At 44.0% G+C, this 114,189-nt stretch overlaps 4 protein-coding genes across 4 annotated transcripts; 2 read left to right on the forward strand and 2 right to left on the reverse strand.

Moving 5' to 3' along the window:
* Positions 1–723: 723 nt before the first annotated feature.
* On the forward strand, positions 724–28,113 carry THRB (thyroid hormone receptor beta; the record flags this gene model as incomplete). Its single annotated transcript, XM_079538003.1, has 7 exons — positions 724–1,051; positions 10,741–10,841; positions 16,185–16,332; positions 18,039–18,244; positions 21,227–21,373; positions 26,085–26,343; positions 27,872–28,113. The coding sequence occupies 7 exons, from the start codon at positions 724–726 to the stop codon at positions 28,111–28,113; spliced, it is 1,431 nt and encodes a 476-aa protein (XP_079394129.1).
* Positions 28,114–68,283: 40,170 nt separating this feature from the next.
* On the reverse strand, positions 68,284–85,823 carry NR1D2 (nuclear receptor subfamily 1 group D member 2; the record flags this gene model as incomplete). The annotated part of the gene is made up of 7 exons (XM_079538286.1): positions 68,284–68,480; positions 72,658–72,868; positions 76,713–76,898; positions 80,272–80,888; positions 82,486–82,630; positions 83,577–83,665; positions 85,502–85,823. 7 exons carry the CDS (start codon positions 85,821–85,823, stop codon positions 68,284–68,286), a joined length of 1,767 nt encoding a protein of 588 aa, XP_079394412.1.
* Positions 85,824–100,085: 14,262 nt separating this feature from the next.
* RPL15 (ribosomal protein L15) lies at positions 100,086–103,663 on the reverse strand (the record flags this gene model as incomplete). The annotated part of the gene is made up of 3 exons (XM_079538304.1): positions 100,086–100,391; positions 102,362–102,498; positions 103,492–103,663. 3 exons carry the CDS (start codon positions 103,661–103,663, stop codon positions 100,086–100,088), a joined length of 615 nt encoding a protein of 204 aa, XP_079394430.1.
* Positions 103,664–104,986: 1,323 nt separating this feature from the next.
* NKIRAS1 (NFKB inhibitor interacting Ras like 1) lies at positions 104,987–113,553 on the forward strand (the record flags this gene model as incomplete). The annotated part of the gene is made up of 4 exons (XM_079538016.1): positions 104,987–105,014; positions 105,635–105,842; positions 110,757–110,998; positions 113,314–113,553. Exons 2-4 carry the CDS (start codon positions 105,749–105,751, stop codon positions 113,551–113,553), a joined length of 576 nt encoding a protein of 191 aa, XP_079394142.1. The 5' UTR covers positions 104,987–105,014; positions 105,635–105,748.
* Between the last annotated feature and the right edge of the window lie 636 nt (positions 113,554–114,189).

Below are 114,189 nucleotides of genomic sequence, written 5' to 3' on the forward strand. Positions count from 1 at the left end.
AAAAAGCTGCTTTCCCGTAAATGCATTAGCAGGCAATAGGGGGGATTGTGCGTGTGTGGAAGGCTGGGGAGATTCATGCATGTAATTCTGTAAAACAAAATCAATAAAGCTGATAACAGATTAAGTTGCTAAATTTTGTAAAACTAGACTTCTGTTTGGGTCATCAGTACAGCACTATTGGATTTTCTGTGGTTTAATGCTGAAAAACAGGATTATTGATTTTAGGATTTTCAGCGTGTCCCCTCTGGGAGTTCTTAAGCAGTCTTTATAATGCTTCACACTTAAGTTGACAACTACAGTGACATAACTGTGTCCTTGCCTTAGTAATCATTTTCTAATCATATTGTGAAGGGCTGAAAACGGTTTATAAAATGATTATTACAAACAGTGGAACAGGAGGGTTGTCGGGACGTCGCTTCTTTGTCTGGTGCTCCTTGCTACCTGTCTGCCATCTTCCCTTGGAATTAACTTACAGTCACAGATTAAGACCTTTGACTGTCATAAATCTGCTTCCCAATATGTTTGACTGGCAGGGGAGTTCAGAAGCCATCCCAGTATAAATAGGATTTTAGCACATCGGGTGCCGCTCCAAAGTAAAAAGGGCTGTTTTGCTGTCGACTTTGTTGGTGTTGTATATTCAGTGCTCCTTTCCGTCCCATGTGTATGCATGCCTGTGTGTGTGTGTGTGCGTACGTAAAGTAGGAGCTGAGATAGGCTAACAAAATGAACTACTGTATGCAAGAAATATATGAAGTGCACCCAGCTGCTGGTAGCAATTGCTACATGCAGTCCACTGATTATTGCACATATATCGAAGATAATCAGGGTTACAGCAGTTGCGATGCTCAGGTCCTGCACAGTAACAACATATATATGGAACAGGCCTGGGCGGTGAATCAGCCTTATACCTGTAGTTACCCTGGAAACGTGTTTAAAAGCGAGTACTCTGACATGGACATGGCCCTGAATCAGTACAACCAACCTGAATATTTCACCGAAGAAAAACCTACTTTTTCTCAAGTGCAGTCGCCATCGTACTCTCAGAAGAAAGGTAGGGGCAATTTATTTAAATAACAAAAAAAAATCTCTGTTTATGTTTTTGTTTTGCTTTAAACTTACAGTTGCATCAGTTGGCTCAGATACATCTTTGAATGTGAAGGCTGCCTGTTCAAAATTGAAAGCAGCAGTAACAGAGGTTGCTAGGTGATTGTAAGGTTTTCTGTGAGCGATGAGGATTTCCAAGCACTTTTTCTTAATCTGTAAAAGACATTTTCAATTCTATTGCTTGCTTTCTGCTTTTTGTGGCAATTAAGTTCATGTACTATTCAGCAGTGAGCTAGATAAGAAAGTTTCTCATCTGAAATGTCATCGCTGTATATTCTTCATCTAAAGCTGTGATTTCTAATTGGATACGGTTTGTGTGAGTCCTTGTTGCCAGTAAATGTGAACTCTGTTTACTCAGCAACTCAGGCAAAGTATTTTGAAAATAGAACTGTAAATATGTGTGGGAAAAATGAATGCGTTTGGTAGAGTGACTCTTTTAAATGAAAACCATGTACTTTCTCATTGTGCAAAGCAAAAAAGACTGAAAATTCAAGCATATCTCTGTGTAACAGAGACTATTCTGCATCCAAAAAGTTGAAACAATTAGTATGTTTCTAATAGAGAATCAATGCAGCATCAGCTCCCTTAAGAATAAATCACGGCTTGTTTTTAGATTTGCTTTTTCTTTCATGCAATCAGAGCAGGTATCCCTTCTCAGGAAGAGCCCCAAATACCAACAAACGCTTGAAAATCCTTTCAGTGTTGTTTGTTTTGAAGTCAGACAAGCAAATTGATGCACAGAGAATATACATCCTTTTGTTTCTTTACAGTCTCGTAATTAAAGAATAAACATACGCAGTCTGTTGTAGCAACATAATGCCCTTTTTTTATTAAGACCAGATTTCCTGTACACAGTTATCCAAAACCCAAATGAATGCAGTGTAATTAGCTGGGTAGATAAAACACTATTTACTATTTTTAAAGTGACTTTTTAGTCAAAAGTAGACTGGTTGATATTAATTAATAATACAGAAATCTGAAGTATTTTCCTTTTTGCAGGTAATATTCATTTGTGCTCACTGCAGTAAATCTGTATATTTGGTAGAAAAAGTTTTATTCTTTAAACACCATTGTAGGTCATAATGCAGGAAATATTTTTTTAAAAAATCTTATGTCTGGAAACTATAAGAAAGTCAGTGAATTATCGATTGAATAGCTGTGGATGCTGCATGTTTTTGTATTGTTCAGCATTTAAAATGCTTTTTAAGGCTGCTTACTATTGGGATATAACTGATGAACTTACAACTCTTTATGGACTTTTTTCGTGTCTTGGATTTGGTTCAAAAAGAAAATGGTCTTACTATTACAAAGTCATTTAAGTAACATATTTTTCATAGTGCTAAAGGTTCTTTAATTTACCTATATCAGAGCTTTAATTAAGTTCTTTCAGTACTCAGATATCTCATGCAGTTCGTGCTCTGCTTAAAGTTTTTTACTTGTTTGGTTAAAGGAACGGAGTTCTTTTCTAAAACTGCTGGTCTGCCCGTGTTTGCTGCTAGCTCAGTTTATGTTACCTAAAAATGCAGTGAATTTTGATGGAAGCAGGCTTTTAATTGATCATCCACAGAGACTGAGCACCATTCTTTGGGAATCCTTAGAGCCGCATTGCCGTGACAATACAAAGTTGCATACCTTCTGTCAGACCTTTGCAAGCGCTGAGTTTGTTAAGCAGAACAGACATAAACCCTGTGGGGACATGTGCATCTTCTCTATCTCTTTTTTGTTTTGTTTTGTTTTTTGCTGTTGTTACAATTTCCATCTTTTAACCAAGCTATCATAAAACTAACGAACCTTTTAATCCTGTCCTAAGAACAGAAGGCTCCATACAGGGCATGTGTGTCTGTATTGATCCAGAATTGATTTTGAGGGGGGAAGAGGGAGTTTGTTAAGGGAAGCCTTGGTAATAGCCCATTAAAGCAAAATTAAGTCCCTAAGCAGGTGTCCATGAGGGGTCCTGATTGTTGCAGTTGGTATTTCTGTTAGTCCCCTGAAATTTGTAGTAATCTCAGTAAGATTTCCAGCTGTTCAAATCAGATTGTACTTTACAGTAGCACATGGAGGCTTTTCAAATCAAAACTTTTGTTAGTTTTTTAGATGTTTGAAGTCTTCCTTTCCATGTGAGAAGCAGGAAGAAACACCAACATTTCATGCTGAGAAGGTTAACGTTTGTAAAGGGGAATCTAACTATTTCTCTGTGTTAGTCACTTTGAAAGAAAGCCAAAAAAGTAACAAAGTAACTTCAAAAAATAAGAACAAAAGACCCCAATAAGGTGTCACAAAAGGGGAAAAGTAAGTAGTTTGAAAGTATTTCTAGCTATTCCAGAACAAAATAAAACATTCTAGCTGCTCCACTTATTGCAGTGCATTGAAAGCTATATTTTCCTGATGGCTTTGATGGAAGATGTGACTTCTAAGGAAGAAAGGCTGTGATATCCAGTGGGCAGAACAGAGCTGACAATGTGCAGACGGTGCTCCTTTGGGGTGCGATGCCATGTAACAACTCCTGCCCTGAGGCTGAGGGGCTGCACAGAACACCCCTACACCTCCTCCCACCATCTGTTCAGCAAGGAGGAACACTTTGGGACAGCACAGGGGTAGCACCAGGGTAGGGGTAGTCCAGAAAGTGCAAAAGAACTGTTTACAGAGTCCTCTGTATCCCCATATTTGCTTCATGAGCAGTATTTTGGCAAGATGGAAAATAGGTCTGCAAAGTTGAATGTGGGCTGAGGGTTGGATTTCACTTCCCTCTGCACGCAGTCATTTCACAGGCAAAGTTAACAGAAGATGCTGGCTCCTGTCTGTGAATTTAGGCTTTAACCTCAGGCGATGTGGAGGAGGCCAGAAGTAACTGGAAGCTGCCCTGAAAAATACTGATCTGCAGGCTCAGATTCTTGAGTCATGCGATAGCAATTTCAGTTCTTAGCCCTGTTGGTCACCTTTTTTTTTCCCGGGTGAGGTTAATGACAAATTTTTAAGGGCCCTTGGTATAGTGGCGGATAGGGTTTGAAAGTTATTGTTGTTACTGTCATTGTCATTGTTATTTCCCTTTGTATTTTCTCAGGCAGTTTGTATGCAGCTGACGAAATGACTGCTAGCTTACGCTACTGAATTAGTCCAAACCATGGGGCTACTCTTTGAATACCTCAGAAAACACAACATGGAGGTTATGTAAAAATGTCTTCTTATCAGCACAGGGTGCATGTGTGCATATAATGAAGTTACAAAAAGACTGAGCACTTTTCATCTTTGGCTCCTAAAGGAGAGTAGCTGAGTAGCTCTAACTAACAATCACTTTGAGCTTAAGAATGGTTAATTTCACTTTTGACCACCCAAATAAAGAAGCAGCTATGATGAGAGAATTGGCATCCATTTCAGCAAATTATTATGCAGTTGGAATTATATCTCTTTTTTAAGAAAAATGTCAGTGGAAAATGTGTTTTCATCTCATTTACTGTAACCCTTGTGCAACAAAATGAAGGATGGGCGAATAAACTGTCATGCTTTGCTTTTGCATCTGCGGTACAACTGATGTTCACTGAGATTTCTACATAAGTAAGTTATTTATCATAACTATGGCATGTTCTCTAAAACCATTTTAATAATTTGGGGAAAAAAAAGTTGAATGGCCCGACACTCAAGTATTATGTACAGTAGTGCATTTTGTCCCTATACCTGGTAATGGTTGCAACTGCAGTACTGATCACAGCAGTTCAAGCGATAGCTTCATTTGAGCTTCATTGACAAGGATTCAGACTCAACCCAAAGATAAGGGCTAATATTTAGGAAAGTCACTCAGAGAAAAGACTGTGGGAAATGTTGCTCATACTGTCTTTGCAGAATCTCTTGCCAAATTTTACTAATTCCATAAATCAAAGAGTGATAATAAAATCGTGGGCAAGAAAGTCAGCTAGCTGACAAGAAAAGTCAGAAAGAAAAGAGATGCTCTGTGGAGAGTTCAGCAGTTTTTATCAGGAGGAATGAATTAAAGAAGGTGGCAAATAGAGATCAGTGTATCAGCACAGCCTTTCAGATGAATAACAATGATTATACAAACAGGAATGGAGTGTGATTTTTCTGACTCAGCTCTGTGCTTTGTCCAATAAACATTCAGTAGACTTCTACACAAGTACACAAGTTCTACACAAGGATGATAACTGGATGGTTCTTGTAATTTTCTTATTCTTTGCAAGGAGTTGCAATGTGACTATAAAATCAGCATTACAGCAGTATAAATTTTCTTTTCAGTTCTGATACAGTTTGGGACTCCCAAGGTAGTAATTAATTTCTTCTTTTTCATTTTCATACTGCAGTGCTCAGTAAGTGAATACAAGCTTAGGAGTAAGTCTGAACTCCTCATTTTCTTGAGTGATCTCTAGTCACACGGCTTGCTTGAAGAAAGATCTGAGGGAGTACATTTATTGCATGACTCTGCCAATGCACAGTGAAAACAAAATACTGCGTAATGGTCTGAAAATGTTCTCTAAAAGCAAAAATGGCTTTCCCTACTTGCAAGGAATAAGCCTATGAAGGATCAGGAGCAAGCCGATGAGCATCTGGTTTATAAACACTGTTTGTTGGTGTCAGTCTCATATATCCCTGTTGGACAGTCAAACACGGTTTGATCCTAGAAATTTTTTAAGGTATGGTTTAATTCCTAAGTTAATATTATATTGTGCATACATACATACAGAGAGCTGAAAGTGAGAAGTCCGTGCAACAGTTCTTTAACAAAATTGACATTTGCTTTTCTCAAAATGTGGTTGTCTAAGTATGTGCAAGGTACAAAGAAAAAATGCTTTGCCATTTTTCAGGGGATGTTTCCATTTAAATAGCTTTTCTTTGCTTTACTGCAGGGGGGCAAGAATAGCCCTGTATTGTCTCTTCTAAGTCCTACCAATCTGTTACAGTGCTCATTGATGTGTTACTCTTACAAATGAGACCATAGGCATACGGTGTTAAAGGTACAAACTGCATCAAATAACTGGTTAGGTTAGCAGGTCTTCATCTGCCCTTGCATTTGTAGAACATTTTCCTGCGGGAGAAAATTGTTTCTTGCCACACCAGTACCAGGAATGTAACAAGCTGCAACTGCAATTTAAAAGTTACTGTAGATCAACATCAAGACTCAGTGGATTATACAACATACTCAACATGCTCTTCCAGGATAGGGGCAGCTGGTCCTGCTGGGCATTTAGCCTTGCAAAGAAGGTAAGATTAGGCAGGCTGGTAGGTAGAAGTCTGGAGAGCAAAGGAGCTGCCTTAACTGTAGAAGAAACAGCAGACAAGACAAATCAAGGTTGTTCATCGGTGATCTCCATTCAAATCAAAGATCAGCAATGAACAATGATGTCAAGTCAATCTGAGTGCTTCACTTTGAAGATCGTACTGGATGTACCAAATGAAAATCTGAACACAGCATAGTATTATAGAACCACAGAATGGCTTGGGTTGGAAGGTAAATTGAAGTCCAACCAGTTCCAACCCCTGCTGTGGACAGGGCTACTGCTCACCAGCTCAGGCTGCACATGGCCCCATCCAACCTGACCTTGAGAGCCTCCAGGAATGGAGCATCCACAACTTCTCTGAGCACCCTATGCCTTACTACTCTCATAGTAAATAATTTATTCCTAGTATCTAACTCAAGTGTACCCTATTTCAGTTTGCACCCATTACACTTCATCCTATCTCTACAGACTGTTGTCTGTAAAAAAAAAGAAAAAAGAAAACATCTTTCTCCGGCTTTCATGTGGCTCCCTGTTATGTGTCCCCCCGAAGGACACAATGAGGTCTCCCCAGCAGCTTCTCTTCTCTAAGCTGAACAAACTCAGCTGCCACAGCCTTTCTCCATAGAATTGCTTCAGCCCTCTGAACATCCTCACATCCCTCCTCTAGACTCACTCCAGGACCATGTCCTTCTTATGGCTTGAAAGACAAGGCAACAAAATAGGCTATTACCGTACAGTTCAGTGATATCTATGTTGCTTTTTAATGATTCTGTTAGCTAATTGCTAACTACTCAGGAATTGCAACTCCTAGGAATTATTTACAGTGGATGTTACAGTTTGCAAGAACTGATTTTCCCTTATCCCTTTGGGTCTGGTCTGCTGCTCTGAAGCATCAGTCTTTTTAAAAACTGCTGAAGCTCCAATTTGCTTACTTTCCTGTCACTTCTGACCCCATTAGCTGTTGGAAGGAGCACTAAAAAAAAACATATATATGGCTATTGGTCTCAGATTTTTAACAGAAAAAAAAGAAGGTGCTTGTCGAGTACTTTTATTGCCAGTGATTTCTTGGGATGAAGCTTCTCCATCCACATTCTCCACTGAGTCAGTGAAGGAGGGCAGGGTATGTGTTTTTCTTGTGTCATAGGGCCAATCCTGTAAAAATGATGAACATGATACCTTAGATTTAAGTAATTTAACTAGAAGGCAGTTAACACTCCTGATAAAAGAACAGTTAGGAATGTGCTTACATGTAGTGATTCCATTTTTAATTTCTAGCTTAGAGTGCCTGTAGAGGATTTATTTCCAGCCAGAATGAGAACTGTTTCCTGAGTAGGATAAAGTCCTGAAACTCCAAGAATGGACATCATGAGTCACATGTGCAGGCTGCTGTATATATTTAAGGAAGCAGTTTAAACAAGTCATCTCCTGCTGCTCCAATAGAACAAAGCTGCCATTACATGAGCAGTGCTAACCAGATTATATGCTTAATGAAATATCAAGGCATTTAATTTAGAAGTATTTCTCGAGGAAGCAAAAGCTGGCGATACTGAATTTTAGAGGGCATAGTCAATGCTAAATTAAGTCTGCCTTTTATGAATAGCAGTAACTAGAAGTCATTGATTGTTACAAAAAATTTAGTAGAAAATCCTGCATCCCTTTGCTGAGCCTGCTTCCTCCTGTGTCAGCTGCACGCAGTGCGTATTGTGTGAGCAAAAGGAGGGCGGGATGGGGATAATAGCCTCTGCTAATCCTCCACTGGCATAATGTCCGTTAGCAGTCATGATGTAAATTAGAACCGAAACCCTGCTGTCTCTCTTCCCTCAAGGTCAGGAACCAGATCCATGTGTCCACCAGTCTTTACCCAAGTTTTTAATATAGAAATGTAACTTAAATGTGAACTAATATTTTGCCATACTGTAGACTGATATGGTAGGAGTATTAGTAAATCGATGATGCAGGCAACTGGGTTCTGTTTCACAGTGTTACCTAAGAGATGTATTTGTTTCTTGTAATTTTAGCTTCTCAGAATTATGCTCAAAAATATAAAGTAGACATTACAATTATTTCCTGCCTTGTTTCTTCTTCCTTTCTCCAAATCAGCCCTGGAAAGTTCATTTAATTTAAGCTGAAGTAATTTCAAGTATTTGCTGTCTGTTGAGGACTTTTCTTTCTGGAGAACCTTTGGCAAGTGTAGTCTTAAAAAAGCACTTTCTTTAAGCCACCTGTTACTGAGCTTACTCTGAGTTTTAGTTATAGGAAGATGACAGCCATCCCCGTGGCAGCATCCTCTGACAGCCTGCTGGTGCCTGAGTCCTAGTGCTGGTTGATCTCCATGCAAGTCCCCAAGCTGCACCAAGCTGTGCTGATGGCAGGGCAGCAAACTTTGAGTCTGGTTTAATGTTTCATGCTGCTGATAGCTGCAGCAAGGCAATGGAGGGAATAATGTCCCAGCCAGCTATGTCCAAAGGACTGTCCCAGTTGCACTCATAAATTGCACTCAGCTAGTTTGTAGATGATGCAATGCTGGGAAGGATGGCTGATGTCCTAGATGGGTGTGCTGCCATTCAGATGGACCAGTCTGTAGAAATGACAAAGAGATCTGTTGAGGTCCATCAAAGGGACATAGCAGTTCCTCTGCCTGGAGTGGAATAAATGCAGCAGTAAAGGCTGGATGCCTGCTGGCTGTGAGGGGATTTGCAGAGAAGTACTTGGGAATTCTTGGTGGGCAACAAGTTGAATGTGAGCCAACAGAGTGCCCTTGAGGTGAGGAAGGCCAGCAACATCTTGGTCTCAATTAGGAGGGTCATCACCAGCAGAATGAGGGAGGTGAGCTTTCCCTCTGCTCTACACTGCTGAGATGTGCCTGCTTTGCTGGGACCGAGTCTAGACTCTGAGGTATGAGACAGATGTGGTGACAGTGGGACAAGTCCAGTAAAAACACAAAGGTAGAGAAGAGGCTGGAGAGTGTGACATAGGAGGAGAGACTGGGAGTGCTGGGACTGGTTGGCCTGGAACAGAGAACACTCACTGGTATCCTATCCATGTGTAAAAGAGAACTTGACAGGGCTGAGTGATAAAGACGGAGCAAACTCATCTCAGTGTTGTCTAATGACAAGACAAGAGGTAAAGAGCACAAATAAACATACAGGCAATTCCGTACAAGCATAATAAAATAATCTTATTTTACTGTGAGGGCACAGAACGCTCACAGGAGTTAGAGAGTCTCCATCATTATGGGCAGTCAGAACTCAGACATGACCCTGACCTATGATGTCCCTGCTGGAGCAGGGAGGTTGGAGCAGGAGATCTCTAGAGGAGCCTTCCAGCCTCAGCCTCTCAGTCATTCTCTGAAGAACTTACTGTACTTCAATAATTTTCAAGTGTTAAATGAATAGCTGCACTTCCCTCTCTCCTCTCAAAATGAATCTTAGACCTTTGCATACAGAGAGGATTTTCATTAAGAAAAAATATGTACTATAACTCCATTGAATTATAAATTATGGAAACACTTACTTTGAAAGCTTTGTATTTTACTGCATTTGAAAGTTCTCTTTGGTTCAGAATTACAGTACATTACGTTACATCAGAATTGTTGTGTTTGGGTTTTTTTTGTTCGTTTGTTTTACATAAGAGCAAAAATATGCTTATGTTGTCAAAACTAATGATGTTTTGGGAAAAGAACCAAGCATTCCCAACAGTTTTTTGTAGTAGTAATATTTGATTTCACTCGTTAGGTGTCTGATGAACCACTTCAGAAGAGAAAACGTCATTCCCACACATATATGTACACACACACATATTTGAATGCCCACCTATTTTGCCCTAAATTCAAGCTATATTAAATGCAACAGTGGAACACACCCAGGTAAGGTATAATCTATGAAGCTTTTGCGATCTGTTGCTGGTACTTCTCAACCACACCTGCAGAGCTGTTTTGAAACAAATACACTGTCAGTAAATGTTTCTTACTAGCATGTCCCTGAGTCACTTTGCTACCTGGCATCTTAACTCAGAATACAAGCACATCGGTTGTTTTTCAGAAACAGAAAGAGAAGTGGACTCTATGTTTTGCTGTTACTTAATTTTTCACATCAAAGCGCTTGATATAAAAATGAATATATTTGTTTTTCTGAGCTATTGTTTATTTCAGGAGAAAGCAGTTATGTTATGCCTTTTCCCTCTTGACCAGCAGGTGCTGAAACGATCTGAAAAGTAGAAGATACTGCATGCAGTGTTTAAATACTTCTGAGATACTGTTAGCATGAGCTTTTTATTCAGGAAATCCAGTGAGTTGAGAAGTGTGGGGCCAGTAGATAATATCTGCAGTGAATGTTAATACAATATTTTTATATCAAATGTATCATGTCATTTTATATAGAGTTTACATGCCACATCCTCTTTTTCTTTGCAGGGTATATACCCAGTTACTTAGACAAGGATGAGCTATGTGTAGTATGTGGGGACAAAGCCACCGGATATCATTATCGCTGCATCACTTGTGAAGGTTGCAAGGTAAATGGCATGGTGGGAAGGTGGGAATCAGAAATAGCTCTCCAGCTTCTCCATTTATACAGATTTCCTGAACTGTACTACCAAATAAAACAAAGACAGATTAGAAGCGAATAAGAACATCCAGTACTGATGATAAGCCATATCTGGCTGTGCTGCTGATCTGCATATACATAAGGAATATAGTTGATTTTAACAGTGTTTGCTTCTGAAAAGAAGACAGAGAATTTAGGTCTTTTGTTGTTAACTGTTAGCTTTTTCTTTTCCGTTTTTTTAGTGTTTTTTTTTTCTGACCGTGTTCTTGGCCAGTGTACATCAGCATCCTCACAAGAACTTCAATGAAACTCTTTATGCAATAGTTGAGATTCTGCCTATGGCCATGACAAGTCTGTGGTGATGAACAGTGTTCCAGTGTATCTCATTATCACTGCAAAGAACAAAAACCAAAAATCTCTTCCACATGCTCATGTGACAGTAACATCCATCTCTTCAGGAAGCATCATCACAAAGTTAAAACAGATTTAATTTTTTTTTTTTTACTTCTTCAGCTTAACCATATTAAAATATGCTTTCAGTCTTTTTCATCTCTAAAGCTACATGAAAAATGAAAAAAAAAATAAAGATTGCTTTGGGCAAGTAAATGAAAAAAATAAATGAATAACATGATCGGGCACATTTTGCGTGATTTCACTGCCATAAATTTGCCTGATGGCTTGAGATCCTGCAAGAAAGCTATTCTTTCCTACAGAAAAAGAATTTTTTTCTAAACAAATGGAACCACATATGTCATGCACTAGTGTCATGGGACTGAACCACAAAAGTCATGTTTTGTTAGTCTCCAAAGTCAGGAATATTTGAATATGAAACGTTGGGTTTGGATTGGCATTAGATCCCCACATCACAGTAACAGCATTGAAGTAGTTTCTTCTGTTGTACAGCATAGCACTTTGATACATTTATGAAATGTGCAAAGACTTAAATATCCTGTGTGTAGGAGGTTTGTAGTGATATTCATCAGTTTTATACATATACATATTTATTAAAAAATATTTATATGTGAGAAAAATTGTTGAACCAGTCAAGTGATTTTTACATATTTATATCACATATACCAGACAATAACAACACATAAAACTCAAGAATATGGCTTAATTCAGATACAATGACAAGTAAGCAATGGTGTGACATTATGAAATAGCTTCTGCTCCCAGCTGAACAGCAGTATTTCTTGCCATATTTCCTGCTAGGGTTTCTTTGTTATTTGAACTGAAGTATTTATTTTTATGCCCACCAGCTATTGTAAAATATAGTGTAACAAATCTACTTCTATCTTCTGATGTATAATTTAAAATAATGCTTTCATGCACAAAGAGCCAAGTTGACAATTTGCAACAAGTAATTAATTTTTTTCTCCAACTTACAGTTAGCTTCCAGACTGCGTTGTTTTGTTATTTTTGCAAATGTATTAACTGTACAAAATGGTTTGACAGCTATTTTGTGTGAACAGTTTCAACTCACATTTTGGAGGATCTACATACACATTTTGAGTTGTATGAATTATCAGCAAAGTTGCATGTAATCAGTTCTCAAAAATCTGGCATTTACTAGTTGCTTCCACTGAAAACTAATTTTGTAGCAAAATTTATTTTGGCTGATAACCAAAAATTTACTTTGGCAAGTGCATGCAGAGAATAAATTGAAAGGAAAATATGGATCTGACAAAGATCTCCTGAATTTCAGGAGAGCTAACTCTTTTTGCTGTTTAAGGAACTGTTAGATGAGATCCCCTGGGAAACTCTCTCTCAAAGGAATGGAATAGATCTGTCAACTCTTTCAGGACACCGGTCTGAGAGCACAAGAGCTCTCCATCCCCCAGCATAAGAAATCAAGCAGAGGAGACAGGAAACTGATATGGCTGAGCATGGACCTGCTGGTTAAACTGAGGGATAAGTAGGAAGTACGCAATCAATGGAAGCAGGAGTATGTGGCCTGGGAAGGATGCGAGCATGTAATCTGGTCATACAGAGATTGAAGCAGGAAAACAAAGGCGCAGGTGGAACTGAACCTGGCTAGGGATGTGAAAAATTAGAAGAGGTACATTGGTCAACAGAAACAGTCCAAGGACAGGCCAGGACCTCCTCTGCTAAATGAGAAGGGAAAACTGGTAACAGCAGACATAGAGAAGGCAGAGATACTCAGCAAGTTCTTTGACTCCAGTCTTCATTGGCAGTCAGACTTCCCACTTCTCTCAAGAGAGGTCCCTGAACCTCTAGGCAAGGGTTAGGGTATAAAAATCCATCACTCTGTAAAAAGAGAGCAAGATCAAGACCACCTGATGAGACTGACTGTCTATGGGACCTGGTGACATGTATCCCTGGTGCCTGAAGTGGAAAACAGAGGTATCACTCCAATTTTTAAGAAAGGGATAAAGGAAGACCAAGGGAACTGCAAGCCAGTGAGCCTCACATCTGTTCCTGAGAAGATCATGGAACGCATTCTCCTGGAAGAGATGTTAAGACACGTGCAAGAAGCAGAGATGATCTGAGACGGTCAGCACAGCTTCACCAAAGCCAGATCATGCCTGACCAATCTGGTGGCCTTCCACAATGGAATGACAGCATCACTGGATAAAGGAAAAGAGATTGATGTCATCCACCTAGAATTCTGCAATGGCTTTAATACAGTCCCACATCACATTTATATCTCTGAATTGGAAAGGTATGGATTTGAAGGGTGGGTTATTTGGTCGAGAAGGAATTGGTTGTACGGTTGTAACCAGAGGGTTGTGTCAACAAATCTGTGTCTTGGTGGAGGCCAACGACAATTGGTGTCCTCCATGTATCTGTCTTGGGAACAGTGATCTTTAGAAAGACATGGAGCAGTTGGAGCAGATGCAGAGAAGAGCCATGAAGATGATTAAAGAACTCCTGTGGAGCTGGGGAAGTTCAGGAAGCTGATCTTATTCAGTCTGGAAAGAAGATGGCTTTGGGGAGACTCATTGCTGCCTTCCTATTTGAAGGGAGCTTACAAACAGAAAGGAACCAACTGTCTGATATTGATAGGGCAATGGGGAATGGCTTTAAACTAAAAGAGAGGAGACATAGATATCAGTAGAAATTTTTTTTACTCAGAGGGTGAAGCGGCACTGGAAGTTGTTGCCCAGAAAAGTTGTGGATACCCTATCCCTGAATGAGTTCAAGGCCAAGTTGGGTGGGGCCCTGGCCACTGATCCAGTGGGTGACAACTCTGCCTATAGCAGGGGGACAGATAGTAGACTGTCTTTAAGGTCTTCTCGTAGCTGATCTATGCACGCCTATTTATGCATGTGCATATATGAGCAAAGTGCAAGAAACAAATGTGACATAAATTTGTGTGCAGTCACCAAGACTAAGGCTGGAAGTAATTCAAGGCAGAGAAATGGTGATCTGATGTGTTTGGACAATATGGAGAGCAAGTTCCTTATCACATTGTATCTAGTGACGCTCAAAGATGTTTTTTAACAACAAAAAAAATGCAAGGAATGCAAAGCTATGGAAGAATAAAAAGCTGGACTCCATACAGCATATGCGTGATGAAAAGTGTTAACAATCATTAAACTTGAGCTACAGTAAGTTTCATGGAAAGTTTGGAAAACAAGTTCAGTACCACTTTCAGAGATTCATCGGAGGTTTCCCCATTTCTTGCTGTAACTAGAAGTCAGCCAGTGCGCCTGAGTGTTCAGAGTCATCTTCATGAAGGAGAGGAACAGGCCCCATCTCTAGGAATTTGACACAGGGTAGAGAGTGGATCCAAGCCCAGCTGGGAGGATGAGAATTTGAGATCCAGACTCCATGTAAGAACATCTTACTATTGACTTCCTGGATTTCGATCAACCCCGCAGATCCCAGTCTTAGAAAGACAAATATCTATGCTTTATGCAGCTCAATTTAATTGAGATTTTAGGTCTTTTTGTTATGAAGAAAAAAAGAATTTTGCTCTTAGCTCAAGATGGTTGTCATAAGATAAAATTCTAATGAGAGTGTATTTGAAGGAGTTGGGAGCTCAAGCTGAAATGTAGATTTATCTGTATGTCTTAATTAAATGTTCTGCGTTAAAAGATATTACTGTTATAAGATTTTACCTTGCGTTATTTAATATGATTAAAAAGAGGCTTTTTGCTTAGTGCAGTAAAAAGGTGTTCAGTAACTAAAATCTGAGCTGAAGAGACTGTATGTTAGATAAAATCCCATCTCACTTGGATTTCACCATTGTTTGCAAAGAAACTGAAGCTATTCACAGTGGCCCCAGTCAAACTGGACCAGTATCTCAGTGTGTTCTTTATGTCAAGGCAGTTCCAAACTGTGTTGCTAAGTGTAGACAGTCTCAAACAGTGGTGGAAAGTGAAGTAAATTTCTGCCCTTAGCAGTCTGTCTGGTCCATACTACTGTCCTCTTGGATGCATCATCCAGCTCTTGCCAAAGTCTGTGAGAAAACTCATGTTGAAATTAGGTCTACAATGTTTGGAGAGAAGTTGTATCTGATTTCTTTACCTAAGGCCAGGGTGTGTGGTATGTTCAAATCAGAGACTTCATTGGAGCTATATTACTTCGTGTGAGCTGAGGATTTGACCTCCTATCAACTGCAATTGGCTGTACATATATTATTATAGATAGATAGAATATGCATAGGGAGGTCTTTGTTGGTGATGTTTGTTTTGAATACAGACATCTGTGGGAAATATGAATGAATTCCTTTTCTCAGAAATGCACATCATTTCAGAATTATGGATCCATTATTTAGGACCTAATTCAAAGGTTGAGTGAATTGTGTTTGACTGCAAAATTCATAGCCTTGCCCAGATTTGGTTGGTTGGTTGGCTATTTTACTTCACTGGAAGGACACGAGTAAAACTGTTCATTCTTAGTCCTCTAGTTACACTTAATTATACACCACCATTTTTGCTATTTGCAAAAGCTGTCCTTTAATTGCATGTGTCTCCTAATATCCTTTGAAATCATTGTGTAATTTAGAAGGGGGCTTAAAATAAAAACTAATTCAAATCAGCAATAAAATTTACACATGGAAATGCAGGACTTGGAAACACGTAATCAGTCTCTTCTTCCTCAAGACAACTTTCCTTATGCTTTTACATATCTCAGGTGCTTATATGTTTTAATTTTTAGGGAGGAGATGTTTCTTGAAACTCTGAAAAGAAATACCATAATCTATAATAATGTTTTGTTCTCTTCCTCCTTGAGAGTTTAATGGAGCATTTTATGCTGCATCCATAGGTACATTTCTACCAAACCAATTTGAAGAAATTACACAGTAGTTATGTTTTCCAATGTATTTATTTATTGTACTTAGGGATTTTTCAGAAGAACCATTCAGAAAAACCTCCATCCAACCTATTCCTGTAAATATGAAGGAAAATGTGTGATAGACAAAGTAACAAGAAATCAGTGCCAGGAATGTCGCTTCAAAAAATGTATCTTTGTTGGCATGGCAACAGATTGTAAGTATACTTTTCTCTTCATTTTCTCTCTTTTTTTTAATGTTTTTATTTGCTTAAAGTATGTTGATTGGTGAAGATTGTTAAACTAGCGTGGAACTGCCAACATTTTTTGGTTTTAATCATTTGTTCTGGAGAATTATGCTCATTGCAGCAATCCACTTCTGAATGCTCTAATTTTTTGTTTACGGTTCATCAGACTGCACCTTCTTCTGGCCTTACTGGACTGAGTAACAATAGGAATGTTAACTCTTAGGAGGAAAAGAGGGAGAAATGCATCTGGATGGACACTTTGCTTGAAAAAAACATCTTGTTTAGAAAATTCTGGAGGATGTGAAATTGAATGTCGTTGTATGAGTCATCCTGCAGTTGTTTGTTTTATTTTTAGCCCCGAAGAAGTTATCTGCAAATAATTTGACTCTCATTCTAAAGAACTAGAACATATGGCTGTAAGATTAACCCTTAGGAATCTTCTTTTCCTGCCACTGCACAAGGATTTACACCAATAACTTCAATTAGTGCAATGTGAGGAACTCATGTAAATCCCCCTATGCATTATTGTTAATGGTTGTTGCCATTGTAATCCTCTGCAAAAACAAAAACAAAAAACAAACAAAAAAAACAGAGCCAATAAGGAAAATAAAAATATTCCAACTTAGCATTTTTCAGTTATAATGTAATATGCGGCATTTTCTGTACAAAATGAAACAGAAGAAGTGAAGCAATTTCATCAAAGGCAGATGGTACTTAAGGAGAGAGAACGGAATGACTCTGGATCATCATTTCAAATCCAGCTCATTTGAACACATCAGACAGTACTGAGCATCAGCCATTTAGGAGCTGTGCAGAATGAGAAGTTTGTCTGAGTCTAATTCTGACCGGCAGTTATCAGTACCATAGAGAGGCGTTTGTAGAAGGCACATACAGGTGTGTCAGAGGAGCAGTGGCAGACGAGCCAGCAATCTCCAAACTTCAGTTCAGACTGAAGAATGAATAGATTCAGGGCAACACTGCAAGAGGGACTTAGGGATTCTGGTGGATGAAAAACTGGATGTGAGCTGATAGTGTGTGCGTGCAGCCCAGAAAGCCAGCTGTATCCTGAGTTCTATCAGAAGAGGAATGGCCCGCAGAGGGATAGGTGATTGTCCCTCTCTGCTCTGCTCTCATGAGGCCCCATCTGCAGGCCTGCGGCCCCCAGCACAGGGAAGATGTTGAGCTTTTGAAGCACATCCCAAGGAGGGTCACTAAGATGATCAGAGGGCTGGAGCATCTCTTATGAAGAAATGTTGAGGGAGCTGGTCTTGTTCTGTCTGGAGAAAATAAGGTTTCCAGAAGATCTCATTGCAGCCTTCCTGTACTTAAAAGGAGCTTATAAACAGAAGGAAGACCAACTTTTTGCAAGGGATGTTAACTTTAGACTGAAAGAGATTTAGAATGAATACAAGGAATAAATTCTTCAGTATGAGAGTGGAGAGGCCCTGGCACAAGATTGCACAGTGGTTGGATGGGGCCCTAGGCAGCCTGAGCTGGTGGGTGGCAGCCCTGCCCATGGTAGAGGTACACTAGATGATCTTTAAAATCCCTTCAACTCAAAGCATTCTATCATTAGTTAAGGTGTTGGTTAGTACATCAGCTATAGATAGAAAAGACCAAAGTCCAGACAACTTTAATAACCTCCTGCCATTCTCGTATGCTTTTATCCCTGCTAGTGGTGTTGGATGACAGCAAGCGTCTGGCCAAGAGGAAGCTGATAGAAGAAAATCGAGAGAAGAGGCGTCGGGAGGAGCTGCAGAAAACAATTGGTCACAAACCAGAACCAACGGATGAGGAATGGGAGCTGATCAAAATTGTCACTGAAGCACATGTGGCCACCAATGCACAAGGAAGCCACTGGAAGCAGAAAAGGAAATTTCTGGTAGGAACTGCAGACATTCACACTGCTCTTGAAGTCAAGTTCCTTTATTTCTTCTGAAATCCCTGCTCAGCATTGCAACCACTGTTGTATGTGCCAGTGTTTTGACTTATATGAAGAATTGATGATTGTTTATTCTCGGCTCAGTCTCAGTATTTGATCAGACTGTGTATTTAATAGATAAATAGTTTTCTGATGAGTTAAGGCTTACCCAGCTGGATATTTTTAATGTTCTTTGATAAGAAAAAGTGAAAAAAATGATTCTCTTCTGATTAACAGCAATATCCATCTATAATGTATAATACATCTTTTATTTATTATATATAGTAGTCATTGTCTTGGGATTAGCATGCAAAATATTTTAAATGTTGAAAACAGTGGCAAATTTAAAATGGAAGTTGACATTTTTAATTAATAAGTTGTACTTTTTGTTTCCTTGTTCCAAAGGGAATACATTAATTAAATTTGACAAAGAACAATAAATTTCAATGATAGCAGGAGGATACTTGAACTATAGTATTGCAGGTTTGTAAATTATGAATCTTCAGAGTATTGCTGAGGAAAATCTGTGATTTGTGATGCTTAAGCTTAGGAAAAGAATGCATGGGGTGTGTTGTTTTTTTTTCTAACTCAGATTTCAAGGAAAAACTGTAGAATACGGAATGTTTAGGCAGCACAAAAGAGGGATTACGGACTAAATGTCAGGAATTCACAGGCATGTTTAACAGTCTGTGTATACCAAATCAGGTAGAAAATATTCTTTTTTTGCTCCTACTGCCTAATCCACAATGGGAATCACGACCCACTGTTAAATTGCTAAGATAAGTTTTAGATTCAAAGCAGCTTATCCCTTTTACAGAGTTATGTTAATTCTAGTAGCAATTTCTATACGAATGGCCACATGTTCACAGTAGTATGTAGTCAAGAACATGCAGCCAGTGGTTGCTGGCAAGAAGCAACAGAGAGATTTCCAGTTTTCCTGCATTGTTTTTAACAGGCCAAGAAGCTGAAATTGTAACATCAGCTGTGGTATCACATTTGATTACTCAGACAGCAGTGTTTTTTTGGTGTCACTTGCTTTAGAATAAAAAGGGGAGCATGAGGTGATGTGAGGATAGGATTAGTGGGAAAAAGGTCAGATGGGGCAAAGGCAGGGGTGACAGCTGTAACAGGCAGCTCACAAATTAGCTGTGATTTCCACAGCTGGTTCATAGGCCAGATCAAACTACTCCCAGTGCTCCAGGGCCTCCTTGTTTTTTTCAGGGCTCACATGCTGAAGCCCTACAGTTTCAAGGTAAGTGTAGGGAGCTCACTGACACCTTGTAGTGAGCACAGAAGTCCAGGATGGCTTGACAACTCCAGGCAGACGGCTTTGAAAACTCCCTGCCAGAAGCTGTTGGGGAGCAAGAGGAGCTGATTGCACACCCCAGCAGCAGTGGGTCAGCCCTTTGGCAGCTGAGGCTGGTTCTTCAACAGTGGGAGCTCCCTGGAGGTCTGGACGTTTTTTTCAATTGAGGTGAGGTAGGTGGCAAGGGCTCTCCAGCAGCTTGCCTTTCTGGAGTGTGTTGGTTTTAGCTAGTCATCCTGAATTCTTCTGGCTTTCCCATGGCAATGCTATGTTCTCTCTTTTTCTTGCTAACACTGTTATGTGTGGCTTTTGCTTTGGGTCTTCGTGCTTGAAAGTGATGAAGATTGTTTATCATGAGCACACAATGTGGTTTAGTTTCCCAAGATTCAGAGATGGGGAGAGTCAGCCTAAAACTGGGATTATTTCAGCTTTTTAGCAGGAGGAACTCCTAGATAATTGAACCCAGTCCTCTTCATTGTTCTTCTACAATTGATGCTTATTTTATTAGCTCACTGCTGAGTTTTTTTGTGAAAGAAGTTAGGTTTGGATTTGGATTGTTGACAAGGATCAGGAAGGCTCTTCTATGATGTGTTGCTTTAAAAAAATGTTGAGCACAAGTTTTCATTATCAACAGCAGCTTCAGCACCTCTCCTGTTTAAGTGCCCTTACATAAATGTCATGAAATCCATCAGTTTTAAAGGCATTCTTCTCTAAGTCTTAACCAGTTTTTAACTATCTAACACGAACAAAATGGAATTTCTGCATACTCTTTGGCAGGTATTTTATAGCTGCAAAGCTGCACTTAGCAAACAGAGGAACAACTTTGATATGTGTTTTAAAAACACACAGTAACATTGACAAACTGTCATAGAATCAGGTGAGCAAGTCAAAATGCAAATGGAATAAAAAGTACTCGCTGTGGATATTGATCGTACCTACTGCATTCTGTGTTCCCGTAGTTAGCTTGAATATTGTTGGCTTTTTTTTTTCTCACTTGGAGAAGCCTTGATTTGAAGTCATACAGAAGGTGATTTTCAACAAGAATTTTACCCTGACAAGCTCAAATTCTAGTCATTTTATCCAGACAAGCTTTGTGTTGCCAGTTCTTAGTCATCTGTTGTTTTAGCCTAGTTTTGGAAACAGGCCTTGGCAATTGTCTGGAGCTCAGTGATACCAGGCAATCTGCTCTGGGGAAGATTTCAGAACTTGGAGTAGGTTAAACTGTGTGCAAAGCTGCAAAGCTCTGAGAATATTCTAAGGGTAGCAAGTCATCTCAGCTCCCTTTGCTTTTAGACCAGCTTGGGAGTTCTCATCATTGTGAGAAACAAGATCATGCCTATATTTTTAGTCAAAAAGCACACAAGCTACACCCACAAAGTATTTGGATGGAAGCACAAGGAAGAAACTACTTGTGCCTCTGATGCAGCTGTCCGCACAGCACGGTGGTGCCAGACCCCCATTTCTGTGTGCAGTCTTCTCTTTCACGGAATCCACATTTTGTGGCATAATGGGACATCACTTAAAAAAAGGATAGTATCACTTATAACTGTAATGTTTGTCAAACAGAGTTTTTTAGAATATCAAACGCTCACTGTAAGATAGATTGTTCCTTTAAATATTTTTGTTTACATCCTTAGCCAGAAGACATTGGGCAAGCACCAATAGTTAATGCCCCAGAAGGGGGGAAAGTGGATTTAGAAGCCTTCAGCCAGTTTACAAAAATAATCACACCAGCGATTACAAGAGTGGTGGATTTTGCCAAAAAGTTGCCTATGTTTTGTGAGGTAAGACAAACTCCTTGATCCCTCGTTTACAAAGCTATGGTTATGCTGTATGCAAAATACTGGCACAGAACTGTAACAGGAAGGATTATGCTTTAAAAAAAAATCACTATGTTTAAAATCAGAAAAAAACAAGAGAATCAAAACTGGATTTGAATTTTTATGACTTTTCTTTTTCCCATGACTACTGAACTCCTGATTTTGTTCATCTAGAATTCATCACAATTCACTGGAGACCTGAATGTGCCTTCACAACTAGCCTTGAGCAAAGCAGTGAACAAAAACAGACCATCTAGAGTTATATTTTATATGTTTAATCAGATATTTTAGCACAGGCTTCCTTCTGTACTTTCCAGCTCCTTGACAGGTGTAATGTTGTGGAGTTGGATGTGTGCAGTAATAAATTCTCCAAATTCAGGAATGCATCCCTATCCAGGAGTGATACTTGCTTCATTTTTTTTCCCTAGGCATTTTCTTCCTTAATAGGGAGGGAGTGCATAAAAGAGTTAAGTAATAGAGTGTCATCCCAGGTAGGTACTCACATGTAAAATATACTGTAAATAGACTGAAACAGGCTTGGCTGCACATTAGGAGTAGAGAGGCCCTAGGCTGATTTCATTTACAGCAAAGTAGCATTTTTATTGGAGGAGCAGATGCAATGGCTGATGATTTTTTTTTCCTAGAGTAAAAAACATTATCATAACTGCAGCGTGAATATAACTGAAATAGTAACTCAGATTTGATAATTTTAATAATTTTAAGTCTTGTGAGTCCCTTAGGATCCACAACCATTGGAGTTTTAATACAGAAATATCCTCAACCCAGCTGTGGAAGTATACTTGCCTTCCCTCCCACACTGCAGAGAAGCACCTGCCTCTGCTGAAGTGTGACCATGTTTGGGGAGTTCATTTTGTCCCCTAGGATGAGAACTGCTTTTTCCTCTTACACACAATCAGACAGGAAAGAAGTCTAAGTAGTATTTTCCTCTTCTGTGGTTCTTTTCTTTAAGGTCAATCAAGGAGTGTTATTTATGTCAGCTAATGGTCTTTACATCCCTTATCATTTGCAGAGTAAGAAGTGTTAAATATCAATAGTTGCCATAGTTTAAATAGCTTTCGCTGGCTACTTAACATTGGCTCCATCAGAGCATGAAGTAGTGACCAAGCATGAAGACTTTAAACACAAGGAATGTATCCATAGATCAGGAAGCCCCCGCAGCATCCAGTGTCTGAGGGAAGCTGTCTCCTCTGATTTGGTGTTTGTTGGTGGGAAGTTGCTCTGATGTAATAAGGTAGTCTTTTCAATTTAGAAGGCTTTGCCAGTCACACGCAGACTGCAGTGCCTGTCTGACATCTTCTACCCCTCCTGGCTACCATGGGCCCACTTGTGTCAGAGCTGAACAGGAAGCATGGCTGAAGAAGTCAAGGAGTTGTTTGGTATCACCTCTGTAGGCTGCACAGTTCAACTAGGATGGGCTTTGTTTACAGCTGAATCACTGTGTAAACCTGACGCCTGTGTGCAGCACGGTTTGACAGCAGAGGAGGACAACACAGTGAATGGAAAGGGATAGGACAGCTGTCCCGAGGTGTCATGCAGTTCCTGCTGAAGCATAAAGAAAATGACAAATGTTTGCTCCTTTTTTGAGGGGGCACTGTCTTGTTAACTTTGTTTTCTAATCCATATCTTTTTCTTAGAAGGAATACTGCATGGGCTGTGTTTATAAGGAAAAAAAAAAAAACAACAAAAAAACTCCTTTCTCCCATGGGACCTATACAGCATTCAAACATTATCTCAATTCTTAATTTCCACGGAGGCTCAGCCTGAGAGTGCTGTATGTTTCTATGAAAGAGATTGACTAAGCAGCGCTTAATGAGTTTGATGCGAGTTTATAAGAGGTGCTTCAGCCCTCTAGTTGTCTTCCTGGCCCTCCTCTGGAACCTCTCCAACAGCTCCATATCTTTCTTATGTCCCAGGCAGTATTCCAGATGGGGCTTCATGAGGGTAGAATACAATCATCTCCCTGTCCCTTCTGGTCACCCCTCTTTTAATGCAGCCTGGGAAACAGCTTTCTAGACTGCAGGTTTAGCTTATGTCCAGCTTTCATCCACCAGGACCCCCAAATCTTTCTCCGCAGGGCTGTTCTTAATGAGTTCTCCCAATCTATGCATATATCTGGGATTGACTTGACCCATGTGCAGCACCTTTTACTTGGCCTTGCTGAGCCTCATTAGGTTCACGTGGGCCCTCTTTTTGAGCCTGTCCAGGTCCCTTTGGGTGGCATTGCTTCCTTTTCATTGTGTGAACTGCACCACTCTGCGTTTTGTCATCAGCACATTTGCTGAGTGTACACTCAACCTCACTATCTTTAGCATTGATTAAGATGTTGAATAGCACATGTCTCAAGATGGATCCCTGAGGAACACCACTTGTCATCAGCCTCAGCAACATGGTCAACACAGATCTGTTGATCACAACTCTCTTACTGCAGCCCTACTACCAATTCTTTATCCACCAAATAGTCCAGCATCAAATCCGTCTCTCTCCAATTTAGAGATAAGGATGTGGTGGGGGACCATGTCAAAGGCCTTGCAAAAGTCCAGCCAGTTGACAGTTGACATGATTTGCTTTTCCCTTGTCCAGTGATGCTGTTGCTGTGCTGTAGAAGGCCACTGGATTGGTCAGGCGTGATCTGAAGTTGTGCTGGCTGCCTCGGATCACCTCTTCTTGCGTGTGTTTTAATATCCCTTCCATTTGTTCCATGATCTTCCAAAGAACAGACATGAGACTTACCGACCTGTAGTTCCCCAGGTCTTCCTTTCTTGTAAATTGGAATGATGTCTCCTTTTTCCCAGTCACAGGGGACTTTGCCTGAGAGCCATGCCTTTACAGATATGAAAGAGCGTGGCTTGGCAATCACATCAACTAGTTCATCCAGAATCTTTCCTTTTTTCTCCCTTTTTTCATTTCTTAATGATTCTATGATTCTTTCTCTTCTGTTCACTTTTTCTCTGTCATTTCCTTTTCTTTATTTCTCATGGCTGCCCTTAGACATCTTTTTTCTTACTGTATTCCTTTCCTACTTCAGTCTCAGAGTCACAGTGGCTTTGTCACTGGTGGCAAGACTGCCACTCTGTGCAGCCTTCCATACAGTACTGCTGAACTGAGTATGAGTTTCAAACAGAGTGATTGCCCTGAACAGAATGACTCATTTTTCTTGTGTATTAAACACTTTACACCTGAAGTTGAAGTTGTCATTGCTGAAAAAATAGCGGCATGATTTAACTGCTTTTGCTGTCTGTGGCTGGCTTTGTACTTACAACTCTTCTCTTCATGAAGAGTTCCATTCTCTTCAAGAAGACCTTCCATTCATGTCAGGTAATTTTATGATATCCATTCTACATGGTTTTACACCAAGTAAGTGTAAGTGCTTTGTGAATGCACAGTTGCCACATAAACCTGTAGTGTTTTTTGTATTGTTGTGGTGTTTTGTTTGGTTTTTTTTCCATTTCTAATTGCAATTCAGGTAGGTATAATAATAATCCATAGAAATTAGAATTACTTTTCCATGTATGTGATGTTTTTACTGTTCATTTAATGACAGTCTCAAAATAGCATTGGTGATTTTTTTTTCCTTTTGTTATCATTGGATTACCTATGTAAACATGAAGATATGCTTTGCAGAAAACAGAACCTACATCTTCCAATTTGGACAGCTTACCACTTTTTTTCAAGTATGAAGGAGATGAGTCTTGCTATATGCCCTGAGGATCACAGTTATGCACCAGCGTAACAGCTGGACCTATACCATAGATTTTTTGTCTGTCCAACAGTAATATAGAGAGTCTAGGGAGATCAGTTGTAATAGGCTACACATACCCTAATAAGTTGTCTGTTGTTTAAAATGGACAGAGAATTCCACTGATTAACATGTGTCTTTTAGATAAATATATATATAAATATATATACACATATATTTCATTCTGTTTATTTAAAAAACAGTCTACTCTGATGGACTCTCTCAAATGTCTTTCTTCAGCTTGGTCAGGTGAAAATCAAGCATGGCTGACAGTGCATCTAACTGGGATGGCTGATACCTTTACCAGCCCCAATTGCAGGTTATGCCAAGCTGTATGCTGAGAGAGCTCAAGAGTGGAAGAGAGAAGGGTAAACAGCTGAGGACAGTGATCATTTCAGCCATCTCAGTTTGATTCACCCTTATGCAAGACAAAGCTGACAATCTGTTACCACTAACCTGGCAACTGACGGGTCTGCCTCATCCTCCACACCTTGTGAAATGTTTGCAGACAGGAAGCTATGTCTTTTAGGTTTACTGGACTTAATTCTGTAATGTTGCTACGAACAAAGAGATCCCGTGGAATCGAGAGCTTCAGAAAGCTGAGCCACTTCTCTGCACTTTGCTGTGAATATCTTGCCCAGGGCCACTTCCCTACAGCTGTGTCATCACTAGATTTCCATGTGGGGGTGTTAGCCTGTTAGGACTTTTTGAAAGCAGGAATATGAATCTTGGGCTTTTGTGCTGTGCACAAGAACTAGCTGGTAAGCTAGTTGGTAAGCACCGTGTTTCCAGGATGTCTGTACTTGGCTAGGTAGTGTCCTGGGTTCGCCGTGAATTCATGACCGTGGATTTACTGTAGTTGTAAATCATCTCAGTTTGAAAACACATCTTTTTCTTTACCATTTATAATTTCTGCAGCTGCCATGTGAAGACCAGATCATCCTTCTGAAAGGCTGCTGTATGGAGATAATGTCCCTCCGAGCAGCAGTTCGCTATGACCCCGAGAGTGAGACTTTAACACTGAATGGGGAGATGGCGGTGACAAGGGGCCAGCTGAAAAATGGGGGTCTTGGCGTAGTGTCTGATGCCATTTTTGACCTGGGCATGTCTCTTTCTTCATTTAACCTGGATGACACCGAGGTTGCCCTTCTCCAGGCTGTTCTGCTCATGTCATCAGGTGAGAACAGAAATATATTGGCATTCCAGCCATTTTGAAACACTTCATTCTTTGTCAGAAATCTCTCATTAGAAGAAATAGGGCATGTTAGATCTTGTATTGCTAAACAGAGTAATGCAAATGAAATTCTCTTTCAAGACCCTGATGCATCAGAAAATCAGTTTGGTGAGAGCTAGGAGAAAAAATCAGAGAGGCAAACGTAGAAGTGGCATTGGTAACACATCTTGCTCAGTTTAGTGACTCAACAGGGAGGAGGGCTGATCATCAGACAGAAATCAGAAGATCTGGTTTAGAGCCAGTTTGCCTTGACTGAAAAACTAGTAATTTAGATACAGTTTTCATTACAACTAAGTTCCTGTTTCCTCTAAATATTGTCATGCACTGGGTGAGAAGTACAGTTCATACACGTTTCCAGCAGTCTCACATGCTTAGTTCAACCTTTGTTGTTTTCCTACTGACATAACCACTGCTTGCTACGTGGCATTTGAGAGCTGCCTTACACTGGGACTGTTTTAACTGGTCTCTCAGTGATGTCACACAGGAGCAGCACAGACTATTTTGTATCATTTCCAAACAGTTTCTTTTCTTCTCAGATGATATATATTTTCAAATATACTTCAGCTTGTCACATCCTGCCCATAAGAGAAAGGAAGGGGTGACCACATTCGCCCCTTGGTCCTTTGCACTACTGGTTGTGCCAGCCCGAAGAGGAAATTCCGTTCTTGGGCAGTGGCAGATTCAGAAGGGTTTTGTTTTAAGACCATTTTAAAGATTGAGCACTGGATAACAGTACGTAGACAGTGATTAACAAGGATTAACTGTGTCTGTGGCAGGAAGGTTTCCACATTCATCGCAACAAAGCGCTTGGCTTTCTCAGTCAAAACATTCTGATTTTTTTGGTTCCCCACACAGTGATACATAACTGGGAGCCTCAGAAGGCGCTTCAGGTGATCGGCTGTCCTGAAACGTCTCCTGAAGACTGACCTATGAAAGGAGCTTTCCCAGCACTCACATGGGACCTATTTCAGATAGTCTGCCTAACTTGTGGCATTTGTTGTTCCATGGTGCTCCGTAACAAATTCATTCCTTTTGCTTATTTTAGGATCAAAATCTGATCAAAGCCTTGGTCAGGCTGTAGTGAAACAGATAAGAAAGAACTGCAAGATAACTGACAAGGACGTCTTCTAATTGTTAGTTTTTTATAGTAAGATATAGATAGAAGCCTCAACTGAGATTGAGAATGTGCTGCTCCAGTCACTGCAAGGAAACAGTTCCCAAACAGCTATGTTGTAAGTGGGCAAAAGAAACAAAGAATGAAGAAGGAAGGGATTATTTCCTTGTTTTATTAGGGATAATACTGAGGCACAAATAAACAATATGCTCAGGGTCAAAGAAATTGTTTGTGCCAGAGACAGATTCCTTGGCTCCTTTTCTTACAACAGAATAATTCTACTTTTCCTAATTTATGATCAGATATTCCGTCAAGTAAATGAATTTTAAAGATAATTCTGTTTCTTTGTATCTGCAGATCGCCCAGGCCTTGTTTGTGTCGAGAGGATAGAAAAGTGTCAAGAGGGTTTCCTCCTGGCATTTGAACACTACATTAATTACAGAAAACACCATGTTGCACATTTTTGGCCAAAACTGCTGATGAAAGTGACAGATCTGCGAATGATTGGAGCCTGCCATGCCAGCCGCTTCCTGCACATGAAGGTGGAGTGCCCCACAGAACTCTTCCCTCCATTGTTCCTGGAGGTGTTTGAGGATTAGAGAGACTGGAGCGGTCCTCTGCACCCCTGTCGCACTACTGGCTGTCATTTCATTCCATTGCCCAGCTCTTCTCACACCTGTTTGTTCTTCTTTTGTTCTCTTCTGATTCTTGAGATGGGATTGGGCTTTTGTTTGAGTTTTTCTTTGGGGTCGCTGGGGGCAGTTGTATACACATGGATGAAAACATCCCTTTCTGCTGGTACTTGTGACTATTGCAATTTGTTCTTCAGTCCTTTGATGTGAATGCTTTGACAGCTTAACAGTAAAAATAGAAACAGACCAGTTTCATTCACCAGCACTTGCGTGGTCACCAGCTCACATGCATCATTGCTTGGAAAATATGGGAGATAAATTGAAGTGGCAGAAAATAAATTGGCCTCCAAGTTAAACAGCTATTTATAATTTGATCCTGGCGATCCTGTCTGCTGTTACCTCACTTTGCAGGGTACTAGTGACCATTTCATGAGATGAAATCTCTAGTGTTTATGGTTGTTTCTATTGTAAGGATCACCCTTATGATCTAGGACCTTCATCATTGTCATGATACCATCATCATCTTAGGATTGTTCCGATGGATGTGGTTTAACAGTGCCCCATAAATCAGGTATTTAGTGTATGCAAAGTGAGGGAAGGGACGGAATCAGTTTTTTCCATGTGTACGGAAGGTAAGGTTGTTTGGTTCTTACCACTCCAGGTAACTTCGCTGGAAGTTCTGTTGGGGGAAGGAGGGAGATTTGATTCTCTGGTACGCTTTTTCCTGAGTAGGGAAGTCTGCTTTTTCTGAGGTTTGTGGTAAATTCAGCACTCTGAAGGAGTGGGCTGTTTGTCAGAATAGCAGTATTTCCTATGAGTTATTCAGGGATGTGAGTGAATGAAACGTATGGGATGACCATCAGAGGGAACAGAAGCCAGCTGTGTTATTGATGACACTCAAGACTGTCCAGCTTTGTCCCGGTAGTACAAATAGTATTGCTTGGCAGTAATCTTTTGTTTTATATATATATAAAGTTTATATGCACGTATATATAATATTTTATATATATATAATTATGAATCTTCAGCAGATGTCTTAAACGTATTTCCGTGTTTTTATCATCTCTCTCTCATTCCTTCTCTTACCCTCTCCTGTGTGTGTATGTGCGTTGATCAGCTAGGTTCTCCCCTCCTCGGTGTGTGTATGTGGTTTTTTTGGCTAGTTTCTCACTTGATTCCTTCACATAATTTATTTCCACTAACTGCACTAGCAGAAACTGAACTGAAAGATAGGAAGTCCAGCTGCCAAAATCTGCGAGTTGGTACTCAGTGATGCTGGACTGTTTGAAGCCGGTAATGAGGGCTTTGTTGGTAGAGAGTGATTCCTTTCTGTTATCCATCACCATTCAGGGCTGTTGTCCCTGGATTTTATAAACTTGATATTAAACCATTCTTTGAATTTGTATGATACATCAAAAGCATTCTTCTGTTCTTCCTGGAAACTCAAGAGACCTGTTTTGCACTTCCTCATATCCCACATTCTTTTGTGTTGTGCATTCATTTGTACCAGTTTCTGTCTCTGCTATTCATTGATACATTTGCCTGGCAACTCAGTGGGCACTGTTAGAACTGTTGTGTTGATTTTCAAAGCTCATGCCCCATGTCCAAACCCATATGTTATATATTTGTCTCCTCATAAGATCACGATACTCAGGAAAATACATAGGTGGAGCACAGTATCTTGTGCCAGGGATTACATTCTTTTCACCTCCATTTCCCTTTAACATTGATGAAGTGTTTGGAGTGCTTTTGGCTCTATCGTCAGGGTTATGGAATCTTGTTGTGCCTGTTCTTTGATATCATATGCACCTATGGTGAGTGTTGATGTTATTCCTTAGGAGTTATGCCCATAATTCCATGAGAATATAAAACACAATGGGATGTTCAGGGCTTTTTGCAGGAACCAAGGAGGCAGGCCTTCAGAAATAAGTCTTTAAATGCTTGCTGAAATTGAAGAACCTCTGTTGTGGGCTGGCTCCATTTGCTCAATCTCAAAAGGTGTGCTAACAGCACAGATTCTGTGTAGAGCATTCCATCTTGGAGACAACAATCAGGAAAAGTTCTAGCCTTTGGAACAAGAGATCACACAACAAGAAAAGCTTACGTGTCTTCAGTTCTGCACAGTCTCAGATGAGCAGCATCTGCAGTAAGTGAAGAGTATTAAATATGTGATTTGAGGGTGGCTTGGTAGGGCACTGATAGTATATGGGGAAAGCAAAAAAAAAAAAAAAAACCAGCATCTATACTCAAATGGCTTTCAAGAAGTTATCTTTTGGAGGTTAGTACTCCCAGAATCATGGAGTTCCTTCTGAAACCAGCCTGAGTATCTCATCTACTTGCTAAATGTGAGCTTGAGTTAGTGTAAAAACTTGTAACTGTGCTACAGATGAGACCAAGGAGAAGGAAAGTCACTTTTGCCTGGTAGTATTCACAGTGACCTCACTGTAGGCTCCATAGTATTTTATGTATTTCTCAGAACCTCAGTTTCTTAGAGTCACACTGCTGCCTGGGAGGTTCAATCTGTCATTAAGATCAACATTTCTCATCCTCTGGGTTATAAAGAAAAACAGCAGCCTAAATGTTGAGGTTGGAAGTCAATACTCAGTGAATACTCAGACTTCTTACTGCCTTTTAACTACTGGGGCCCAGACTACTGGCTTTTGAACACTTGGGAGTGTTGGGACTGAGTTAATCAAAAAATAAAGGTCAGAAGTTAGAAAAAATGTGAGAGTTACTGGATTGGCATGGGGAAGCAGCGAGAGATGAAGAAACTTGTAAGACCTTGGACAGAACTGCAGCTTGAGGTAGTGCTGAGAACAAATGCTTTGCACAGGCTGGTGTAAAAATCATTGCTCAGACAGGAATTTGTCTGACAAGGTTATTATAGCAGGTCAAGAAGTTTTAAAACACAGCCTGCACAGCTGGATGTCTGAATTCAAGCATGTCAAGCTGCATTTAGGCATCCAAGCTCATGGCCTGACTTCCTGATACTGAAGCAGTTTGGGGTTGCAGCTAATCAGGAGTCAGAAAACCGAGCGTCCTCTGTTTGATGATTGCAGATGGGCCATTAGGCATCCAACTTGGAAAAGTTCAGCAGTCCTTTAAGCACTAAGGATACCATCATTGTACTTTTCTAGCTTTTTAGATTACGTTGGAATCTGGTTTTGATTAACCAAGGGGGATTAGTACCATTCCTTAACAGAAGACTAAGACCAAGCTCTTAGTCTGGTATCTAATGACCTCTGATCCCCTACCAGGCTTACTCTGTGTCTTCATTGACTTCCTCAGTCTGCCTCCTGATTTACATGATCACGAGAGCAAAACTGGGATCTGTGAGGATGCTTTTGCAGTCTCTTACTGGTGAATGCTGAACTTAGCCCTGCGATGACTCGGGTCACTGTAGGATGCTGCTGGATTTACCATCTGAGTGGCAGACATAAGTCTGCCAGGGTCTGTAGCACCTGCCCTTCTGAGGGAAACAACAGATGGCACTTTTCACTGCAGTTCAGGGTCTTGTTTCTCATGTGCCACATACCCTTTGTTTTTGCTTTGTGATCTATGCGTGGGTCTTGCATAAGAAATGCTTCCTATCAACCTGATTGTCATCGTTTTGCCCCGAGTAACACGCATTTAGATACTCATTTCATGTGTCATCTCAGTTAAGTTATGGTATTCATAATGACATACAACATGCATAATAATGATCTTTGTTTACATTCTGCCAAAATGTAGGCGTTAGAGTTAGACCTCCGAGAGCCAAAACCATCCTTGAGCAAAATGCTTGCTTCTGCAGAGGCAGGCATCAGAAAGCGAAAAAAAAACTGTCCAGAATGATCAGCTGTATCCGAAATCTGCCAAGACAGGGCTGTTGATCACAAGCAGAGCATGTCATTGCTAGCGATGCATTTTTATGCTATGGAACTCTAACCTGTATGTGTCATATTGACTTTTTGCTGCATGAATCATAAATTATAAAAATCAGTCCTATGGTTTTGAGATGTAGCCAGCATTCCTAAGGCTAAACCTTTTTCATTGACTGAATCAAAATCCACAACCAAGGAACGTACTCCTCTCACTGTGAGAGCAGTTGAAAGAGTTGAACGTTTATCTTTTCTCAAAGGAAGAGGCAGTAGGACCTCTTGATGTGTCTTGTTATTGTGATCATCTGGAAATGATTGCCAGACGTTTCCTTTTGATATAGCGATGAAGTGATCCGTATTTAAATTTTATAGAGAGAAATTTTATTCTAGTGTGATAGAGATTTATTTTCCACTTAAAGACTCAAAGCGATGTGAGCACATTTTTTTACTATGGTATATTTTTGCTTTAAAATTAAAAACAAAAAAAAAAAAAAAAGGTTTGGCCTTACCACAAAGTTTTAGTGTGTCGTATAGATGTTAGCAAATGCAAAGAGTATGCGTTATTCGTGTGTATCCACATTGACTGATGTCGCCTTCAAAAAGCAATATTGTGCAGGTAATAAGTTGTTTGTGACTGTCCATTGCACAGTTTACCTTCTTCAAAAGCTAACCTTGTTTATGCACAAGACAATCAAATGTAAATCTACATCAACACCCAGGTGTAGATTAAATTCATGTAAATTACTGAGCACAATGTAAAACATTAAAAGACACTTTATTTAATTACACATTTAATGTTGGTGAAGATAGTATCAGGGCATGAACTAGCTGACATGCTGTAATTTCTTTTTCTCTTTTCCTACTTCCTTAGCACTCTTCAGTTTTAGTTTGCTCACGAATACATCAGATTAGTTATTCTTTTTTTTTTTTTTTTTTTTTTTTTAAGAGAAGGGTGGTTTGAGTTGTTTGTTTGTATGAAGTTAGGTGGGAGGACTTCTTACTTTGTCTATGAGGTTTGTGGGTTTTGCTTATTTGGTTTATTTTTTTATACCGGTTTCGTGCCCTGAGGGTAAGGCAAACGTTACGCAGTACAGTAAAAAAAAAGTTACCTTGGATGATGTATTTTTTTGCAAGCAGTGTTAAGAGTTATGCTAGATTGGTAATATTTTTTCAGCCTAAAATATATTAAAAATCTGTGATCACAAATGTTTTAAACTATCTAAAGAGAAAATTTGTATATTTGGGGGAAGAAAATAATTTTTACATAGCTTTTGTATGCAGATATTAAAATGTAATTATGAATATAGTGGGCATAGATAACTGTGTAAGCTTGAATTCTAAAAAAGAAAAAGCTTATAACTGAATGGTGGTCCTGGTCTCCTTCTCTTTGTTCCAGGCTGTGCAGTTCTGCCACACACCTCACACTGCTGGCATGGCAGAAGTAGGGCCCAGAGCGATGTGTTGTGTTGGCACTGACCTGCTCGCATTCTATCCGCCTGCACCCTGCATTGCCTATCTTGTGCCCAATCTCCTCCCCTCCCTTGGGCACCCAGCCAGTGACTTTCACTTCCCAGCTCTGTACATCGGCCAAACCTAACCCACTTTGGTGAGCTGTGATTTATGTCTCATTCAATTACAGTTTTCAAGGGAACGCCCTTTCTTTCTGTATTTGTTCCCAGTCTAGATGGGGCTGTTGTGACAAGAGAAATAGTCGTCTTGTCTCCTCACATTTTCCGTACCTCAGTCAGCTATCTGTCGGAGATCTCCTCGTTCAAATCTTCCCTCTGCTCTCATGCTCCTTTGTGATGGTCTCAAGGGGTCTTTCACCCCCTCAGCAGGTAAAGCAAAGCCTGGAGCCCAGGTCCACAGTGGTTACTTGGACCATCCCGAAGGGAAGGCGCTGGGCACTGCTGCCTGTGGGAATGGGGCCTGCCTTCCAGGGCCGAAGCTCATGCTGAGGAGCTGAGGATCCTGAGGGAGAAGCATTCATGTTCTCCCTAAATTAAATCCCCTCAAGCACCTGGTTTTGGGCCTCCGAGTGTGGAGGTGCTGCCACAGCCCGAGGGCAGGTTGCTGTGCAGTGGATGTGGGAGCTGTGAGCTGCTCGGTCCCACCATGGAGAAAGGCACAGATTTGCTGCAGCACAGTTGTTGGCTGGAGGGAAGAAGGAATTCTGCTGCCGCAGACCTCACGGTGTTGGCAGTGACGTCTTCAGGCCTTGTTGTTGGCAGCGGTGATGGAGGTCGTGCTCACCCAGAAGTGGTTTGAGGTCTGTGGACAGGAGCAGAAGTCTGTCAGCTGCTTTGCTCCAGTACGTCTACATCATTGCAAAGGGTGAGATAGACGGTGAGCATTGGGCACTGCCAGAATGAGAGTGACCAGAGCAGGCTGGTGCGAGCCACCCTGTGCACTCTGAGCCATTCTGTGCACAGCTGCACCAGGTTCTGCCTCATGGGAGCAGCAGGTGAGACTGCCTTCAAAAATGGGCCACGTCTTGGATGCTTTCCCAGCATGGATTTACGAGTCTAACATTAAATACCCAAATCTTCCCCTCATGGTCATTTGTGCAGTGTGGTATGCCCAATAGCATCAGTGATGGAGAATTAACAGTGTTCGTACAGAGTGCCTGCAAAGTCACTGGCTTTGAACAAGCAACAGTGAAATATTTCTGAGGTCCCCAAAGGAGATGGAAGTCTGCAACACCCTGACCTTCGGGTGCTTTGGGAAACCACAGGCCTGGAAAGGACTACAAGTTCAGCACTGCTGTACAGAGCCAGGGTGGACGTTACAGGGAAAGCGCGCCAGTCTGTAAGTGAGGTTTGCTTGGAAAACACAGTTTAAAAAAAAATACAACTAACAACAGAAAAGGACTCCAGCAAAAGCCGTGAATGAGTGCTACCCCAAATGCCAGTGGAATCTGAACTTGCAAGAGATGGTGGGAATGGATGATGGGGAATAAGAGTAGCTCAGAGCAGTGTCCACCTGAACAGAAATTCTGAGTTGCAAGAAGTAAAAAATAGCGTTGCAAACTCCACAGAAAAACAATGTATGAAGGGGAAAAGAACTGTAGGTGCTCTGTAGCTGCAGGGTCTTTGATATGTCCCTGCTCAGAGGTAGCAGCAAAAGGGGAAGAAGTTTTCTTTGCTGGAATAAATATGAGTGCAGCAAGCTTTCACAGAATCACAGAATCACAGAATCACCCGGGTTGGAAGGGACCTCAAGGATCATGTAGTTCCAACCCCCCTGCCTAGCAGGGCCACCAAACATACACATTTAGATCAGGTTGCCCAGGACCCCGTCCAACCTGGCCTTGAACACGTCCAAGGACGGGGCATCCACAACCTCCCTGGGCAGCCCGTTCCAGGGCCTAACCACTCTCCTCGTAAAGAACTTCCCCCTAACATCCAACCTAAATCTTCCCTCCTTCAACTTGGATCCATTTCCCCTAGTCCTGCTATTGTCAGCCCTTATGAAGAGTTTACTCCCCTCCTGGGTGTAGGTTCCCTTCAGGTATTGATAGGCTGCAATGAGGTCGCCCCGCAGCCTTCTCTTCTCCAGGCTGAACAAGCCCAACTCCCTCAGCCTGTCCTCATAGGGGAGGTGCTCCAGCCCCCTGATCATCTTAGTCGCCCTCCTCTGGACCCTTTCCAAAATCTCCATGTCTTTCTTGTACTGAGGGCTCCACACCTGGACACAGTACTCCAGATGGGGCCTCACAAGAGCCGAGTAGAGAGGGACAATCACTTCCCTGTCCCTGCTGACCACCCCTCTCCTGATGGAGCCCAGGATCCCATTTGCCTTTCGAGCTGCCAGAGCGCACTGCTGGCTCATGTTGAGTCTCTCGTCCATCAGGACCCCCAGGTCCTTCTCTGCCGAGCTGCTCTCAAGGACCACTCCTCCCAGCTTGTACGGGTGCCTGGGGTTCTTCCGGCCCAAATGCAAAACCTTGCACTTTGCCGTGTTGAACCTCATTAGGTTCACCCGAGCCCAGCTTTCCAGCCTGTCGAGGTCCCTCTGAATGGCATCCCTTCCTTCCACCGTATCAACCGCACCACTCAGCTTGGTGTCGTCAGCAAACTTGCTGAGGGTGCACTCAATTCCCTCATCGATGTCATTGATAAAGATGTTAAAGAGCACCGGTCCCAAGACAGACCCTTGGGGGACACCACTTGTTACCGGCCTCCACCTGGACATAGAGCCATTGACCATCACCCTCTGTCTGCGGCCTTTCAACCAATTGCTTATCCATCGGGTCGTCCACCCATCAAATCCACTTCCCTCCAATTTGGAGATGAGGATGTGGTGGGGGACCATGTCAAAGGCCTTGCTCAGGTCCAGGAAAATGACATCGGTCGCCTTCCCTTCGTCCACCAATGCCGTCACTCCATCATAGAAGGCCACAAGATTAGTTAGGCATGACCTTCCTTTGGTGAAGCCGTGCTGGCTGTCTCGGATCACATGCTCATTCTTTATGTGATCGAGCATGTTGTCCAGGAGGATCTGTTCCATGATTTTCCCAGGCACGGAGGTGAGACTCACCGGCCTGTAGTTCCCCGGGTCCTCCCTGCTCCCCTTCTTGTATATGGGAGTGACGTGACCCTTCCTCCAGTCGTCCGGGACCTCACCTGACAGCCACGACTTCTCAAATATGATGGAGAGCGGCTCGGCAACCACCTCAGCCAGCTCCTTCAGGACCCTGGGATGCACGCCATCCGGCCCCATAGACTTATATTCATTCAGTCTAAGGAGGCACTGTCGGACTTGCTCTGCCCTTACAGTGGGGAGGGATTTACCTCCTTGGTCCCCACATAGAGGTTTGGGGATGCAGGGCTCAGGGACGTGAAAAAGACTAGAATCCTGGCCACCAGTGAAGACCGAGGTGAAGAATTCATTCAGCACCTCAGCTTTTTCTTCATCTGTTGAAGCCAGTTCTCCTTTTAAATTTACCAAAGTAGGTACACCCGTTTTGGCCTGTCTCTTCTGGCCAATGTACCTGTAGAAGGTTTTCTTATTGTTTTTCACATCCTTTGCCAAGTTCAGTTCTGCCTGCGCCTTGGCTTCCCTGATCCCACGTCTGCAAGTCCGGACAGCATCCCTGTACTCTTCCCAGGTGACACAGCCTTGTTTCCAGAGCTTGTACACCCCTTTCTTCGCCCTCAGTTCTCTCAGCAGGTCCTTGCTGAGCCATGCCGGTTTCCTACCTCGCCTGCCCACTTTCTTATTCAGAGGAATGGAGACCTCTTGTGCTTCCAGGAGGGCATCCTTGAAGAGCAGCCAGCTCTCCTCAACATCTTTGTCTTTGAGGGCGGCGCGCCAGGGGATCTTGGCCAGCAATCCATTGAGTAGCTTGAAGTCTGCTCTTCTAAAGTTCAGCGTCCTGATCCTGCTCTTTGCCAGGCCCACATCGCTTGAGATCACAAACTCAACCAAGGCGTGGTCGCTGGAGCCCAGGCAGCCTCCAACTTTGACACCTTTGATGATCTCCTCAGCGTTTGTGAGCAGCAGGTCCAGCAACGCTTCACCTCTGGTCGGTCTGTCCAATACCTGAACCAGAAAGCTATCGTCAATGGATTCCAAGAGCTTTCTGGAGCTCTTGCAGCTCGCCGTGTGGTTTTCCCAGCAGATGTCCGGATGGTTGAAGTCCCCCACCAGGACAAGAGCCCGTGAGCCAGACATCTCACGCATCTGGAGCAAGAAAGCCTCGTCAACAGCCTCCCCCTGATCAGGTGGCCTGTAGTATACCCCTAACACCAGCTGACCTGTATTAGTCCCATCTCTAATCCTAACCCACAGGCTCTCAACCTGTTCCTGACTGTTTCTCGTAGGGAGCTCCTCACAGTTTATCCAATCTCTGACATAGAGAGCAACTCCCCCACCCCTCCTACCTCGCCTATCTCTCCTAAAGAGTCTATAGCCATCGATCGCAGTATCCCAATTGTGGGAGTCATCCCACCATGTTTCTGTGATAGCAACAAGGTCATAACTTTCCGAGTGCATCACAGTTTCCAGTTCCTCCTGCTTGTTACTCAGGCTGCGTGCATTGGTATAAAGGCACTTCAGCCGGGCTATCCGTCTCACCACCTTTATAAGGGATCTAGGATCCCCTAGAACAGCAGCATCCCCAGCATCCCCCTGCCCTACTCCTTCCCTGTGCACTCTGCCGTCATTGCTCATGGAGTTTGGTACAAGCCCTCGAATGACCCGTTCACCCCCAGTAGCCCCTATTTTGTCCCCTTCCCCCTTCGTTCCTAGTTTAAAGACCTGTCAATGAGTCCCGCTAATTCTTCAGCTAATATCCTCTTACCCCTCAGGGACAGGCTGCATGCATCAGCAGCCATCATGCCAGGTGCAGTGTAAATTGCCCCATGGTCAAAAAAGCCGAAATTCTTGTGTCTGCACCAGCTTTTTAGCCATCTATTTAAGAGTTGGGTGTTTTGGATCCTCCCTGTACCTTTCCCTGACACCACGGGCATAGAAGAAAAGACCACCTGCACCCCAGCACCTTCAAGCATTCGCCCCATTCCCCTGAAGTCTTTCTTGATAGACCTCAGGCTTTCCTTATCAACTTCCTCGCCGCCAGCCTGAATTATTAAAAGTGGGTAATAATCTGAAGGCCGAATCAACTCGGGAATTTTCTTTGAAATGTCTCTGACCCGAGCCCCAGGAAGGCAGCACACCTCTCTGCGGGTAGGGTCAGGCCGGCATATAGGGCCTTCTGTTCCTTGCAGAAGGGAGTCACCTATGACAATCACCCTTCTGTCCTTACGGGTAGAAGCAGTCTTGAGGCTTGTGGGCGACCGCTTCGCCTGAGGCAACCTCACGGGTGAACCTGTCTCCGCCCTCTCACTCGTCCCCCCCTCAAATTCCAGGGCCTCAAACCTGTTACGCAGAGGCACCTGGGGAGTCGGGGATGGACGGGTTGGGGGATGCCCCCTCCGCCGAGCAGGTACCCGTTTCCACTCCTCCTCCCTTCTCAAATTGCTGTTAGGGGGAAGAGAGGACAGGGGGCTCGCTGAAACGCTGTCAGCTGGCTGGTTCCCCTTTACCAGGTGTTTGTAAGGTGGCAGGGGCTGACGTGCTCCGTGAGGAGCCTCGTCTGTGTGCCGAGAACCTGAGGTTGAGAGGGACTGACACCACCAGTCAATCTCCCTCTCACACTCTTTTATAGTCCTCAGCCTCTCCACTTCCTCCTTCAAGCTAATCACAAGGCTGAGCAAGTCATTCAATTGCTCACACCTTATACAAGTGCTGCCTCCTTCATGTGGCATTGCAAATGCCAGGCTGTGGCACTCCTCACAGCCAGTGACCTGCACACTAGCATCTCGTGATGGTATCTCTGTCTGAGTCGCCACACACCTCATACTGTTATTCTCCCCTCTATGCACGCACCAGACCTCAGTCTGGCTCTGGACCGTCTTCTTGGCTGCTGTCTTTCTGCTGCGTGTGCTCGGGACCTCTGCACGGGTCTTCACAGTTTTTGTGCTTGAAGCCTTCTGCCGGGGTGCACCCATGGCAACCAGCAGGCTCACTAACTCAACAAGAAAGTCCTAAAGGGGTGCAAGTGATCGGCCCTGCCCTGCTGCCCCCTACCCTCACACTGTTGCCAGGTTCGCTAAGTGCCCTGGCACTTACCACCAATAGCTGTAACAAGATTCCTTGCAGGAGAGTGCAGACAAGGGTAGCTTGCAAAAGCACCACGTTAAGACAGCCTGGGAGACAGCTATACTACCTCCTCTGCTGTGCCTCAGGTGGGCAGCGACACGTCGCTGCCCTCCCTAGGGCTTTTTGTAGCAGCGATCAAGGGCTGCTTCCGGTTTGCGCCCGTTTAAATCTCCCGCCGATGCGTTGGCAACGCCCACTCTGCGTCAGCTGCTCTCGCGAGAGCAGCCCGACTGAGAGCGGGCTTTGCTGGCTTTGCTGGCTACTGCAATGGTAATATGGAAACAAGAGTCTGTGCATACCTGAATGTATGTCTAAATGTTACCAAAGGATTTGTCTAATGCTAAAAACACATCCAAGTGAAACCTCAGAGACAGACTCCACTCTAAGGTGGAGGAAAACAGGAAAATAAGGAGCCAAAGACCTGAAAAAAAAAAAAAATACACGAACACAAAATATCTAAGGCTGCAGCAAGTCCTGGCAAGTAAGTGAAGATCTAGAGACAGTGGAGACCAGTGAAGAAAAGGAAGAGGAAGAGCACTGTTAGGAGAACACAGGGATCAAATTGCGTACCCTGGGAGAGCAGTTCAGCACACACAATGATTTGATGCGATCCAAGCAATCCTAGGTTTGCTTGCTCTGGATGAAAGTGTACACAGTGGCTTTAGGCTGTCATTTTCTCCCTCCAGAATCTGGAGCAAGCTAACATCACACCGTGGCTCAGTGCTCAGCACGCTGCAAAGGACCATCTGTGACAACACAAGTCCTTTGCAGCTTGGGCAGTGGCTCTGAGCACAGCCTGCAGCCTCGTTAGCCAGGGGCAGAGCTAATGCTGATGAGGCAAAGCTGTGAGGCAGGGAGAAGCTGAAGGGTCGGCCCTCACTGCCTGATTTTGTACCACCCAGCTACAGGTGAGCGCTTCAGGCTGGGACCCACTTGAGGAGGGTGAATTGTGCTGAGACGCTGCATGGCCTCATTCAGTCACAAAGTGGGGAGTGATAGATGAGTGTCTGTGTGGAAAAAGTACAGATCACAGCCTGAACAGATGACTAGCCTGTGAAAGAGAGCTCATATTAACTTGGGAGCACAAGTAAACTGCCTTTAGCTTTTGCATGCAGAAGTAACTTGTTTTTGAGAACTGCTCTGTAATTAAGTCTCCTTGCTTTCTGTGAATGACTGGTTATTCTGATATGTGATGCTTTATAGACTCCTGCTGTGGTATATATGGCCACACTGTTAAGGGGGTGAAATGGACATCTTGCCAGACTGCTGCTGCTGCTATCTACTGGGGGTAATCCCAAGGCAAACACTATACCAGTCAGATGCCACCAGTACCAAGAACCTGGCAGAGACTGACCAGCCAGTAGCGTTGAGTACCTCTCTATTAAACTGAATGCTAACTTGCCTCTGCCTATTTTCCTTGGGGTTGGTAAACCTTTTGCAGAAGTGCTTTTGCATTACAGTGTCAGAGAACAAATCTTATGCAGCCTGAGGCTAGTTGAGGCCCAGGTTCTGGGCATGGTAAGGTTGTTCTTTGCTGCTGGAATGTACGGGAGCTCGCAGATCCTATTAGTTGCCTCCACAAAACACAGAAGAAAGTGTTCTGCTGCTCTACTGCAGAAATATACTCCACGCCTAGAATGGTGAGCATGAGCAATGAAGACCCTACAAGGCTGAAGCCTGGTGATTGTTTTTTACCCCACGTCTGGCATTTCCTCCATGTGAATCACATCCCCCTCACCAGACACTTTGGCTGTGAAGCTATACATGTCAAACACATTGCTGAGCTCCCCAAGGCACCAAATTTGCCTTTGCTCTTCTGCTCATGTCCACACGGATGCAGCCTGACCCAAGAGCAGAGCATGGCTGGTATCCAGCTCAGCAAGTCTTAGTTGCTCCACCAAAGTCAATGTGGGACTGCCTGTAGCAAGGGAGGATCAATACACGAGTGGCCGAGGGGCTGCCCTTGGCCTGCACTGTGCTGATGGATGGGGACAGGGCTCTGTGCTCCACGTGTGCCTTGAGATGCTGGGGATGTGAGGCACACAACAGACACAGAGGAGTACTGGATGCCTGTGAAGCTGCCATGATGCCCGGAAGCTCCAAGAGAGTGTCCAAAGATGGCAGAAAGTGTATCAGCACCCTCTTGCTAGGTATCTGAGAAGTTACCAGCATCTCTGTATGCATGCAGAATAAACACAGCCCAGAGGCATTAGCTATCCCTGGGAGTCGTGCTGACACCAAAGATGGAATAAGGGGCACCAGAGCAGACTTCTACAGGTACAGTGCTGGAGACACCATCATTAACACGAGTCCAGAGGAAATGAATGGTGACAAGAACAAAGCTGCCGCCTCTGAACCCTGTGTGCAAAGCTCAGGCACAAAGTACTGTTTATCAGGACTCTAGGGTTAAAATGAGTCAATGGCTGTTATAAAAGTCCACATTATTCACTTGTCTGTGCTCCTCAGAGCTGTCCTGTCACCAGGGCTCCCAAGGTGTGAGTAGTGCTGCCAACCCCCGGTGGGCAGTGTCAGTTCAAAGGAAGAAGCAGAGGCTGAGGGCTCTGGGCTCACTGCAGGCACTGTGTTTGCATGGCAACTTCAGATGGAGCATAGGCCTAAAAGCCCAAACTGGCTGACCCATCACCCCAACAGCCAACACTGATAAAACGGATGAAGACTCTCCTGATTGCCTTTGAGCAAACATTCTTCTGGGGCTGGCTGCTCATTTTGGGTGCCCAGGATTTCTCCCGACCACCCAGGGTGGGACCCCTCTCAATTTCACTTACATTTAAAGTGCACAAAAATGAAATTAAGGCGTCATTCATCATTAATCACACCTTGACACATCTCTAGCTTTGCTGATCTGATTTGCCTCCAGCCTTGGCTTTGGGCAGTAAGTGCACCTACACACTTTATTTTCCCACACGTTTTCTCCTCAACTAAGGATGATGATAGTGTTTCAACTCCAAAACAAAGCCAACAATTCTATTTATTTACGGTGAGAAAGAATGCAGTATTGGGGATTTTAATTGGGAGTTCCTGGGATGGGACAAGTGGCTGGACAAACAAGCCAGGTTTTTCAGTTACTTTCTGCATGTTTACCCCTCCCTAGTAACATTTTTGCAATTGACATAAAGAAAAAAAGATTTTCTTCCTTTCTCTGGGCTTCAGAAGAGACTCAGGAGATGCTTGACTTCCACTGGTGAGCCCCTCTCAGCTGCTGTTGTTTTGTGGTGCATCTGTTAACAGAGAAAAGTCTCCCCAATGCCCAGTTGAGGCATTTTTCAAGCAGACAGTTGTTCAGTTATTAAAGGGAACACTCCCCTGCACTGACCCGTTGGCCATCGCTCCCGCAACTTTAAGGTTGTCTTTTTCCTGCAGGTAGCAGTAACTCCTGCCCTTACCGGAGCCCAGGGACCAAGGTTTTATAGACTCACAGAATCATGGAACCATCCAGGTTGGAAAAGGGCTCTAAGATCACCTAGTCCAACTATCAGCCCATCCCCACCATGCCCACTGACCACATCCCTCAGTGCCACATCTTCACAGTTCATGAACGCCTCCAAGGACTGTGACTGCACCCCCTCCCTGGAGTGAGGGCTCTTCTGAGAGTATGCTGGAGTTCTCTACAGTGCATCTGCCCTCTATGAGTGTTACACCACAAAAAGTTACAGTTCTTGGTGAAGAGGAGCACGGTGAGACTTTTGCTATTGCAAAAGTTCACAAACAATTAGGAAAACCTCTGCTGTTGCAAACTGTGGGATGGCTCAGGACTGTATTATTCTTGGACCAAATTTCAAGTAGTTGAGCACTGAACACAAGAGCATATTCAGTGCTTTAATTTGCTTGATCCTAATTTTACAAATTGATGTAATATTATTGTATTGAGAAATCTGCTTGTTGCCTTCCTTCTGAGCTTCCATGGCATCCCCAAAACGGATACTGAGTGGTTTGTACTGAATTCTACATTGTTTTTTCTGTCCCTTCAGGCCTGCTGGAGCATCAGGCGTAAGTTTTGTATAAAGTAACTGATCACTGATAGTAAGATCCAAATCTTGGATCTGTTTTCATAACAGTTCTCCTGTGCAGGAGAACAGGGACACAGCACTCTACATGCTGGTGGAGCACTCCCTGACATTTCTGAGAGAAACCGTAGAAGAGAGGGGAATTGAAAGATTTTTCTCAGCCACTTTTGTTTTTTTGCCCAAAGTCTTGACAAAACTACAAAAGTCACAGAAAGAGGAAAAATCCAGCTAACCGAAACTACAGCAAATCCCAGGACAAGGAGCTTGCCAAAATATATGTTGACCAGGATTTAGAAATTAACTACTCAAACTTACCCTCCTGTGCAAAGTCTTTGGTTTTTCACAAGTTTTGCAAGGAATGCTGTCATTTTTACAGACGAGTTTTGCCCAAACCAATAGCTAAAATGACTGGAGAGCTGAAAACTCCATAAAGTGAAAAACAGGAAACTCTTACACCACAGGAATCCTGAATGCTCAGTTTAAAAAGGATTCACTGATTGGAAAATGCTAAATATTGACTTGAGGGTTATAAAAATAATAAAAGTTCAGAAAAGAAGACGACACAAGATCAATTTTTTCAAACAAAGAGTGAAGCAATCCAGCTCAATGTGTGTTCCGCCCTTCATTGGGGGAAATCTCAAATCCTGTGACTATGCAAAAAGCTTGATATATGATGAGAGCTTCAAACTGAGGAACTCGTTTAAATACTGAGTTTCAGATGGCCGCTGAAGCTTGAAAAACAGCAAAGCAGGCCATAAAAGAAAAAAAAAAAAAAAAAAAAAAAAAAGTCCAATTACTCTCTTCAAGTGCCAGAGAGGCTCTCCAGAAATAGGAACAGACCTCAAATGCCTGCCACAGCTCCAGTCATTGCTATGTTCTCTCTGGACATAGAATAGAACGGAGTAGAATCATAGAAAAGAATCACCAAGGTTGGAGAATATCTCCAAGATCATCCAGTCCAACTGTCCACCCATCACCAATGTTTCCCACTAAACCACGTCCCTCAGTACAACATCTACACGTTCCTTGAACACCTCCAGGGTTGGTGACTCCCCCACCTCCCCAAGCAGCCCACTCCAGTGCCTGACCACTCTCTCAGATAAGAACTATTTCCTAACGTCCAACCTCTCCTGGCACAACTTGAGGCCATTCCCTCTAGTCCTATTGCTAGTTACCTGGAAGAAGAGGCCAACTGTCACCTGACCAGAACCTTCCTTCATGTAGTTGAGAGAGCCATGAGGTCACCCCTGAGCCACTTCAGACTACATTCCTGAAACTAAGCAAAGGGCTGGTGTTCAGGGATCCTTTGTACCAAAGATCCCCAAAGTCAGTAGGAAAGCTGAGGCACACAGCCATGTTGAGCTCTACTGTTCATTGACAAGCCCACCTGAGCTCAGAGCTCAATATCCTGCACAGCCTGGCTTCACATCTATTACTGCACCTAGGAAAAAGAGGCAGAGACAGTCTGAAGCTCCTGTCCTACATCCTGCTGCGTTCACTTCATGGGATCATACAGAAACATAGCTCATCACACTTTACCAGATTTACAACTGAGATTGACACCAAGGCACAACCACCTCCCTCAGAACTGAACAGGCTGAACAGGCCCAGGTCAAATAAGAGACATCTCCAGCTCCAGCTTCCTTACTCTCACAGCTAGCTGAGGGACTGCTCTTCTCACCCAAGGCCCAGGTCCCAGCCCCGTCCTCAGCCCAAGCTACACATCAAGAGGGAGCAAGCTACCAACATGCTAGCTGAGAATACCGATTTTCAGCTTGACTTTGCCATCGTAGAGGCCAATGTTCAATTTTCATCCTGTCCCTACTCTATCTCACAGCATTTAGAGAGCCCATGCTGCCCCTCTAGACATGGCAAAAATCACATCTTTATTTCGCTTAGTCAATTTATTCTCTCTTATTCTGCTTTTCTACATGTGATGTATTCCTTACATGTAGATTTAACTTCCATGATATGTGCTTTCCTTGACAGGCATAATGCTAAAGCCGTTAAATCCACATTAAAAATCCTGTTACTGCCTGTAGTAACACACAAAATTGTTCATCACATATGGTTTATGATTATGTTTTCATCCATCTAGGAAGAGTGTAGAAATAATTGAAAAAATTAACTATCTGGGAAAGCTTAGGTAGAATTTAATAATATCCTTAATATACTTTCATACTTTAAATCTGTAAATAGCTCCTATTATTTCTCATCCTTTTGTATAATAGGATAGGACCTGTTACAACCAGACACAGTGCCAGGCTTGCCAGTATCTTGAGAACACGAAAATCTCAGCTTCCATCTGATCCAGAGTGTCATGGAAGGAAATGCACTTCCGGGGGGCATGAGAGCTGAGTCCAGCCATACAATACGTGGGACTGGGATGCTGGGCATTTTGTTGCTGGCATCAGACTAAGCCAACCTGCCTCTTCTGGCTTGTGAGGTAACTGAATTAAAAAAAAAAAAAAAAAAAAAAAAAAAAAGCTCTTCTCCCTTTGTTTTCACTATATTTTGAAAAAAGTACTTAGCTGGAGAAACTAACAGCCTTTTCCCCAACATGTGAGATCTGATGGATCTAAAAAAAATAAAATAAAAAAAAAAAAAAAAAAAAAAAAACACACACACACAAAAACATGGAAAGAACAAGTACGACTTCGTGTAAGTGCCAGTCAGCACACGTCCTCACAAGCAGACCCTCCTAGCATTATCTGTCTGGTTTGGAGCAATTCAATACAAGGAAAAGCTGTGTAATGAGAAGATACAAAAATGGCAGAGAGAATGTATATCCTCCTGCTCATTGAAGATAAAGAGATGCAAATTGCCTGAGCTCTGTTACAGCAAATATAGCACAGAATCAGAAGCCAGAGGAGCTTCTAATAATAACACCTCATTAATTAAAATACCCAAAAACATATGGACAGGAAAGGAAAGGAACATACTGTGAGGAAAAGTGCATATCAGAAGAGTATAAAGAAGGTATTTATAGTTTAGAACCCTCTCATTTTTTCCTTTTACGATACTGTTTAACACCATAAATAAATTTGGTCATTTCTCCCTCATTAAGAAAAGGTAAGAGAGAAATGAGAAAAAGAGTCAAGTGTTTTTAAAGACACGTAATTGATTAAAAAGGTGGCACAGTTTAGCAACAGTCACCTGAACTCCTTCAAAGAGTCCAAAACCGAAAAGTGACAGCTTTGGTTGCATCTCACGCATTTGCACATAGATTACCAAATGCATCCATACTGCACTTCTACTCTTCTCCAACCAAACAACATTCCCTCAGCTGGTAAGACCTTTACTTCTCCTATGCCACACTAACTAAAAGGAAAAATGCAAAATATTGTTATTTCTCAAAAGATTTAAGTCCCCGAATACCCAGCTTTCTTTTTCCATACCATTCTTAGCAAATCCTGACTTCCAGACCATTTTGCAAGACATTTTTAAGGCACATTCCAGTTGCGGAGTGATCTGGCTCCACCAAGTGACAATTGCTGTTATTGCTTGTCTACACCTGGAGTGAAGACAGCACAGATCTGACCCTGGACACTGCAATAAGGCTGTAACCAATGATGGTATTTCGTTGAAAAGCTTTCACCCCCATTAGTTGATGCCCTCCATGTTATTTTGCTGTTATTTAGGTTTTAAATGAAGATGGTATGGGGCTGAGAACTATTTATTTTTCTCCATTTATGTTGGACAATACCGAAAACTGTTCTACAGAAGTGACCAAGTTGTTCATTATTACAACAGTTAATACCTCTGGAACAAATCACAGTGGGGTAGAAGGGTTTCAGAGAAGCAAACTGTTTTTCAGAAAGTTCTGAACCCTCCAGATGACGGGCAAGATCATCAGATCATCATACCTCTAGAAAGGGGAGGGGAACACAAGGAGAGTGTAGAAACGACCACATTACGTGGTCATCATATAGAAGCCTGAAAGAACACGCATTTGAAGACTCAACCAAAGTGGAGAAGCTTCCTAACGTGCAGCCAGGAATGTGGATGATCTCACATCTATTTTGTATACAAGCATTTTTTGAGAGAAAAGGTGCTCTGAAAGAAAGGAGCGAGGAGGCTGAAGGCCAGGGACAAATTCTGTATAAGGCAGTGAAACAGATTGCTTTAGAAGCCCACTTCATAAACCCACTCACAGTCCTTACACAACATCTCTTACAAGCATGAAAGAGAAGAAAAAAAAAGTAGATGTGCTGAGACTTGGAACCACTGTGATCAGATGCTGGCATTTAGTGCTTTTGTGACATTGCTTATTCTCTAGTTAATTGGAAACCTTACCACAGATAGTAGAATTTCCTCTGACATCATTATCATTTGCATTTTCATCATTTTGGGTGAGGGCAGCTATGGAAATGAGGGCACAAAACCCTCTTCTTTAGTTTGGAGTTGTCCTTCAGCGAGTTACTAGCAGAGACAACCACTGCAAACCCACTCATAAGACATGCACTGGCACACACACAAACACACAAAAATAGGATGGAGAGACATAAAAGCCATTAGAGGTGCACTGAATACCTTAGGTATTGTTCTTTCTGTTATGGTCCCTAGCTTACAGTGGAGAATATGAGCATGGATACGTGCTAACAGAAGCACAGTTTCTGCATTCTCAGTTACAAAGTGTGTGAGGTGAAAGAAGAGGCAAAAATGACTCAGAAAGCAGTGCATGCGTACGTGTGTGTGTGTGTGGTGGGGTATATGTGGGTGTGATGGTGTCTGTGGCGTGCTTTGAGTTGAAGGTATTGGGAAACTTCTGTTTATTTGCTTCTGGCTTTATGCTTATTGCTGCCATAGTGATGGCGAAAGCCAGGCCTCTGATCAGCTGATGGATGATTTAATGATATATACTCAGTGGAAGAGTTCAGAAGAAACACTAACATGCATTTCATTGACTTCAGTTTCTCCTTTTGCTCACACTTATAGCCAGATACACCCTACTACTCTATTACGTACAACATCAGTGTCATTAATTTGTATATGTGTTTTTGTAACAGTGCTGTGGCATTCCTGATTTTTATCTGAACTTAAAATGACAGTTTCTGTGGCTACTTAAGCCAGTTAAAGTATTAATAATAAATTATGTCTGTAGCAGAAGAGACAACTGTATCCAACTTATGCCCCTGTATATATATTCTCTGGAATTTCATCCATAAATCCATCAAAGTACTTATTAATAATTTTACCTGCTTATTGACTCCAATGAGTAACTGCAAATGTTTCAAAACAAATCCCTACATCAAGATGGTATTATATTTAACACAGCTGTGATGATTTAAAGCACATGAATTTTACCTTAACAAGACATATGTTGGCTCATCTTCAGTTAACCCACACTTGTTTGCTTCTCTTGTGTATGTGCAGATTCATCTGAATATTCAGAAGTATTTCATTGAAAGTGAAAAACACAAAATGCCTATTTCTAACAATTTTAGCAACAGGGGCTAAAATGATAATCTGTAACTCCAAAGGTGGCTGAAACACAACAGCCCAGCAAGCCATTCACTAAGCAGTCTGTACTTCTATCCAAAGGACAGGAACAAAGAGGACACTTTGCAGTATTATATTTGCTACTCTTCATAACAGATGTTATGTTCACTTTTTTCCTCCATTCTCACACTGTACACCTTCTCATACCATCATAGTTTTCAACCCACCTCTTGCTTTGATAAAAGTAGTGAAATACAGGTTACATCTACTCTTCTGACCAAGTTGAGCTACCCTCATGCTTTTACATCATCACCACACAGTTGCCTGATGCAGGGGCTGACTATGAAGCAGCTGAAGCCATGGCTGGATATCCTAGCTGGGTTTCTGAAGGCCTCCCAGCTGCCTACAACAAGAACTTACTGTGGGACACCAGAGCATGGCTGCCCTTCTTCCCTGGCAGTTCCTTGCATGATCAATGTGCATGACCGAAAGAGACTTCACAAAACCAAACACAGTGGGTGTGATTGTCTGATGAGGCAAAGCCATTTAAGTTGCTCCTTTGATGAAGTCAGTCAGAATTTTAAACTTATTTTCTACCAAGGATTGGATTATCAATTTGTTTTACAAAGGTCTAATAAAAATATTACGGTTCCTCTTATTTGAAGACTTTGATCATGGAATCAACCAAAGCAAGCAACTAATATCGCGTAGGATATTCCAGATCCAACTGCTAGCTTAGAAGGGAAAAACAACCTCCTGCCTTAAAAGCCCATTAGTTAGCCCTCTAACACAGTGTGTTGGATAAGAACATGTAGCACCACACCCAGAAACAAAATCCAACGAGAAGTGCCTAGAATGCTCCCAGAACCACAGCTCTGACTCTTCTAACGTCACGTATACACGTGATGCAACTCTGTCCACGGGCCTCGCTGATGTTAGGTCAAACCTGAGCTGAGATTGCGCTTTTTAATCCTCCAACTCCAGTCACTGTAACAGTTGTTTTGCCACAGGAATGCACCTACTTGTAATAAACTAACCCAGACAAAACGTGGCATCAATCTTCATGGACAAAAACATGAATTTGCTTACAGTAAAGGGTACGCGAGCAAGAAAGATTCACTTACCAGGCAAGACTAGATGATCTTGGAGGTCCTTTTTCTAACTTGGTGATTCTACGATTCTAGGAGACATAAATAGTACCAGATAATAAAGAGGAGGTAGACTGTATGGAAGTTATTATGCTAAGAGAGAAATACAAATGTTTTAAGATACAAGTAATGTAGAAATAAGCACAATTTGTTAATCTCTTCTTTGCTTAAACTATTATCAGAAAATAGAACATAGGTGTTTAGAAACAAAACTTGGAGCATTTGAGAGCTGTAATAACATTTGTCACTGCCACTAAAAGCAGTAGTGAAAATAAAGTGATAAGAAGTTATTTTATCTTGATAAGCACGCTTAGGAAAAGGAGCTAGTTACAAGGAATGACTTCTGGATGGCAAAAAAGAAAGAAACCAAGCACAGTTCATTTAATCATAGCACATTCATGTCAAGCACACGGTTGAGTAATGGCTAAAAGACCTTATCAGCGTTGCTAGAAACCACTAATGGCTAGCTGGCCAAATGCAAAACATGTTAGCCGTAAGTGAGGCAAAGTTTATTGGGAAAATTATTATTTTGGCTAGACCAAGCACTGTTTGGCTAGAAAAACTAGTCCAATGTAATTATTAATCAACTAGATAATTTTAGAGACCTGCATTTACATTTGAGAAGATCTGTAAAGTACACTTATTTTTCTGACTGGAAAAGTAAAGGAATTCCATGCTGTTGAAATTGATTGCTGTCCTGGAAATACTGTCCTTCATTAACTTCTCCCTTTTTACCTTCAAGGAATTCTCAAATATGCTGCTGGACAAATACTTAGAAGTGAAATGGAGGTCGATAGTAATAGAAATGAGCCTTCTCACTTTATTTCAGAGATCTGCCAGTAGGCTGACAATATCATTTCCTTAGTAAGAATGGTCCAGACAGAAGTAAACAAATCTAAGTAGAAGTTAAGTATACCTTTTAAAACATAATTATTGCTTTTGAAGTAATCGTGAAGTAATTTTCACCTATTATCAAAAGTATACATGAATGTCAGTAAAGGATAAACCTTTCAAACTGAGTTACGAGCAGAACAGAAAATTTGAAGATTGTTTTCTTATCTCTGCAGTCTATTTTCATTATGTACCAAACAGTTAAGAGAGGACTGTTGTTCAGTGGTGCAATTAGCGTTTATATAGTCAACAGCTGTTAGAAAGTAAGAGATTTAGAAAACCTAGTCAGGAAAATAGATGTGGCCTACAGCTAGAATTTCCAAACTGCAGTTGTTTAGAGGAGTTCTCAGACAAGTCTATTTACAAGTTGCTTTCTGAAGGACTTGTTAAACAAAGACTATATTGGTTGCTTCCAATTGCTTTTTTTTTTTTTTTCCTTCCTTTCAATTATAGAGGCATTTTCATCTGGACAATGCAGCGTCAGAGCTAGAAAATGCTTTTTTCAAGCTAAGAGCAGAGATTGGTTAATACTTTACTAAAAAGCACATCTGCTGGGTGTTACTGTTCAAAGACAAAAGCTTAGAATATGCTTGATAGACGTGACTTGGACTATTCAAAGACACCTGATACAACAACATAATTTTCTAAGCAGAAGGAATCTGAATGTGGAAGTCTAGGAGTTGAGTCGGAAGGGACCTTTAAAGGTCATCTAGTCTAACTCCCTTGCAACAAACAGGGACATGTACAGCTATGTCAGGTTGCTCAGAGCCCCATCCGGTCTGACCTTGAATATCTCTACGGACCACTCCTCCACCACACCTTGGGGCAACCTGTTTCAGTGCTTCACTGACCCTATCATAAGAAATGTTTCTTTCTTATATCCAATCTAAACCTCTTAGTCTGAAATAATTTCTGCCTATCCTATTTCAAAAGCTAAAAACCCTGCTAAAGAGCCTGTTCCCTTTGTTCTTACAGCCCCCCTTCAGATATTGAGAGGTAGCAACCTTTCAAATCTACCTGGAGCAGCCCCAGTTCTTTCAGCCTGCCCTTGTAGGAGAGATGTCACATCACTTGTATCATTTCAGTGGCCCTCCTCTGGACGTACTCCAACAGGTCCGTGTCTTTCCTGTACTGAGGACTCCATATCTGGACACAGTTTTCCAGGTGAGGTCTCACCAGCACAGAGCAGAGGGGCAGGATCACCTCCCTTGATCTGATGCCATGAGAAGTGTACTGTAGAAAATATAATTCCTGTATTTTTCCCAAGATATATAGAACTGAAACAACTGAAAGTGAAGCTTGATACACCTGAAGAAGATTAGAGTAGATATTGATTTAATTTTACTTGAATGGAGTCTCTAACATACAGCTAGGACTTCATATCTGGCATTTTCATAGAGACTGCCGTTTAAGATCCACATTTGCTTGATTTGTACTAAGTGCATAATAATAAAGCTAGAGGGGAAAATACCTTAATATGGAAAATATCTTCTCAATTAAGCATTCGCAAGATTAAGCAATAGCAGTTCAAAAGGATTCAAGTATAAAGAGACTTCCCATACTGCCAAACATCACGTTTCACAGTCAGCTACCTGTTGAATACCTCCTCGTTAAAAAGCTCACTCTGCTCTCATACTCCTTTGCAGAAATCTTGAGAGAAGAAATAATTCTGCTGCTACAAACCTTAGTGTGTTGGATGTAACTTCCTCAGGCCTTGCTGCTTGCAGTGGTAATGGAGTCTGCTTTGGGCACAGACAGAATGAGCATGCTTTTAGCTTGCTGTAAGCTTCCCTTTATAGAGCTCAGCAACCAGCTGGTTTCTATTAGCTCAGCAGGTGGCACCTGAGGGGAGAGAAAATAATCAGTTTAACACCACCAACAACCTGGTGGTACAGGCTGGGAAGTGACTTGTGCCTCTGGCCACTTCTGCTGGTAAACTGGGCTGTCCAAGGGCTTGAGAGAATATGCACAATCACCACCTTTCTCCACCTGCCCACTTTACACTGGCTGCACCTCAGGTCAACAGGTCACTGGCAAAGTCATGCCAGACTAGCTTGGCAATGCCTCGTGTATATTAAAATATTCTTGTAAAGAGCAACATCTGTTGTGGTGCGTGCTGCTAAGACAAATGTCCAATCCTACTTGCCAGACCATGCAAATATCACAGGGAGAAAAAAGGCTCCTGGATCACCCTAAGCCTCTAGTGTCCTCAGCACCTTGGAAAAATCATCAAATTAGAAAAGTGACAGGGGTTTGGTACCTCCTGTGCAGGACCAAAGTGGCCTTTAACAAGGAAAAATCTGCAGTAGATTGTGTTTGGAAAGTGTGGTTTAAAAGAAAATGTAAAAAGGCCTATAAAATTCAAAAGCAAAACCATGAACAAATCACTTACCAAATGCCAGTGGAATCTGATCTTGCAAGAGGCTATCTGAGTGGAGGTGGAAGAAAGCATCGCTTTGAACACTTTTGTTCAGTGGGATGCTGCAAAAATGGCCAATAAGATCAATTTTTGGTATCTGTCTTCTCACCCTTTAGAGGAAGCAATGTTCACTGCCTGATGTGATGTTTCAAACGGAAATGAAAATGCATATCTGGCTGTGTGTGCGAAGATACTGTACAAGTTTGGAGAAAAGAGACAACGTTGAGCATAGAGGGAAAAAAAAAATCTTATTGGAGCTGTAAGAGCCCTGGATACGCATATTAAAAAAGGAAGGAATGAACCATAAAATCACAGAATCACCAAGTTGGAGACCTCCAAGATCATCCAGTCCAACTATCCACCACCACCACCGTTTCCCATTAACCACATCCCTCATTACAACATCTAAATGTTTCTTGAACACCTCCTGGGACAGCGACTCCTCCACCTTCCTGGGCAGCCCATTCCAGTGCCTGACCGAACAAACATGGTCTAAATCTGAAAACCAAACTGTAACCTCAGAGACAGACTCTCCACTCTAAGGTCAGAACAAGAAAATAGCTAAAAAAATGAGCCAAAGACCTGAAAAAAACCACACCAATACAAAATATCTGAGGCTATGTCAAGCCCTGGCAAGTAGATGAAGATATGAAAACAGTAAAGACCGATGAAGGAGAGGAAGAGGAAAGATCCTTGTGTCAGGAGAACACAATGATCAGATAAAGCGCGTGCCCAGGGGAGAGCAATTCAACATGCACGAGGACTCCAAGTGGTCCAAGCAATCCTTAAGATGAAAACATGCATAATGGCTTTAGGTTATCCTTCTCTCTCTCCAGAATTTGGTAAATACAAATGGCAATACAAGCCAGCCTTGGGCAGCAGCTACAGAGCCAAGGCATCTGTTGGTGTCTTGCAGCCGTGGCTGGGACCTGTCTGCTGAGCATGCTCAGAGGGCACATGGAGACCATGTGGGTACTGGCGTAGAATCCCTGTCAATTTCATTTTGAATTTTGAAGTTCTATTCAAACAATCAGTAGTGACATTATGGCATTGTTCAGTGTTAATTACACTTTGTCACATTTCTCTCTATGCTGATCTGATCTGCCTCTGGCCTTGGTTTCAGATAGCTGAAAGCACCTACACGTTCCATTATTCCCACCCATTTGTTCTCAAACAGGGGATGATGGCAGTGTTTTCTGCTTCAGAACAAGCCAGCTACCTACCCCATTTTTTCTTTTCTTGTTTTTTTGTTTTTTTCTTTAGTATAAAAAGAAGTGCTAATAAGAGTTTTAATTGGGTGATATCATGACAAGATAGGTGTCCAGGACAGGACAAGAGGCCAGACAAACAAGTCAGGTTTCAGCATCCCTTTAATGAGCCAGCAACTGCAGTGCTGCATGTCTACTTGACTGGTGCAGCAAGCCAAACCCAGGAACGCCTTCAGGACTACTTTTGCATTCCCCTGCTTTTACTAAGGAAGTAAAGAAAATGTAACTCCTTTTTTTTTCGTTTCTTACCTTCAGGAAGAGACTTAGAAGATGTTTGATTTCCATTGGTGAGTTCCTGCAGGTTCATGAGGTTTGTAACAGTCAGCTCTGAGATGAGAGGAATCATGGGGTATGGCTGTTGCAGATAAAACACTTTCCTACTGCTCACGGTGAACATCTGGCACATTTATTTGTAAGGGAGATACTTTTCTGTGCTGGCCAGTTAACCTTCTTCCTACATCTTACCCACCTGTACACCCTGACTCCTGGACATTTTCATTAGCAAAGGGATGCTCCTGCATCTGGGTCAGAGGCCAAGTGCCAAAGTTTTGTAAGAGAGAGGATGTTCCTGGTACACACCAGTCCTCTCTGAAGAATGGAGACCATCATCACTAGCAAAAATTTACATTGTCACAAATTAGAATTTCTCTTCTGCTTTTGTAGAAAGCCAAACGTAATAAAAGTACAGATGTTACTGAACCCTGACTTTGCCCTTTATCTGAACCTGTGATTCATGACGAGGTGCTTGATCAGACCATGGCAGCTATGGGACAGAGCATTTGCACTGCAGTTGTTCAAAATGACTTCCTCATCTGTAATGGTTGGTTCATTATGGTGTTAATGTTGGTTGTGCACCTATACAGCATGAACCATAGCTTTTGTGACAGATGTGCTGATAAACAAATGCAGGGAATTATTTGCCTGCTGAGAAATGCAACCTGGCTATGATTCTCAGTGTGTTTGGGTTCATGTCGGAGCTTCTGAAAGGTTCAGCCATTTTTTGGGTCATTCCATAATTCCTTCAGCAAATAGCTGGGGTGGATATCGGGGGCTGCCTGAAAATCATGTGGTACTTTATTAGGGGTGCAGACAGATCACTACATCCCAATCTGCCTATGAGCAAACTAAACAGGACATAAAAAACCACTGGACGTGACACAAGCAATTGCCAAGTATGATAGATACCAGTGTGCAACAACAACAAAAACACAGCAAGTATAGTGCCGTGAGGAATGCTGGATTCCACAGATGACTATAAAGTGAGTTACGTGAGGGATAACCAGACTTCAAAGACAATTGGAAGGGGGTGTTACGGACCTTCTTGGGAGTGGAATCATGTAAGGCCCGTTGTGCCTGTGTAACCATATCAGCTATGTCACATCAAGTCAAGATTACCTACGTTTCGTTATTAAATACAGAATTTGGGTATGGGTGTAACCAAACTTGGATTGAGGGGGTAAAGCAATTTGGGACAACTTGTTTATTTGGGAGGAGGCTGGGTTGAGAAAGGGAGGACCAGGACATGGGAAAAGAGGTAACAGATGTAAATGATACAATCCCAGCTGTTTGTGGTACCTGCCCTTTATCCCTTACAGCCTGGAGCAGGACAATGAGCCAAACCTGTTGTTCTGATGATACCACACATTTCCACAACCAGGAGGCCTGGGGTGCATTCCCTGGCCAGCAAGAGAACGCCCATGATGGACAAATCAAGCACCTCAGCATCACCGTGTTTGTATCTGTTCCAAGCCTGACAGCATCAGCATCTCCGTATCAGGCTATCGTCATCCTACCAGCATTCATGATTCAAGTGTTAGTTACCTACTTCATAAAAGGTGATTGCCCTGCTTCAAAATGCTACGTGTATTTTCCTGACTCACCTTGGAATGTTTCTTGGTTTTCAGTCAAGGCATAATGGGGAGAGCAATCAGCCTTTAGAGAGGGCCACTGGGATGCAAGTATTCCTCTGTGGATTCTAGATATAGATAGAAGTGCACTGAGAAGCTCAGATAGTTTTTCTTTCTTTCTCTTTAGATCAATATTAGCAACGCAAGATGATCTAAACTACAGCAAACCCTGAGATAAAGAGCTTGCCAGACTACAAGAGGAAAAGCAATACACATTGATTACTGCACCCTGGATCATGCCCACCCCTCAAAGCACTCCATGTTTGGAAAGTTGATGTTGTTGGAATATGATTGCCTCATATTCCAAATAAGCATTAGATGGCAGGGCAGGACTGTCCTGCCTCACATATATTGTTTGTAAATGAGAGCCCAAGATTGTGGTTCAGTGAGAGATCCCTTGCATAGGGATTTCTTCCTGTATTCTTCATGCTGCCCATATGCCTTAACAAACCCAAGAGAACTTGCTCCCAGAGCAGCTCTGGGCAGCTTCTCTGCTCATCTGAGGCACAGCAGGAGGTGAAGCCTGCACCACTTCTTCCCCACCTGTCCCTTGTCTCCCCTTGACCTCTATGATATGCAATGGTGGCCATTTGGCTGTCGACTCTGTTCAGCACTATTTCATATCAAGATAGGAAAGGGATGATGGTAGGAACTGGAATTCAGGAGATGCAAAGTAAATTCTCACCTTAGCCAGGGTTTCTTTGCTGGATCTTGGGTATGTCTTCAGATAAACTGCCTGAAAAAAGGAAGTAACATATCCCTGTCTTCCTGGAGCACTGATAATGTAGAAATAGCATTATACTGAGAGCCCTATTTACACCTTTAAGAGCAATGTAGGACAGACCAATCTCTTCTATATGTGTCAAATTGAATATCACTCCTTGGATATAACACTGTTAGCAAAGCTTTCTGTAGTCCTCTGAATCAGATTTTCTACTTTGAAAGAATTCCTCTATATGGTGGCTTAAAGCTAGTTCTTTTTATCAGGCTTTTCTAGGTGTCCTGACAGGGCAATTAACAGCAGCACGCACAGCATTTGCATGGCTTCTGTTAAGAAAGGATCATCACGATGGCACATAGTCATCAAAGTGTTAACAGAATTAATTGAGCAGAATTCAATTAAGAATTAAGAGTCTCTGGGAGGTCAGGACTTCTCCTTCTGGCAAGCACAGGTGTTGTGAGCACCTGTGAGGTGCTCACAGGAGCAGTGAGGACTGTTCTTCTGACATAGAAACAGAAGCAGTGAAATGCAAAAGGCCACTGTTGTCCAGGCAGAGTTATCTGGTCTGTGTGCTCCAGCCACTTTGCCATGTCTGCAGCAGACAAGCACATCCTGACCTCTGCAGTTCACCCATCTCAGTGTGCCCCTGCATTAATGGCACGTCTTGTAGCCAGGAGTGAGCCACGTGGAACAGAAGGTTTTCTCCTGTCTCTGCTACATTTGGTGCTTTGCTTTCACAGATCAAGTTACAGAAAGGCTCCTTGAGGTGCCTGCAGTCATGTTCTGTGTGTGTTTACCTCTCTGCTTTTGCAGACATTGATATTTCTCCTCCCCTCCCATCAACAACTTCTGAATCTGGGTGTTTTCTAGAGAATGAGAGATCTCCTAAGCGCCCATCAAAAGGCCTCAAGATAGCAGGGAGGCCTTGTTCCCCTCTGTTGTGTAAGCAGAGCTTAGTGCTTCTCCAACAGAAAGGCTTCATGTGGGAAGGAGAGAAGCAAGAGAGTGAGCGAATGCCCACATTGCAGAAATGTGAAGAGTGCATGAAATCATAGCTAACTCCTGTCAACACTTTTGCAGCCCTTGATTACAAGTGGGAGACTTGTCTGAGACAGCCAGCATGGCTTCACCAAGGGAGGGCTGTGTCTGACCAATCCAAGTACCGGCATTGGTGAACAAAGGGAAGACAACTGATGTCATCCTCTTGGAATTCTGCCTTTGACATGGTCCCACATCACATCTTTATCTCTGAATTGGAGAAATATGGATTTGAAGCACAGACTATTCATTGGAAAAGGCGTTGGTTGTATGCTGCAGCCAGAAGGTTGTGGTCAGTGGCTCTATGTCCAGCTGTCAACAAGCGGTATCCCTCAGGGGTCTGTCTTGGGACCAGTGCTCTTTAACATCTTAATCAGTGACACAGATGATAGTATTGAGTGCACCCTCAGCATGTTTTCTGATGACACAAAGCTGAGCGATGCGGTTGACACAGCAGAAGGAAAGGATGACATCCAGAGGGACCCTGATAAACTTGAATGGTGGACCCTTAACCTAATGGGGTTCAACAAAGCACGGTCCGAGTTTTGGCACCTGGGTCAAGGTAATTCCAGATATATATACAAATGGGCAGAACTGCTTGAAAGCAGGTCTGCTGAGAAGGACTTAGGGGTCCTGATTGCTGAAAAACTTAACATGAGTCAGCAGCATGTATCTGCAGACCAGAAGGCCAATGGTATCCTGGGTTCCATCAGAAGAGGGGTGGCCAGCAGAGTGAGGGAGGTGACTGCCTCCCTCCATTCTGTCTGTGTGAGGCACCGGCTGGAGTACTGTATCCAGCTCTGGGGCCCTCAACACAAGAAAGATGTGGAGCTTTTAGAGAGCATCCAGAGGAGGGCCACAAAGATGACCAAAGGGCTGGAGCATCTCTCCTGTCAAGACAGACCAGACAAGCCAGGAACTGGGCTTGTTCAGCCTGGAAAAGAGAAGGCTGCAGGGAAACCTCATTGTACCCTTCAGTATTTAAAGAGAGTTTATAAACATGAGGCAAATCAACTTTTTATAAGGGCAGATAGTGATAGACAAGGGGGAATGGTTTAAAACTAAAGGAGGGGAGATTTAGATTAGATATTGGGGAAAGTTTTTTACTGAGAGAGTGAAGAGGTGCTGGAACAGGTTGCCCAGAGAGGTTGTGGATGCCCCATTCCTAAAGGTGTTTAAGGCCAGGTTGGATGGGACCCTGGGCAATCTGATCCAACACTTGATCTGGTGGTTGGCAACCCTGCCTATGGCGGAGAGCTGGAACTTGATGATCTTTGAGGTCCATTACAACCCAAGTCATGATTACAACCCCATGATTCTATGACTCTTTTTTTATCAAAAAGGAAATATATTCCTTAGCAGAAAGGAAGAGGAAGTTAATGAGTTAAAATTTTAAGTCCTTAGGCCCCACATTAAATGTTATTTACCTTCTCTCTTGATAAGGATGATGTGAGTTGTTTGCATGACTTCAGGGTGCCACACTCCAGTGCTACAGGGAACATTTTGAAGAATAGGGCTTTCTGGAGGAGCTCCACCTCCGAAGTTCCAGCTACTGCCATGGAGAGATGCTAAGGGGCAGGTGCCTCATGGGCCCATGCAGCTGTGTCATGGGTTTGAGTGATGTGTGGCATTCCAGTGGTATCCTTTGGAGTCTGAAGAGAGATCTGGATGCTTTTGAACTGTACATAAATAGTATTTCTGTGCAGTTTTGTGGTTTCAGAAGGTTCAGAGAGAAGAGTTTACCTTTGAAGAGCTTTAAAACCAAGCCATCAGGTGTGTATTTTTTGTTCCTTTGCCCCAGCTCTTCAGATATGCTGCTGATAGGTGAGGAAACCAAGGGCATCATTCAGCAAGCTTTGTTGACATTAACAGCCTCAACAGTAAAGTTTTCTCTTCTCTGGGGATTTATGATCTCTGTAGGCAAGGACCGGATAAAAAAGGGACTACAACAAAGTGATCGTGTGGGAAAGTTTAGCTGTTTCTCCCATCCACCATTTTCTGGCTTCATCTCACTTCACTGTTAACTTTTATGTGTATGTTTGGCATCTTTCTGAAGTGTTTCTCATCACTATGGAAGCACAAGTCATGTTAATTAATGAGAGTAGCAGCCAAAAAATGGAGCTAGCACTTCTTTACCATTGTCATGGGCTCTTGAAAAACTTGTCCTCGATGTTGTTTTGGCTGAACATAAATTATGATCATAATCACTACTAGATTTGATTGACTAGATCTTTCTATTACACTGATGAAAACAGTATGACAGAAATTCGTAACCTTATACAACCCTATTGCCACATCCACAGATTGCTAAAGAGCCAAGCATCCTCTCCCTGACTAGGCTATCCACCTCTGAGGGCGCTGAAATGTCTGAGGAAGTCCACAGTGGCTCTAGGGTGATGAAGAAAAACCCTTCCTGTTGATGTAAAATCTCTGTCAGGCACAGAATGAGGATATGAGGCCGTGAATCACTGCAGCACAACTGGAGAACCCATACTTGATGAACCTTCGGTGATTTCATTTGATGACTATGAATTTAAACGATCCCCTTGCTAACCTCAGATAACAACTCCTGCTGTTCAATTTGGGATGCTGTTCCCCAGCCACATGCCAGCAGCAGAGACAAGTCTTCTTCAGCCCTGAGCAGACATCACTGCAGCTGGAGATGCTGCAGCAGAGATGGGGGCTGGCAGTGCTCCCATGGAGGCTGCCCACTGTACCATTATATTCTTTAGCCCAACAATGCATTGCTGACAGCCCCTTTATATATTAGCTAGTACTTTCTCAGTCTCACTGTAGATGCAGCCTTGCTCACACTTGCGTATGCTACATTGCCACTAAAACCATTACTAAATGTCAGACCCTGGGGACACACTGGAGTCACAGAACGTCTGAATCATAGAATAGAATCATAGAATATCCCGAGTTGGAAGGGACCCTCAGGGATCATCGAGTGCAACTCCTCCTTCGCATGGGACCACACAAAAATCCAACCACATGACTGAGAGCACTGTCCAAACACTCCTTGAACTCTGGCAGCTCAGTGCTGTGCCCACTGCCCCAGGCAGCCCGTTCCATGCTCACCACCCTCTGGTGCAGAACCTTTCCCTGACCCCAGCTGTCCCTCCCCTGCCACAGCTCCATGCCATTCCCTCGGGCCCTGTCCATGTCACACAGAGCAGAGCTCAGCGCTGCCCTCCGCTTCCTGTGAGGAAGGCCTTCCTGGCTGACTGGAAGGGCATTCCTACCTGCTGCTACTGCTCAACTCAGCGCTGAATCAGGTTTATAAGTAAACAAGGAAGAAAGTAAACTGGGTTTCCCAAGCAGCAGAAGATCAAGCCTGAAGGTTTTAAATGCAAACCTTGTCCTGCAGAACCACTTAGAAATGTTCTTTCGAAGTTGGCCATCACTCAGAGTTGCTGTCTTGGCAGGAGCTCCCTGCAGCAGAACTGGGTTCTCGCCACCCACCTGAACGGATAACCCTGGAGTTGCCTACTACAACAGTCTGGTGTGAACAGCTGGAGAAACCTGAATGTTTGATTTAACTAAACCAGACTAAAGCTGTAGCTGAAGCAGCCAGCCCGATGGCTGTACAGAGCTGTCAGCCATGGGCTGTCCTTCTCCCAGGACACTTATTCCAGGCCTTGACCCTTCTCCTCTCCTCATTTGTCTTTAACAAAACACTGCTGGCTGCTTACTGGGCTTCCCAGACACACTAAGTACAAATGAGAGCTGCCTACTCCAGTGGCCTGCAGCTATTCTACACGGGTGGACAGGTAGTTGGCTTCATTAAGGACAGAAATGCACCCCACAGGCCCATCCCACGTGCCCCAGTGCCAGCTGTGCGCAAGCAGTGGCTCAGAGCTCCCTCCTCCCCATGCCTCCACCAGGCAAGGGGTGGTTGGGTGTTGCCACACAGCCGGAGGCCGTTCCCAGCCGAGCCTGGCATCGGGCTGAGACATTAGTGCAGCTGGGTGCCTTGGATTGGCCTTAATTATATTTTTGTTTTATTGTTTTCGAGCTGTGCTCTGCCAGTGCTGTTGGTATGTCTCCGTACTGCACATCTGCTTTTCTTGCAGCCTGGGCTAATTGCTCCACATCGCACTGTTTGCCATTTTCTTTTTTTTTTTTTTTATCAGCTCTGTTACCTTTTTTCTTTTCCCCTTTCGATGCCTCGTTGGGCATCGCACTCATTTGCCTGGACGTTCCCATAAATCTGCTGCTCCGCTCCCCTTCCCGCAGCCCAGCCCACTCCTCCCTGCCGCCGTCTCCGCACCGCGGCGGCTGCCGGCCGTGCCCTCAGCCGGCTCGATCCCGATGCCCGAGTGCCCCCTGCCCGCCGCGCTGGCAATGACACGGCCCTCGTTGGAGCCCCGCTGCTCACAGATAGAGCCTAGCCGTGACCCTGGGCTGAGCCGACACAAGAGCTTGTGGAAACAAAGCACGGTTACACAGCTTATTTCATCCGCCTCCAGGGACCCCAGTGCGTACGTGCCACTTGTCCAGGAGATTCTCTTTCCCGGAGTGTTGTGCAGATAAGCAGTCACCCACCTGGATGTCAGTGCTTGGACTTGGACTCCTTCCCAAGGCTTCTGCACCGCGTTTGGACCACAAGTGGGAGGGAGAAGAGGGCCGAGGGGATCCTGAGTTTGTGCTCCAGTCCTCCCTGTTGTGGGACTGCACGAGGAAGGAGCCAGCTCCCGGTCTGCTGGGGGCTGCCCTCAGGGTGTGTCAGCAGCTCAGACTGCCTGGCATGAAGGGGTGTAATCATTGCAGTCACCCTTTATAAACCATCACTGTGAATACCTCCATTAAAGTGAACAAAAAACAAAGCAGCATTTGTTTTAGCAAAAGCCACCCAAAGTTCCTCCCCCAGCCAAAAGTAAAGGCTGTCCCATTTGTGCCATCTGGACACACCCATGCAGCCTGCTCCAGGCACCCGGGGCAGGCAGGCACAATTCATTTCCATTGCCATAGGCAAATGCAGAGATGCAGAGGCTCAGCCCTCTGCCATTAAACCAGAAGTGCTCGGATGTGTGCATGCCAGCAGCAGATTTCCACTGCCCTGTGAAGGCCCGATATGGCAGAGCAGCAGCTGCACAAGCAGTGCTTCATTGGATTGGACAGACCCATTTGTTCCTGATAACCATGCAGGCTCACCAATGCCAGCTCTGTGCCTCTCTCTCTCACTGCTGACACTGCTGTGTCATAGAGTCAGAAAATCATATACGCTGAACTGGAAGGGGCCCATAAAAGGGTCACCGAGTCCAACTTCTGCTCCACACAGGACCACACAAAAATGAGACCATATGTATGAGAGCACTGTCCAAACACCCCCTGAACTCTGCAAAGCTCAGTGCTGTGCCCACTGCCCTGAGCAGCCCGTTCCATGCTCACCACCCTTTGCTGCAGAACCTTTCCCTGACCCCCAGCTGCTCCTCCCCTGCCACAGCTCCATGCCGTTCCCTCGGGCCCTGCCCCTGTTACAGAGAGCAGAGCTCAGCGCTGCCCCTTTGCTCCCTGTGAGGAGCTGCAGCTGCCGTGAGGCCTCCCCTCAGCTCCTCTGCTCTTGGCTGAGCAAACCCAAGGAGCTCAGCTGCTCCTTGTACACCTTGTCCTCCAGACCCTCCTCTGGACACATTGTCTTTGATCAACATTTCTGCCCCCTGAAGGCAGCTCCCCTCCGGCTGCTTCCAACCCGCCCTCTGCCAGCAGTGGCAGCCCCAGGCTGGGCAGTGCTCTCCCCTTTCCTCCCCACTCCACGCCTCAACTGTAAAAAAAAAAAAAAAGGGCACATACTGATTAAAGCTCCGGCAGCTGCCTGCTGCTCTCATCAAGGAAAAGGAAGCACCGATTATTTCCTGGTACAAACTGTTTCTGGAATCAAAGTGCTCTGCGGTTCAGTTAATGATCATTCCCTCCTGCCTGCATACAGCCAGTCCTTCACAGGCCGCAGGATGAGGCAATCACTTGTCCGCACCCTCCTCTCCCTCTACTTTCACATCACCACACTAATTCCTTTGTTTCTTTGCAAATTTCACCGTTTCCTTATAGCGTGCACAGGCAGCGTGGTGAGGGCAGGTTCATGGCAGTGTTACCTCTGCTCAGCCCCATACAAACAAGGACCAGCACTGCATGGCCCTGGGCCAGACAGTGACCAACCTGAAAAGGTGGTGTGTCGTCCCCGTCCCCTCCCCCTTCCCCCCCCCCCCCCATTTGACGAGTTAAAACTCCCCTCATGAGCTATGGGCAGTAAGGAGCCCTGAGGCCTGATCCCACAGCTCCCAGCCCTGCTCACGGCAGCCGCCAGGGGAGACACAAAAGCCTCCACCAAAAGCACACAAAGAAAAAAAAAGTTGTGGGTTGTTGTTTGGTTGGTTGGTTTTCTTTGCTGTCATTTTTTTTCCAGTGTTATTAGTCGGAAGTCTTGGTTTTGGGATGTTGTTTTCTTTAAAATACTGATAAATACATTTCCTAGAAAAGCTTCTTACATCCCAACACAGCAAACACTTCCAACAAGAAAACTAAGTTGGGAAAAAAAAAACCAGACTTTTGCCTTCATATGTCGCTTTCTACCCAGCTCTTACACTCTTGCTTAGAAATCCTCTTTCCCAAAAACTAAGCCATGCCTCTTTTAGAGTTACAAAGCCATATTCTTGAAATGCAGTGAGGGTGCTTACTTTGCTGCCTATTTCAATGAAGTCGCTCAGACAAGGCCGTTAGTAAAGGCAGCAAACCCCATCCAGCACCCAGCTGCACTGACAGGGTACAGAGAGGCTGCATCACAGGACAAATGCCCAGCCTCTGTGCCCTGCAGCAGCTGACAGCCGTCACTGCTTTGCTGATCCCCACGTGTTAGCCCTCCCTCTTGACTCCGTACAAAGAACACAAACACAGCTTAGCTTGCTGACATAATGCCCATATTTAATCTTTTAAAACGAGAACAAAATCAAGAATAAAATCAAGAATAAAAATTTCATTTAAGTCATACAGTACATTAATCTTTCAGCAATGACCCAATCTACAGTACTCAAATGCCTGCCATGAAGTCTATTATCTCAGCGTTTAACAAGTGTATAACCAGTGACACAGGAAAAGAAGAGCTCACGATACACGGCTAATACAAGGAGTGCCGATTTGCTTCTAAGAGTCCAGCTAGAGTTTGCAGTACGCAGGTCACTTTTGGACAGTACTTCAATGAGCTTTTGCATTCAGTCAATCTGTTTGGGGCTTCTCTCTGTTATGAGTTTTTCCATTATGTACAGGAAGATTTATTTCAAATGAAGTTGTACAAGTTCAATTATCTACCTATAGGCATACATGGCCATTCTAACTAAAAATTTAATAAGCAGTAATTACTCAGTCCTGGTTATACATTCCTAAAGGCTTAATAATACAGTTTTAAGAAAAGAAAACAAAACTAAACAGAACACAGTTGTAGGGTGGCAACCTCTGTGAGAATCCTCCTTCCATCCCCAAACAACCAAGGGTTAGCTTTACTTTCTGCATTTCACATGGGCCTACAAAGTCATTTCAGCTCCTAGACAATGCAAGACATGACTGTGTCCTTTCTAAAGTCTTGAATGTTTCAATGTGTAACTCAGTGAAGCTCTCATACAAGTAATACTGGTAGGATGCAGACTGTTAACAGAAATTAGGACAATATGCCCCGATAGTGTATTTGGATAGCAATCTACAGGTATTAGGAAGCTGTTATCCAGTGGTTCAGGAAGCACGAAGCAGGGCAACACTCCCTGCAGCAGCTGAGGAGAGGAGAGGGCGTGCTCCTCTGATTTAGCCAAGGCCGAAGCTGGCTGCCCTCAGTTCCTTCCCACTCAGCACCTGTCCCCATCTGCTCCCCACCCTCTGGGAAGAAAGCTTACCGACTTCTGAGCGAAAATCCCATGGACGACCAACAGAGTGGAGGGCTGAGCTGCTCCTGATGCTTCCGGGGCGATGGAGGAGGTCTGCAGCTCCTCCAGCCCTGCTGCAGGACCAAGGGTTCCCGTCGCTCACTGCTGCTCGAGAGCTGCTCCTGCATGGCCAGCAGGACTCCTGCAGTCAGAGGGCTTCCTGGCTTATGGCCTGAGCTACTGCACACATCTAAACATCACCAGACATTTAGTATGGTTTAGTTTAGCCCCAAGAGGGTTTATCTCTCAGGTAAGCTAATTAAACACTAGCGTAACAGAGCATCTTCTTCCCATGTTAACAAAACAAACAACTACTTAACACAAGTGCTTGGATTTTTTTAATCTCTTTTCTGGCATCAAGTCCTGCTACAAATGGCAAAAACTCATGGACAACTGATTTCCTCGATGGAAAAAAACCCAGCAGAATCTCAAGGATCTGCTCTGCAATTTGCTACTGGCATGAACAAACAGTCTTGTTTGTGGGTGCTTTTTTTTTTTTTGTTTTGTATTTGTGTGGTTTTTGTTGTTGTTGTTGTTTTAAAGAAAAATATCCAGACCATCCAGTGCACCTTCCTTGCACATACACACATACGTACACACAGGAGTGGAGAGCTCCAGAAGAACAGGCATGGGAACCACAAAGCCTGGACTGTGAAGAGACACAGGGAATCTCCCATTCCTATATTCAATTCTTATTTAGGGATGAAGCAGCAAAATGAAACATGGTAAGAAATAAATGGTCACAGAACACACACACACCCCAAATGCAATTATGGATAAGCATTAGAACATATTTTTTTTTTCCCTCAAATGCTATTATTCATCTGATCGTTTCTTGCTGGCTGTGCTGAAGTTTTTTGAAGAGCACCTGGTGCTTCTTTAAACATTAACAGTGTACAAACCTCAGTGGCCATGGACAACCAACCTCAGTAATGCCATGAACGCCATCTCCACTGAAGGTTCTCTAGAAGCCATTCCAGAAATTCAATCTGACTCTGCCCCTTTGGTGCCATTCTATGTATGTATTTTTTCAAATTAACAAACACAGCTTATTAATGCAAATTTGATGTTTTCTAAAAAGTAGAAATGTTCAGATTATTAGTTCAGCAAAATGCAAAGTGCATCTATTTGGTTCTTTCCATAGATCACCTTCTTTTGTAAGTTTAAATTCCTTCACAGTTTAAAATATTGTGAAGAAATTATATGTATACTTTATGTATAGAACTATTTATATACATACACATATATACACACAACTCTGTACTTTATAGCCATAAACACCCATTACTTAGCTATTTATATTATATACACATGGCATGAACACGCTCAGTGAAGAGTTGGTGCGGGCTGAAATCATTCCATCAGGTTTAATGGAATAACAACAGTGAAACCATGAGTGAATTATCAAGAGACACAGACGTACATATATTAGATAAGGGAAAAACCAATTAAATCAGCTCTTTGATTTTCCTATTAACACAGGATTGTTCCTCCCATTCCACATTCCATATGTACACGTAGCTATTCTGCATTCAGTTTACATGAGAGGGCAGTGGTGGTTCTTTTTCTAAGTGAAAGAACAGTCCATATTTACTCAGGCTCATTGCAACCTCTTCTACAAAAGTGCAGCACAGCTGGGGCTGGATGTTTTGGAGGACTCTGAATGCTGCACCAATGTTAGCTGAAAGCACCTGCTGAAGCATTATTGCATGGTTATGGAACAGCTATCAATTGCTCACAGTCTGTGAACTCTCTCTCCAGCAAGTGGTACAACTGTATAAATACATATTTTAGCACGAAACAGTTTAACACGAGGCAAGTCCAAGTACAAATGAAACCTAAAGGCCTATGGGTGAACTTTGAAGGCCAAGAGTTCTTCAGAGTGCATGTTGTTTAAGGAACGCAAGTCAGGTAACTTCAAAAGAAGTTTTGTGAAAATAGAGGCTTCGTTTGGGTGATTTTTCATGATTAAGGTCCTTAATGCACGGATTAGCGTCTCCTGAAGTGCCTCCACAGAATTGACATTTTCTATTCCAGAGCGATCTAAAGAAGAGAGGGTGGACAAAAGAAAGAAGAAAAAAGGAGACAATAAAACTGAACAGTTGTACTTTGCAATATAAAGCCATTTTAAGAATTAATCCATTAGGAACAGAAAAATTATTTATGCCAGAAGTTTCAAACTCAAATACCAGCAGTCTTTTTAAACATTTAGTATCAGCTTAACAAAGTATTAAGCTCATGCTGAACTGGCATATTTAGTCACCTTTTCTGTTCACTTACCCATGTTTCCAGAAAAGGACAAACTGAAGCACATACTTAAATGTTTTGCTGAATCACAACCTTCAGCACAAAGAAGGGACATGAGGCACTTGGAAGTAGGCATTTCAAGTGCTTCTCAAGGCTGGACACAGAACTCTAAACTTGAGATTCTTGTTTGGATATGGAAATCCCACTCAGGACAAGTCACACTTGTTTTTTGCACAATGGGACTCCAAGGGGCGATGAAGGTATACGCTTTGATGTGACCGAGCACCATCTCTGACAGCGTTCCACAAGCAATTACAATGAAACATAACGCACCCAAAAATCCTAATTAAAAGAGGAGGAATTTCAACATCAGGAAAAAATATTGTGTTTTTAACATACTGCACTCACCTTGCACCTAAAGCATCTCTTTCAAGAAAGCAGTATTTTAGTATATGCTACTTTTCCTTAGGTGGAGTCTAAGTAGTAGCTTAAAATGACACATGTTAAGCTAAATACCTCACATACTAGTCATGCACAGTAGCTGTTTTTTTTCCTAAGCTGCAGCTAGCTGTTCTTAAACTCCACGTAAATTTAGCAGGGCACATACATACACAAGTGACAGACATAACCAGAAATGTGCTTCGATGCATACATGTAGTTAAACTCCGGGACACAGAACTGGGATGCAGTATTACAACAGCTTTCTGGAATAGTACCACCGAGTCAGACCACACAGTCAGAGTGGGAATGCCATCCTTATAATGTCAGTGTCGATCTGACTGGACTTCTCAGGTGAAGAATCTACAGAAGTCCTCCTTGACTATTCAGTGCTGTTCCCTAACCTTATGGGAAGAAGTGCTATACAACCCACATAAGGATCCATCTTAAAGCAGTTAACTTGTCTTTTTTTTTTTCCCCCCCTTACAGAAAGATGGTTTCAGAATCTTTTGTTCAAAGAATTATGAACCCTGATTAATATCAAAACATGATTATAAACAACCATTCTATTCTTACCTAAGAACTGTCCATTGGGTTTGATGGCTGCTCTTCAAGAGAGGATGCATGAGAATACCCAGCCAAAAGAAGCCTCTCTGCCTCTGTTAAGCAAACTACTCCACTTGGCCACCTCTGCAATACCTCAGGCTTTGCTCTATGCTGAGCAGGGATGACAACATCTGAACAAAGATCACCAGGTGACTTTTCTCAAGAATTCTGTGCAACGACTGCTTCCTCATCTCAGCAGGGAGAAAAAGGCACTCCGGCCTCTCCCAGCTGCCTTAGGTCACTCGCTGTAGTCCCCTCTGCTCAATTAACTCAAGTCTTTCTTCCCCCTCTTCAGTCTACTTTGGCTGTGGTCAGCTGAAGTTTTTCCTCAGTACTATCCAAATAAAAGAATAATAGAGGGTGTGTATTTCCTTTTCATCACCCTCAGTTGAGAGATTATCTGGTCACTAGAGCCACACAAACCACATTCTTTCAGCTTTGCTTCCTCTTTCTTCAGTGCCAGTGATCCATCATGCTATTTTCCCTCCATCTTCAACAATTCAAGCTAACTGAAGCCAGAGGCAAAGTATTCATTCATCCAGAGCCATGTAGAGATACTTCTGACAAGCGTTCTCCCTGCTAGCACTGTTTATAGGCTTATGAGTATTTCTTTTTTTTTCCCCCCACTGATATTTTTATAAGCAAAAGTCTTTTTCAAAGATACTTTAAGTCGTGCAGTACAGTATTCTAGATTGAATCTCTTAAACAACATTCAACAATAGCCCTCCTGTCTGCTTCTAGAAATGATGTGCATCTTGACTACAATCCTCCTCCTCATCTTCTTTCATTCTTAGATGAAGAAATCTCAATAGCTTTACTCTTCTACTTTGTTCTTCTTCCAGCTACAGCTCTTTTCACGTTTGATTGCATCTCCATAATCTCTCTAATATTGTTCTTCATCTGTCCTTCTTTCTGTAATTGAGCTCCTCCTCCACATTGTGTCAAATGACTCCATACTTCTGCTTAAGGGATAGGGTGCAGAGGATCCGTCTTTAAATGTTCTCTTAATCAGAAGGTGCCCAGTCTTTCAGCCCCTTCTGCTGATATACCATATACTATTTATTGCTGGCAGATATCTTCCCCAGGAATGCCACAAGGTCCTTCCTTTTCTATGCGCTCTGTCAGGAGGCATTTTTCAGGTATCTGCTCAACTACGAAGCCCGCTCACTTATTTTTCCAAGTCATGACTACAACTAATTTTGTTTTATTGCAAGCTACATTATCATGTCAGAAAAGCATTGCATTCCTTGCATTTTATGAACTGACAGTGACAGTCAAGGTTACCATTAAGCTTGAAGCATGCCAGGTTTGGGTCCAAATATTAAAGATCATTAAAGTTGTACTTTATAAAAACTCCTTAAATATTGTGAAGAAGTCCAGAGGTGCTGATCAGACTCCAGATCAGGTCCAGAAGAAGCTAAGATAGCACAAATATCCAAAGAGTCAGCAGTTATGAGGAGCTGAAACACCTCATCTTTATGTTTTGTTCCACAGCTCTATCACTGTGCTGGAACCTGCCTAGAACTGTTCCAGCTGTCTCTAAGCTAAGCTCTACTGGGAGTCAGCAAGAGCATGAAGCAGGGTTTAAAAGGCCAGAGAAAGGCAGAGAAGTGTGCTTTTTAGTACAGTCTAACAGAGCAAACAGACCCAATCATATTCAAAACAGACAGTCCAGAGCTTATGATATTCTTTCTAGAGCCCTGCAGCTGAACAACAGGAAGAACAGCTGTGGCCTAGTTATGACATTGCACAAGGAGGGAGGAGGCCTAGTTCTCACTCCTTGTTTTGAAGCCTGTCTTCAGTTCCTGTCAATTTATTTTTGGAAAGATCGAAAAAAAGTAAAGCAGAGTCTGGAAAAGCAACTGAAATCCCAGTTTCTCTCTGCTACCTGAACATTTTTACCTACAGACTACAGTGCCACACTTCCTTCACACTGCCCTTCCTTCTGGCTTTAAAGCTTACAGATTCCCTATCACCTACTGCTCACCACCACTGCATACAAACTGAAGAGACCACGGCTGCATTCCATCCTTTGCTATCAAATGTCAGTATACAGAGATCTCGTGTGCCTACGCTCCATGCTTGAGCCTCCAGTGTTCCTCCCTGACAACAGAGAGGCAGGTTGAAAGCACTCATGTTGAAGACTGCTTGCTCAGGAGGTGAACAGGTCCCAGACATTGGCTTTTTGTGTAAGAAATAGGCACTGCCAGCATTCCTGCCAGCTACCCCTAGAGAGCTCCTTATCCAGCAAGCACGGATTCTGTGTCTTGTACTCCAGGCATCATATGCAGAGCTAATGTGCCTAATGCGAGGCTTTAGATAATAGCGCAGAAGTAGGTGCTTAATCCTTTGAATCTGGACCAAGGTGTTCCATCTATCCAGGGACGGAAAGATGACATGAGGCTGGTGGAGATGTTAGTGGATTGGCAGACCTTTAGCTCTAAGAAGTCACGATGCACATTAATAGGGCTTTATGCTGACACAGGCAGAGATCAAACTGTTGGATTTAGACTTAAGTAAGATATGCAGTAGACTTCAATGACCATACTTGGAAGTAAAAATACCGCTTTAACCCAAGACTTACACTGTCCAAGTCAGGACTAATTTCATTGATGGTGTCCTGTGAAACTTGGATGAGTCAGACAAATAGCTTCTAAATAGTCACTGGGCAGCTATGAAATGTATCTTTGAGTTCTACAGAAAGAAGCAGGAAAGCATAAGCCTTTTGCCACATTTTTCCAGAAGACAGCATTAGACGTAACGTGTGTAGAAAAGTTATCGGCTGCTAGTCGAGTAGTGTGAAACCTACTAAGTTGGACTTATACTCGAAATAAGATACGCCATTTACAGATATACCATTTGCAAAATCTTTTAGCAGAGAATCATATTCAAAATTTAGCAAAGATGTAAATTAATTTTCTCTCCTTACCAGCAGATACCAGGACAACCGCTGTAAATAAACTCATCTCCTCATCACTAAGTTGCAGGGCATTTAGTTTCTCACTAAATTCAAACATGGAATTGAGCAGATCACCGGCTCCCATTGAATGCAAGTCATCCACACTGTATTTTTTTCCACTAAGGAAGGTGACAGTACGTTCCCTTGCATCAAACAAAGATGCAAACCGTACCATTAAAACCTGGTGGAAGAAAAAATAAAAAGCAGAGAAATATAAGTGGATCTCTAGAGAAAGAAGAAAGAATTAAGCAATTTAACATAATTCTAACTCTCATTCTTATTGATCTCTGTACAAGCATTCTGTAGAGAAACTCTCAGCAAGCCATCAAGCTGCAGAAAACAGTGCAAGCTCTGCTCCAGTTGTATTATAGAAACAAGCAAAAAAAAAAAAAAATGTAGAGAGCAAAGACAGGGAAGGGGCTGTCTTTGGGAAAGGGGAACAGAACATGAAAGGGAGGGAAATCAAAGTTTAAGCATTAGACAGCTTCAGCCACGAAGACAATGCCATTCATAAATATGCCACTAGGACAATTTGCTTAAGCAACTAAACAGCGAAAGGCATACAGAGCATTAGAAGAACTGTTTTCTTGGCCACACTTAATGAGCAAAGTAAAGGTATTGAACCAGATTCTTGCTTGGTGTAAACTGAAGCAGCTCCATTGAACAATGCCGATTTACACCACCTGGTGATCTGGCCCACTAAGCATTCTTTAGGAAAGTACCATGCTGCATCACTGTTTCCACAGGAATGTTAATGAGCTCTGGTAGAAAGGAGCCGCATGTACAGCCTTCAAAGGCTAAGAAAGCAGGGCTTGAAACAGCACCTGGTCTGTAGCTGCAGCTCAAAATACTCCTTGGTAAAAGCACCTGGGCTGGAGCAGTTGACATATGCTGAACTTACCCCTCTGGGCTGAAATTTCTCTTGTGGTTTTCTCAGCCGTATTGTGAAATGTTTCCCTGTGGAATGGCTTGCAAAGTTTCATTTGCACATGTTCGACAACCTCATTTACATTTTCAAGGTTTAAGTTGTGCACAACAGCCTTTTTATTTAAAGAAACTGAACCAAGTCATACTGGTTGAAACTTCATATTTGCTGTACCCTTTCGGCATGCCATCTTTTCTCACACTATATAACTGCATTAATTTAAATGACGTTTACTACAAATGAGAAGACCTGGGTTTTCAGCAAACACAAGTGCCTCTGACAAGCTTAAAAAACAGGAAGGTTCAGAAAAAAAGGAGAAATTTGAGAATTCACACATCATTCATGCACATTACATGACCTGCTGCTTAATTTAAACAGCCAAATGACATGCAGCAATCTTGATGGACATGTAAGCACCATATATTATTCACCTTAGTCAGCTAAGCTGTATGTCTTTTGATGACATTTACTACAGGGAGCAGAAACCTAGGCTCTACAGAAGTCCTCAAAATACCAGAAAAGGAGACAGACAAAGCTGAACCTCATGCATTAGCAGAAACCCATGTATATTCAGCTTTCCAGTTCAAAAATGCTATTGCTCTTGAAGAACAGGGCTTTAGAAACATGAATCACCAACTTCAAATAATGAGCAACTGGTACTAACACTAGTCTTCAAAACTGAAGCCCATGAAGCTGTGTAGATTTATTATAAGGCAAAACCCTCACAAAGAAATTTCAATGATGCAATTTTAATTCGAGGAGGAACAGTTTAGACTACAGTATAGCACGTGATTAATTCTTCCTGTTCCATCTCAAGCCAGGCTCCAAGTTGTACATACTGAGCACATGCCTGATCAATCCTATCACCTAATCGTAGCAATGTAAGCACACAAAAACTCCACACAATCAAGCGCTTGCTCACTTCCCTACCACCTGCAGCCAAACTGCCACGTTAGCGAGTCTGTAGATCAACTGAGCTACTAGCCCAATGGAGCCAGGGGGCTCATTACCTCTAGCATTAATTACAATTGGAGCAGGGAAGCACCAGCTCAAGTTCAGCTGAGGTCCTCATTTTAGGCTCACTGCTACTCTCCTGAACTCCCACACGAAGCCAGGCAAATGCCACTATGATTCACTAAGCTCCACACTACTCCCAGTTCTAAGACAGAATTTTAGTTACATGTGTGTGAATATATATATTATATATATAGCTATGTTGCTTCTGCACCCACATTGTTTCCATGCACCTTCTCATCTTCAAATGATGAAGTACTTGAGTACGAGCTGCTGTTAAGCACAGTGCCAAGACAGCCACACACTAGTGCCCGGGGAAGCCAAAATAGGCTTGGTGGCAGTCGTTTTACTCAGGCTTTTCTATTAACATGCAGATACAAGGGTATCCTAGTTAGTTACCTAGAAGACAGAAATGACCTCAGAGACACCACGCTTTGAAGATGCTTTTGCCTCTACTGAAATGGCCTCATTAATCCTGTTTTTTTTTCATTGCTCTGCAATGTTTTTGATTTTTCTCTCTAGCTAAAGTACCACATAGGCTTTTAGCTCCAGGTACCAGTTCGCTAACAGAAATAATTATTAATGTTTCTTATAAATGACTGAATTAATTCCCCTGGATATAAAAACCTTTTGATGAGCAGTTCTTAAAACTGGCAAAAAGGCATATGAATAATGGTTTAGAAGAGCCTGAGATGAAGAAGTGCCAAGACAAAACATTTTACTTGCAAAATATTAGAGTCTGGCTTTAAGTTATATGAACAGTTCAAGCCTGATTTTCCACCCTCCTTTGAAGGCACTGGACAGTATCCCACTTGGCAGAGGAAGGAACCAACATTTGTGTTATATTAACAGCACAGCTGAGGCTGAAGTAGTAAAAATACTGCTCCTAGCTACAGAAGAGTTTTAGATTAATATTAAGAAGTTAATGATGAGCACAACAGCAAAAAAAAAAAAAAACAAAAAAAAACCATCACAACTAAATGGAATAAACACAGAAACTGACACACTTCAAGCACCGAATTTTCCAGTATACCTTGTACCTTCCAACCCAACAATCATCAGTTTTAGAACTAGGCTATGTAAGAGCCCCAACCCATCAAGAGAAAAATGTCTGTGGTTCAGGTAAAACTCAAAATCCAGTATCCCTCTTTGAAAGAATACATCAAGTAAATGAGAGCAAAAGCATCACCAAACTGACTCATTCAAAAAAGCCCATTCAAAAAAGTAACATCAAATACTTGAGACTTATCTTTTCTGACCCCCTGTGACTAAACTTCACTTTTACGTACTTACAAAATGTGAACTTCGTCAAATAGACAATAGAGTCTAGAACAGCAACTAGAACCCTAAGAAACGGTTCCCTTCACGAAGGTCACTAATTTTAAAACAGCACCAAGACCTCTGGCATCATTTCCTGTTTAACACCACTAATTCACATGTATGTAATGACTGCTAGTGGGTGAAATTAAACATGAGGACTTGGTAGGATTGAGGCCTACAGTAAGTCAAACTACAAAACTGTGGCAGTTATCAGCTGCAGATAGTTGTCAGTGCCTTGGAGAATGATGGAAACTTCAGTGATCCCCAGTTGCCAAAGACTTGTGACCAAGATGGATGCCCTGGCATTGGCATGGAACACAGTGGAAGAATGAAGGACATGCAGACTGATAAAGATATTCCTCTATAGAATTGTTAGGTCAATAGATGGCTTTCTAAACTATCTACCCTTCCAGATGCAGTCTGCTTCTCTCCAGGGTAAGCAAAGGTAGCTATCAAAGTAACTGCTGCTACACAAAACAAAGAAGCTCCTCACTAACTGTTTAATGTCCAGGGAAGTGGGAATGATAGAAGGACTGAGTACTTCTGAGCTACCTGGAACAAGGACAGCTCACCATTATCTGACCAGACAGTACTGGACACCATCAGCTTAAGGAAAACATAGAGGAAGCATCCATTTAAAAAAAAAAAAAAAAAAAAAAAAAAAAAAAAAAAAAAGTGTTACCTGGTACAACACAGTTCTATTTATTTTTTTCTTAAGGAGGTCAAAATGACAGCCTGTCAAGTCTGCAATACACAGTGGTCTCACCTCAAAGGTCCCAGCCTTCAGAAGGTTAACCTGGTCATGTTGTGAGAGATCTCGGAACCCCGGGATGCGCTTGGCAAACTCCACCACTTCTTTCACCGCAGGAGTAAAACTCAGGGAAAACTCTTCCCAGACTTCATGGCCAGACATGTTTGGGTCCACATGGGGAGTCTTACTCATTGGGCAGACCTAATGTTTACAAAACACAGAGAGATCAACTCATAAAGATAACATTCCAAATATTGAAAAACTGTGTAAAGAAGCAGATTTATTCTCCAAGAAAGCTTCTCAATGATTCACAGAGATGGAAAAAAAAAAAAAAAAAAAAAAAAACCCACACAACAGTATTCTTTAGTCAAATCCCTATGCAACATTTTCCCCTCTCCTTTAAAAGAAAAAAAAAAAAAAAAAAAAAAAAAAGCAATTAAAAACAACTTCCCAATCCTCCCTAAAGACACAAACTTCGGATGTTCTTAGCAGAGCATTTCTAAACACGGTTTACAGTGAAAGACTTGAGAGAATCGAAGTTGTGTTATTCTTCCTGATCTCAATCATAGCTGATATCTGGATTTCTCTTACTTGTATTATCAATATAATCTTGCAATTCATCATGATTTCAAAAATCACCTGTACTACTATGTTCATTCTCATAGATCTGTCTTGTTTTGCAGGCATTTCAAGTGATTCAGTCAAGGTAACCAAGATGTCAACACCAGAGCAAGGAACTGAGCTGTGGTTTTCTGAGTCACAGGCTTACACCTTCATTACCAGAACAACCTTCCTACCCTACATGTTTGCTTTTACTTGTACCACTGAAGAAAGACCAAGGAACTTGTATTCCAGTTTTGCTCAATCACAAGATGACAAAGTACTCTTTTAAATAAACACATATTAACTTTTTGTAGGAAAGTCAGAACTCATCTAATGAGATAAACACATCTGTCAAAGCTGACTTCCAGAAAATTCTCTCTATGAAGAGATGCTCTGATTTTCATTTCTGCCTCACAAAACTTGCATCTTGTAGCAACATTTAAAGCTTTTAATCCTTACTTCACCTGTCACCGAGGACAAGAATTCCTTTAAGTATTCTTCAAAAAGCATACTAAGTGGTACATGTAACCCTACATCATATCATCAAAGCAAAGATAAAACAATGAAACAGTAATTCCTCAGAGTTTTACTGCTTACAGAGCATCTTGAATCTGTCCAGCAATTCCTTGGTTCTGACATCCTAAGATCCATTACAAGAACATATCCAACAGTGCATTGGGTATATATGATATCAGAGAGGGATAACCAAGATGAAGATAATATTTCTGTACTTCCTCCTACCAAGTATCAGTTACTAACTGGGCATTCAATATACAGAAAGCTCCCACCTTTCACTCTCCCCAAGGACAATCAAGCAAACCACAGATTTCTTGGTTCACTTGTGATTCAGAATGTTGTATTTCTGAGGACAATCCTCAAAACCTTTTACCTCTGGGCTGGAAGAGGACTTTTCATAAACTGAAAATCATTCTGAATCAAAATAAACTGTTTTTCATCTGGAAATACTTCTGACAAAAAGATCCAGGCACACAGTCAGAAGCAAAGGTGACACTAAACACTGCTGAACTTCATGCAGTTATTGCTACAAATGTAGTGCTCTCTAAGATAGGAATCTCTGGTTCAGCACACTACAGAGGGTCACAAACAAAAAACACCTCTGTTTCTCACACTACAGTTGTTCAACCTTCATGCAAATGGTCCTGAAGGGAAGCTAATGCTTCTTCCTTCCACGTACTGTATCCAAGTTCTCTTGAGAAAAATCTACCTGAGTGTCATTCCTTTAGAGAGGTTTTGCTGCTTATGTGCAGTCATTTAGCTCTTCTGAGAGAAGCTTTTTCAAAAACAACTATATCAGAGCTTTTCTGTTTGTGTGCACACATATGTGCACATTGAAAATGTCAACGAACAAAGAAACCAAAACAAACACCATGCCCCTAAACGTGTCTCTGTACTGTTTCAGAGTCTAAGTACATTCCCTTGCAGCTACTCATTTTGGTCAGATCCTGCTCTCATTGAATTCTCTGACAAAACTCTCGTTAATGTCAGGGAAGCAGTGGGAGCACATAGTTCTCTGTTTGACTTGGTTTTGTTTCCTCATTGCAGACTATGCTAAACCTCCCTGCAGCTGCTATACACAGGTCAAACTGACTGGTTCGGTCAATGCAGGCACAGCCACTCCCTGCCTGCCCACGCTGACAGGTTTAACCTCTGCTTCTGAGGAGTGCCAAGAACGCTGTCACAACGACTCCAGATACTTTCCCTGCAAGGAAGAAAGGTTGGGAATTATTATTATTTGCCATGCTGCAGTGCCTGGAGTCTGCAATTAGAGGTCAGAGCCTGCTAGAGATGGCATGGTCCATATACGCAGTAGTCAAAGAAACACTAAAATCTTGCCTGAAAACAACCAACCTTTATGACATGGAGGTTTTTCCAGAGACCTGCAAGCACCCGTGAACAATCTTTACAAACCAGGAAGAAAAAAGACTGGGAGTTCAACCACTTCAGAAAGGGTAAGGGTTTGCACTTCACTAGCAATGCAGGATGAGCATAAGGATGTTTCCTCTTCCCAGGCAGTTCTAATGACAATCTATTCTAAAGACTTAAAGAACCAGTTGCCTAAATGGCAGAGAAAGAGCATGTGCAAGGTAAAGAGGAGGGGCCTTTGCTAAGGAAATGGGAAAAAATGCAAGAAAATCGGAATGATTTTTCTTAAGAACTGAGATAGAAAATGGTCTAGCAAAGCTGCCTAGCTACCCAGAAAGATACCCAGATATTCAGAGCCTCACTCGTGCAAGTACTATGAAGATCCCAAACTTCAAGTGGCTTAGCAGTGTATCTTCCTTCTGCCTCTGTTCAGATTTGAAGATGTTCTAAAGGATGCTTAGCCTGTGGGTGCCCACTGAACCCCTATGTTACATGGCCTGTAACAGAATAAGCCCATTCCTATAATGAATAAATAACAAACAGCCTACCCAAGAGATTTTAGATCACATCAGCAAGGTGTCCAGCTTAACTAACTTCAAATCCTAGCCCTAATGTTTCACACCAGAAATTTGTTTGCAATATCTTTACAGAAAATACAGCATATCTGACTGTGCAGATTATTTTAAAATGAAGTCTTCAAAAGGTTTCACAGAAGGGAACTTACAAACTCATAACAACCATTGTCATTTTTTAAATCAAGGCAGCAAGAAAAAAAATTTTCTTCAACCAGTACCCTTTGATACACTCCTATTTTCAGCTGGCTAGAAACTGAGCCGAGAAACTCCATCACTTGTATGATTTCAAATCCTGCACACAACTGGAGCCATTACTCTCCTTCATCACACATGCTGTTAAACTTATACTATTATGTCAAGTTCCAGCAGTGATGCCAATTAACTGCATGCAGCTCCACTGTCTAAAAGTCAGTGACTCAATCTATCTGAATATTAGTTTGAGGTTTGAAAAAACAAGCAAACAAACAAACACCACTAAGCCTTTCACCACATGAAATATGATGTCAATATACCAGATGCATTCTTCCTCCAGTGCCGCAAGAATAAGTGGTGTTTCTGTTTGGAGAAAAGACATCTTCTGGGATTCTATCGCACAGTCGCTGAGTGTAACCATTGGTGAAGTTCATGCAGTGGCCATTTGTGAAACATACGGCATGCCCACTTGGATAATGCATTGTGCTTCTCCCTTTGTACTGTCCGGCCAGGAGCTGCTCACTTTCAGGGTACTGAGGGCCACTGAGCCCACTAACACAGTGCTCACCGCTCAACATGTACTGTTCAGTGTTTTTTGACACCCTCTCCCCACTCTGGGACTGCATCATCTCTGCTGGGTTTTGAGAATGTTCTTGGTTGTACATGAAAGTATCTTTGTGGGCCCTAGTGACCATACCAATCACCTCTTCCTTAGCCATGTCAGAGCCAGGAGGAGGAGAAGGGCTTTTGAGGGTTTCCCGCTCTTGTTTGGGTTTAGAGGAAAGGTCTTCTTGAGGCGCTTGATCTTGATGCTCAGCTAACGCTTCATTGGGTAAGTGACCGCTGAACTGACTGTTCATCATGGTTTTCATGGCACTCTGCATTTCAATCAGCATTCTCTGCTTTTCACGTTTAGGAATGCGGCCAAATCGAACAGCTACCAAGGAGGAGAAACAAAAAGTTAAAGTCAATCCTGAAAGTGTCAGAACAGGCACAGTCCCCAGACCAAAATGGAAAATAAAAGCACGCACATACACAAAACACACGTGCCAACCAATAAGCTTGCTCTGAGGGCTTTTACTGATCTCACTAATACTACAAAAGGAGTATTACCACTGAAGTCAAAGAGCTCCTGGGCATAGCATGTGCATGAGATATGAATTATATGCTGCTGTTTACATTCAACAAGAAAGCAGTTATGAAGCGCAATCTGTCAAGCCTTTTCTCCCTTTGCTACAAACCTAAGGACTACACACAGAGTTGTATTAGTTAATTAAATGGCAGGCTTTAAGACTGGATCGATTAAATGAGTACAATTTTGTGTGCTGATAATCAGCTCAATTTAAGCACAGTTCATACAGTATTTGAATATAGGCTCTACAAGACAACTCCTTATAGTCTAGTTATCCATCTTGAAAAAACAGTGAAGAGAATCAATGCTGAATTAAGCTTACCTGTGCAAACTTTCCTGATAACTTTGCCTTGACAAGGACATTTTCTGCTGGCAAGGGGATGGGCATCACTGTGGCTGCAGCACCTTTGACCCTGTCCTGGGGAAGCTATAACTGCCTTTACCACCCTATCCAACCACAGCCTTACAAGAGCTTATAACCAGTTTTGACTGATACAATTATATTCATGCAGTAATCCATTGTTAATGTAACTAAACTCCTTTCATTAAAGCAGGAGCAACCTTGTGTGCAAACAGGCACCTAGGGGTGAAGTAACTCCTATGCACAAGAACTCAGAACAATTATTTAAAATAAGTTTTAAACACTCATTAACAGTCTGAGATTCCTAGTTTTTGTGAAATAAAAATCCAGACTAAACCAAAAAGTGACACAGAAGGCAGACTTCTGTTTTGTATCAGTAAGTTGTAGCTGACTGATAAACTACACTTACCATAAAATAGGTCAGGAGGAATAGACAGTCAGCAAGGTGACCAGACACAGCTCAGCGTTATCCCTTCCTCCCCACCCCCTCAAGAAAAATAAAAAGAACAACATAGATATATGCTTGATCTATGCACCCAAAACTAACTCCTTTAACTCCACAATGGTTACCCTAGGGCTACCCCACCTACCTGAACTCCAATGGGTCTGATCCAACTCACACTAAAAAGCCATCCCATTTAGTTAAAAAAAAAAAACATCCTGCCCAGGCAGAATTCCCTGTTGAAAAAATAATGCCAGCAAAGAATCTTGCCAGGATTCAGGAAGGACACAGGGTAAAATATTACCTCAGTAAAACAAGATCAAGACTCCTGTTGTATCTGCATCCCTAACAGACCACTGCAGCACACCTCGCTCTGCCAACCCCCAGGGAAGGGAGGATGGTTCTTTGGCTGGTATTGCATTACCAGGTCAGGAAACTTACAGGGCAAGGTGGCAAGCTGATCTAAGAGCACTTTGATAAGGAATCTGCCCCTGATAGTATGATCAGCTGCATTTCTGTCATTAAGACTCTTAGCAATGAGTTTTGTGGTGGGCAGCATATTCACTCGCAGAGGATTGATGCACAGTTCAGGAACATACCATCTCTTGACATTCCAACAGACAGACACTTTTTGAAACGACACTGCTGGCATCTGTTTCTATTCATTCTCATTATAGAGCAGTTGTTATTCTTCAAGCACTTCTTATACTGGATGTTTTGCTGAATGCTTCTTCTGAAAAAACCCTGTAAACAAGCAACAAAACCATCACAGTTTTTTATTACAGAGTACGTCAAATCCTGCTGCCAAGATACACCCCTCTGTAAGCACAGAGAACTTCACCTCACCTCATCAGCCGCTTCAGGCCAGCAGCCCTAAGTGAATTTAAAAGAACTCTGTTATTCCCAATGACTTACTTCCCTTCAGTATGTGATCTGCATGTAAAGTAAACTAGTTACTTTACTTACCTCCAGGAGATGCTAAGTTGCTCCCTGCATAGTCAGCATCTAAAAGCTAAATACCTTACTTTCATCATTGTACTGCCAGTTTATGAGATATGCCCTCAAACTCCTATGACATCAAACACAAAGATGAAAGCCAAAAATCAGTTGTTTTTTTATTTCAGTTCTGTTTCCAGACTATGGGGACTATCTTACTACAACTTACAGCTTTCAAAGGTAGTTCTTCTACAGCTTCTACCCCAAAACTGATAAAGTCCATCATGGAACACAACATCTGCAGCTTCAGAGTATCAGAAAATACACCTTTATTGATGCATGAGCATACAAGCACCCAGTTTTGGTTTTTACTCCCATGGTAAAAGAACTGACTTTCCAAAGCTGTTTTGTTCTGTGTCATCCCAGGTTACAACTCACATACCCGCTATCTCCTAATGCAGTTAATAGTCACGTCTTGCATGACACGGTCCTTCCCATCTATCTCCAGTTCTTCTTCTTTGCCACACACTCCAGGTCAGGCAAGACTGAATAAAGGGTGAGAACACAAAGTACTGCAGAGCTTGGAAAATGCTGTGAATTGCTGAGAGGCTCGCCCTTTCCTACAACACATCCACTGCCTGAAACTTCTCAGATTTAACAGAGAAGCATTGCAATATTTATGTTTTTCAGCATTATCACTGCTTTTCCCTTGAGGGCACTGTACCTGCAGGAAGATGAGAAAAATATACCTCACCTTGCAGCCCTCACAGGCATGAACACCATAATGAAATCCTGAAGCAACATCTCCACAGACCTTGCAAAGAAGAACCATTCCATTGAATTCTAGAATCAGAACAGAAAAATTCAAGGATACAGAAAGTCAGTGACAACTGCTTTGGAACTGGAACACAGTTCCAGCTTTTTAAAACCTGTACTAACAGCAAAATGTGTCCAGGTCAGTTGAAGATAAAAAAAAAAAAAAAAAAAAAAAAAAAAAAAAAAAAAAACAACACAACACAAAACAACCAACAGAAAGCAAGAAAGTATGAAAACCTTGAACAGTTCAGAAGGTACCAGTGCACCGGAACAGGGGAAGAAAAAAAGCAAACAGCCATGAAGCACTCAACAGAACAGGAAGAATGCATGTATTCACTGGACTTTGAATCACTGTAGCACTGTACTCATTTGTAGAAAAAGAGTCTGCTTACACTTAGCATTTTAAAAGGATCATTTAGGTAACTAGGCCATTGAAGCTTTGGCTCAATTTGTCTTTCCATCAGGACAAGAAAGCACATATAATGGCTGCAGTTTCCTCAACTGAGAGCAGACATATTCTCTCACACACTCTGATTTGAAAATACCTTCATAGCTCTGTAAATATATTTATGGGTTGGCTTTCCAAGTTTCTGCCTCATTTTAGTTCAGTTTATCAATAAAGAATTTTTGCAGATCCTCAGCAATGGCCAAACACTGTCTTTACCAAAGCAAATGGGAGTTTCACCAATGACTTCAATAACCACAAAGTTACTTTAATGCTGAGTAACAGACACAGTTGAAATTTCTCCAACAGAACTGTGTTCTATCAAAAAAGCAAATTTTTTTGACACTTGGGTTTCACTTGTGAAGAGAATTTTTTTTTTTCCCCATAAGGTCTTGAAAAAGAACCAAACCACAGGTTTTCCATATTTTATATAACTAATACAGCAGGCTTCACCTTCAGGAACTCTGCTGATACCAACAACCTAGTTGCTAGTACACTTAAGAGCAAGTAAAGGTTCTAACTAAGAACTTATTGTAGTAACACTGAGAAGAAAGGAAAAAAAAATTGACACATTTTTAAGGTAGAACTGTTGTATACTAATTATAGTTTCCTATCAATTCAAAGCAATAAAACAACTCAGCCTGTTAAAAATCCAGCTTTCAAAAGTCCAGTCTGAACTCCAACTGAGCGTTTGTGGGAATACCGATTAAATACTGAGTCCTGTCCTTCCAAAACCTATCAGATGTATTTCCATGTTGTGGTCTTCTCTGATCAACAGAGAAAATATAAAGCAAACGGTGGTAGCTAAACTGCTAAACACATTTTGCAAGGCTATCCTTTAGTTCAAGCTTATAAGCAAATATTGGTAATTCATTCATTTTGTTCCTCAAAGAAATAAATCTCTTTGAGGCGGGGGAGGGGAGAAGGGGTGGAAAGTTAGTGGACAAAGGTGGGAGTATAAAAATAAAAACAATTTAAAAAGGAAGCCAGATTTACAAGACAGCTCCATAAAAACTCTTTCAGGCAGCCTCTAATCATTACTATCATTCCGTTATTTAGAAGACTGTAATGTTTTACACAAGATTACTTCATCACATCTTCTTAAGTGCGGGTTTGATTTTTATTAAGATCAATTCTCATTAGCGAAAATTGGCAATAGAGCAGGACTGCATTTATGGGCTGTTTGATCCAGCAGCAAGGAGACCCTCTCACCTACTAGCACTTGTATGGTAGAACCATACCATACATATGACACACAAAAATTAAAAAATAAAAATAAAATAGACAATGCTTAGCTACATGCTGTCAGAGGAAGCTACAGAGAGGACCTGCTTGTAATGCGTAGAATGTATAGTTCCACAGTTTAGGGATGTAACGGGGGGAAAAACAGTAGTTTCACAAACAGGCACCAAACGTACTTGTGACTCCGTTATGGCCTTTTGTCAAGCCAGCAACACCCGACTGGCTCGGTTTAACAGTCTCCTCTAGCCGGTCACTCTTTGGTGCCCCATCAGAGCCCTCGCTGCTCCGACCATTGCAGCTGCTTTCCGAGGAGGAGCTGTTCGGAGAAGATGGTACAGGCGAAGAGGATGACTGGAAACCGCTGTCTGAGCTCTCGCTGTGACATGAGGCTGGGCTAGATGCTGAGCTCGAAGAGCTGATGTAAGCTATCACACCCCCTAAGGCAAGAAAAAAAGGCAGCATGTAGTGACATAACAAGCAGACATGCACCACGGCCATGTGAGCCACGCCATGACCCAGCACCGCCAGACCCAGCTGTCACGTGTTCCTGGACGCACTCCTTTCCAGAGCTCCCTCGTGCTCCTTCCTCCCCATCCATGCGCAGCGACTGACCTCCAGATCTGACCCATCCGCCTCCCTGCTGCGGCAGCCACCCTCAGTTTGAGATTAGATAAAGAGACGGGCGGAGCAGTGAGCTGCGTGCGGGCAGAACAGGCAATGGGGACAGGGCACGAGGCCCAGGGAGGGGGGTTCCCAGGGTGCCCTATGAACAGACCTTGTCTGGAGCGCACGTGGAGGCTGGGGAAAAGGCACGATCTTACAGCTGCGGATCAGAAAGCAAACAGGCTAGGTTAGGGACAGAAATAGGGCAGAGCACGCAGGCTGGAAGCCGGAGGCACAGAAAGGAAGGGCTGGGAGGTGCTCACGATGCAGAAGGGAAAAAGCAGGCAAAGGAAAGAAACAGCACTGCAGCCTGGTTAGCCTATTTAATGTCATGTGTCCTACTGCAAGCTCTTGCAGCACCTCTAGCAGCAAAGAAACTCCAGCTGCTTGCTCTGTGCAGGGCACGGGAGGACAGAGACGCTTGCAGACTGACACTTGAGGATGAAACAGCTTTTTGTCCTCAGGCAGACATGGAAGCAGTTTTGCTCCTTTTCTTGCTTGTTAATAAGATAAATTGTTTTCACTTCACCTGAGTTTGCCACTAAGACTCACTATTTCAAAAGTCAGTACAAAAGCATTTGATATTTCACACGCAGAAGTTCAGCAGCAAAAGCCATGCAATTGTTTAAACAAATGACAGCCAGCAAGGTCAGGCTGGACCAGGCTCTGAGCAACCAATCTAGCTGTAGACATCCCAGTACACTGCAAGGCAGTTGGAGTAGATGACTTCTAAAGGTCCCTTCCAACTCAATTCCATGATTCTATCCCCTTGGTTCCATATAAGCATTGCTCTAGATGTCTCTGCAGAGAAAACTCTTTGCACTGGAGCAAGGAGTGCCACGCACCAGGAAGAATGAAGGACTGCAACAATGGCCATGCACTGACTTTATTTGAAAGAAAGAGACATCTGTGGCAGCGAAGCCCCTGACCAAGCGAGAGAGGTGGTGCAGGGGTCTGTGCATCACCCCTTCCACCAGCCTCCCCCCCCACAGCCCAAAGCTGCTGCACTGTCATACAATCCTGGCATCCCAGGAAGAGCTGCTGCTCTTGGCGAGAAATGTTGAGTTATAGTTGATAAAAACAATGAAGTGTTACAACAGCCCTCTTAGCATTCCAATGCCAGCGCTACCAGCCCACTCCCTCTCTAACATTCACTTTCCCTACTAAAGGCCTCACACCCCATGTGCCACTTGGTGAGCAGGGGTCAACCCAGACAGCCACCAGACACCTCCCTGCTCTTCCTCAAAATCCTCAGCACCGCAGCCATCCACAGGCAGGTGTGCTGGAAGCACCCCAAGCAGGGCAGCCGGCAGCCAGGCTCATGCTCACGGTGCCGCGGGGCAGGAGGTGCCAGGGGCACACGGGGGCAGACAGGCAGACCCAGGCGCCAGCCTTATCTCCTGCAGGAAGCAAAGCCTCTCTGCAATGAGCCCAGTGCCACCAAACCCTTGGTCACAGAAAGAGACACACTTCCCCTGAGGGATGTCACAGGAGGGCACAAAAGGAGCACACCGATGACGGGGGGGGGTTTCTCCTTATCTCCTCCTTTTCAGAAGCCGGAGGAGCTCCAGGGAGCCCTCCTGCACGACCGGGGTTTCCCACTTCCGCAAAGGACAGCTGGAACCCCGACATCCGTGCTATTCCAGGAGCTGCACCTCGCAGCCTCAGGGCTGGCCACCCCCGCAGGCGCATACGCGGCCAGCCTCCAAGAGAGTACCCGCTAACCCACGGCTCGTTGGGGCACGCTCGGCCTGAAGGCAATGCGGGTCCCGCCGCACCGTGCCGGCGCTCAGCAGAGGCCCCAGCCGCGATCCCACACGCGGCAGGCAGGACCCCGAGTGTGGCGCTATGGGGCGCGCACGGAATTCCAACGCCCGCCACGAGCGGCGGCGGCCCCGCGGCGCCCGCGCTTCGCTCCGGACGCGGATCCGCGGCCCCAGCCCGGCTCGCGCCCCGCCACGCGCGGCCCCGTTAGAGCCGGGCACGGCCACGGGACGGCGGCCCCGCGCGGCGCGGCCGTTACGCAACGCCTCCCCCGCGCGCCGGCACCGGGCCGGGCCACGTGAGGGGCGCGCGGGCCGCCCCGCCGCGCACACGGCCGCGCGCGTGCGGCGCCCCCCCCCGTCGCTCCGCTCTCCTCTCCCGTCCTCACCCCGGGTCGGGGCGGGGCCGGGGGCGCCGCAGCCCCACGTGTCCCCCCGCGCCCCGCCGCCGCCCCGAATGTAGGTCACCCAAACAGCGGCCTCCCTCCCTCCCGCCCGCCTCACGTGTCCGCGCCGCCCGCCGCCCCGCGCCGCCGCCCGCCGCTATTATGCAATGCGCGCGTCACCGCCTCGCACGGCCAATGGGCGCGCACGCCGCGCGGAACGTAAACACAGCGCGCACATGGCCCGGCCGGCGGGGCCATGTGAGGCGGCGCGCGGCCGCCCGCCCGCCCGCGGGGCCAGGGTCGGGGCCGCGCCCGGGACCGCCGCGCTCCCCGCGCCCCCCGCCGGCCCGGCGGCGCCCCGCTTACCCGCGCTGACTTCCATGGCGGCGTTCCGCAGCAACGCGGCGCCGCGCTCGGCCGCGCCGCCGTGCTCCGCGCCGCCCTCCGCCGAGCTACATGCGCTCCCGGCGCCCGCTGCCCGCTGCGGCTCGCGGCTCCGCGCCTGTCAGAGCCGCGGCCGCCCGTGCCCGCGCGGCGCCCTCCCCTTTACAACAAAAGCGAGCGGCGGCCGCGCACAGTGCGGCACCGCCGGTCCCGCCCCGCCCCGCCCCCGGCAGGCCCCGCCCCGGCCCCGCCCCGCCCGCCCCCCTCACCCAGTGACACACTTTCCGCGCGGCGCGGGGCGGTGGCGCTCACGTGCGGCGGGCGCGTGCGGGTGGCGGGAGGGGGACCGCGGGCCGCCGGGGTGACGCGGGGACGGGCGGCGGCGGGGGGGACGCGCGCCCGGAGGGGACGGCGGCCCGGACCGAGCCGCCGCTGCGCGGCCGGGGCCGAATCTCGGTAGTGTTCCCCGCCGCTCCTTCCCGAGGCCCGGGGGGTGCTTGGCCCGCGCGGAGCCGCCCCTTTCTGCCCGTGGGGGGAGGCCATCCTGGCTCCGGAGCGTAGCCCGGGCACCGGGAGCTCGTTATAGGGCGGCTGGGTGGAGGCGGCCTGGTGCACCCGCCGTGGTGCTCGTCTGAGCCCCGAACTTTGCAGAGTTGACGCGAAGAGTGCCGAGGGCAGCATCCTTTCCAGCCTCAGCACCGCCGGCGTTCTCTGCTTCCTTCTGTCACCTCAGAGCCATCCAGCCTCCTCCGGCCTTGCTGGCTGACACGTTTACAGGTCTGCAGTAGCTCCCAGCACTCTTCCCTGCTAACTTCCAGGCTATGGTGGTCTATTTATAGGGAGTGTTGTTTTGCCCCATACAAAGCACTCTTCCTTTGTTCCCTGAGGTCCTGCAGCATAGCCCTGTCTGTTCTGAGCTCCTTGTGCTCCACAGTTGTGGAACCAGTATATAGGATCATAGAACCATGGAATCACTGAGATTGGAAAGGTCTCTAAAGCTATCTATCTAGTACAATCATTGACCCGTCCCCACTGTGCCTCATGACCATGTCGCTCAGTGCCACAGCTACGCAGTTCTTGAACACCTCCAAGGATGGTGACCTGTTCCAATGCACCACCACTCTGAGAATTTTTCCCAGTATCCAACCTGAACCTCCCCTGGTGCCACTTGAGGCCATTTGAGGCCCTCTCATCCTATCACTGTTACCTGGGAGAAGAGGCCAACCCCACCTCGCTACAGCCTCCTTTCAGGCAGCTGTAGACAGTGATCAGATCTCCCTTGAGCCTCCTCTTCTCTAGACTGAACAATCCCAGTTCCCTCAGCCACTCCCCATAAGCCTTGTGCTCCAGTCCCCTCACAGCTTTTTTGCCCTTCTCTGGACACACTCCAGGGCCTCAGAGTGTTTCTTGTAAGTTGAAGGGCACAAAACTGGGTACAGCACTCAAGATGCATGCAGGCAGGATGCTTCCCCTGGCTGAGGCACCATCCCTGCATCTACAGCTACTTTAAAGCAAAGATTTCCTTGCTGTATTCAGTTAGCAGCTTACGTGCTGCTCACTGATAGCTGCTGTGATGACAGCTACAGCCCCGACTTCTTTCCCACATTAGTGATATAAATAACTTGCCTAATGATTCCCAGCCTCTGGAAGCCAGTGGAAATTTTCCTATTGATTGTTCAGCCCTACACAGCGCTTCCTGACCCCTTGCCCTACTTATTTCCCACTTCCATTCCACGTGTGCATCTCACTGTTCAGCTGGTTGCACTTTTTCTCTTCTCTCTTGAAGCAAAACCCCAACAAGGAGGTCCCAAGGGTCTTCAGCTTATCACTGCATCCCTGCACAGGCTGAATATGTGCAGAATGCCTTGGGAAGAAGCAAAAGCTAAATATAGAGCAGTTAGAGCCTACCCATTAAGGGCATGCCTGTATGGCACGAGTGCAATCAGCTCGGGTACCGGGAGCAGGGTAGTCATGGAGCTAAGTATAACCGAGAGAGAGGAACTGGCTCACGGCTTGTTCACCCGCTCACACATCCTGTCCCTGTGTGCCAAGTATCAGAGGCTTGGAGGAGGATATAAAAGCTCATAATAGCTGCCTAAATGCTAATTTGCCCATAGGACAACTTTCTTCCTGATTCAGCTTCTTAGCAGCTGGGTTATGGCCTGAAGCACCCAACACTTAGCTTTTCTGTTTGACCATGTGTTTTTGCAGGTATGCTTTTTATTCACAGAAATGGGTAATACAAGGAGCTTCTAGGCTGGTTACAACTGTGGGAAACAGATTTTAATGGAAGGTGAGGGCATGGACATTTATTCCAAAAAGACCAAACATTACAGGATCCTTTCCTGTGCAACCTACTCCAGGCCTCCTGCCTTAGCAGGGAGTTGGACTAGATGACCTGCAGAAGTCCCTTCCTGTGATTCTGTGATCTTGCATTAATGAAGCCTGTGATATATTGTTATAATATCACTGTTTACCTTTTCCTTTTGTGCTATAAATTGCCTAATCTGCTGGTGCACCATCTGCTTAACCAGAGGGGAAATCACCAGCTAATGAAATGAAGATGGGAGTATTTATTGCTTGATTGGGCCAATCACAATTTTTGGAAGGCAAGCAGAGTGGATTGTGCTAAGGATGCACAAAAAGCCGCCCCTTGCTCTCACTGAAGCTCCAAGATTTGGAGTCACAGTGACCAGCCTTTTTGTTACAAGGACCATTGCTCCAGAGGCAGAACACTGCCTTTTTACACCCAGACAAAACAATGACATCTCCCCTGGGAATAAACCAAAGCATGTTCTGGCCCAGAGAATTATTACACAAAAATACCCAAGGCATAGTTTGTGACTTAAAGGCTAGGACAGCTTCACATTTATGCAGCTCTATGTAGCACAATGTTTCCCTGAGCCCAGCCTCAGCTTGGAGGTTAGAAGGTTCTGTAAGGCTGCAAGGTGCTGAGTTGCATCAGGAGGGGCAGCATGAAAGACCTGGTCAGACCTTGCATCCTCCTGGATTAGGCCCAGCTGATGAAATTTTGTTTGCAAAGTGCTGTCTCCTCTGTCCTGCTAGGCTCTGAAGAGTTAAAGTTATTAACGGGCTTCAGAATAAAATGCACTTGGAATAAATATGCTTTAGGATAAACCTATTAAATGGATAAAAATGCCATTACCAGTGGTGAAATACGATTGTGCGACCTTTTAAATAAATAAGCCTGCTATGCACCAAATTATGTCAGATAATAAGCTTTCTACATGATAAAGTCATGCAGTGGTTCTCACTCTTCAGGCTTTCAATGAAATACTGCTAGCCTTAAAGGGCTTCTGAAATGTTACACTAAAGAAAATTGCTTCCAGCTATAAAACTTAATCATTAAAACAAATGTAGTTTTCCATAAAACCCTGTGCAAAGCATACGTAGTGAGAGTGAAACCTGTACTAGAAACAAACCGTAGGTATCCAAACTGTTTTGCAATACACAACCCTTCTTAATATAACTTAAGATTCTAGGTAAATAGAATCTAGGTAAAGATTCTGGAATAACTTGATTGAAAGGAAAAGAGTCATAATCCTACAGCGCCAGTGTCAGATCAAAATGATGTTCTCAGGGTCTTGGAAATGTGCTTGTGGGATGTCTCCTGATGCAAATGTTGTTGTGGATGCAAGTTAATGCACTTTGTTGATGCTGGTGCTTGAACAGCGGTGGCAATGCTGACCTCCCAGGCTGTCCTACACCCTGTCTGTGCTGTGCCTCACAGATTACCCAGATCACTCCTGATGCAGGGGTGTTCCTCCAAAGGGACATCCATATCTGATGGTATGGCAACAGAGCTGGATGTGATCAGCCTTGTGAATAAAGTCCGAAAGACAGTTAGTCAGAATGAGCTGCTAGCTTCACATGTGGCTCTCTAGAGTGAGCCACAGTAAGAGCTTTCTGGTCTAAACCATTACAAATTAGAACAAATGAAGAAAATTCTCTCATTCATTCTAGTGATGACAGATGAACTGACAAAATCTCCTGGCTTTAATCAAATATTCATGGTTACTTCCTCAATCGTTGCATGAACATCAGTGATCGCTTGTAATTCCCAGCGAAGTCTAGAAGACAACTCCAAGGACCAAAAACATTTGGAATTGCCCTCCACAATCACTTATTTGCTCCAAAGGCAATGTCAAATAACACATCAGACATTAACAGCAGGAAGTATTCCTGTTTCTTCATATTAATTTTTTTCCTGAGCTGGGAGAATGCTAAAAGTTTTTGCTCAACCCATGGAGGAACACTGATAATTTTCACCTACGCCCTACCCAGTACGAGCTTCAGGGAACACCGAAAAAAACATGGCAAAATTCAAACAAACGAAAGAAGCCAGCTATGGCTCCAAAAACACCCAGAAACTCTTTGGACCTTAGCCGTTGTAACTGCAGAAGAAACAGGTACGTTCTCCAGTAGTGCTCTGGCTGGATAGAGCTGTGTGAGCAGGACTGTCTTGAAGGACTGCATGGCATCATGAAGCTAGCAGGGAATTTTGTCTGCCCTTCCTAAACAACTGCAGTATAATGTCCAGAAACAACTGATAAGACTGCTCCTGGCAGGGGCTCAGCTGCATCCCAAAATGCCTCCAGACATTTGCCATTGTGTTTTATTGCAGCTCCTCAAAAACGGTCAATTGTAAGCATAAATCTTGCAGAGCAGGCACGGTGGAGGAGGACAGCTGCTCGTTATATAATCCTGCCAAATCCTTGATGCAGCAGTTCTCAGCCAGTGATCGTCTTGCTCTGAGTCATCTGGAAAGTCTCTCGCTCAGTGAGCTTCCAGGAGCAGACCATCAAAACAGGCTGTGTTTCCATTTCCCATTTCAAATTACAGCAGACACGTATGACTCAGGGAAGTCATTTGCTCCTCATCCACCTTCAGATGCTATCCCGTGCCCGGATGCAGCCTGCCTCGTGCTGAGCTGGACACTGGTGGAGCTGCTGATGGCGCTGAGCTCACGGCTCTCGTGGTGCCATTCTCATGTAGGGCCTGGTGCAGCTACTGAGAAGGACAACACAAAGCCCAAGGACAAGGAACAGGAGTTCCTCCCTGCTCGTCAGAGAGCCTGAGATGGCTCACACAGAGCCAGACCTGCTCTATACTGATATATCTATCGCTGGCTCCTGTCAGAAGGACACCATGCTGTTACTCGGCCACTGGAGGGACCTGCTTGGTGGAGGCTGGGCACCACTGAGCACTGCATCCCCCATGCCACATGTCACCAGTGTGAGAGGCTTCACTAACTCATGCCTCTTTCTCTCCTTTGAGGCAATGCCAGGTGGTTATCTGAGCCTGGGTGACAGCTCTCAGCAGGATGCAGATCACTGGCTCTGCCTTTGGGTGAGGAGATTCCCTGTTTTGAAGCTGGCCACCTCAAGCTGCTTCTGCCCAGCCTCTCCTCCTTGCTGGGCTCTGTGCCGTCATCAAAGCTTGGGCACACAAAGCTGAGGAGCTTATTTTTCACAAAACCAACTGATTGCAGCTTTGGCAATCTCGCTCATCCTGAACATCACCACCAAAATAATCCCAAAGAACTGACTCAGCAGCTGTGATAAAACCAGGAGGAACGAGGCTGGTCAGGTTAGGCTGGCTCCTAGGTGCTGGGAGCTACTCCAGGGAGGGATACCGCTTCAAGGGGCAAGGAGAGGAAAGATGGAAAGTAACACCTTTCCTGGTGCTCCTTGCCTCTGTGCACACCACAACTTCTTCAGCCTTTCCTATCGTCACAGAGTTCCTACAGAAGAGCCATACCAGTCAATATTCAAACTGTAATACAGTTAATATGACTTCAATAATGACAAAATTTGCAAAACACATCAATTCTCAGTGTTCATTGCGATCTGGACAAAGTTCCAGTTCTGCAGCTCATTTCTGCATGGTCACAATTTCACTAAAGTTATTAATCAGTCTCTTATTTCCTTATTTTTATATGATTTTACTTAAAATTAGTGAAGAGCGTTGCCAGGATGGCACCTACTATGAAGGTACCTACTATGAGGTCAGGTGATTTATTAGCAAGATATTTTACAGTTTTCAGCCCCAGGCATAGAGGACCATCCCTGGAGAAAAGAGAACTTCTGCATACCATACGTTTTCCATAGTTTGGTGCTACTTACATTTTCATTAAACTAGCCAATGAAAATAAAAGCCATAGCTGAGTTTTCATTTAATTTCAGGACTCAGAACAATGATTCAGTTTTCACAGGGGTTGTTATCTTTTTTTTCTTTTCTCCTTTTTTTTTTTTTTTTAATCATAAATCTAAGAATCGGTTTCCCAGTGCACTGGTCAAAATAATCATTACTTTTTTTTTTAATTTATTTTTTGTTTCCTACAGATATGTTGTAACTGCTTTAAAATGTTGTAAGTACTTTAAAATTGCTGTTTGGGGAAAAATGGGTACAAAACCAAAGCTGCAAGTGTAACCTAAAATACGTACCACTGATAAAGCACAGCTATCATCTTCACACTACAGAGCATTGGACTTAACCTGAAAAACTTGGTATCTCATTATCAGTTCGTGTCCTTTTTGCAGCCCATTTCTATTAAGAATGAACAGTCAGGTGGTTAATAAACCACCTATTAAGATTAGGAACTAGATTCTCCAGATTAAATAGAATCGATTGAATAATATATTTTAAATAAATCATGAATGTGTGAATCTATGAAAATCAATAAAGTCCTTTTTATTTATATCTCTTTTCCTAAATTTCTTGTTGTTAATGTGCTTATCTCTGTCCTTGGATTTTACTGCGTAGCCAAACCTTCTTTTGTGTCTTCTGCCAAGACTGTAAGGAAATGTTCTCCATTGAACACTGCAGCAGTACATTGTAAACAGTGTGAAAATAAGATGAAATTTTCTATTTTACTTAGAAGACTTACTATGACTTTGTTTGACCACACATTGACAGAACTGCTGTGCAAATAGTTGCAAACAACACAGCAAAGACATCACTTTTATATATAGCTCTGGATGAGCTGAAAACATAAAGTTCAAAACACATCATCTACTCAGTGGTTTATAAAGATTGTGTAACCCACTATCTAAACTCATCTGACTAACAATGAAACCATGAGAGAGACAGGTGGTTTGTAACTGTGGATGAGTTGAATGGCCACAGTTCTCGGACAAGGAAAGGCTTCAGATAATTGCTTGCTAGTCACATTAAAACAATGCTGGAAGAAAAATGTATGAATAAATGAATGAGTGAACACTGGATTAATGAGCTACTTCCTACACTTAGCGCGTGAGCTCTACTGGGATGGCAACGCATTTTCATTACGTGTCTGAATGCAACACAACGTATTACGGCCTCAATTTGCATCTGCTGTTTTGGCTGTGACACAATGAGGCCTGGAAAGCGGGGGGCTTGACCACTGCAAGGAATGCATTTCACAGAGCGTTTCTCAGCACCAGCTGAGAACCATCCTTCTGCTTCATGTTCATGTGAGACTGACACCATGGACCTACTAAGCTGCTTCTCTGAGGAAAGTGGGGTCTGGCTAGGTTTGTCCTGCAGGCATTGCACCGTGCCTAGCTGCTTCAGCCCACGAGGCAGAGCCCTGCTCAGCCATGGCCAGAGTAGCAATGGCAGAGCTGGCGGACTGACCCTGGCCAGCTTTGCCTTATGCTGCAGCACCAGCAGGCCAGCTGACCCGACCTCTTCCTTTTTTATTTTTGTTCACGTTCATCTTTATTCTTCTTCTTCGAAGGGCACATCTCAGCTTGCATGAGAGAGCCATCTGGGGTCCACAGGTGTGCCCCTGCAGCCTTCCATAGCAACGACTCAGGTGCATGACCCAAGGAGTCAGTTCGTTAACAGGGTGTTAACTAAGTATTTTCTGAAGCCTGGTGCCAGGCAGGCAGCTCTGGAAGCCGCAAGGCCTTTGATTTGAGAGCATTCAAAATCAGCATTGACCTTAACAGAGATGGACTGTATTGAGTTGCTCATTGACTCCCACTGAGCTCCCTGTTCACCAGGATACCAGTTCTGCACTTCTCTGAAGGATGGAGGTGACTGAATGAGATTAGACGTCATCTTCATTACAAAAGAGCCTTTAATTATATGATATCATTGAATATCGCTCAATACTGAAGGAAAGAATTTCAAATTTCAGGCAGTGACAAGAAGAACTGGGTGCCCATCCTGGCTTCCCCAGAGGCCTCTTCTGGCGCATTATGTTGGAGCACGAGAGATGTCAAATTAGATGTTGCACAAGCAATATGGCCCAAGCACTTCTTAACTTCGGGGAGCAAGGCTTCGCAACCTACACACTCTGTGTGTAATTATTAAATGGGGGCTGATTCAGAACCTTGACATATGAAGATAAGAACAGCCCACGGGCTCTCCATCCTTCTACACGTGTATAGACTTCAAGCAATTACTTGGAGAGGACTGGATCAAAACACCGGTTGTTTTTGAAAGCCTCAGAAAAGAGTGACCAGTTCAATTCCAAATTGCCTATTTTTTTGTGGCTGAAGCAGTATATCCAGCAATCCGGGTATTTTGGCATGACATTTTCAGAACAATACCTCTATATGCTACCCAAGAAAAGAGACATTTGAGAGCAAGAAAGGGTGCTTTTGCCATCTTGGAGAGCGAGTATGTAAGAATAGGAACCAGGCCTTATTTTCACTCCAGCTTTTTGATTCACTGGTAAACAAGACTGCTTACACAGTCACTTTTGTCACTGGGTTGAGACTGCTGAACAACCAGTGCATTTCAAGGACAGAGATAAGACGGCAAGCCCAGACACCACTCTCCTCTGCTGCTAATTGCTTCACTTTAAGACCCACACAACATCAGCGATGACATTCAAGGACCTGCTACTGCAGGGAGCTGACTGCCCTTCTGCCAGTGCCTAATGCAGGCAGTGCCCAGCAGTCCGTGCCTTGAGACACGTCAGAGCCAGCCAGGCCTTCTGCCACACAGAGCTGTCTGGCTGACCCAGAGCTGCACACAATGTATAGAAACAATTACACTCGCTTTTGATTAGTACAATCTGCCCTTTTCAACTTAGCTGGTGTTGCCAAGTGATGAGCACACCTCTATGAGCCACACGGAAAGGAGTTCACTACATGCTTACTTAGAGAACATGCTAAATTACGCAACCTGTTTTAATGCATCCTGCCCCCTAGGAGGACACAATTAATTTGGAACAGCAGCTGAAAAAAACGATCAGATCTTCACCATCTACCAAATGCTAATTAGTTAATCCACATGGCTGCACAAATGTGAGATCCACTGTCTAGTAAAGGCTTACAGTTGACCATTTTCATCAGCGCCTGACATCACACTGAAATAGGCTGTTGGCATACAGCCATGTTTCTATGCAGTGTAACTGTGAAACCCATTTTGTCCTGCTTAGGAAGGAGACAGCTCTTTTAATCACATCTATAACATGCCTGTTCAGAGCAAGAAATAAGCAGTCCAGCAAGCAGAGAAGATGGTTTGGAAATCAATTATAGGATACCTTGGTGTCTGAGTGAAATTCCTGAAGCTTCATCTTCCCTTGCCACCTCCACCAAGCCGCAGCTCAGTATCTGTGATCCAAGCAGACCCCTCAATTTTAAGGAGGGTTGAACTCAAGAGGCTGCCTCTCATTAGGAGAGCTGCTAAGCCTCAGCTGAAACTGAGGAGAACAGAGATTTGCACTCTGTTGAGCTTACATAGCAGGTTCCAAATAAAATAAATCAGCAGTTAGGAAAGACGGGAATCATATAACCTCTCTAAGCCCGGATTCCAAAGCAGCCAACTGCTCAAAACAAGATTTTCCTTGACGTTTTGCCTTTTTAAAATATATTTTAATTCAGATGATCATTTACCTTTCCTCTTCACACAAATGCTGTGCTGCAATTCTCCCTCCTTCCAACCCCAAACGCTAAGTTAAACAGAGCTAAGAAACTTCTATTGTGAGAAGATGCTAAGGCAGCCCGAGCTCCTGGAGGCTTGACATGAGCTGTATGTACCCTGACCTCCTGCTGCAAATACCACCATCTGTTTCAAATTACTCAGCCTGTCTGGTACATGTTATGCCCTTTCACATACATCTTTACCAGCAGACTTCAACGATCTCTCTGAAGGGAATGGTATTTTCCCCTGTAGTTTGAAGCTGAAGAAGCTACAGGATTGCAAGGGAAAAGGCAAGTTTAACTGAAGATAATGCCCCTTGCACACACTAGCAATTTTGAACTCTAGCAAATGAAACAGCATTAGTGCCAACAGCTCTGGCACCGTCTTCCCCATCCATTGCAAGGGCCATTGAACAGCTTAACAAGCACTAGATGAGTATCATTAAATCCAAAGCTGTTACCTGAGCACTTCAGCCCTTAAACCTTAAGAAATGGGGAAGCACCAGTCCCACTACGCTCAGGGGAGACCTCATTCACTGAATTTGCTGATTAGTTCCTTCATCACAGGAAAAGTAAAAAACAAAATTAGTAATAACAACAAACTTCTGTCTCTCAAGGAGCAGATAGCACTTCTTAGCATAACAATTTTTTGTTTGCTTCAGCCAAAGAAAACAGGATGGAAGGACTGCTCTCAAGTTGTTCCTGGATTGAAGAACATACTGCCAAGAAATCTCTTCAGATTATAGCCCTCCTGTTAAGAACTTACAGAGCAAATGAGTAAGTTTATTTCTCAAATGAAATTATTATTTTTAATTCTTTTCCACACAACCCAGTTTGAAACTGGCAAAACACAAGCTATTAGGTCTTCTATAAACCCTGCCTCCCATCGTTACCCAAAGGCAGTCTAAAATACATTATTTAAATGCAATTGTTTCTATCACATACCCATGCAGAGGCAATCTAAATGCAGAAGAAAATGCTGAAGAAAAATATGCTGTTTTTATATCAAAAGTCAGAACTAAGACACTGTCTCCAGTACAAAATGGCCTGGAATACCATGCCAATGAACTAATACCACTGTCACAGTAAATAGTAAAATACTGCATGCCTCAATGAATAGAATGAGCTGCTCCTTTTCACTCAGTGCTTTGTTGGTTTAGCCTATGTTAGCAAATAAAGAGGCTCAAGAGCTGGTTTCAATGAAGAAAAAAAAAAAAAAAACAAAACAGAACTAGTAAAATCTAATTGTCATTAGTATTTAATCATCTATAAAAAATAAACCAGCACTTCCAGTTTACATCTCATTGCACACGATCAAAGCAGGCCTTCAGTTTTAACACAGGACACAGTGACACCCATCAAGGGACAGTGAAGAATACACTCAAGCCACCAAAACAGGGATGTGGACCGAGCCATGAGGATTTCAACTCACACTGCACCTATCTGGAAAGTCTTATCACCTAACTGAAAGTCTTATCAAAAGCAAAACCCATCACGTTCCTGGTTTGGGGTCTAGAATCCTCACAAATACCAAATTACATTTTCAGAAAACCTTTCAATACATAAAAGCAAGCAAATCTCTGGAGAATTCCACACTTCTCCACATAAAGCAAGAAGGAGCAGAAGCACTGGTTCAATTCAACAACGCACGTCAGCTTTATTAGACTGCTGTGTTGACAAGCACTAGCGGTAGCGGTGCAGCTGCAGGGTGTTGCGCCTTCTCCAGGCAGCGCGACGCGAGCCACCGATGGTGTGATGGAATTTGTGGCCCTTGCCCAGACCGCGGCTCTTCCTCCCGGCTGACGTCAGCCCACGCATCTCTCTGTGCTTGTGGACGGGCCTGGTGATCCACTGCGTGTCGGGGTTGCGGCGGATGGCCTTGTGGAAGGGATCGATCAGGATCACCTCGAAAAACTTGTAAGTGGAATCTTCACCCACCCAATAGGAGTTCAAGACTCTCAGAGCCCCACAGTGCCGGCCAGCACGCTCCTAGAGGAGAGAAATCAACGCAAAACGCTGTAAAACCATGGAAGCAGGGACACCCTTCGTGTAAAAGGATACGAATAACCCAAACCTAATTTTTTTCTAGAATTTTTCATTTGCTCTGAGCAAAACATTCTCCTGAAAAGAACCACACAAATCTCTGGCAACAAAAACACCTGAAGAAGTGATGTTTAAAAAAATGCTGTATTCGACAAAGGCTGCTGGAATTCTTAGGTGAGACAGGTTTTAAGGAATGTAATGAGGAATGCATTTGGTTGACAAAATAAAGAAGTATTCCATGTGCAGAAGAGCCCTGTAAGTAAATGCAGAGTTAAAACTTAAGATCACGAGCCACACTTGGGGCCGCCGAACAACTTTGAAAACTGTGAAAGACCAATCAATCTGAATGTCCAAAGTTACTGAGGAAAAAAGCCTGGAGGACAGAAGCTCATACTGACAGGAAAAAAGAGGAACAGTTGATGTAACAAGCCTTCGATATGCCTTTCCTATCCTTGGCTGCAGTTGGAAAGAAACAGTCCTTGTTCAAGCAAAGAGAAAATAAGTTGAGTTACAGAACTCCATCTGCCTCTCCTGTCAAGACCTCCCCTTTTCACCCTAGGACATTATCATCATCACTACAGATCCATCCAACCTCTACCTCAAATCTACTACTACAGTTGTGCACCAACACCACCAGCTTACAACCTCTTGCATATTTCATGTCTTTTCTTCAAGTCCTTCCATTTCTCTGCATGTGGCAGTGACACATACTAAACATTAAAATAACAATCACCCTCAACTAGCTTCTAGATGACATGGATGACAGTGACAATCAACGTTTGGCATTTCTAGAACATCTTTATCTGAAGAAAAGCAGCCTTCCAGGAGAAAACAAGCCAGATTCACAACATTTTGGACTAAATAAGAGGGCCAACAACCTCTTTTCATGAGCTGTCACCAGAACCAAGCAGTTATATGGTATTCCCGAATGTCTGATATGAGCACCATGAGCACTCAAAACAAAGCTTTTAAATTTAAACTCATCACTTTTGTTAAAAAATAAAAAGCAAATGGAACAAAGAAACAAAACCATAACCACCCTGTAAGCAACTTCCTGCTGAAATAGGAATGCTTTTTTGGTTCTGGGAAAAGTCATCTGCTTAAAGATGTACAAGAATGCAGACTGCTCACTGCCTTTACAATGCCTCTTTTGGGGAGTGCTGGTCAGTACTGCTCTAAGTCTTGCAGCTTGTTTTTTTTCCATACATGAGAAGTACAACTGCAGCATTATGAAATATAACAAAGTTCTCCTGGATGGAAAGTCTCAATTTTCAGCATTTTAGCAGGTAACAGCATTGTTTAACTATTTAAACTACCAATCTTCAAGCTTATGAGCCAGAGATACTTTTAACTTCAACATGCCTCTGGCATGCTGTTTTCAGAGAGCATGATACAGCTAAGTACACTGCACACCACTCCTACTATACAAACAGGTGCTGCAGTCTTTAAGGCAGGAATTTACTTGTGTTTTGTGAAAGGACCACTGTCTAAAGCTGCTAATACATACAACACGGTAGGGAACATAAAGGCAGGATTTAGCAGTGACTGCAGTCACACAGTTCAGCATATTTGAATTTCAGTTTCTCATACCCAGCTCTTTGTTTTTCAGGCCTTTGTCAGTTGTATGTCTTTCATTACAAGTATTGCAGCGTGCTTCTGAAAGAAGCATATCCCAGAAACTTCAACAAACCACCTTAGTGGTTCTTTCCACATCCCCTACATGCAGAGCGTGAATAGGTTTCACTCTTTTGTCTCAAAACAGCTTTTCAAGACACTCCGGTGCTCTCCTGCCATCAATACTCCAGATCTTTTACTTAATACATTACAGAACAGTTACTGGTTTGGTCACTAAGCCTTTTCCACTTTTATAGACTAGGTGCAACCCCAATTATCTGAGCAATAACCAAAAAAGTCACCTCTGCTACAGACTGAAGACTGCGGGCGAACTTGAGCTGGTTGACACCGTGATGCACAGGCTTCCCATAGGTTGCACCTTTTGGGACAGGGCGCTTCCGACCACCACGACGAACACGGACACGGTAGATAACATAACCTAGAAGAAATGGCCATTTAGTGTACAAGCACACCTTATGGTAAGGCAATTCACATACTGCATTGCCAACCCCAAAGGCTTTGCATGAAATGCTGCAATAAAGCAGGTCTTTACACTTGTCCCCACTGAAACCTACAACTCTTAAGTCTAGCACAGAGCATTTGTGTTACCTCCATTACAACTGAACAGAGTGGTGTACAGTTGTTGGGACTTTTTCAGTTCCAAAACAGACTTTAAAGCACCTTTTCATTATGCATTTCCATATAAACTAAGAAGACCAGTGCCACAACTCACAAAAAATCCACCCCCACACCAATAACAGAACCCCAAAACTAAAGGGCCATGCAGAAAAAGCACCATTCAAAAAGCACTAAAGCACAGGTTACCCGTAAACTCCACTGAAACATGAGGAAATGAAGCAAACCTCACAAATAGGAACAGAAGTTTATACTCTTTACTTTCACATCATGACAGAGAACAAACATGGTGACTTGCTTCAAGGATTTCCTCAAGTTACAGACAAATGTCCACTTTCCCTCAGTTAGTTTGTTTTTCTGATCAGTAACTGTTTCTTAATGATCATAGAAATTAAGTAACTTTATCCTCACTCAAGTACAGACATACCAAGTAACTTGAGAAAAAGTCTGGCCTGAGGAAGAAACCTCCTTGCTCCAAACCTACCTACTAAAAACACTGGTCAGTGCTACCATAAGGCAGCACAAGGAGAATTACAGCCTGAATGCACTCAATCTTCATCTGCCCAATTGGTCGCAGGGGACGTTAACTCAAATTACACGAAATACAGTTTTGGGCTGTGGGCACTGCTACGAACTGAACATACTTGTAAGTTTATTTAATTCAGGACACTTCAGGCTTTTCCAGGACATTCAAGTTTCTCACTTTGTCATTCTACTACCAGTTATAGAAGGAAGCTAGTTGACAAAACCATGGTCACTGCATCACCAGGCATTCTTCACCTTCTTGTCTCATTACCTTGCTTGGCCTTATATCCCAGCCTGCGAGCTTTGTCTGGCCTGGTTGGCCGGGGAGCGCGATGCAAAGCAGACAGCTGGCGGTACTGCCAGCAGCGCACACGAAGGAGGAAACGCATCACATCTGACTGCTTTTTCCTCCATAGCTCCTGGATGTACTTGTAGGCACCCATGTTTGGTTACCTGCTGAGAGAAGAGATTGGTGAAGGCAGCAAATCTGGCTCCAGAACTGCACAGCTTCCAATAAAAAGATACTGCACTAAACCATACGTACAAGATCAAAGGTACCTAACATGCTTTCATGCTTTTTTGAATCATTGGTGCACTTGGTAATATGGCTCACATTTAGCAGCCTACAATGAGACACAGCCGTTACCACTGTCAGCAATTCTCATCCATTCCACAGAACACTTTGGGTCGGAAGGAACCCTAAAGCCCACCCAATTCCAACCTCACTGCTGTGGGCAGGGCTGCCAGCCACCAGTTCAGGCTGCAGAGAGCTCCATGCAACCTGGCCTCAAACACCTCCAAGGATGAGGCATCCACAGCTGTGCCAGGGCCTCACCACTCTGAGTGAAAAATTTCCTATTTCATTTTCTTAACGTTTGTGAAGAATGCATAAATTGTTCTCTAGCACTCCTCATCCATGGAGCTACTGTTTCATGATTTGCAAACATTATTAAAATGGAGAGTTAGCACCTGACTCGCTTTAAAAGTTGCTCTTTAAAGAGGTATGTGACTGTGAGTGGCCTAGTTTTTACTATAAACATGGTTTAAGCACCTCTAGGACCTGCTTAACTCTCACACACCTGGAAAGCTCAGATTCCAGCAGATGTAAGTCAACACCATCATACCACCACTCCAAACACAATTAAAAGCAATCAAACAAAAAGTTCCCCGTGCGAAAAGCACCCCACGCTCTTCTCTGTGAATCAGCCCAGCCGCAGCCGACCTCCCCCCACCCCATGTCAGGGCCGCATCACGGCATGACCATCGCAACACCGCACGCCAGGCACCTAACCCAGGCACGCGGCCGCCCGCCCTCGCAGCCCCTCCCGCCCGGCCGCTCCCGGCCCTCAGCCCGCGATCAAGCCGCACGGCGAGGCGCGGCCCACGGGCCCCGCACCATCTCGCCGGGCTCTGTCGCTCGCCCGCCCGCCGAAGCGGCCACATCCCACCCCGCCAGAGCCGCACCGCGCAGGGCCGGCAGCGAGGCAGGCGAGCGGCCAGCAGGGAACGGGGATGGGAGCGGATGGAAGGCCAGCCGAGCACGGACGTACCCGGACCTGATGGCGCCCGACGCCGGAAAGGAAGAGGCCCGCCTCCCACACCCCCTTGCGGCGGCACCGCGCTTCCGGCGGCGGCCCCGGCGCCTCACGGGTAACGTAGTCCCGTAGGGGGAGCGCAGCCGCTCGCCTCCGCCGCCCGGCGGCCCCGCCCCTCCGCGGGCCCGCGACAGCCAATCAGCTGCAGGGGGCGTGTCCCGGGGCGGCTCAATGGGGCGGCGTGGGACGCTGAGCCCAGGTGCGCGGTCGCGCGGGGGCGGGGGGCGGTCGGGGCCGGGGGCGCGCGGCGGGCACGGCTTGGGGCGGGGGGTCGGGGCACGGGCAGCGCCTGGAGCACCCCGTGAGAGCCCCGAACCCGCCGGTTTGGGCCGTACAAAAGCGGTTAAAAGTAAATCCTAAAAAGAAGGCGTGAGGGTTCCTAAAAATAAAATGACAAATCCTAAAATAAAACTTCCTAAGGGAAAATCTTGTCGGCGCCTCAGTCCCTGTCCCGAGCCGCTGGCAGCCTTCCGCTGCGTGCGTCTGCACCGAGCCTGCTGCAGAGCAGCGCTGCGCCTCGTGCTGCGGGCTCTGCTGTCCCCGTCCCGGGGCGGCAGCGTTCCTGAGTGGACTCGGGGCTCACTGAGGAGCATAGCGAGAGCTGGGCCTTCCCTGCCCACAGCCAGCCCCTTGCGACCGTAAATGTATGCCCAGCAGGGCCTGTGCCCGTCAATTCCCAGTGTCACACTGTGTCACATTGGCCCGGCAAGAGCCCACCGGCTTCTGCAGGCTGCCCGCTGGGATCAGCCCCGCTCACAGCCTCACGCAGACCCCGAAGCCTCAGCGCTGCCCTGTGCCTCTGACCGCAGTGCCTCCCAGTTCTGTCTGTGCAGGCCAGAAGTGCCGTGCGTGTCCCGCTCGTGTCCCTGCCGCTGCCGGCCCCGTCGCACGGCTGCATTTGGACAGCGCTCGCCACCCGCCGGCCTGGGGACGATGGGGAAGGGCTACAAGGTGGTGGTCTGCGGAATGGCGTCTGTGGGGAAAACTGCGATTTTGGAGCAGCTTCTCTATGGAAAGCACACTGTCGGTGAGGTGGTTTTGTCTTTTGTGTGTGTGTGGATCGTTTCCTTGGGCAGAACGTTGTGTGCGGACCCTAAGGTGGTGACTCAGGGACACTCACCGTGCCGAGGGAGGACAAGAGCATGGCCTGGGCTCATCTGGGCTCATCTCAAGGCCTTCTCTGGGACTCATTGGCCCCTAACACCTTCCAGAAGTGGTTTGGAAGAGCCCTTCTGTGGTGTTCCTGGTTCCAAACTACAGGAGTGCTTAAAAAGAAACAGACACAAAAACAGATGCTTTGCTCACTGCCCATTTACATGAGGAGTATGCAAACAAGAAATATGTTGTTCCCTGAAAGATCAGAATCATAGAACCATAGATGCTTTTGGTGCCTGAAAGGTAAATAGATATGATATTATAAATAGAGAGACTGCTTAGACTTCTGTCATGCCTTCTTAGAACTTTCCTTGGTTTCGTTTTGGCTCATGGTTAATCAAAGTGCTGGAAAGGAAAGCAGCTCTGCTTTAGGTCCCTCTCTGGGCTCCAAGGGCTGCGCAGAAGGAGCATGGAACCACCCCCCCAGGTATCAGATGAAGGGCAGTGAATGGTTTTCTGCAGGGGGGGGATCTCAGAGCTTTGACAGAGGGCATCCAGTGTCTGTTCTGTAGCCTGGTACATTCAGTGCTGGGGTGAGATGTTGGATAAATATTAGGATTTCTAGCTGGCTGCTTGGCAGGCACTGTGCCTCTAAAATGCATTGATGAGAGGAATTTGCTTGCAAATCATGATGCTGAGCTGTATGCAAATACCTTTGTTTCAAAGGAGGATTTCCCCTAATGTTGCAGCAACACCTGCTTCCATCATCCTACCAGCATCCTGCACAGCCCCCTGTAGCTCTCAGCACGAGCTCCAATGCCTGCAGGCTGTGAATTTTCCCTTGGCCCGTCCCTCACCTGCCCTGCCAGGTGACCCTCAGTGCTGTGCTATCCCTGCTGCCCTCCGCTGCTCCCCGTGCTGAGCCCCAGGAGCTATTTCTGGCTGCTCCTGAGCGTGGCTGTGGTGGCATTGCGTAATGGCAAGATGCTCACTGACATAACGGGGAAAGCCGCGTGCGTGTCCCCGGTCACTCCCTGATGCTCTGCCTGGCTTAGCACCGAGCGGCACAGACCTTCCTCTCCTCTCCCAGGAGGTTTGCTTTCTTTCTGTCATTGCTTTCCAGGGTTAATAGCGAGCCACAAGCCTGTCAGTGCCAGCGAGCCTGCTGCTGGCTTGCCTTCACAAAGGAGTGGTGGCACAGCTGCTGCAGGAAGTGATTAGTGTCCTCCGAGGCTTCACGCTGCTATACTGAGCCTTGGCTTTGAGCCCCTGCTCCTGGCTGTGAGTTGAGAATGCTGCTGAAGGCCCAGCAGCACTGCAGGGTTTTTCCTAGGAAAATTTGCTCTTTTGGTTTGCTCCCTGGCTTGTCATGGATGAAGTCCCTTCATGGTCAGCAGCTAGCCCTCCTGCAAACGACGTAAAATTGTTAGTGAGTGTCCAGAGCAGGGCTGCAGAGATGGGGAAGGGTCAGGAAGACGAGATGTTTGAGGAGTGGCTGAGCTCCCTCGATTTGCTCAGCCCAGAGCAGAGGAGCTGAGAGGAGGCCACATGGCAGCTGCAGCTTCTCAGAGGGAGTGGAGGAGCAGAGCTGAGTTCTGCTCTCTGTAACAGGGACAGGGCCTGAGAGAATGGCATGGAGCTGTGTCAGGGGAGGGGCAGGTTGGATATCAGGAAAAGGATGAGGCGAGTCCTTGGCTGGCAAAGGAAGCTGCTCCCACCTAACATCAGTAGTAGCCGGCACTGTGTGCCCCAAGGGAAGTTACTGGCACAGTTCAGGCACACAGTGTGTCTGCAAAGAAGGAAGGTGCTTTTCCTTCAGTAGCGCCTCTGCTCAGTGAGGGCTTAGAAAGTAGTATCCTGCCTTGGGAATGCCTCTGGTACCTCAACCTGTGGGAAGCTGATCAACTAAAGGGAAGGAGATGAGAACTCTTCCAATAGAAAACACTGTTTTCCTTATCTCTGCCTCCTGACTGCACAAATAGCTGTATGGCCAGGTTGCTTATGGCCAGCTGCTTCAAGTCATCTAGCTAGCTGGGAATGAAAACTGTATGTATGAATGAAAACTCGCTAGAACCCACAGTCAGAGAATTTGCCTTGTCATGTCTCAACTTGGGGGACCTGGGGTTTTGGCTGAAAGACTTTCACAGCTCAAAGGTTTGGGGACTCATAAACCGAATGAAGCATTCACAGACCTTTGTTTCTTAAATAAATAGAACTGGAGTTAGCTTTGGTTTTTAGAAGTGCATGAAAATGAAGCCAAGCTTATGTAACAGAAGGTCACACTCATAGTTCTGGTTGATGGGACCAGCACCTAACTAGCAGCTAAATCCAGACATGTCAGCTCCTGTCGGTCCAACTCCAAAGAGCTGTCCAGCTCTTCTCTGAGTCGTGGATTTCCTCATCTTTAGCCTGGTTTCCAAAGAAACCATGAATTGATTGCTGTAATGCTAGTTCCCCTTTACCCTGTGGCTTCCAAATCTGAAAGCTGGTTCCATCTGTCCATTCATCTGCATCACAACAGTGGATACTTCCAAATCTGTTCCTGTAGTTTAGGAAAATGGTGGCAGGAATGAGAGCAAAGCCACCCGTGCTGTGGCAGCCTGTGAGCAGCAGGTCTGGTGGAGCTGCCTTCACCCCTGGCAGAGGAGCAGGACAGCGGGGGACACCCGTGAAGTCAGCAGCATGGCAGGGGAGGTGGTGGTGCCAGGCACTGGGCTTCCCTCATCGGTTCTGCTGCTCGTACAACAGCTTGCCCAGCACATGTCTGAATGGAGGTCAGGAAAGTGTAGGGATGGGATGTGCTAACCGGATAGCAGTGTCAGCAGGATTTGGCTAACGCACAGTCTGGGCTTTAGAAGTAAAGCCTAGAACAGTGACACGGGTATGACTGAAAACTGTTTGTTGAGTAACCTACTTGCAGTGCTTCCTCCCCCTGTGTGTGCAGGTGAAATTTCACCTCTGGAAACTGATCCTGATGCACAAATTCCAGGTCCTTCCAAAGTGTCCCATCCCCCACTCTGCCATTTAACATCAAAATTTGTTGCTCTGTTCTGCTGACTTGCCTCACAGATCTTAATTTTTCCTCTTCATTTTCAAGGAGGATGTTAAAAGACGTAATTTCCACTGCTACTTTTAATGCCATTAGGAAGAGACTGTCACAGGAGAATGCAGATATATTAAAGACTGCTAAATTACAGTGCAGCATTTAGGTGATAAAAACCTGCCCAACATTATTCATGGCTTTCTAAAAAGAAAATGCAGGTACTTATGGTTCATTCCCTCTTGCCAAAACAATATTTACTGATGCTAGATTCTTCCTTGACCTGTCTGTACAATGAGATGAAGCAGAGCAAGACAAAATAGTGCTATATCCAGAAGACCTACTTTCGTCTTTAAAAATGCCCTTGTAACACATTCTCCAGCTTGCACAGAGTGTGTTCACCCTTTCTGTTTTTATTAACCTTTGTTTTGCTCTGCTCTTAGTTGTGCTCTTGCATGCTAGCATGGCTATATTTGGAAGCAAAATAAATTAATTGGTTGCAAACTAATATGAGTTTTGATCTATGCAGGCTGCACAAAGAGGGGCAAAGAGAACAGCTTGTGCCACTTTCCTGCTCAGGAATGCTGCATATATCATGGGAAACCATGCGCGTGGGTGGAATTCTTTAGCTTGTTTGTCAATGCAAAGTATTTTGAATACTGTCACTGAATATAGCAAAATCCTTATTTTCACAGGCCAGATAATCCCTCGTGTTTTCTTAAACAATGCACTAATATGGTCCCCTTTTGGCAGACAAAGGGAACAATGCGGTACTCGTTACTGTAGCCCTGCACCAGCGAACAGTCCCTGTGTATAGGAATGCAGTGGAGGCAGAAACATGCAGAGGTTTATGAGAATTCTTCAAACTAACCATGAAAGTAGCCCAGCTGCAGTATGCAGTTTGTTGGGACCTGCAGCCATATGGACAGGCACCCAGGGTGATCATGAAGCTAAGGAGATCCATGTGTTTTCAGGGTCTGGCTTGGAAAGTAAGGTTTAATTAATTCAGAGTAAGGTACCTCATATTACCTCCCATTTACCATGGGAAGGGGAACGAAGGAGAGCTGGTATGCAGATAGTTACCATGGAGCACATGATATATATGGGAGCTTGATACCTTGTGCATGCTCTTACCCTGCAGTAAATAAGCTCGCTCCTATTAGCAAATCTGAGTCATGTTAAATCCCTAAGGGATGGAAAAAGCTCACTGTGCGTTTGGGTAAATATAGCATGCAACTTTGCTTGCATGCAAACATCCTCTCCCCTGTTGGGCTTGGTTTCACTTGTTGGTTAGTTGTACCAAAGCATGTTCATTTCCAGAACTGTTCCTATGGCTCCTGCTTCTGCAGTACAATCCAGCCCAGCACGAAGCTGAGGTGCAGGCTCAAGATGTCAGTACTTGCCTCTCTGGTGTTCCTTGGCTGTTTTTCCCTAAGGGTATGTTTGGGCAGGCCCATTTGCAGCGTGTTTGGCAGAGAGCTGGTATATTGGGTGGTTGGAGTTTGGGAAACCTGAGGGAAGAGCCATATATCTTATCACATCCTGTGCTTACATGTCGTATAGATTAATTTTACAGGCTCGTATATTAGATGGTTGTATTTACATAGTGTCACTACTGTAAAGAGCTGGCATGGTGATCTATGGATACAACCCTTGCATGACAATTGAGGTTGAATCCAGGTCAGATCACCTTGGAAAAATATGAGCTGAAAGCTATTGCAGGGTAAAGTTCTGCCGCACCACAAGCATTTATTATGGTGGTGCTGTACTTACACCAGCTGACCCTTCCTGCTTGTTTTAAAACAGGTTTAGAAGAGGGTGCCACAATGGAAGATGTGTACTTGGCATCGGTGGAGACGGACCGAGGTGTGAAGGAGCAGCTGCGGCTGTATGACACCAGGGGTCTGCAGGAGGGCGTAGAGCTGCCCAAGCACTACTTCTCTGTTGCTGATGGCTTCATTCTCGTGTATGCCATCACCAGCCTCGAAGCCTTCCAGAGAGTTGAACAGCTCAAAAAAGAGATTGATATCTTCAGAGACAAAAAGGAGGTAAATGCGTGGTGCCCTAGCTGCTTGGCTTATTGGCATATCAGTGATAGGAAGTTAATGTTACAAAGCATAAGGCTGGGCTCTGTAAAACTTGCATAGAAAGGAAAACAATGTACCCACAGCCTTGGGCAATCCAGCCAAAGGGAGCTTTCTCCTGATGGGGAAGCCTCATTCACATGCTGTGCAGCTCAAACAAGTAAAGTGTTGTTGTTTTTTTTTTTCTTACTTCCTCTACCACAGCTAAAATCCAGTTAGCTGAATGCATCAGTTTGGACACTTATGAGTAATAAACCATATGGTCTACAGCAGTGCAGTTCTTATGTTATTTTTTTTTTCTTAGGTATTGCACACGGGAAGTCAAGTGCACAGAATAATGTAACGAAGAACATTATTTTTGTTTGTTTTGTATTCACATACTTGATGGCTTACAAACTAGTGTAACTGACAGTGGGTCTCCCAGACATTAGTCAATTGGCAAAGCAGCTCTAATGTATCTTAACAACCATATTGAATCAATTCAATTGTGTGAAATGACTGCTCTATTTTCCCTTAGAAAGCAGCTAGTGTTTTCAGCTGACAGTGTTCCAGCTTAGCTAAACAAATATAACTTGCATGTGGCATTAGCATTATGGCTTTTCTTACAGTATCTTTGTGTTCTCCAGTAGCTTTCCCTGCTAAATGTCTTTAGCCTACAGCTCTCCAAATGTCTATTTTATGCTGTTTAGAAAAAGAAAAAAGTGCATGAAGAATTAATTGGGTAATGGCAGGGAGAGACTTTCCAAAGAGTAACTTGGGCAGGATTTGCAGAAGTACTGCAGGAAGGCAGGCTCAGAGCTTGATGGCAGTCAAAAATGGAGGCAGAGAGGTATGTTGGCTGGTAGGGCTGGCATGAGCTGCATGCTCTCAGGGTACAGATGTCAGGAGTATGGCAGTTGGCCACAGCCAACATGTGACAAGCAGGACATTCACCCAGACACTGTGTTTCTTGAGGGTGACGCAATTGAAAAATAGTGGTGCCCACAGCAGGCTGGATAAATCAGTTATATTCCTCTGATTTCTATTGCGTACAAAATAGTCTCTGAAGGTGAGATCAAGAGTCCTTAAAAAAGCACCAGCAGCCTTTAAGTCTCTGCAGCCATAACCAGATTCAGGATGCATCTCCATCTGTGGTGCCTCTGAGCTGGCAAGCCTTTGCCCCGCCAAGCAGTGCAGCCCTGTACCACGCAGCCAGAGCTGTAAAGCACAGGTGGCAGCCTCCTGCCTCTCCTCAGCATGCTCCTCAAAGCGTGGCCTATTTTTGTACTGAATGGAGATTGTCTTCTCTCATACTGGCAGAGTTTGACCATAGGCAAAATTCAGTTGGTAAAAGTACTGGAAAATGATAGCTTCTTACAAAGGGGTGAACGCCTACTCAAACAGCATGTGCTGCTGTAGAAAGGAAAGGGAGCCTCAGAGCTCACAAGAACAGGACACACATCTCTAGCTAGAGAGAAACAGGAGACATCCCAGGGGCAGCCTGATGAGCAGGAAAGGGCTAGTGGGCATTGCCATGGCCAAAAGCCCAATTGTGGGGAGAGGATTTCATTATTTTAGGTTTGTCAAACCACCATGCAGTGCAGAGATGAGACCAGAGTTCAAGTAAGGACCTTGCACTATAAATACAGGCATGATTTCCCCCATTGGCTGATACTGTTAAAACATTTTTAGAAAGTGGTTAAGTTAAATCAAGCAGGAACGGTAGCTTTGAGGGACTATATTCAGTGCTGGCTGAAGGAGAGGCAGCAGGCAGCCCCCAGGCCTGTCTACACCTGCTGCCTGGGACTGGGATGAAAACAGGCTGGGCAAAACCCTTGTATCCACGCCTTCCGTGCTGCCATAAACCATTTCTCAAGCATCCATGGCTCTGACTGACTCAAATGCCACACTCTCTAGGGTTACTTACTTCTTACTTCGGTAAGTACTTACTTACTTGAGTAACTCTAGAGTTACTTACTTCTTACATCTCTAGGGCAGCTCAATTGCAAAGTAAATGGAGAATAGGACTGTTTAACTTCTGCTCTTTTGGGTATGGCTTCCCTTTAAGCAGCCTGTGGGCTAAGTCTTGCATATCTTATGATTAAAGCAGCTCCCAGGCCGCAACTAGACAAGGCAGGTTTGAACCCCAGACCCTACCCTTCCAAATTGTATGCAATCTGAGCCAGTGCTAAGCTAAAGAACAGGCCTGAATTGTGTTACTGATGTCTGCTGTTTGTTTACAGGCACTGTGAACAGTGGATGCTCTTTGCACAAAGCTCACCCGTTTGTTTCATTTGTAGGTAACAGTTATCATACTGGGAAATAAAACGGACCTCCTGGAGCAACGACAAGTGGAAACAGAAGCAGCGCAGCAATGGGCAAGGGCTGAGAAAGTGAGACTGTGGGAAGTGACTGTGACAGATCGGAAAACACTGCTTGAGCCATTCACCTTCCTAGCGAGCAAACTCTCCCAGTCCCAGAACAAATCAACATTTCCCTTGCCTGGAAGGAAGAACAAAGGGAATAACTGCGATAACTAAGCTCCCTTTAATGCTGTCTGCCGTAGCCAGGTGCAGCCTAAATCCTTTCTATGCCTTTTGCTTCACGCGGTTTCACTTAAAGCAATAATCTCATTCAGCAATAAATCAGCAAGATTATGGCTAAGAGGTATTTTTCCTTCTTGTGGACTTGGCTTGAAAAAGTCACTGGTGGTGAAGCCTTAAAAAGCACTTAATGTTGGCAGTTACCTTGCAATAAGGCTGAGGAGGGGAGAAGAGAGTGGGAAAGAGGCATGGGCTTACCTCTTCTGCAGGGGCTTAGACTGTCCCTGGGTACCCAGAGAGGGAAACAATCCTTCAGATCTATGGCACTTGTTCACACACAGAACTACCTGTAGTGAAGCTACAAATGTGGAGAGAGAATATGTCTGAAACAGCAGCAGTCCTTTGACCTTAAGCAGGGAGCCCCTTGGCCACAGGGTTTTGGATACTGCAAGGGGCTCGGGTCAGGGTGTTGTTGCAGAAGTGTTGGGGCATGAGGAGTAAATGCAAACAGATTTACATGCCAGAGCTCTGTTATTGTCTGAAAATAAGTGAAGAGGGAAACAATGTCTTGTGGGAGATCCTAGATCAGATCTACCCTAACATGAAGCTTGTCAGCAAAGTCTGGCAAGTAAT

This window comes from Tetrao urogallus (genome assembly GCF_951394365.1).
Source record: "Tetrao urogallus genome assembly, chromosome: 7".
Lineage (NCBI taxonomy): Eukaryota > Metazoa > Chordata > Aves > Galliformes > Phasianidae > Tetrao > Tetrao urogallus.